The sequence below is a fragment of the Mixophyes fleayi genome, chromosome 1, assembly GCF_038048845.1.
Source record: "Mixophyes fleayi isolate aMixFle1 chromosome 1, aMixFle1.hap1, whole genome shotgun sequence".
Lineage (NCBI taxonomy): Eukaryota > Metazoa > Chordata > Amphibia > Anura > Limnodynastidae > Mixophyes > Mixophyes fleayi.
The window spans coordinates 356,191,332-356,335,510 of NC_134402.1; the positions used below are offsets into that span (position 1 = coordinate 356,191,332).

The following is a 144,179-nucleotide window of genomic DNA, read 5'->3' on the forward strand; positions in this document are numbered from 1 at the left end:
TTTTTTGAGGGGGGGGACAACAAACTTTCCTATGTTAATCACCGGCTATTGTCCTCAAGTGTTGTCAGTAATTGTTCTAGGATTGTTCCACTTGCCTCAGTGGAGCCAGTTACAGAGGGATATGCAGGGGGGGAAATAGGTGGAACTTCACACTGCCAGATAATCAGGGCCATCAACTCTTTATTCTGTAGCTATCCCCTGCACACCTTTCCCCATCTAGAGGGCACCAGCATGGGAACAGAGGAAGGTATCAGAATCCGAGACAGGGGGGACATCAGGTGTTCAAGACAGTACTGGCTGTAGAATATGATTGTCACTGGACTGGCACTGCTGAGGAGGACACAACTATCAGCCAGATGTATACATTAGAACAAAAAGCCTTGAAGTGTTTGCACCGGTGTGTCCCCGCCATTAAACAGAGTGATGCCTGGGCTGAACTACTGTCACAGCGGCAGCAATGCAGGAGCAATCCAGTACATGTGGATAGACTCTGGCTGTAGCACCAGGGGTCCTGATATGGTTTATCTCATGGTATATATGCCCTCTTTATGTTACTTTGTGCACAGTATGGTTATTTTGTCTTGTGATTGTTTAATCAAGATATAGCCTTCTGGTGATGTTTTCTCAAATAAAACATTATTATTATATAGATACCTGCCAAAGTGTAAGTTTATACCCAAACGGCAGTAACACGAAGAATAAGGCTGAGCGTTTAGACCCAGCAAACTAACATTGTTGTGGAATTGTTGCTATTAGTCACTGGAAGCACTCTTGACCAATTAAAATGTGGTTAGAGCCAGAACCAACATAGGTATTGTGATAAAATGTGGATGGTCAGAAGTAGGATGGGTAGGTAATGAAAGATCAAAAACAGTAAATAGACAGCAACCACAACAATGGGTTGAAGAAAGTCAGGTCAGTCACCAAAATTCATCTAACTTCATGCTCCAGCTAGGAATCTATTAGTACCGGTTTTAGGGCAGATGTCTTGGAGGAAAAGCTATTCATTATTAATGGTTTTAGAACAGAGATTAGGAAATCGTTACAAATGCAAGAGGGAAACTTTACCAGGAATCAGTCTGGGTTGATACTTCCACACTTATATGATATGTGACACAGATGTTAAATGCCAAGACACCTTCCATGTGATTTTTTTTAGTGGTAAACCATACCTTCTCTCCTGGATGTAAAAGAAGTGCTGCCCAATAACACTTCCTTCCCATCAGTGTATGTCTTGTGATGAGTAGAGACTTTAAGCAGAGCAAGTTTCATTCCAAAAATCTTGTGGATTTGTTTGATATGTTGTATTAACAAAAGGATCCCTTGTAAAAGTGTTAAACCAGTACTGGAACACTAGAATGTGCATCCAAAATAATAAACATGTGAATATTATTAGTAGGTTTGTGAAAGGACTTTTGCGCACATATTCTGGCCATGGAAGCACAGCTGCCCATTTGTCTTGATTTGCAGACAAATAAGTCCAAAGGTAAAGAGGATCTGACTGATTCACTCTGTCCATTAAACTGGACATGGTATCCAAAAGAGAAGTCCAGTTTAATACTTAATTGCTCACAGTAAATCCCTTAAGGTTCAATGCATATTAGATCAGCATTAATTACATCAATAATTTTGTCAGGGATAGCCACCTCTTTAGCCACTCCCTGACTTAATATCTTCGCATATATTCAAACAGTCAAACAATACATCACCTCTATCTTGTCAGGAAACCACTCCTGACCACCTTTACCTGTAACAAACTGCACTCTGCGTACACTTGACTTGGAAGCTTACTGTAAGGGAACACACAGGATTCCAGCATAAGTCTTGACTGACCTCTCTCTTAGGCTACAGATTTAGCTGGTCCCTTTTCCAACACAGACATATGCTTCCACAACTGCCACCAGCTACATATAAGGCCGTAGTAAACCTATGACTTAATTAACTAATTGCGCACCCTCTGTGCTCTGGTAGCTAGAATTGTTAACACTTCATACACTGGTATCTAAAGGGTTAACCCAGCCAAGCAATCTCTCTCTTCTAAACAGGCAGTGAATTCGTTTAGAACAATAAGAACAGCACTTATTCATTTATAGATTTAATATACAAAAAGTACAATGCTTACAGGTTATGAAAACAATTAATAACCAATTAACATACAAATAAAAAAATTGCATAAGAGCTATAAAAACAAATGGGATGAAAGTACACAGTATAATTTACATATAATATTCTATATGTCTGGGGCAGGTAGAAGTATTAAAGTAATTTTATCATTTTCAAATAAGCTTTGCCCAAGCGATCGTATTGTGTTTCTAACGCGCAAAGTGATTTATTTTAGCAGATGTAAATAGTCAACATTTCACAGATACATTGTCATCATATAAAGAACAGTACAGTACAGCCAATACCAAAAGATACATACATACCACTCCTCTCGCATGCTCCGCTAACCACGGGACCCAATGGAGAGTATACTGCTTAGAATACTGTGTCAGAGTTGACTGAGGGCCGTAGGGGTGCAGCTATGATTATATACAATACAGTGTTACACAGTGAACAATAGAGATGACGTAGATTGTTTCTATAGGTCCAGACGTTGGGTGGGTCCAGGGTAAACAGGTCATAGGCTGATTCAATCTAAGGAATCCAAAGAAGAGGGTCATCTCTCCAGGGGATGAGCTCTGATCTTCCCGCCAAGATTACTAATCCTAATAGTCCATTATTCCTTAACATTAATAACTTGCGTATGCACTCCCTTCGCAGAGTGAGCCGGACAGTCGCAAATGTAAAGGGGATTAGTATGATATCAGACATGTCACATTTCCCATAACCTGAACCTTGAATATCACTGAAGTGTACATATAATCAATATATATATATATATATAGACTAATAATAAACCAAATACTATCTGCTCATAAATTACAGTGTGACGGAACCAATATGAATATGAATTATATAGATAACTAAATGTTGTAATGCGAGTGTGTGCGTTTGATTTTACCGTGCGATCGCAATCGCACGGCTAAACAATATTTAACCAATATACTTTCGTTTATCCAATTATACGACTTCGACAGTCCACCCTTTGATAGTATAATAAACTATCACCTTAAAGATGTTATATGCAGGATCTCAGTACCACGTTTCATTGTTATGTAATACAAGTCCCCCTTGGTGTATAACCACGCTGTTTGTAGATCTAAACAAGTTATCATAAGAGAGAGTCTTAATCCTCTAAACGACTTCTTCTTTTACTATAAACCGAACACTTCTGGAGCTTGGAGATAACAATTTATATACCCTTCAAGGGTGCAATAAAACACTTAATACATTATTTGGAAAGGTACAAGGTATAATAGAACATGTATCAGCTATACTGAATACTCTACTACAGTTCTTCAAGTTTAACAGGTTCATCTGTCCAACGCATGTCTTTAAGCTCAGAATACATTTAAACACTTCATGTTCATCAATAGCATCATCCTATGTCTATCAATAATGTCATATACAATCTCCTTTAGCTTGCGTTAATATACACACTTCTAATAATGTCATCAGTTCTTTTCATCAACACTTGTGGGTGGGCTATTGTCTGTTCGTTCTTCCCAGTCTCCCAATACTCAGATTTAACAGTGATCGGCTTGCAAAGCATTGGGAGACTTCAGACTAAGGGACCTAGGTGTCGTACTTTTTCCCCTAGTGACCTCCCACCTATAATTTGGGTACCTCAAGAATATTTAGTGGAAAGAGAACTAATCCTACTGGATATAATCACTGAGGCACGTGTGAGCCCGCCCAGCACTTTGTTTGGTCTAAAACCTTACCCTCCCACGAATGATAATCATTCTCAAGGATGCCTGCTCAAGTCCGAATATTACTGGACTGGCATCGCTGGGTGTATCTCTTTTTTAACTATGGGGTCACCGTACTTATGGACACAATGCTATTCAGACAATAGCCCCTCGCACTTTCTCCAAGCTCCAAGGTTTCCAAATTTTCCTTTACCTCTGAATTGAATAGAGTAATTGGCTGGACCGATTATGCTACTAACTTCTCCTTCATCCCCCATTCCTCAACATCATTACCTGAACCAGTCTCTGTCACCTGCTAATAATCAAAGGAATTGACCGTCCCGAGAAGAGAATGAAATGAAAGAACACAAAACCGGAAAAACTACAACTTCATGCTGGACAACTGTCTTAGCCTTTTGCTCAGGTGCTGCTAACTGCATTTGAGGCCTTCCAGAACAGACTCATGAGTGCCCCTGGACCCTTTTCTGAGTGTTGGCCCCTCTGCAGTGGGTGGAATGGGCAACAGTGTGTCTCTGCTACCCTTGAAGCCGTGATGCTGGTAGCCTACACCTGGTACCTGTCTGTCAAATAACCTGAGCCTAAGAAATTGTCCATCTCTCCAGAGTCCACCAGACTCCTCACCCCATCTCTTCACCTTTCAGACAGTTTATTCCTCAAGTAACACAAATCTTCATATATTACCCAATATGTGTATGTGTGCATGTTTGTGTGTGTGTGTTCACATTTTAAAACTAAAATAATACAACGAAAAACAAAACAAAACATAGATTTGTTAGCTGTCACATAAAACCCTGCTGTCTATTTGACAGCTGTGTTCGCCCTGGTGTGACAGCTATGTCTGGTCGTGTGTGTAAGTGTGGACTTTACAAGCAGTTACTTCAGTTGGTAACTGTGTCACTGTATAAAGTCCTCTATGTAGTGTCCTAATCATGTGCTGGTATTGCTATAAAAAGATTTCTCAGTCACCTCAACATCGCCCCCTAGACTAGAAAAATGCTGAAGACCAATGTATATCAATCGATTTTCCCTCTGCCAACTCACATGCCATTCTCAGTACCTCACATTCAGTTACTTGACTAAGTGGGAAAGGCAAAGGGGTTTATTTCTATAACACTTTCTTCAAATATAACAGTATCCAGTACATGTCTGTCTAACAGTGAAAAATATAAAACACGAAAATTCTACATTTTCTAGGGTTTCACATTATGTCGTATCTTGTGGTAAAAGTCCTACTCCAATGTTCTACACAGAGATGCATATCTGTATGCCTATCCTCTAGCAATCTCCTGTCCTCCTGTCCTCCCCACCCTTTGTGCATCCATATAAAGGCACATTTTTGTACAGGAGGCATGAACCAAAACAAAAAACAAAGAAAACGAAACAGATAGGCAATCTATAAAACATGAATCGTATTTCCACAACAGAACCGTTCTGCTTAAAATCAGCAGTTTCTATACGCATGAAAACAAAACCCCTGACTGTTTCTGTAACTCATGTCAATCTAGTGTGTGTATCTCTGAATTTGTCTTATGTAAAAACATAAAAATATGTCTTACCCCTATTGATGAGACTGTGTCTGATTTTATCTCTACCAGAGCAGAGAGAGAGAGAGAGAGAGAGAGAGAGAGAGAGAGAGAGAGAGAAAGAAAGATAGAGGGGTACTAGCATTTGTGTAGAGAATGAGAAATAAGAAAGCAATGAACAATGGGAATACAAAGATTTGAATACAAACATACATGTAGAAAGGGAGATTTTACAGCCAAAATGACAGCTGGATTGGACTCTATGGGGAAATGGCTGACTTCATTCCACTGCTCCCCTTAGCTATTTGCTAACTATGACCCCTCCCCATACTTGACTAGGGGGGTCTTAACCGTGCAATCCAGTGTCGTCCGTCATTTGTTCATTAAGAACTCAGTATCACATTGACTACGTACCTTTTTTAACGGACTTTCCTAACTTATGATAGAGAAATGTAAAAATTAACTGTTGATGACTTATCTGAGATACATAAAACAATATTTTTTTGGAGAAAAGTATGTACATTTTTGGATAATGATTCTCAGCCAAACAAATTATCATGAGTCACTGCAGCCTGAAACAAAGAGTGTTCCAATTGTCTATTGTTAAATTGTCTTTCAAGAGTGATTTTTTTCTAATTCTCTATCCCACCCTTTGTAAACACTAAGTCTATATTTCTTTTGTGTACCCTTTATCTGTAAGAGGGAAACAAGATAGTTATCTCAAAACAGCAAACAAAACAAACATTTCCATTCTTTACCATCGGCCAGCGATTAGGAAACAAGCATTTGACAACATAAAATAAACAAACAAAATCAATAAAGATTACCTTTTAAAATCAGTTTCTTCCTAAAAGTACACAATACTTACCACAGATTAAACCCCACCTGGTTGTAGGACTACAGGTCTGACCTCTACTCTAGAGTTGCCTATAGTTCTCCCCCAAAGTATTAGTTGTTACAGGGTGTGCAATCAATTATTGGGGAACCTCTGAGAGAAGTGTGCGCCTCCTTTGTGGATGTCTATGTGATTTCCAACCCAGGTATCCATTCTTCTCTCTACACAGTTCCTACTCATGTGTCCCTTCTTACGGCAGTAAAAACACGTCCCTGTCATGTCTGCACAATATTTTGCTAGGTGTCCTATTTTATTGCATTGAAAACACTTCCTCAATTCATGTTGTTTCTTTTCTTTAACCCAGGTGTTATTACACTGTGGTCGTGTGTGCAGTCCCTCTAATGCTGGGATATTCACCATCATTAACCTATCACTCTGTGTTTTTTCCTTTTTACATTCTCTTGCGAAATGGCCTTCTTCGTTACACTTGAAACACCTGATTATTCTATGCTTCTTATTATGTGGGTTGTATGTTGGTGGTCGGATGTGTAGACCCTCTAGTGCTGGGATACTTACCATCATTACCCTATCACTTAGTGTCTCTTTCTGTTTATTCATACTTCTATCATGTCCTATAGCTGACTCCCTGAGAGCACTTACAGTGATTCCTCTCCAGTTTGGTAATGAAGTTTGCACCCTTCTTTTCACGTTTTCCCTGAGGCCATCCATTAGAACTGAAATAGCAACCTCCCTGTAGTATACATTATCTTTTATGTCTGATACCCTATTATATTTGGCCATCTCTATCAGAGCCCTGCAAAAATAGTCTGTTGCATTTTCACTATCCTCGTGCTTGATAGTAAAAATTTTACTCCAGTCCACTATCACTGGAAAATATATGGCCAACTGTGTGATTATATGTCTAATATTGTCCTGATTATCATCCTCGGTTAAGGATTCATCCTCCTCCAACATACAATCCTTAATGAACGTTTGTATATCAGTATTAAGAGGAAGACAGGTCTTCAATAATATTCGCCAATCGTTATTAGTTGGCTCGTACACATTACCATAATATCTAATAAACTGCTGACATTTGGTCAAATCTTTCCTAGGATCAGGGAAATCAGACAAAATTGAAAATGTTTCAGACCTAGTGCATGGATCATGCTTTGCTACATGTTTGAAGGGAACATCACCATCTCTGTCCGCTTTCCCATTGGGAACTGTTGTAGTGCAGACAGGATGCAAGTCTACCAAATCACTATAACTAGTTGCTGAAATTGCTGCTGCAGTACAATGGATGTCTTCTCCTGTGTTAACCTTTACATTATTCTCACCACTTTCAGCCGCTGCCCCTTCTGGTGGGATTGTTTCTTTTCTTTGTCCTGAAACATTACTTTTAACATTACTTAAAACAACATACAAGTTACTAGTTACAGTTTTCACATTTTTGGTATTGGCTGTACTATCCGCCCCGACCGAATTTGTCAGGGGCGTGTTTGCGCTCAGTTCGCCATGCTTTGCAACGCACACTTCCGGAACACTTGTTTCCGGTACGGTTACTTCCGTTGAACACGTGTTTTTCGCCACACTCACTTCCGCTGTGCATTCGCTGCTCTGCCACGTGTTACCTTCCATTTGCCACGATTTTAAACAATCATTATGTGCATTTCTCACTTTCGTTGACTTAATCAACCGTACTTTATCTTTTACGTTATTTAGTACCTCTGCATTAAAACTCCCTATTGTTGGGAAAGGCCTTTCACAATCTTTGTTCATTTCGACCCATGTGTCACAATACACAGTTGCGTATGCACCATATTTTTTACACATGAGAAATCTCGCTGAATCAATAAGGCCTTCTTTAGGCAGTACATTGGCCATCTCTAGCGTATGCTTAGCACCCATGTTGAACAATACCTTCAGCACGGAACACAGACACACTGCAATGCTCTGTTCTTTCCGGCCAACAGTACTCTTCTATGTGGAACACAGATACATCGCAATGCTCTGTTACTTCCACCAAATAATACTCTGTTGCTACAATCACCGCTAGAGATCTCTAATGCCCGGTGGACGTATTTCCATTAGTCGCGTCCACTCGCTTCTTTCTCGCACCAGACGAGGACCCCTAATACAGAAATATCACTGTGGGCCCCAAGGGCTATCAGCTCCTCGATACCCTGGCTCACCACAAAATCAGCTGAGTTTATTATCGCTGGGAGCGCAAGTTGATAAAATCAACCTGCCTTTCCAGTATAATTCCTCCTAGCTGCTTCACCAATTCGCACTGATGGTTGTCGTGCGGTTAGATCGCACAGCCTACTGATACTAGCTATTAGCAGACCTTGCGATCTATTGGTAGCGCTTTGCGAAAACCCATTTTTCGCATTCGGTATACCTGCCCTGTATACCGTCCTTCAGTTGGGCAACCCGCCTCGTCAGACAGCAACTGAGCACAATGAATAATAAACAGTGTATCTATGTTACAAAATCACACACTATACACCTTTTCTGCGCGGAAAATTAAAAGTTCCCAACAATAGTAATAATGTCTCAGAGGCTTTCACAAGTAATTATACTATGCATATAATAACTATCAAAACGATTGTTCAACCACGTGGCAATATTAGCGGAAGTTCACATACGCAAGGCAGGAAGTACACATACCCTATGCAATGCAATACACTTTAAAACGTAAAACGACAATAAAAAGAAACATTTTTCTTTCTTGTCCCTAGATTCTAGTTAGCGTTCCTTCAGTTTACGCAACTGCGGACATTCGGCTTCTCAACACAAAATGAACAACAGGTTTTGAACACATTGCATTCTTTCCCGTATGAGACGCGTCCGTCAATATCCACCCTTTGTTGAGCAACCGAAATCCGCAAGCGTTGCGTACTTTCAGATAACGTAACCTCCTAAACTCACGAGCCCCCAAATTATTAAAGTAATTTTATCGTTTTCAAATAAGCATTGCCCAAGCGATCGTATTGTGTTTCTAACGCACAAAGTGATTTATTTTAGCAGATGTAAATAGTCAACATTTCACAGATACATTGTCATCATATAAAGAACAGTACAGTATAGCCAATACCAAAAGATACATGCATACCGCTGCTATCGCATGCGCTCGCTGCACTAACCACGGGACCCAATGGACAGTATATCTGCTTAGAATACTGTGTCAGAGTTGACTGAGGGCCGTAGGGGTGCAGCTATGATTATATACAGTACAGTACAGTGTTACACAGTGAACAATAGAGATGACGTAGATTGTTTCTATAGGTCCAGACGTTGGGTGGGTCCAGGGTAAACAGGTCATAGGCTGATTCAATCTAAGGAATCCAAAGGAGAGGGTCATCTCTCCAGGGGATGAGCTCTGATCTTCCTGCCAAGATTACTAATCCTAATAGTCCATTATTCCTTAACATTAATAACTTGCGTATGCACTCTGCGATCCCTTCGCAGAGTGAGCCGGACAGTCGCAAATGTAAAGGGGATTAGTATGATATCAGACATGTCACATTTCCCATAACCTGAACCTTGAATATCACTGAAGTGTACATATAATCAATATATATATATATATATATATATATATATATATATATATAGACTAATAATAAACCAAATACTATCTGCTCATAAATTACAGTGTGACGGAACCAATATGAATATGAATTATATAGATAACTAAATGTTGTAATGCGAGTGTGTGCGTGCGTATTTTACCGTGCGATCGCACCACGCCACGTGTTACGTGGCGTACGGATCGCAATCGCACGGCTAAACAATATTAAACCAATATACTTTCGTTCATCCAATTATACGACTTCGACAGAAGAGATGGACAGTACTTCAATTAGATTGATCCCTAAGAGCTGTCAATTTATTGTAACTGGTCTCAGCTTTTTAAAGACACTTTTACACCTTTCCGCACCTCCAGGGGGTTGCGGTCTATGACACTGTTTACAACCACAATTTGCATGTTCCCTGATTCAAAACCCATTTCTACTATGTGACCTAACTTCCCTGTGGAGTGTCACACAGACCCAATTTTATTATTAATAAATTCAATATAAATTTACAAATTTATAGATACCAAACAGCATAGGTCCATTGTATCAGCTGAACTGATATAGATTTCCCCACCTTCTCTACAAGGCAGACAGCTTTATTTGAAGTATAGGCTGCCCTACATTATGCTATTTATGAATATGTGGTTGATCACTTATATTGATTTTAAGTGGCATTTTTGAAAGCTGAATTATATTTGTCTATATACAATATTGCAGGCCATGCTCACACAGCTCATGTCTCTTCATGTGATACTGCTGCTGGGAATGGCTCCCTCCCGTCTGTCCAGGGCCGGATTAACCATAGGGCTAACTGGGCTACAGCCCAGGGGCCTCGGGCATCCAGTGGGCCCTTTTAGGTGCTCAGCAGCAGTATTGATCGGTCGGGGGTGGGGGCGCCCCCGGCCCCATCAATGCTGCTGAGCATTTTCACTGCGGTACTTCCCCGGCGCGCTGTAGTCTCCTTACTGAGGAGATCTCGTGAGTCTCACTCTCACGAGATCTCCTCAGTAAAGAGCATACAGCGCGCCGGAGAAGGACTGCAATGGCAGGAGAAGGAGGTAAGTGCCTCGGGGCGGCTTGGCTCACCGGGGGGGGGGGGCAGCTCAGATCACGGGGGAGGCCCTCACGGGCGAATGGAGGCCCCCTTAGCCCAGGGGCCTCCATTCCCTTAATCCGGCCGTGCGTTTGTCTCACATCTCTTTAGGTGTCAAAAAACTCTCCTATGTCAAGATGTAACTCACCCCAGGGGGTAAATGAATTATGCTGTGCTTTCTGCAGGTCACCGATATTCAGCGACTTCTCACAGCAACTGTAACACAGCAATGTCTGTAAGGGCAAGTTTTGCTCTTAAAGACATTGCGATTTTAAATGTAGCTGTCAAAAGTCGCTGAATGTCGGCAAATTGCAGAAAGCGCAGCATAATAGATTTACCCCCAGGAGGTCCTTGAAGCTGCTCAGCTTCCCCTAAAAGTGTTGCTGCTTTCTTTTAACACATAGGTGGGCAGAGCCACCAAGCACAAACACACCAGACCCTGTAGCTATACATTTTACACCTTAGTAGCACAAATTATCAATGGATTCATTTGATACACAATATTTACACTGCAGTTATGATTAGGCTATAACTGTAAGTCTCCTATGTTCACTACAAATTTTTTTTTTTTTTAACTCTTTATTTTTGACAACAATACAAATATAGCAACAAAAATTGGGAAACAGGAAAGGAAGGAGGAGTAAGAATTCCAAAAGTATACAATACGGTACAAAATCTGAGAGTACAGGGAAATTTACCCTTTGTTGCAATGTTAATTGTACTTTTTCTTTCCTCCATTTCCCTAGAATCTTTTTTGTTGTTTTTTGTTTTTTTAGTTAAAAAGAGGGGAGGGGAGAGAGGAGGAGAAAGGGAGAGAAAAGGAATGAAAAAGAGGGGGGGGGGAAAGAAAATAAGAAGGGTTCAATGGGTTCCCCTAGGGGGGAGCGACCTGCACAACCCACCTTCAGAGAGCAACGTGTCTCAGGGGAGAAGCTAGTGAGTAGATTGAGGAAAGAATTGATGACCACCTTCGAGATGGATTAGGGGTACGTTAATAACAGAGAAAGACCATATCTAGAGGAAGTGATGATACAGGGGATTAGAAGACCACGATGTGGAGGTGAAACAAGTTACTGAGTGGCAGGCATAGGGGACTGATGAAAGGTGTACCAGGGATCCCAGATCTTATGAAAATTGCTAACTTTATCATGTAGGAGACTTGTGATATATTCCATTGAGGCTATGTACCAAACATGGGAGGTTATGCTTTGGAGGCTCGCTGGGCAAGGTGACTTCCAATTCTTAGCTAATTGAAGGCGTGCTGCGGCACATATATTTTGTGCCAGCTTGTTACTGAACTTATTGAGTGATTTGTCTCGAGAGCATAGTAACATAACCAAAGGGTCCGGAGAAACCACGACCTTCAGAAATTTAGAGATTAAGTCGGAAACCTGGGCCCATAGGTTGGAAATAAAGGGGCATGTCCACCATATGTGGTAAAAAGATCCCACCCCACCACAGGACCTCCAACAGAGGTCTGACGTACCTGGGTAAATTTTATGAAGTCTCGTGGGTACCAGGTACCATCTTGTGTAGACCTTAAATGTGTTTTCTTTAATCAATGTGTTAATGGATATCTTGGAGATCCTGGTTCTGAGCCGGGACCATCCCTCCTGATCCAAAGTTTTGCCAATGTCACGTTCCCAAGCGGTCTCGAACAATTCGATGGGACTACTTTCTGGCTTTAGGTATACATGGTAGACCAAGGATATCAGTCCCTGGGCTCCAACTCGGTTGATACAGCATCTCTCAAAGGGCGTGGGGCTACGTAGTTTGGTCGATATACAGTTTGATTGTATAAAGCTTCTAATTTGGATGTAAGAAAAAAACAAGGACGACGGGAGTTTAGACTTTTCTCTCAGATCCGAGAAGGATTGGGGGGCATATATCCCTAAAATATGGGTAAATTGAGTAATCCCCGCTTTTTGCCAAGGTGCTGCGTACGATTTGGTGTTACCGGGAGGGAAGTCTGGGTTGTGCCAGAGTGGCGTGAGAGGGGAGGGATACAAGGTGAGTTTCCATCTCTTGTGTAGTTTGTCTCATAGATCAAGTGTAAACTGTATAGTGGGGTGAGAATAAACCGAGGCCGGCCTCTGGCTGCGGGGAAGCCAGGGTAGGAAGCTAAGAATGTGTACTGGTGTGAGTGCATTTTCGAGGTCGACCCATCTCTTGGTCCCCGGGGGCATCTGCCAAGAAATAATATGGCTTAGATTGACCGCGTGGTAGTATTGGTCAAAGAGCGGCAATCCACATCCTCCCGATTGTGTTTGGCTAGACAGGATCTTTTGAGTCTCTATTTTTTTCCCCTGCCAAATAAATCTGCTACAAATTAGTTGAAGATTCGCTAAATATGCCCCTGGGACTGGTATAGGTAGTGTCTGGAACAAATATAAAATTCGGGGTAAAAGATTAATTTTTATTACATTTATTCTACCGAACCAGGAGATGAACAGCGGATCCCATCTTGTGAGATCACTTTTAATGGAATTTAGAAGGGGGGTGTAATTAGCGTATTAAAGTAATTGTATCGTTTTCAAATAAGCATTGCCCAAGCGATTGTATTGTGTTTCTAACGCACAAAGTGATTTATTTTAGCAGATGTAACAAGTTAACAATTCAATACATGACTGTAATATAATACAGTACAGCACAGCCAATACCAAAAGATAAATACATACCGCTGCGCTAACCACGGGCACCTGTGGACAGTAATTCACCCTTGAATACTGTGATCAGAGTAGACTGAACACTACATGAGAGCTACTGCTTATATGCAAACAAAGATACAGTGAAACAATGCAGGTGGTATAGCTTGCTTCTATTGGTCCAGGCATCAGGAGGGTCCAGGGGGTACACATCATAGGCTGATTCAATCTAAGGAATCCAAAGTTGGGGGTCTCTCCAGGGGATGAGCTCTGTTCTTCTCTCCAAACTGCTCTGTTCTTCCCGCTAAAATGCTCTGTTCTTCCCGCCAAACTCCAATTACAATCAGTCCATTAGCATTTGACAGTTAATATCATATTAAAGGTTTATTCCCTAACATCAATAACTAGAGTATGCAATGTGCGATCTCTTCGCCGAATGCACCGAACAGCTGCTGATGTAAAGGGGATTAATATGATATTAGACATGACACCTTTCCTATAAGCTGAACCTTAAATATCACTGAAGTGTACATATAATCATATTATATAAACTAATAATAAACCAAATACTATCTGCTCATAAATTACAGTGTAACGGACTAGCATGAATATGAATTATATAAATAACTAAATGTTGTAATGCGAGTGTGTACGTGCGTATTTTACCGTGCGATCGCACCACGCGCTGTGTTAGGTGGCGTACGGATCTGTGTTACGTGGCGTACGAATCGCAATCGCACGGCAAAACAATATTAACCAATATACTTTCGTTCATCCAATTATACGACTTCGACAAGCGTTAAACAGTTGACTGTATTCTTTGGTAATCTGGACCCCTAAATAGCGAACCGCTTTAGGTCGCCATTGGAATTTAAATGACGACTCTAAGATACATTTTACCGTGTCAGATGTTTGAAGCGAAAGAGCCTCTGATTTGGAGTTATTTATTTTATAATCTGACAGGGAACCGTATACCTTTAGTTCTTCAAGTAAATTTGGGAGCGAAATTAGGGGGTTGGAAAGTGTCAGAAGGACATCGTCGGCGAATAGTGAGATTTTGAAGTTTCGGGGGCCTATACGGATCCCAGAGATGTCTGGGTTCCGCCTTATGGCGGCAGCTAAGGGTTCGATACATAATGCATACAGTAGGGGAGACAAAGGACATCCCTGTCTTGTGCCGTTACCCAGAGAGAAGGTGGGGAACAATAATCCATTCGTCAGGACTGACGAGGAAGGGCGGTGATATAGGGCTTGGGTGGCCAACATAAATTCCCCCTTCAGGCCAAATTGATTGAGGGTGCTGAACATGAAGGGCCAGGAAAGCCTGTTGAATGCCTTTTCGGCATCAAGGGCTAGGACAACTGTGGGAATTTTGTACTGATTAACATAGGTCATGATATCTATGGTGCGCCTAGTGTTGTCCAGGGCCTGTCTAGAGGGGATGAAGCCTACTTGGTCCGGGAACACCAGGGTCGACATGTAGTTGTTTAATCTGTTTGCCAGTACTTTAGCGAATAGTTTTACATCTGCGTTAATTAGTGAGATGGGGCGATAATTAGAGCAACAAGACGTATCTTTATTTGGTTTGGGAATGACCACTATGGTAGAGCGGGTAGATTCTTCGTGAAATTTACCGCCATGTAATATATTATTAAATAAATGGGTCAGTTGGGGGACAAGCTCTTTAGAGAATGTTTTATAGTAAAACATCATGAAGCCGTCGGGGCCGGGGGCTTTGGAATTCTTTTGTGATTTCAGGGCTGAGGTAACTTCCTCACCAGTAATTTCCTGGTTCAAGGATGTGATCTGGTGAGGGGACAGAGTGGGCAGTGAGCATTTGTCTAGGTATGATTTGATGGTCTGGGGAGGGGCTTCTGGGGTGTGCTGGTCTTTGTGCAGGTTATAAAGGTTTTCATAATATTCATGAAAAGTGCCATTAATGATCCTGGGATCGTAAGATATATTCCCCTTCTTGTTTCCAATTGAAGTGATTGTTTGGGATGCCATTTTAACTCTAATTCTGTTGGCCAAAAGTGTGTCAGCCTTATCCCCCTTCTCGTAAAAGGATTGATTGAGCCACCAAAGTTGACGTTCAGTCTTCTCCGCCAATATAGCCTGAATTTCCACTCTAATTTTTTGAATCTGCTGCCCAAGTGAGCGGGAGTTAGATTGTTTGTGTTGTAATTCTAAGGTTTCAAGTTGGGAGGATAGCTTATTGTATGTCTCATTGCGCTCTTTCTTCCTACGGGAAGCGAACTGTATAATGTTTCCTCGGATTACTGCTTTATGAGCTTCCCAAATTGTAGGGATCGGAACTTCTTGGTTATTATTGATGTCAAAATATCCTGTTATTGCTTCTGCTTTTTGCTCTTTAAAGTGCGGAAGCTTAAGTAAGGTCTCGTTTAGTCTCCATTATGTTCTGCCCCGGGGGTTCTGAAAAAGGTCGACCGAGAGGGAGAGTATAGAGTGGTCAGACCAGGTGTTAGGGATTATGTCGGCTTTCCTTACATGTTGGAAAAGGTTAGTACAGCTCATGAACATGTCTATTCGGGAATAGGATTGGTGGGGAAATGAATAGAATGTGTAGTCCCTAGAAGAGGGATAAAGTGCTCGCCAAATGTCAAAGAGGCCGGCCTCGGTCGATTGCTTTAGCAAGTTTTTGCTATGCGAAGCTAGTGAAAAGGGGCGTCTAGGTGTTGATCTGTCCATTGAGGGGGACATAACTGTGTTGAAGTTACCCCCCAAGAGGACCATACCTTTGCGTGACCGATGTAATTCTGAGAAGAAGTGTGTAAAAAAAGCCGCCTGACCTGTGTTAGGAGCTTAGATGTTAGCAAGGGTGATGTCTAGATGCCCAATCCTTCCTGTTAAGACCAGAAATCGTCCCTCAGGGTCGTCCTTGATCTCTGACATAACGAAGGAACAGAGTTACGGAGTAAAATGGCCACTCCGTTTTTCTTTGTAGTATGAGATGAGTAGTAAGCCGTGGAGTGTCTTCTAGAGGACAAGGAGGGATGGCCGCCAGCCTTGAAGTGGGTCTCCTGTAGGAAAATAATATCCCCTTTTAGTTTATGCATAGTGTTGTGCAGCATAGAACGTTTTTGTGGAGTATTCAGCCCTTTTACATTAAGAGAAATAGTAGTGAAAGACATAGCTGTTTTGTAAGGGGCTAGACTGTTTTGGGAGAAATATACTCAGCAGGTGGAGGGAAAAGGTGGAGCACCAAGGAAAAAAGAGGGCAGAGTATGCGCAAGGAAAGAAGAGCACAGGAAGGAAAGAAAAATAGATAGATAAAGATGATAAGGTTTTAAAGTGGGAGGGGGTAAGGGGAGTGGACTCAGGCCTCACAGGCAGAGGAGGAGCCCACAGGTGAAGTGCCTAGATACCAAAATAAACTAAAGATAGGTAGAATGAACCTATAAAATGTTACAAATTAAGGCACTAGGTGCGGGAGTGCATTAAGGTTTCGTATATTCAAATGTAAATTTAGAACTAGAAATGTATAATTCCCAATATATGTGGGTGCGTGGCAAGGGGAGTAAAAGGAGTGTCCCCCGTCTGTCTTGCGAATTATCTAAGTATACTAAATTATTGGTGAGACGGCCAACCAGAAACGAATATAACTGCAGAGCAGCAAAAGTTATCTTAACAAGAACAAACCTGAGTGAACAAATGTAAACAATGCAAAAGAAGGGAAAACATGATGTGCAAGACAAAACAGAACATAACGTTATATGGATTAGAGATAAGATTAGGCAATAACATCCTCTCTAGTGAGGGAGTGAGAGAGTTAAATCAAGGAGGTTGTTGGCTAGATGAGGTTTGTGGGTCCCCTCCAGAGGATTGGTCATAGCGAGAAAGATTAAGTCTGTGAATCAGGTCTTTCCCTTCGTTGGGTGTGCGGAGCGTTTCTTGATGACCTTCCACTTCAACTATCAGGCGAAAAGGGAATCCCCAACGATACTTGTAGCCGTTCTCTCTGAGGGTATGTGTCACATCCCTAAGGTCACGACGTTTAGCAATTGTTGATGGGGCAAGATCCTGGGACACTTGTATGCGGTTACCGTCAAAGAGTGTGTAGGGAGTGTTCCTAACTGCACTGGAAACAATGTCCTTGGTCTTGTATGAAAGGAGGCGTAGGATCACATCACGAGGGGGGTCAGAGTCCTTCGAACATGGTCTCAGAGCTCTGTGGACCCGTTCTATCTGTATTGGTTGGTTGGATAGCGTGGGGTCTAAAGTGGAAAAGAACTTGCACATGTAACCTTCAAGGTCCTTGGGTTCGATTTTTTCAGGGATGTTACGCAGTCGTAGGTTGTTACGGCGTTCCCTGTTTTCCATGTCTTCCAGTTTGTCTCTAAAGAAATCGTTTTCTTTCAATAGGAAGTCCAAGTCCTGTGAAGCATTGTTCTGGAATTTGAGTGAGGACTCCATCTTGTTTTCTAGAGCTGATGTTCTTTTAGCAATTATGACCATTTCTGTTTTAAGGTCCCCTATTGCTTTTTGCAGATCTACCGAAAAGGCATTGGTACGGTCAACAATTAGGTTCCTCAGCTCAGCAAAGTCGGCCTTAGTGGATGGATTTGACGTGCCTGATGAGTCTCCATCGTTGTGGGACTCTTGAGGGGAAGAGGGAGAAGAAGAGGATGTGCCCGGTTTGTCTTGACGAGAAAAATGCTGCGTAATTTCGCCGGCCGTGCCCCGGCGACCTCTGCCTGCAGGCCTATTCATGTTGAAGATTTTATCTCTGGCGGACCGCTCGTCCCAATAATGAGAGTATAACAGACAGATGGAGGACAAGTCCAAATGGGTTAGATGGACATTAGCTGTGTTGAGCTGTTAGAATAATAGGAAAGAGAGTTCCCCTGAGGATGCCCTCCGGAATCGACCCTTACAATGAGCGGAAGCCCGGTTATAATACGGTATACTTGTAATTAGTGTGGAGGAAAAGCGAGCCGCGTGAGACCGGATTGCTGGCCTGCGCTTTTTTGGGGGAAATCTTCTCTCTGATGTTGTGCAGCTTTGAGTGAGCCCAGGATGAGGCTCTGTAGTAATAGACAACTAGTGAAGTTGCTGGTATTTTGCTTCTTCACAGCAATGTCTGTGCTGTAGCTGTGAGAGATTACAACAGGGGTCCCCCCTCAGCTTATTCGTAGGGCCACTCTTTCTTCAGGTCTTAAGAGACTCACTGTGTCAGAGGGGTCCAGGCTGCATCGGGCGGATCTCAATATGCAGGGACAGGTATACAGCCACTCTGCGCCTGAGATGTGGGGAATATAGAATGTGTTGTCCCCTTAATCCGTGTGTCCGGAGATTATCCCGGTGCTGGTGAGATGATGGCTTCCGGGACCCTCAGTCTTCCCAGCAGGCACCGCGACTGGTAACCCGCCGGAAGAGAAGGAGATGATGGTGGCCGCCACTTCCGGTCCGGGGGCAGGGATTTTCGATCAAGCCCGGCGCAGCGGGGGAACCTACAGTCGGGCCGGTCACTCCTAGACCTGCTCGGGTAAAAGGTGAGAGGGGTGGTAGGGCAGCGCCCGCTTCTTTTATCACAGTTGGTGCCACGTGTATTATCTCACCCCCACCGGGAACCGGGCTCTGTCTCTCCACCTATGTTCCCACCGGGTGAACTGGGGCGAACAGGAGGGCACTCGGTCCGGGCCAGCGCACCACCAACTTCAGTATAGGCTGCCGGGCTAAGGGACTCGCACCCGTTTCACCTAGGGCCACCAATAGTCCCGAATCTTATTCCCCACAGATGTTGGTCGGGTTCTGTGAGGTTATCTCCGGGAAAAGGACGTGATAGGGAGCACTTTTCCTATCTTTTGTGAGGAGCTCAGGTTCCACACGACTACTCCTGATGGCTACCAGGCCACGGCTCCACTACAAATTTATTTTAAGGCCATGCCCCTTAAGGCTTCCTTCAACAAAGTATAAAGTAATGTTTACAAATGTTTTGTTGCGATGACCCTCTCCCATAGTACTTAGGAAGTACCATGAGTGGCCCAGGTCTTGTGCAAAACAGACCCACACCTCATTCACCACAAACATCTATGTGCAGTTCTACAGAAGAGCACAGTCCACATATATACTCCCATTGCAGCACTTTGAAGACACCTAGTCAGCTTTGGAAGTGTGTAAATTATCCGTTATGGGTTTGATTCAGTCGAAATGTGAGAAATTGTTTCATTTAACGGTGACATACATAAGTATAATGGTATATTTGACATAACATTCCATATACGTAATTAGGAAAATACCACAAACTGTATTTTTATTTTTCACACCTTACATCTTGTACCTTTTGCCTTGCTTGTGGCCCTTTTGAAACAAATGTCTATGAATGAACGTATTGCAATAAATGAACTACATGCCAGGCAGTGACTTCAAGCAGCGTATTGCACAAGCACCTCTATCCCAGCAGCAGTCTCCTCCACCCCTGACAGTCACACACTCACCACAGGAGCTGCCAGTGAGTGACGTCGCGCTCCCCGCCCTCGCCTCGCGCTCGCTGACACTCTCACAGGCTCACGCGCACCCCCAGCTCTCGACTGGCTGAGCTGGTGGGAGATGCGCGCGCAGTCGGCTCGCTAACCGGTCTGCGAAACCGGAGAGACCCGGACACGGTGAGTGGCTGATCGCTGGCTCAGCCTAGACCCACACAGGCCTCGTCTGAAGAGAGGGAGTACAGTGACAGCTCGCCAAGTACCGGCAGCGGCACAGCATCCCCGGACACCCGCTCCGGGGCTGGGAGGACAGGCCCTGGCGTACGTTACCGCTCTCCCAGACTGTGCCGCGGCCCGGGACACCTGCAGCATTCACCGTCTCTGGTGTCCCAGAGGTCCCTCGCCTCCTGGAGCCCGGGACCTTGGGGGGCTGTCCCTGCTGGGGGGGTTACAGACATTAATGTGCACATCTAGCCCCGTCCTATGAGGGTGTAGACACGTCAGGGAACCTGACTCAGGGTAACGTTAGCAGTCCAGCAGCGGGGGGCACTACAATCCCCAGCATACCGTGCCAGCCTGTGCTTTAGGTGGTTGTTATATAGGAAGTGTTATAACCCACCAACCAGGCTTGTGTTCTTCCGTTATATGGATTGCTGTGTGATGTTACATTGTGTATATTTTCCTTAGTTACATTGCATATACGTGTCTGTCTCTGCTGTCAGTTCTGGTATGTGGAGGACACACTTAAGGGTATAAAAATCCGCTAAACGTGTTTTGTACGTGATTTATCTTGTTTCCAGGAGTGATTTTATTGTTTTGTGGAGATGAAAGCCAGTAGTGGATGTAAACAATTTACTCTTACAATATTTATATAAATGTACATGCTTCCCTGGGGCTAACTGTTTTCGTGGCGGTAAAATGGATACAAAGTATAAACAATGAACATCCTTTGCTTAAGAAGTGTCTTAATATGGTCTAATCATCTAATGGCTTGTCAACATATTGTAATGTAATCTTATTAAGGAAGTGTCTTTCTTTTGATCATTAAATTCTACAGTTGCTCATTAGTACACATAATGTTATAAATGATTGTGTGAGTAATACGTTTCAAATGTTGAATTTACATCAGATAAATATATACATGACTTTTATGTGTTTCTGGCACTGCAGTAGCAAATTATGGGGTGTAATCAAGTAAGATATTTATTGTACCTCTAGTTAGTGTAAATGTGATCTTTTGATCACTAGCAAGTTGCTACTGAAATGTGTAGTCAGTAGAATTGAAACTGCCATATGAAGAGACTTACAGGAGTAAAACAATTCAAATAAACAGATATGCTTACTTTTAAGGGTTTGCATGCTGTGTGAGAATAGTTCTATAAGTATTTTCAAAACAGTAAAAAATCTATAGCTAACCAGTGTATCTGGTTTTATGTGATAGAAATAATTTAACCAGTAGCTAAAGTATCTATAGACAGCAACTGAATCAGTGATGCCTGCTGGACTCTAGAAAAGGTTACAGAAAGTAAGAGCAAAACAATCAATATATTAACTAAACTATGTATAAATGAAATACTTTATATCACATATTGAATTATCTAACATTTTATAATTGTAAATTACTCAAAAGGTTAAAGTAATGTCTGCTGCATTATATTGTTGTTGCATAGAGAGACAGACATGAGATTAGGTTTTCATGGTTCCTCAAGCTTTAAATATCCAGAGTGCTTCCAAGAAAATATTTTGTTCTGCTGTGTTCTCACAATGGAATGTAGACAACACTGGAGACTGATTTATAATGCCGAGTTTTCTGGTTTAATGCTATGTGGTTATTTTTCCTAAGGGTGAGTAACAATAATCAAGACTGGTGGAACCCGTATTTATTAACTATTATTACTGTCCCAACGCCCTTTTTAGCGTCCTTTGCTAGCATGACTTGAATATTTTGTTTTGGTTACCTGCAACTGAGCTAATACCGAGCTGTCAAATAATATCCAGTAATGCCAGCTCATCAGGAGCCACCCAGAGACTGCAGCACACTGAATGTTACTCTGCTGTATTGTTATGAAACTCCCTTTCCTTGGTTTTTACTTTTGCTGTGGAAACATAATTTTGTCCTGAAATTATTGCTTTTATCTCACAGATGTTAAGTATAATATTTTCAGGAGTTCTTATCCTGATTTTTATACTTTAGGCTTTATTTGTAAAATGCCATAGCAGTAATTGAATATCACACAATAAAAGTGGGCATGTATCTTGTTGACAAGTAAAAAAGTATTGAAATTTTAAATTAAAGCTAATACTACCCAAAATTTAGTTTTGAATGGAATTAGATGAAGTAAAATAAAAAAGCTTGACTTAACTTGTTGAGGCTGGCGTGTCTGCTTATGCATATAATGACCTCAGAAAGGGATCCTCCCTCCTGCTACAGGGGCATTTGCTAATCCAGGTACTCACTGTCCCTAATTTGTCTACTTTTAATGCTTGTGAAAACGTGAGTGGAAATGCACATTTGTTATGCAGCTGTTGCTAGAGTTTTGAGCTCTCTGTAGGCTTCTCCAACATGGTCACCTGTGTCCTTCACCGTGTGCACCAAAAAGAATATATCAGATCAATAAATAATACACAGTGCAGCAATTTGGTCCTTTCAATACACTGGCGCCCAGTGTCGGACTGGGGCATGAAGGGTCCACCGGGGGATGCAACACTATGGGCCCACCAGAGGGGGTGTGGTCAGCCATCATAGAGGCGGAACCAGACAGCTAGCACCTTAGTGTAGTATATAAAGAATGCAGTGTCTATATAAAGAGTACACAGTCTTGACCTGCCCCTTAGATTGGGCAGAACAGTCACCAAAAATCAGGATTGTCCCACTAGACCAGGCATGGCTAACCTGTGGCACTCCAGGTGTTGTGAAACTACAAGCCCTAGCATGCTTTGCCAATATATAGCAGCTTATTGCTGGAAGGATATACTGGGACTTGTAGTCTCAACACCTGGAGTACCGCAGGTTAGCCAAGCCTGCACTAGACTCAGAATATTTGACAGACTGTCCTACCTGTTGTTGTCACTTTTACCACCTGTGGCTGCTGGTTTCTTTAGTTGCGGCTTGTCTGGATCCTGGAATGTTGAGGGCCCTATTTGGAAAAAATAATGAGTACATTTAGAAACGCTAACCATCCCTGCCATTAAATCAACAGCACCCACATTTAATAATTAGGCCTCTCTCCAGCCTCAACATTAAAGTAATACTGCTCACATTTGATAAATAGATCTATTTCCCTCCAACCAACCCCAGCATTAAATTTAAAGTATTCCCATTTAATAAATAAACCTATTACCCTCCCTCCAAACAGCCCCAGCAATAAATTAATAGCATTTACGTTTAATACATCCATTTCCCATGACCATTCCTAGCATTAAATAATTAATATTCACATTTAATAGATAGTCCTCCTCCCCACACTCAGCCCCATATTCAGTTATTGACCCAGACCACCTCAGCATTAAAGGTCCCATCACCCCCTCCGTATAGTGTTCTCTGTGCAGCCCCCTTCACTATAGTTTAGTATAGTCAGCCCCCCTATAGTTTAATATAGATAGGCAGCCCCCCTATGCCACACAGTAGTGCCCCCAATGTTATGCCACGCAAGTGTCCCCAATTCACACACACACATATACTTAATACATTATATACACACACGCACATATTATATATATATATATATATATATATATATATATATATATATATATATATATAGTGATAGCACAGATAATATAAACAAGTGGTTAAAGAGTCTACTTACCTTTATGTTGATTGCTGCAGTCTCTCTGCTCCTTCTCCATTCAGCGGCAGCGGGAACATCAGCTGACGGGGAGAGGGCGGGTCACATGATCGCAGCTGTGATCACATTTGAAAGATGACTGGCTATCAGTGACAGCTAGTCATCTGTAGCAGAGGGGACGCGGGAGAGGACTGCGGGCACCTTGGAGAGGACAACGGTCCTCCAGGTAAGCTCCTCCCACGTCTAAAAGGGGGTGTGGCCGTGAGGTAGCCAGGCCCACCGGTGATTATACCGGTAGCCTGCTGGGCCAGTCCGACGCTGCTGGCGCCATAATCTTTTGCCCCAAAGAAACTTGGGCTGCATCTCAAAAGAGTTCTCATAGATAGCTTCTCCAAGTTACCTTCTTCCCCAAGAATACCATCCGTTGGTGACGTAGTCTTGAATATATCCCACATTGCTAGTTATCCATAGTATTGTATTTTCGTAAGAACCACCTGGAAGTTATTCGCTAATAGTATATTTGCCTTCATTGGGATTTTGTTTAGATAAGCAAATGTACATATATACCTGATTCTGAGTGTGCCAGAATGTAGGAATACTACTGGATGTTTTGTTTTGGAATTTTTTTTATTGGTGTAAGAATAAGCTTACGACCATGCTACTACTGACACTCTCTTCAATGCTCATCCTCTTGAGCATGTGTTGCTCAAGAAGCTCATAGCAGGCACTAAAAACAAAGGATCAAATTATATATACACTGATCAGTCACAAAATTATAAAACTACGGACAAGTGAACAACATTCATTTTCTCCTTACATTGGCACCTGTCAAGGGGTGGGATATATTAGGCAACAAGTGAACAGTCCATTTTTGAAATGTATGTGTTGGAAGCACGAAAAATGAGCAAGTGTAAGCATCTGTGCGACTTTGACAAGGGCCAAATTGTGATGATTAGACTGGGTCAGAACATCTACAAAAGAGCAGGTCTTGTGGGGTGTTCCTGGTATGCAGTGGTTAGTACCTACCAGAAGTGGTACAAGAAAGGACAACCGGTGAACCAGCGACAGGGTCATGGGTGCCCAAATCTCATTCATGCACGTGCAGGATGAAAGCTAGCTCATCTGGTCCAGTCCCACAAAAGAGCTACTGTAGCACAGATTGCTGAAAAAGTTAATGCTGGCTATGATAGAAGAGTGTCAGAACACACAGGGCATCACAGTGTAACAGCAGAGTGGTCAGAGTGCCCATGTTGACTCCTGTCCACCACCGAAAGCGCCTACAATGGACACCTGAGTGCCAGATCTGGACCATGGAGCAATGGAAGAGGTTGACCTGGTCTGATGAATCACATTCTCTTTAACATCATGTGGGTGGCTGGGTGCATGTGCGTCGTTTACCTAGGGAAGGGATGGTACCAGGATGCACTATGGCAAGAAGGCAAGCCGGGAGAGGCAGTGTGATGCTCTGGGCAATGTTATACTGGGAAACCTTGGGTCCTGGAATTCATGTGGATGTTACTTTGACACATTCCACCTATCTAAACATTGTTGCAGACCAAGTACACTCCTTCATGGCAACAGTATTCCCTGATGGCAGTGGTCTCTTTCAGCAGCATAATGCGCCCTGCCACACTGCAAAAATTGTTCAGGATTGGTTTGAGGAACATGACAGAGTTCAAGGTGTTCACTTGGCCTCCAAATTCCCCAGATCTGAATCCAATCACGCATCTGTGGGGTGTGCTGGGAAAACAAGTCCGAGCCATATGTGTATGCGTATATTGAATCATCCAGTGTTAAATCATTCAAATTCGATTTAATATACCATCTATGTAAGTTGATCCATTGCCTTTGCTTTATCAAAAGAAGTCACATTATTTATTCACTGGACTTGTGTGTTCATTTCCTGGCTTTGGGCATTCATTGACTGGTAATTTCTGTATCTCTCCTGATTTTTGGTTGTAAAATTCTAACTATTCAGTCTTCAAACCAAAATAATATTTTAACAATAGACATAGTAATGACGATGGTACATGTCTAAAGATAGTTTTTATGTGGTACCTTCCACATACATCATCCTCCTAAACAAGAGAATTCCCTTAAACGTTCATTCACTGGACAATTTACCCTATATATGTCTTTGTGCAACTTTATTAACTTTGTTTAAATGATAGAAACACACTGGTGAAGGATCTTAGAATAGATAATAAAAAATAATGAATCCAAAATTAATAAAAATAATAAACTTAATCTTTGTATATACATAAATGCAAGTCTGTATCTTATATGAAATGTTGGTGCCATTTAAAATGAATAGAATTTTATTTCTCCGTTAACGATTAAATCACATTTTCCTACAGAACACCTCCTACACAAAACCCACAGTCTTAGGTTTTGCTTAAGGTGGGATTTCTTGGCAGATTATTGTGAGGTGTGTAATTGCTGTCCTCACTCCAGGGTTGTTATTTCTTTGTGTGATCTGAACAAGGACTAAATATATCATAAATGTTGATGAAACTCTAAGCTATATAAACTATTTGACATCATGAGGACAGTGGGTACTGGATGACCAAACACATGCGTTGCTGGGAATGGTTCGGATAACACAATTTCAGTAGCAACCTTGATGTTTTCAATGTTTTTTTTTTTTTTTAAATTTATCACAGTGGAAGGAGACATACATGTAGTGAGTTCTCTAATGCTATTTAGCATTGAACGGCACCTTTTAGGAGCATGGTCCTTGCGAGTGCAATATAAAATAAGTGCTGACTTCATGTTGGACTTGCGTAGTAAGCTGAGGTAATAGTAAAATTTGAGTCACTGGTGGTTTTACAAATTCTTTCACTTTGATTTTGCACTTTTGTATGAATGGAAATTTTTACCTCTCAATATGTGTTTGTTACAGAATATATATATGTGTGTGTGTGTCAACATTTTCTTTCACATTTACTTACATTTAGGTTATGTTTGGTATCAGTAAAGTTAAGCTCTTTTAAAAGCAAGTGACTTTGCCATGGTTATTTTCCCTAATTGAAAAAGTTTATGCATTGTTTTGTTATTACATTGTGATGAGTTAAATAGATATTTTTGTGTTGTAACAATGTTCCAAGATGTCTTGCACTTACTATATTGTATAAATGTAAAGGCCTGAACAAATCTTTCAGAAGCACATCTTGCTTAGGAGTGTCCTGTTATCAAGAGTTTAACAGCTGCTATGAACAGAAAACAGTTTAACCTTTAAACTTTTGTATCCACCTAGTTGGAAACATAAACACTGAAATCTTGTTTGGAGAGTTGTAAATAGCTCTGGTGCTTAACTTTTACTTTCAGGTCAGCATGTCATTTTTACATAAAATGTAGGTTGCAGTAGAAATATTGTTGTTTTCATAGTTTAAGAAACTTGTACTAGGCTTTTTCCATTAATTCAGGGATATTTACTAATTAAATATCCTCACCATTTATTTATATAGCGCCACTAATTCCACAGCGCTGTACAGAGAATTCACTCACATCAGTCCCTGCCCCATTGCGGCTTACAGTCTAAATTCCCTAACGTACACACACATACACACACACAGACAGAGAGAGAGACACACGCACACACAGACTAGGGTCAATTTGTTAGCAGCCAATTAACTTGCCAGTATGTTTTTGGAGTGTGGGAGGAAACCAGAGCACCCGGAGGAAATCCACGCAAACAAGGAGAGAACATACAAACCCCTCACAGATATGGCCATGGTGCTGTGCTATACACTTCTGATAATCTGGCCACACACTGTAATATCTGCAGTAATTAGGCAATTGATATTTCATTGTGAAGACCACCACCATTTGCTCTATTTAGGAGGGTTCTGACACTTGCATGTAGGTGGGACATCTGACTATTACATTTGGTGCTGCTCAGCTCTATCTGTTGCATGAGAGATGCAACACAGAAGCTCTAAGCTGTATATTTACTAAACTGCGGGTTTGGAAAAGTGGAGATTTTACCTGTAGCAACCAATCAGATTCTAGTTATTTATTTAGTACAGTCTACAAAATGACAGCTAGTCTGATTTGGTTGCTATAGGCAACATCTCCACCTTTTTAAACACGCAGTTTAGTAAATATACCCCTAAGACTTTCAATGAACGCCTCTTTGTCAGATCAGCCACAGAGATAGCTGTGCAGTGCCAAATGCGATTTCCAGAGGCCCTAATACTATGCCTGTTAAATGGAGTGAATAATTGGGGTCCCAGGTGAGGGATCCCCATCAAAGTACTATAGTTGGCAAGGGAGGGGATTTAATACAGGAGTCATTTAACGTGGAGAGCTCATTTTTAAATTAGCATTCCCATATAGAGTGAAAAACTAACAGGGTGCCTTTAATCTGAGCCTCTGTGTTGCTTTTTCTGCTTCACAGACTCGGCCGTAAAACAGGGTTGGGTGACTCTACAAGAGGGTTTGAGCTGATGGACGAATCTGAAGTGACATGGAATAGAATGTAGCGATTCCGGGTGATCCAGTTTCCTCCCACACTCCAAAAAATACATGCTATTAGATTTATTAGCTACTATTAAATTGACCTTAGTCTCTCTCTTGTCTGTGTGCATGTATTTTGGGGAATTTAGACTGCCCCAGTGGGGCAGGGACTGATGTGAGTTCTCTGTACAATGCTGCATAATTATTGGCAATATATACATAGCTGATGATGATTAGTTGGTAATGCAGCTTCAAGTAAATGCACAATTGCACAGTTGACTCTCTTCTACATCATTCTCAAAACGTTTGGTATTTTTTTCCGGTGTACTTCCACTTTATGAATATATTGATTTGAAAAGCAATATATAGTGTGCATTACATCTCAAAATATATTTTATTTACCTCTAGAAGAAATACGAGTAATCCAATAGAACTCAATCGTTGAGTATGTTCTGCCATCTTGAATACAAAAGCATATGTTGCCACCTACTCTAGGCTTTTACAGCATCAGGTATTAGAGGGTACAATGTATACAGATGTTTTACTTCATGTTTCATTAAGAACGTAGAACTTAGTAGTGTCCTGCATATATGGGAGCCATACGGTATCTACTCAGTGTTGGGATATTATTTTTAATTGGAAGATCAAATCAAAAGGAAGTTACTGCAGTTTGATAGCAGTTGGCAATAGGACATTTATCTCCAGTTAGCCACTGCCTTAGCTTGTATGGCCATGGACATGCATAGTTTTTACTGCCATTTAACCTTCCAATTCTCTCTTTTTGTTTTGTTTTTCTTGCAGGTTTAACATTTTACTTCTTTAAAAAAAGAAATCCAAGTGTTTCAATGGTTGGAAAAAGATAACAGTTTGGGATAGTTGTTCACTTTGAATCAGAAAATGAGTTCACTAAAGCCAAGTGGGCTGAAAGCTCCTTCCAAAATAGCGAAACCTGGAACAGTAGCCATAACTGCTAAATCATCTGCGGTTACTGCTGGTAAGAAATCTGTTTACTTATACTAAAGTATTTTTTTTTTTTTCTGATTTATATATTTAATACGTACCAGTAGTAATCAAAATCTAGGAAACGCAGACATAAAGGACACCCAACAGGTCATTATAACAGCATGGGCTGCCTGTAAGTCTCCTTCGGTGTGCCTCTGCAAACATTCTGAATGCCATGCACCATTCTTTCATGAGACATTTTATCACTTCATATTATTTTGGAATTGGAAACCCTATATTGTACCCTACTCCAGAACCTTTTAACCACAGGTGGTTCATAGTTGAGGATGTATTTGCAATAGGATTTCATAATTACTTTAGTCCCTTCTCCTTGTGAAGCACCAGTAAGTTCCTCTGTATTCTACCATAAATGCTAGTATAATTTCAAAGCTATTGATGTATCATACCTCTTGAATATAATCCTCCACCATCCTTTGCATGTTAATACTCGGATGTTAAACTGTTCTGGTCTGCAATCTGCGTCTTCCTGCAGTTTTTGAAAATTTAATTTTTACGATTGTGAGGCTGATTGTGGCTACAAGCAATCTACATGGTCCCAGATACACACAACATGAGGGGATCAGCAGCCCCAAGTCAGCAAGTAACAGGGAATCCTGCAAAAAAGCCTCGCTTTATATCGCCTCTTATAATAAATTCCTGTTCAGATATGGAATGCGAGCGCCCAGTGGGCCACTTTTGGTAAGCAGAATTGGCGTTGTGGGATGAACCTATAAAATATATTCAAACCTATATTGGGTGCATTTTACGGGTATTTCTCCTCTTTTTAATGTTTGTAATTTATGAATCTGACTTCACAACCCCTAGGGTTTTTTTCCCCAGACATGAAGTATGACTTTGTGTATTATTTAGCATGTAGCCCTTAGAAATGTTTGCTTTTTACCCCATTAATGAGTGACCTATTTAGTTTTGTCTAATTTAATATTTTCAGACAAATGATCCTACTTATAAATAATATTTTTGATATAGCACTCCTAACTTTACACTCTTACACTACCATAATTTTTTCTACCAGATTTGGTCTGCAAAAAGAAATGTTCTTGCCATAGTTTCCACTTTAGATATTAATGTATTAGCTGTAATGACTGTGTGGTTGAGTCCGTCTTTATCAACAATAGCACAAGTGATACAACTAGTGACAGTCTGGAATTCACTCCTGCACTGACACTGGCTAAATGTACAAGACAAATAGACATTTACAGAACACACGTTCTTTTTACCCATGTGTTTTCTTTTGCCTGCTGTAATATTACTTACAAGCATGGTAAGCTGTTTGCATATGGATGTAGTGAAAGATAGGAAGTAAAAAATAGGAATAAATCATGCAGTGGAAATATCACTAGTATTTGTTATGGATAATGTTTGAAATATTGATAGTGTAATCATTATAGTATCACTTCATCAATATAGTATATGACATAAAATATATTTACTTTTTTTAACAACATATGTGCTTGCTGGCAGGTTATCTGTAATCCCCATGACATGTTTTTACAGTGTTTGTAATCATTTCAATGTGTTCTATGTTCCCAAATATTTCTATTATGGCGCACGTAACATTTTATGTTTTCTAATTGCAGCTACTCCTTTAAAAACAGTAGAAAAAGCGCCCAGCGCGCCACCCTTAGAGACTTCAGAAGGGTTTGTGGATGATTTTCGAGTAGGAGAACATGTGTGGGTTAATGGTAACAAGCCTGGATTCATTCAGTTTCTTGGTGAGACTCAGTTTGCTCCAGGGCAGTGGGCAGGGATTGTTTTGGATGATGCAATTGGTAAAAACGATGGGGCTGTTGCTGGTGTCCGATATTTCCAGTGTGAAGCCTTAAGGGGAATTTTTACAAGACCTTCAAAGTTGTCACGGAATCCATTGGAAGATGAGACCAATGGTGCCCAAGATACATCAAGAGCTACCTCGCCAACCTCTGTGTCTTCTACAAATGTGTTTTCTCCTGTGCCAGCTTCTGTAGCTACACCTCTGAAAAGTGCTACATCTTCTACTAAGGAATCTAGTACACCTGCCCAACTGAGCAACCTCACACGAACAACAAGTGAATCGATATCCAATCTTTCGGAAGCTGGGTCGATCAAAAAAGGAGAGCGAGAGCTAAAGTTGGGAGACAGAGTTTTGGTAAGTTTGTCCTACTTTAAGGAATATTGCAAAACATGGTTAAGGGACCCTGTATTCCACAAGTATGTATAATATATTACCACCTAATTTAGTTAATGCTAATTATTTAGGGCCAATTTCAGATTTTGATAATTGTATGGAAGACCAGTGCCACATTTTGTGGACTTTTTTTCCAGTCTAAAATTGGCAATAGACTCAAAGGCGGCGATTTATTTAGCCATGAGGTGTGTTGTAGTAGCATCATGTTTAGGTCATGATCTTCACCTCATTGGTGTGCTAATAAAAATGAGTGAATTTATCATTACCACTGTTGCTTTATTCAATTCCAAATAATCATACTTTGCAAGACTACTACAGAACTTTGTGGCTAATTGAATCACTCCCAGAGGATCTGTTTTTTAAACAGAATTATTTCCATGTCATTTGGTTTGATCAAATATAAAAGGCTTGAAAGAATTTTCTGGCTTTTTGCAACTGATTTCAAGCCTCGTGTCATGGCAGGGTTTAGGCTGAGGATATGCATATGATCTCTGCCCTCTGAAGGACTGAACCTTCAGGGCAGTTGGTGGACTACATTGATTTGCTAGTTCTTTAATACAGAATAGTCAGACTTCCATGAAAAGCTGCTTTTTACAGTAGCCTCCAGGGCTCAGGATAGGGGCAGAGGCACATTAATAGAGTGTAGTAGAATATTTTGTGTAAGTGGTTGTGCATTTTTAAGATGAAGAATGTTTGTTTGTTTTTTTAACCAAACTTAAAATTTTGTAAAATAGCACAAAAGGTTTTGTTTATATTTTTTGTTCGTTTTTTTTTTTAAATATAAGGATCATTATGACTTTCATTTGGTAGCACATAAGAACACGAATCTTTATTGTATGAGCATCATATAGGGAAAAACTAGTTAAATTGGGATACAAATACACTTTCCAAAGTTTCATACTATTACAAAAACCCAGATATTCACCCTAAAATGTTAAATATATTCTTTAATACAAAGCTTATTACTGTCATAGTGGTATACCACCACTGCACATGGGTACAAATTACCCATCTATACAAAATCATAGTTAGAGCTGGGATTATGAAAGAAAGTATTGTGTTGCTGTTGCCATTATTATTTGTTTGACTCCTCCCTCTTTCTCCCTTCCTTTTGGGGAGTCTTGATAGTGTTGGGATGCTCTAAACCACGGGTGTCCAACCTTTTAGCTTCCCTGGGCCACATTGGAAGACGACGAGTTGGTTTGGGCCGCACATAAAATACACTAACCCTAACGATAGCTGATCATCGAAAAAACCATAGAAAACATAGTTAACATATTAAACTTACTTGGAAATGAAGTTAGTAAGAGTTAGGAAACCTGTTGCAGAATCATGATTAAAGCAGTAGTCCCATTACCAGCTACAATTTAACTTACCTGCATCTGTCCCTTAGTGGGGTTCGGGGAATTAAATGCCAAAAACTTTTTTTTCCTCTCTTTCTGCACCCATGAATCATTTTTTTTATTGACCAGTTTGAAATGGTCACCGATATAGGTAGCATCAGGAGGACTAATAGAAATCTACAGAGATTTAAAGATAGGGTGGCGGGAAAAATGGCTCATGGAGCAGCCTCCAATGAGGGTAACAGTGGGTGATATGTTCACCCTACTCAGCACTGCACATTTAAAATGGTTTAAAATATAAAAAATACAATCATCTCTTAATATTTATATTAGATACATACAGAGAACACAGCTAGTTCATAATTGCATGGTGCAGAAAGTCCAAATTCAGAGTAACAACAATAAGATACTGGATAAACTTTCACTGCTGCTGATAGTTCGCGCTGGTTACTCCTCTGTGCTGCGCAATGGATGTCGGGTGTGATGACGTCACCCTCGACATTCACTGCGAGCGCCACACGGAGGAGGAGACCAGGGAGGGAGCCAGAGCGCCAGTTGGCGTGACAGCAAGGTAAGTATTTTCTTTTTTTTTTATTTTGCAGGATTTTTTTTTTTCAGCGCTGCCCCCTTGCCACAACCAAAACTCCTGCTGGGCCACATTTACAGGCATGCTGGGCCGTATGCGGCCCGCGGGTTGGACAACCATGCTCTAAACTAATTATATTCAGTGGTTTTGGATCTAGTTATAGCTTATCTGTATGCTACTATTAGATACAGGTAACAATGGATCTAATGGCTTCATTGGAAGGTGAGTTTGACTATGGGCTTCCATATAACTGCTACTCAGGCCCCCAGCACATGTGCATTTCCTCTTGATGGTTATTCACTAGGTTACCTGGCTTCCCCTGTGCTGGCAATCAAATGGGCAGGATCGGAATAGCTGGTTCCTGCTCCTTCTGGGGACCCTTGCTCAGACATAAATGGTCACAGTAAATATTTGTCAGGTTAGCGGCAAAGCCTCCAACCCAATGAAAATGTGGGCAGTCAAGAGCAGGTTAAGCTAAGAGTTCTCATTTGGGGCTTAGGTAATTTACTAACTTCATTTTTTGTATCTTTTACTTCATCTGAGTATATTGAGTTAACATGGCAAAGGTCTATGCAGGAAGACTGTAAAAGTACTTTGAACTTGAATATTTAGCATTCCTCATGAAATTAGCTGATAAGATGTGTACTCTTCCTATTCAGCATGTTGTGAGTCTAGATTCCAACACCATTCTTTCTAGTCTTGGCAAGTCTTTGATTTGGCAATTTGTTTGGAAATGCACAAATTGATTAATTGATCCACCAGATAAATTTATGTGTGTTAGAGGTCAATGACCAATACTTATCAAGGTTCATCCATCCCCACAGTAAATATGGTGTTTCCCAGCATGGTTTTTCCACTTTTGATGTCTACATTTGTATTTTTGTTTTTACTCTTCACAGATTACCTTAGAGACCTTGTTTATAAATAGAAGTTGAGTATATTCATTGCATTAAAATAATTACAGCCACACCTACTGCTCAATTTATTTCCATGAAAAAGTTCTTGTATGTCAAAAAATTCTGTTGCAACTAGTGCATATTAAAATTTGAATCCACATATATTGCAACATTTATTTAAATTAAAAAGAGGCATTCATAGGGTAAACTTACTTTCTCAATCAGATAAAATACTGATCTGAGTGGGGGAAAAAAAAGCATGCAGTTTCGGGAGAAGTTGGTATATATTATATTCTGCTCATTTCAACCACACCATATTTATTTGAATGAGGTAAACTGAAAGGCAAATCAATGTTATGTTCTTGTCTCCCATATCTGCCCATTATCATTGTAGACCTATATAGTAAGTGCATTTATGGTAGGACAACTTGCTAAACAGACGAATTTCTGTTGATTTAAGAATAACACATATTCTAGCGATCTGTAACTACATGTGCTGCAATATAAGAATAAGTATATTCCAATAATCTGTAATTTTGCTTGTATTTACTTGAATAAAAACAGACGTTTTATAATACTGGCAAAGTTTTTTGCTCTAAAGATGGTGCATTCTGATAATCTGGGACCAAACTTATTACAGGAATTTTTTTCAGTAAAAAATAGGCATTTAAGACAGGTCATTTTCTAGCTCTGTGATAGGATTTTTTTCCCCATGAATTGTGTTTTATTTAATTTTGTTTAAAACACAATGTTGCATATGAGAGTGAGTTTAAAACAACAAATAACTTGCAATTTTCTCATCCAGAAGTAAATTAAAGGGGGTATTCAATTGTTAGCGTTAACGTAAAAAAACGAGCGCTCAAAAAATATTACCGTTTATACGGTAATATTGCGCGAGAAAAGCGTTAATACGGTAGTTTCAGGGTAGTCTCAGGGAGCGGCGAGCTGAAATTCCGCGAGTAATTACCTTATTAACGCTAAGATTTTTTGAGCGCTCGTTTTTTTTCGTTAACGCTAACAATTGAATACCCCTATAGATACATAGCAAGGATAATGAGAATATGAAACATAAATAACGCAGGAGCTAGTTATCTTGGCTATTGTTCACCAATATAAACCCTATGTAGTGTTTTATTTGTTCACATTTAGCCGAGATAGTAGTTTCCCTTGCATAGCCCAAACAGTAAATCCAGTCCTCATCCACTTGCTGTTTTGGACATAGTATTGGCAGGATATTTTTATCAGAGCATAAATGGTATATATTAACTTTCTAGGTCTAATGATATGACTTTTTTAGATGTTGCTATTAAAAAATAAAATATAAAAAAAACCCAACACTTTCCCTCCAAATTTCATAGTGGGCATGTTGGAGCTAAAGATATCTATGAAAGGCTTAGTTAGGAATGCCAAATTCATTGCCAAGTTGTTCAAATGATTTCATATCATTGTTAACCTAGACTTGTCCTACTGTAACAACATTAAATAGCTTGTCCAAAAATGTATTTTTTTTTCTCCAAAATCTAATGTCTAGGGAATTTTAAACTGCACCAAAGAGGGGTATCTGGGTCTATATCTTCCTGCTGCAATATTGAATTCTATGTTTTCCATATATACGAACTACCTGTACTATGAGCAGAGGACCTTTCTAAATTTACATCCCGTAATGTCTCTATTGGTATACGGTACAAACATTTTAATCAAATTAATTCTGTCTATTATAGCCAGGCCAAATTTTTCCAAGTGTAAATATACCCAAATATTTAAATTTAGTGGTCCATTGGAGAGAGTGTCTTCACAGAACATATTGAGGAATGTCTCTCCTAATTTGAAAAAAGCTAGATTGATCCATTTGACTTTGAGACCACAACATAACCCAAATATCTTGGCCATCTGCAATGAGGTACATAATGGTTTGTTTGAATCTGCAAGTAATAACCACATATCATCAGCATAGAGTGTAATGATCCCCCTCCAAACACTTTATACTAGTTATTTCTATTTAAACATGCCAAATGCTCTATAGCTAAAGCACAGCGAGAGGAAGATAATGTACAGCCCTGACGAGTTCCTCTTGTCAATGGAATTGTTTTTTTATCGTTATCCTTTAATGCATAGTCTTGCAGAAGGATCTAAATAAAATAATTTTACACTTTTTATAAAATTAGGATCTATCCCAAAGTGGCGTAACACCTCCCAAAGATGCATGCGTTCCACAGAATTGGACGCTTTAGTCACATCTAAGGACACCACCACTGCTCTTGAATCTGCCCCATGTAGAAATGTAAAAAGTCATCTAATTTTCATAGAGCTAGATTTCCCTGGCATAAACCCTACCTGGTCCATGTGAATAATTTTGGTAATAACCTTGTTTAATCTTAAAGCTAAGATTTTTTTGACCACTTCACATATATGGGCAATAAAGGTACTGTATAAGGCTATAAGAATCAGGGTACACTGGATCCTTAACAGCCTTTGGGAAGAGTACAGTAAGTACTTCAGACATTGAGGGGGAAAGACTACCTTCTATATATAATACTGGTAAGGTATATAAAAGTTTTTTTTTTTTTTTTTTTTTAATTAAAATCAACTTGGACACAATTTAAACATGAAGCCTTAAAACTAAATAAAGAGAATATCACCAAATCAGTTAAAGGAGCCTTTAAATACTCTTTCTCAATAGGGAATAGCGTTGGTAACCAGCTCACACATAACTAATGTAAAAAATAATACTCTTCCCCTAGATTCGTCCCATAAACAATCTGTCCAGATTTTTGTCAACTCTTGTACAGGAGCCAAGATAACTCCACTCCAGATTTTGACAACTTTTGTCCAAATCAGACTCCTGTTTTCTTGAAAATGTCTTAATTTTTGACACTCTAGGTATAAACATACAGACAGTTCGACTGTCTCTACATTCAATGAAACTCCCATTGATCAAGCAAGTCAGGACCTGCTCCCATAAAGGTTATCCAAAATGGGTTAAATTTTCAGAACTTTTCACCCTGTTGCAAAGAAAGATTCAGCCTGAAAATTGATGAGTAATGATCTGAGATACCTCTTGATCTGTTCTCCACCTCAGTAACCAATGGCAATGTCTATCCGAGAAAAAGAGTGAAGCGTGGAAGTAAAAATGAGAATTGTGCTGCGGTAGCATTTCATGAATTGTGCTAATGCAGGGCTGCTATAAGTTAAAGGGTTAACAATTTCCTGCTATCAGTCTAACCGCACATCATTCACTTTATTAAAATCACCAATGCATAATACATATGGGCCAGTTAATTGAGCCATAAAAGCATTGTGGTGTTTAGAACGTCACTCCTATATGGAGGTGGAACGTAGATTAATCATATTAATAAGGGAAACCACTTGATTTCCCTTATTAATATGATACTTGAATACTCATAAAAATGTATCTGCTTAAGGTATCAATCTACATTTTATCAAGTTTACATCGCAGCTGTTTACTTAGTATGCTCCATTTACTGCAAGTTCAAGGGGTTTTAATAAGACCATGGAATAGAAAGTGCAAGAGATTTGCTTCCAGCCAAGTGTGTCTCTAAGGGGCATATTCAATTGTCATGCCGTTAAAACTACTACCGTTATTACGGTAGTAGTTAGCTGGATTTCAGCTTGCGGCTCAGGGAGCTGCAAGCTGAAATCCAGTGAGAAAAAACTACCGTAATAACGGTAATAGTGCGCGGAGCGTGAGATTTTCGGCGTTTCCGCCGACAATTGAATATGCCCCTTAGAAACCAGCTATATCAATTGTAAACTGTTGTTTAAGAAGCAGAGCTCTTCTAATGTCATTCAGTTTACCTCAAATGGCATGACAGCCATGGGTCCACCATTACAAAATATTATATTTCTGTTTCTTAATATTCTATACAATACAATCAACAGTGTTATCCCATTCACTTATATATGAGTGTTATACATTTGTACTCTCACATACCTAAATACATCACATTGATATTGGAATTAAACAGACATTTAAGTATATGAGAATAAATATTTTAGATAGCTAATAAGTTCTCACAAAGCCTTAAAGTATACAGCGTTCCTCATTTATTTTTTAGTAAGGTTTCTGATCAAGCCACTTCGAAGCAATATAGCATAGCATAGGGACGTTTTAGATTGGTTAGTCTATTCTTGATATATGCTCTATACTTTTGTACATTTAATAAAAAATGATGGGAAAAGTGCCTACTGATGGCCGTCAAATTTAATTGAACCCTTTGTTTTTGTTAGGCGTAAAACAGCGTATTTGTCCTTTTATAATGTAAGAATTTGACAATCGAAGTACATGGGGGGGGCCCTGGTGCAGGGTGTTGTGTACTCTTTCTACCCCCAAATTAAGGCTAATCAGCTATTTTTCTAAAAAAAAACAAAAACCAAAACACCTTCATTACTGTCTTAAATTTTTATGTAGCAGACCTACAACTATCAAATAGTTTACAGATTACCATCTGAGAGGCCAAATTACTTCTCACTTTTCACATCTTTCAAATTTGAGATATGGTGTTCCGCCTCGCCTAGACACTCCTATTATATTTAGGTCATGCCTCTAAAGAGCCAGACCCATTTGGTCCTCACTGATGTTATCACTCACTCACTCTCTGCTCTGAAGATGTTTTTTGTGCCAGTTTATTTACGGCCCCCTGGATTAATTGTTGTTGCTATAGCTTTACAACATTTAATGTTTAAAACACTCATAAGATTAAGCAAACCTGAAATTTGTTTCTTCCACAGTTTCCTCTTATTCCATTGTCCTTTAATCCAGATTTCCATCCAGGGTAATCTCTAGGGGCTTTTAGGTCATCGTCTGACAGGGCAATGGTCAGGAGTAGTCAACTGATGCCAAATGGTCATGTATATGTCTTCTCTGTTTGCAGGAAAAATTGGGCCCTCTCCCTTCTGAATTCTGGTTGTACCTGCAAATTAGACCTTACTTACAAGGCCAGGAAAGAGGCTAACTAGCTTTGAGGACCTGTTTTGCATCTCCTAAACACCCAAGCATTCTAATATGTATTAAATGCTTATCATTAACCTTTCTAACTCCTTACTGGGTTACGCTGGATCCTGGGACCCTGGGGCCTGGAATGGGGTAGTAATTACCAGACTTGGACTTAAATGTTCCAATTTACTCTGGCGAGCTCTATCAGTCTTTCGGTGATGAAAAATTAATTCAAGGTCTTCTCTTGATGGTACAGGTGCCCGTCTCCGCTTTGAAAAAATGTATCCATGTGTCTCGGGATGCTGCTGGATCTTAGCTCCCTTCTAGATTAAAGTTTGAAAATGTACCATAGAATTGTTTGTCAGGATCTGGCTGCTGCCCTCTGCATCGCATGCTGCTTATTGGCAGCTCCTGCCTCCAGGACCTTGGACTTGTTTTATTATGCTATCTGGCAGTACCTGCGTTCACCAGACGTGCTGCTATTGTGCCCTTTCCTTTGTTATTACTAGGGTTTAACCTGTCTCACAAATTATCTCCTGCATCTGGGTGTTCCCTACTTATACCTGCCTCTCTTCCTCTCATATGCTGGTCATTGTTGTTTTGTTGCCCTTCCTCTGGTTTCATTCTCCTGCTGCTCGTGTACCCTCGGCTCTTCACATTTGCTGCTTATACCACTTCTCCGGATCTCTCTCTACTTACCTTGCTACCTGTGTCTGCGGTATTCCTTGCAACCTTATCAAAAATCCCTGTGCAGTTTCAACTATATTGGTTCATACTATTTATTTGTATTTTCTAAGCAATAAACACCTTATGCTTCATCACATCCCGGACTCCTTAGCTGTGAGTTACTTTGAAGCGTGACAGTTTAGTTGTCTAGTGCCAGAGTGCCCAGACTTCTGGTTATTTAACCTCCCAAATGTTTAGATCTCCCAGCACAAAAAATCATTGCTCAGACTCTTAAATAATACTGCAAAGGCAGTGATTCCAATACATTGGAGGTCGTCTACTGTTCCTCAGAGATTAGAGCAATGGTTTAGAAGGATAGCCTTTTATATGACCATGGACTTCTTTTTCATTACTAGCCAAAAGTGATTTCCAGAATTTATTGCATTGTGGCTCTGTTGTCTTGAATTTTAGGAGTCCCTTTCTAATCGCTGCCTTATGGAATGTGACTAACAATAAGGCAGTTTGGGCGATCTAGGCATGTTCCTTCTGGTGGCTGGAGTCTCCCCTAGATATTCTACTTATTACTACTATTCTGTAATTTCAGAGAAGCCCTGAGTATATTCTTTTCCCACCACCTTTTCACTAGACTCTTCCTTTTGTTTATTTGTCTCCTACTTCTTGTTTTATTGCACTTTTTATATAGAAAAATTTTAAGGCTGATTTATTTTTCTATGATTCAAAATGTTTTGAAGTACTTATTACGTGCGATTATTATCACTTCAATAAAGATAGATTACACACAAAAAAAATCCACAAAGAATTGCGATATGAATGTGTATGCGATATAGCTTCAATGAACAAATGTTTGCTTAATGTAAGATGTATTTTATAGACAATACAAACACGGAAAAATCATGACTCTAGATGATGATGATGCTCTTTCCCAAGGCTGAGGAGACTACCCAGCCCTCAAGCAAAAAAAACTGGTTTCACAAAACTTTAATGTATTTAACACCTGCTCACACGCCCTTTCTGTAGTAGTGAGGAGGATGTGGTGATGTCTCGTTATGTGTTGTCTCTTTCTCACTTTTGACTTTTGGTCGTGTCCCCACATGAATCCTCAACGGGCTTCTGGATAATAGACTGGTTCCACCCAACAGGGATCGGTTTGGTAAAAACCCTCCATACACCAAATTAACGCTGTCTCAAACTAAAATTGGACACATGGAATTAGGTGCTGAAAAAAACTGGTGCATTTATTAAATGCAAAAGCTAAAATGGGCAGATAGTACATTTTTATAGCAACAATAGATATTCAGATATAAAATGTAACAGTTTAGCAGCAATAAAACAATGTAATGGACAAAGGTTTAAATATGATAATGAGATGTATTGAACACAATGAAAATTGAGTTAGAATAGCAATTCTTATGAACTTCTAGACAGAAATATAATGCAAGAGGTACATGTGGAGCATTCAACTTAAACTGATCTCTTAAAATATAAATATTTTAATTAAGCTAACAGTAGAGCATGAAAATATGAATCTAGTTTTGAATCGGATTCAAACTTAAATAGCTTCTAAGAAACAACACTCTAAGAAATGATTTATGAGTCCCTGAAGCTACACACCATGAATGCCAATCGCACTCTATAAACCACAATAAGCATGTTGGAGTACTCTCTTTCGGTGGTGCACAGTAGTTGAAGACATTGAAGTCCAATAAATATAACATGAATAGAACAGTACTTGAAAAATAGAAATTCTTTAATGAAACAGCGCTCCAGTGATTTGGAACAGTCTTTGTCTGTGACAGTAGTACATTCCAACGTAACACTGACAGTCCTAAAAGCATAATTTCACACCCTCTGTGAAATATAGACTGCTCTATCTACACTTAGCAATGGAAACTGTAATACTGGTTCACAATAACTAAGACCCTGACACTTTAGATTATTCTTATACAACACAGTGTTTCTTGCCGCACATACTTTGATGTTTTGGTCTATGTAGTTGTACAAAAATCCTATGACGGTTTGCATGAACTCATGTTTAACTAGTCTTTCCTCTTAATGCCAGCTCTTGGTGAATAAGCAATTGAATAATCTGATTCTTAGCTTGCCAGCAGGCTGTTAGCCGCCTCTGGGGTTTTCCTCTCCCTATCTATAGTCAGATCCACTGGCGGCGCAGGCACTCTGGCTTTGTTTTGCCACTAAAACAAAAACTCAAATAACCCCAGTTCTGTAAATAGGTAGCATTACATCACATGTTTAGACCCCAGGAAGAGAAGATTACCTGTTAAGTCTGGGTAATTGATCTTTGAAGCAGATCACAGAAGTCAGAGAGAGCGCATTGCCAAGTACATATTACCTTTCACCACTGATGTCAACATTTATTTGCAGTAGTTTAATCACCAAAACAGGCAGTGAAAATGTTATACTCTGTCTTAAAATTTTTGACTACAAGCCAGAGACCCCACCAAAACAAGAGTACATTATGGAGATTTACAACATAAGCTTATCCGTAAATAACCAGATTTTGTGGTTACGGCTGTAGATCTGTACCTGACTGTCGAGTACAAGTATACTTCCATAAGGTTGTGGTCTCTGGTCACTTACAGATATGAAATTGGAGCTATATAAAGTGTAATGCAATTAAACTTTTGGTGTATGAGAACAGTCAATGAATCACTGTTGCTTCCTTTTAAGCAAGGTTATATAGCAATGTTAAAAATCTCTAAAACATGTATCCTAGTCCTTATGCTGAAGGAGTTTAATTGCTGCAAAATAGTCAAAACCTGTGCATAAGAATTGTCCCCCCTCCCCTATGAAAGCACTCCTGTATAGTTTATAAGCAATATAAAAGAACCTTTAAATTAAGTTCTTTGTTTTTTTTTTGTTTATATACATTTACAAATATAATACATACATTTACACTAAGCTGTATAGTGTTGTGCTTGTACTCTTCAGCTCAACACTACCTTCAGAGCATGGAGCCTGAAAATGGTATACAAAAAGTTGAAGACAAAAGGGAGAATCATGGAAAATATGCATTGACAGCTGCAGACCACTATCAATTATATCAATATTGAAAACATGCAATAATTCTATTGTACTAAAGGGTGTGGTGTGGCTTACCTATTTGATTCCAGACATACAATTGTGTGGGAAGAAAATTGGACACAATGTGCACAGTATTTACACAGTGCGCGCACCACAGTGACTGTGCAGGTGTGCCTCCATTGTCTACTGGAGGAAAATAACTCGGCTTGGACCATAAGTGCTTACTGCAAAAGCTTTGACCAGCCTAGTGCAAATTAAGCAATGAAACAAATGTCTGATTAGATGCTATGTACTGTACTTTTGTCCGTTTTACTAAATTAATTAATATGGATAGCGAGAGCCCTTCTAATTAGGGTGCATGGGGTACAAATGTGTAATGCCTGACTGCTCATTGCAAAATAACGAGGCCCATGACATCTGTAGCAGCACACCGATCCCGAATGATTACATTTTAGAGACGATATACATCGTACTTTTGCTTCCTGAAATCTCAGCACTCTACCTCCAATTTAAAACCTGGCTATCGGCCTGTTAGGCTTGGCATTGCAGGCAACATACCCCCATCAGTTGAAGCGCAACATTGTAGTGGGAGGGTCCAACCAATCAGTGCGCACTTACTTTATAACAGTCTGCTCTCTGATTCCAGGATCCTCTTTTGATACATTTTTAAATCGTTTTTATTTGTGGTTAAGATTTGGAATATTACAAGTGTCTGTGCTTATTTTTATTTTAATGGATACCATTGGAGAGTCGGAGGTTACAAATGTTAGTTAAGGTTGGGATGAGCACAGGAGACCCAAAATTGCTGATCTATGTGGTGATAGGGTTGAGTGGCAGGTAGTAGAGTTAGGATGAGAAAAAAAGGTAGAGACTTCATCTTCATTTGAGGGATCAAATATCTACCTGATGAAACACCTGACTATTTCCTTTCATCAAGTTATTAACCCTATACATCCATATCACATGGCTTTGCCTTTTCTTACTATATAATATGTGAGCTGTAAAAGCATGGTTCAGATCTCAATTAGTTGTCTCCATTCTGTGTGTCATTCTGATGAAGATTGTGATGTTTTTAAGCAGCCATTGTCAAACCTGAGCTCTACCATCACTGGCATAGCGATTCCTCATAGTCCAAAATGTATTTTGATTCCCCTGCCGATACCAGATGTCGCCAAATTTTCTCAAAGACTGGTGAAACGTGTTATTAGTGTGGTCACGTACCAGATAGTAGCATACTGTAATAAGCCTCATTCCCCTGCTCTACCGATGGTATACATCCATATCTGGCATGTGTATCAAATGTATTAAAAGCATGCCGAGGAACTCCTTTGAATCTTTACATTAAGGTTGGGATACCTGGACCTCCTTCTACAACCAGCCCCTGCTTAACTTGTGATTTTGACTCTCCTCTAGGCAGCCCTTATTACAAGATTTAATTGTGCTAACCATCATTCTTTCTCATGGACCGACCTGAGTAAACCCACACGCATCACCCACACCCCCACTCCCCATTCCTGGTCCTCACTATCTCTGTCCTATGTCCTTCCATATGACACTCAACCCACCTTACATGAAAATTGTCAGCTTCCATTCTAGCCTTTAATCCTTGGTTGTTTTATTGTTGCGCATACTGTTGTAATGAGCACAAAGTATGCTGCTTAACATCTTGTTCACAGAATATGTTTTTTTGTTATATTTATTACTCTGCACGCTTTCAATAAACAGTTTAGAAAAAAAATGCAGTTGTCGGCTTCAGACTTGAACTGGAAATTAAAATGTACTGCATGATACTTAGGCCTAAGCCTTGCCATCTTCTGACTGATTGTTCGCTGCCTGCCCTGAACTTCTGGCTTATGTTTTGATTACTATTCTGGATTGTGACTTTGTACTTTATTTGCCTGTCTATTTTGACTTCTAATTTGGACTGACCTTTCATCCAGATTAGGAATTTGATGCCTTCTCATTTATAACCTGTGTTCTGTCTTTGTGTTTATGACATTATTAGTAACAGCGATTTGCTTACATATTTGTACTCTAATAATTCTGCAGACATTTCCTTCTAGACTACCTCATATATTCTTATGTATTATATTATAAATATATTTAGTTCCTACACAAATAAAATACTTGTTCAAAAACTGTATTAAGTCTTTTGCATTGTCCAAATTTGCCTATATTTTTCCAGTTAATACCTGTCAAGTTAATATATTTAGCTCACTGCTAGGTTTGTCACATGTCACAGATCACCTCACATGAGACCACATCACCAATGCCACTTCACCGAACCCCGGTAAGTATAAATGTAAATCACAGCATCACTTGCTCAGTATTAATTCATGGATCAGCTGACTGAAGATCAGACCCACAGAACAGTAAGTAAAAAGCTAGGAAAGCTGCTAAACTTTAGCCAAAGCATTAGGAAAATAACCCATTGTTCAACAGGTCTCAGATAAAAAATTAAATCTGCTGATTCTCACACCCAATAGCTACCATATGGTTGCTGGCCCTACCCCCACCTATACTACACACACTAGTGCACCCTCACAGTGTACTCCTTCCACACTCATTATTCTTGTTTCAGCTTTGCCCTCTTCCAGTTTTAATGTAAGCTCTCTCGTGAGCTACTAGGAAAAATGTTTGGTGGCCTAAAACCTTGGTATTATCTGTAGAAAACAGCACAAAATCTAGTGCAGCTCTGTAAGGAATGTTTCTAAATGGTGATATGTAATTAATGATAGCCACAAACGGTATACATAGTGTACTTGATGTATATACAGACTGTTGTGATTGATTATAGAAGGAGGAGGACTTTACTGAAGCAGTGAGTCATGTGTCTAGATGCAAACTTCGTTAGTGATGATTATATTCTGCTAGCAATGTAAATGAGGTATTCATGATCTGTTATACCAACTGGCATTTGAGACTGTCAAGGTCAGTCTAATGATGTAGAGCATTTGTACTTACTGGTTGGTTGGTATACTACAGTGTTACTTGGCCAGAGAATGAGATTCATGTGCAGTTGCCAGTTTAAAAATTAGCTGTGTTTTAAGTACATTTATTAGGCCAGACTGAGATCTCAACTGTAAAACGCATAACACCACGTGAATTACAGTTTTATTATTTGTACAGGAATATCTCTGCTTCCTTATAAGAACATGGAAAAGTATTTTGTGCTGCATAAGTAAAATGCACAACTTGATAAGATCTGAGGAGGTGTGGTGTAGCCCAGCTCTAAATCCAGCGTAACAATAGGACTGGCTAGGTATGTGTGCAGCAGGCATTATTTGCCCTGCATATAATAAAGTTTACATTTGCACCCCTTGAACTAAAACATTATTTGCTTGGTGGTAAATTATGCACCATCGCAAAATTAGCACCTAACTCTAAATCAGCCCCTAGGACCTAGGTGTAAATTTAACAAATACTCTTTATTACCTGCTTTTTTTTTTTTTTCTTTTGAAGCTACAAAAGTGACACATGGAACATTATTTTGATCTTGTGGTGGTTTAGTCATTGCTGTACAGCATGTAATTAAGTATTTCTTTTCTAATAAATGGAACCTTTTTATTAATAAGAATCTGTTTAGGACGAAAACTTTTGGTTATGATGCATAACTTTTAGCCTGTGTAACACAAACTGTCAATTTGATCTTAAACAATAACGTTTTGTTTTTTTTGTGCTACTTTACCCTCCCTGCAAAAATATGTAATTACCATGTTCAGGTATTTGGAACATGATTATGTAATGCAAGTAAATTAAATTATATATAAACAAGTGGAATTTACAAACTTCTCTTTCTAAAAAGTTCTTAAATTTCATAAAATTGTTATGAAAATGATGTCAGTTATTGGATGTGTATCAAAAGAACATATTTTAAAATGTGTAATAGCATTGAATTCTACTTATTATATATTAAACATAGATCTGTCATGACACAAACTGTTCGATACTGTGACTAATGTAAAAATGTTAATGTTTGTTTTGTGATTTATTAGGTAAGCGGTTCAAAAGCTGGAGTTATACGGTTTCTGGGTCAGACAGACTTTGCCAAGGGAGAATGGTGTGGAGTAGAGTTGGATGAACCTTTGGGAAAGAATGATGGAGCTGTAGCTGGCACAAGGTGAGTTTGTCTTTTTGGTGCAAATTGATGTCTGTGTTACTTTGGTAGTCTAATAGTATGTGCTAATCTGAAAGAACCTTCAAGAATATTTACAAAATAGCTAAGGTTATTCATCTGGTGGGATTATGTTTAAAATCTGCTCCTGGTGGATGTAAACCTAGATGAAATGATTACTGCTGAACTTGACAATTGTATTAGATAATAGGAGCAGGCCAAAAGAGCCAAATTCACTTGCAAACCTTTTTATATCTGTGATATGCATATGAAGTCAATTATAGTCCAACCCTTTTCCTCCTGTCAAAAGGGTGTATTCTCCACAAACAGATTTTGGCACACCCTGAGTTAGACATTTGCTTTCATTTTGCAAACTGCACTAGATTAACAGTTCTTGCCCTTTTACCACCCTGGCAGTGTGAGTCCCAGGCATGCAATGGCTGGAACAAGGCCAGCGCAGAGGCATCTAGGACAGTGGGGCCCACTGTAGACCAGTGCATTTGTTCCACCATCGCTATACTTTTAAGTGGGGATTGGGCTCCAATACACCAATGGCAAGCCGCCCCTGCTCCTCCTGTCGCTGGGATGTATTTTCGTGGCAAATCAGCAGTCCGAATATGTCGGGCCCTTGACTATTGGTACATAGTACTGGGGAAAGACAGAAATAGAGGAGGTTGGAATGGGGTGATAAATCCCCTGGAGGAGGGACCCAAATCCACATCTGAAAAGTCTTGACTTCTAAAATCTTCAAGCCCAGAGTTACATAAGACTTAGTGACTTTGTACTGTTATCAATAATCAATCTTTGACTATTTTGCATTTTAAAAATGCAAGTTTTAGTGTGTGAAGTCTGAAAACAGCTTGTATCCTTAATTGTATTTATCAGTATTGGTAAGGAATGATGAAGCTCTGGTATGTGTGTGTGTCTGGGGTATTAGTTGGAGGAGCTATATTTTCTGTGCATAGTAAACTAGGCAATATTTTATTAATTAAATGAAAATATTTTCTTCATATATGCAAACAATCCCTACTGGTTGCTCTAATTATTGAAAAAAAAAATAAAAAATGATATAACTCTCCAATGAAGTGTTGAATCAGTTCACTGCTTAACCTTATAGTAATAGGAAAGTTTTACTTAGAATTGTTTTAAAGCCTGTAGCTTCTGAAGTTTGTTGCTGCTGTTGTAATGGAAAGTATGCATTGGATCTCCTCCTCTTTTATCCTTTGTGCTGTGCTCTGTGTTAAAGCTTCCCAGCCAGTAAGTTTCTAATTTCACCACATCACTGTCTCTCAGAGAAGGGAAGAGAGGATCATGGTGCAGATAATTTCACATGAAATGTAAATAAAATCACTATAATCGCAGGAACAAGAAGAAAAGCAGGCATGTAAAAAGGTGTTTTCATATTCACCTCTGCCGACTCCATGAGCCACTAAACAGCAGTCATGTAACTACATAGCGCTGAACATGACTGGGACAAGCTTCCAACTATTTTTGCTTTCACAGCTTCATCAGGGAATACCGTCCCAGTCTAATAGATCCAATAAAAAAAAGTTTTTAAAACAAAATCTATGTTATGACCATGTAGTGTTGTCAGTATTAATATCCAGTGACCTTCTCTTTAGCATTAAATATTACATTTGGTACCACCTTTGGGGTAAGTGATTATTTATTTAAATTTTCTAAACTTTGCAGTGTCCTTTTTATTCTAGTACTGAACTTTTTCTTTTTTCATCTTTTCTTCTGTACTTTTCCGGTAACACTCCATTAGCTACATTATCCACATTGTATCACAATTGATGAATTCTCTAAACCTAGTCGATAAGAGAGTAACAACCAAATCTGCACCTCTAAAACATGCATGTTAAATTAGCTAACCCCTAAACCTAAGGTGTCCATAAATGCTCCCATTGTACCATCTGTAAATTCATGAGTATAATCGTTTTATTTAGGATTCTTGTGAAATAAACACATCCGCATCATCTGAGCTTGTTTTAGCACCATTGGCGAAATTGGAAACCTGCTTGTACATGGGTTGTATCTTTTCAGTTTTCTTGTATGTAGAAATTGCAGTTATATGGTATTGTTACCTCCCATGGCTGTGGTCATTGGTTCGCTTATAAAGCAGGATGCTATATTTGGGAAGCTTGTATGTGCTTTATGTGTTCTTCCTACAGGTGTTAGTTGGCTTCTGTCTTTTTGTCCCTGGGTTGTATCCCTCTGGTAAAGAAATTGGAACTATTTCTCCATGACCCGATGTGCTTGAATAAAATATTTTTTTACAGTACTATTAAACATGTTTGTTTCATATGAATAAATGTATAATATTAGTCAACTGCTAATAAGATAAAGTTGTTGAGATCAATTAGTTACAGGACATAAAGAAGTCATCTATAGTGGACATGTAGGAGTTTCTATAAAGCTGATGAAAGAGCCATAGGACACAACTGTTCTGTAATGTTTTCAGCTATACATGTATATTTTGTTGCCTTTGGAATGGGAATATTGCGAAGAGGCTTGCGCAGCAGTCCTCTGCAGATGTTCTTCCACTCCCTTAATCTATATAGATAGAACTTTATTTTCATTAAATCATAACTTTATGTCTGCATATCTCCTGTTCTTGATCTTTGACTGAATGTATTCTGGTGCAGGTATTCATCAAGGAAACCACACTTCTCTGACCTTATCTATGGTTGATTTTTGTTTTTCAGATATTTTCAGTGTCAGTCAAAATATGGTTTGTTTGCACCTGTACATAAAGTTACACGGATTGGTTTTCCATCAACTACTCCAGCTAAAGCCAAAACCACCGTAAGAAAAGTACCTGCAACATCTACCACACCAGGTTCTTTAAAACGCAGTCCAAGTGCATCCTCTATAAGCTCCATGAGTTCAATTTCATCTTCTGTGAGCAACAAGCCAAGTCGCACTGGCTTGGTAAGTGGCTTTGCCTCACTTTACAGTGTATGACGCTAGATCCCAATATTACAAACTTACTAAAGTTCTATTTCTTATATTCTGCCAACTGCTCTCATGAATTCTAAAATCCATTCTATGTTTAGTGTTCTGCTAGTGTCCACAAATATTGTTTATTTTCCTCTATACAAGATAGCTGTTTGCTTAAAAATAAATAAAACAGTCAAGTTGGTCCTCACTACTTGTAAAGCTCTTTATAAATACAAAACTATGCATAGGAAATGAATAGATATTGTTCTTGTTATAACTGTACTTTGTGTTTACTATAATGCCAATGAACAGTTAACAGAAACATCATCCCGATATGCAAGAAAAATTTCTGGAACTACTGCTCTTCAGGAAGCCCTAAAAGAGAAGCAACAACATATAGAACAACTTCTAGCTGAAAGGGACATGGAGAGGGCTGAAGTTGCTAAGGCTACAAGTCATGTAGGAGAAGTAGAACAAGAATTAGCTGTGATTCGAGATGGACATGACCAGGTATGAAGCTATACAAGCATGTTTGTTATGAATTATGCACTATCTATGCTTCCTTCTTGCTTCCAGAAGGCCACAGACATTTGATCCTAGTCGAGTAGTAGGTTGGAGACTAACCTTTCCTAAGCTTAAAGAAAAGTTCCAGCTCCCATATTTGCATGTGTCTGCCGTGGACATGATGGCAAAGACTGATGATGTTGGCAAATATGGCTTTATTATGCTCTTTACTTTGATTTCTTCCTGAGCATTTTCATATAATTTTGTTTTCCAGTCCACTTTAATGCTCCAGCTCATGGTTCCATATTGACTGGGGAGTTTAGATTTCATGAAATCACTCCTTGCTTAATTTGTATTGTTGTGTAGTATCTAGGTCAGAATTATGACTAGATGCTACTCCCAGAGAAGTGGTATTCATGGGGTAAAGTGGTGTTACTTTAAATCTAATAGGGATTGGGGAATATAAATCCCTTTAACATATATATGAAATTTTTCTAATCCATGTTCCCGCAGGGTACTCCTCATACTATCTATGTGATTAAAAACAATGATGTGCTCTACTGGATGTCCTCTTACTCTCTGTAATTCTTAATTAATGAGCAGCTTCTATCAGGCGCGGGCTGGCAGATGTCAGCCCGGGGGGTGCACGCCGCATCACAGGATACGGGATGCGGCCGCGTGATTGATGACGCGCCTGTGCAGCCGCATCACACATACATCACATTTATCGCCGGTAAAAAACGGCGATATTGCTTCCGGGGGGTGGCCCTAACAGCTGTGATTCTGAGCGACCCGGGGGGCCAATGCCACCCTGCCCCCCCGGCCCAGCCCGCCCCTGGCCTCTATTGTGAGGTGTCCTACATGAAATTTACACCACTAAAAATAAGTTGTACTATTGAGTAGTAACCTGCAATTGGCAATGACTTTTTGCAGAGCGGGGAAAGCATTGATTGATTGATTGTATGTATGTATATTTTTGTAAAATTATCAAGTGATGTTAATATGTGTATAAACTCCTGTAAATGGCCTTATAAGTGTTAACCTATGCCTCTAACTCACTACCACACTGCTGCTCAGAGGGGAAGTGCTACCCCAGAGCCTGAGCCCACTTAGTAACTCTCTGAGCCATTTTAATCTATGAATAGCAAATATAGACTTCAAAATAAAAAAGGAATTTCTGTTAAAAACTCAGTTAACTCACTTACCCATATTAACAGAGATCACGCTATGAAATACCTCCAGCCCCAACACGTGTTTTAAATACATGCTTCTTCGATTTTTTACAGTATGTAATGGAAATGGAGTCCAAGATGGACCAGTTGCGTGCTATGGTAGAAGCAGCAGACAGAGAAAAAGTAGAACTCCTAAACCAACTGGAAGAAGAGAAGAGGTAACAGTTTTTTTTGATATGTTTAGTTTACATTTCCCCATACAAACATTAAAATTTAACTATGTACTGCTCGTGTCTAATACATAGCAAAATGATAGCAATTACTCCTGGCTGTCCCTGCTGTTTGTTCTTTCAAACACCAGTGCTTTCCGCCACACTTTTGCACTCTGTGTTCTCCATGATGCACCTTGAAACAAGGGGCTTAAGCTAAAATCTGTGTGCGCAGAGTTGTATAAATGACTAGTACTCTTCAAGTAGTGTACTGTATAGAGGGGGTGGGGGACAAATTTTAGTTAAGTGGCGATGTAGGTTAGATTTACAAAACAAGGTGTAAAGAGAATACATTTTCAAGTTACAATAGAATACATTAAGGCTATTCTAATCAATTATTTTATTAAGTGAGTTAAAACAATTGATTGCCACCCCAGAGACTTTTGAATTAAAGAATGCAATAACTTTTATAATATTCAGTTCAAACTCATATTCTCACTGTTAAAAGGCTTGCCATATCTGTAGACATACAATAATCTGTTTTTTTTGTGTAATCCTTGTTTTACAGGAAAGTTGAAGATCTCCAATTCCGTGTTGAAGAGGAATCTATTACCAAGGGTGATTTAGAGGTATAAAAAACCCCCACAAAACACCCCATTTTTTTTTGTTTCTGTTTACCTCTATTGTACATAGGAATTACATTTGAGCTAGGTGAATTCTCTTTGCCCCTTTTTGATTTTACAATTGCACACCAGAGAGTCATAAATACAGAGCAGATCAAGTGGACCATAACAGAGAGCTATTGTTCACAGATACGCACTCAGCAGTGCAGAGCTTCCAAATACAAACTCAATAGTTCCATCATCATCCCTGGTTGGTGATGCTCCTTGCTTGCTATTGCTTTTCACAATCTGAAATCAAACTCCAATATCTTTTTAAATGTTTATAAAACTGGTAGGTAATATGGAAAGGTTATCTTTTTAAATAACCGAAAACATAGTTCTGCTGTCTTTTAAGTCACCTACAGTTTTCTAAACATGCCTACAACATTGAATCTGAAAATGTCACTGGTTTTCCCTTCCTTTTAAGCTTTCTATGAGAAATGTGAGTTAAATGGGCCTAAAATGCCTCACAATAAAATTGTAAATTAGTCAGTTTTTATGAGAAAACTGTATATGACAATGTTATTGCTTGTATGGAATATTTCCATAAAATTACATTTTCACATTTTATTTTTATTTTTTACATTTTAAAATCTCATTTTATCATGTTTCCTTTCTGTTTAATTATTTTCCAATTTGATTTATAAGTTAAACAAAAGGTAAAATCATGAATAAAATATTAACCATCCCTAGCAAATTTTGCCCAAAACAAGAATACACATATACAGGATTAAAGCACTAATAGCTGAGCTTTTAAGCTTTCATTCACTGGTGCATGCTGCTTTTTATAAACTAAATTATACATGCAAAAATCATTTTCTAGATTACAATATTTAAATACCAAATGTTCTCTGGGGGAATTTTAGAATATATCCAACTATATAACCCTCAGTATTATTAAAGTTATTTACAATGATAACTTAGTGTTAATACAAGAAGGGTAACATAGTACAAGTAAAATTTACAGAAGGCAATTAAAAGGACAACAAGGGAGCCAAAATAGGGGGGGGGGGATGTTTATCGGAAAGAAAGCAAGACGCTGGTCACTGGCTGATAGGAGGGGATCAAAGGGAGTGTTGAAGAGAGATGAGGTTGGAAATGTAGGGGAGGGGGGGGGGAAATTAGGCGTCAGCTTTGCGGGTGAGGAGTTTGTATTGGATTCTGTAGGGGTTAGGGAGCCAGTGGAGGGATTGGGATGGGGGGAGTCAGAAGCAAAGTGGTGGGAGAGAAAGATCAATCTAGCAACAGTGTTAAGGAGAGATTGAAGATGATAGAGGCAGGGGAGGGAGAGACCAAAAAGTAAAAGGTTGCAATAGTTGAGGCGACAGATATGTAAATGGACTAGTGTTTTGATAGCGATGACCGAGGCGAAGGTTCTAATCCTGGCGATGTTATGTAGATGTAAATGAAAGGAGTGTGTGAGTGAATGAGGAGAGAGTAGTCGACTGGACTTGAGAAACTGAGGGAATTGTGTTACTGTCAACAGAGGTGGGGGAGGGGGGGTGGAGACTCAAGAAGAAAAGAAGGCAAGGAGTTCAGTCTTGGACATGTTTAGTTTGACAAAGTGTTGAAACATCCAGAAAGAGATGTCAGAAATGCAGTTTGAAATTTGAGATAGGTGGGAGAGTGAGAGGTCAGGGGAGGACAGGCAGAGTTGGGTATCATCAACATAGAGCTAGTACTGCAGACCGAAGAAGCTGATAAGATGAACAAATGAAGAGGTGTAAGGTGGAAAGATCAGGGACCCCAACAGGAAGAGGGAGGGGAGGAGGTGAAAGTAGGGATTAAAAAGGAATGGTTAGAGAGATAGGAAGAAAACCAAGAGAGAACAATGCTGCGAAAACCAAGTGAATGAAGGGAGCGCAGTAAAAAGAGGGTGGTCCACGGTGTCAAAGGCTGCAGAGAGGTCAAGAAGGATAAGCATGTAGTAATGACCATTAGATTAAGCAGTAAAAAGATCATTAGTGTCTTTGGTCAAAGCAGTTGACTGTGGAGTAGATGGGTCGACAGTTAGATTGGAAAGGGTCAATTGGAGTTTTCAGAACGGAAGGTAGTTAGGCAGGTGTAGACAAGCCTTTAAAGTATTTTGAAGGTGAAGGGAAGGAGAGAGATTGGGTGATAGTTTGACAGTGATGTATGATGAAGATACGGTTTTTTGAGAACTGGATAAACGAGGGCATGTTTGAAAGAAGAGGGGAAGATGCCAATGTAGAAGGAAAGATTGAAGATGTGGAGAGATGGAGGTGAATGTTAAGAGAAAGCAGAGTGAAGAAAGGGGATAGGATCAATGGGTCATGTTTAGGGGGAGAAGATGAATAAAGAGCTTGGACTTCATCCCCAGTAGTGGAGAGGAAGGACCACAAGGAAAGCGAACTAGAAGGGAGAGGGGGTGGGAAGGTAGGAGCAGGAGGCGTATGGCAGTAACAGATTTATAGTCTGGATATCATTTTGGTAGTGAAGGAGAAGACAAAATCAGGGACAGTAAAGGAAGGGGCTAAGGGAGTGGGGAGGGCAGAGAAAGGGTTGATGGTGGAGAATATGCTGCAGGAGTTGGAGGATTGTGAGAAATGAAAGACTTGAAGAAGGATTGTTTTGCTAAGGAGAGGGTGGAAGTGTAGGAAGTGAGAATTAATTTAGATTGAAGGAACTGATCAACTGAGTGAGACTTCCTCCAATAGTGTTAGGCAGTTTGAGAATATTTTTTCAAGGAACCTGGTCTGCTTGGAGTGCCATGGTTGGGGTTTATAATGCCTGATACTGACAGTGGTAGCAGGGAACAGTTATAAAATTAATAACCTGGTTGGGGCAGGCCACGGTAGTGGAAGCAGAGAATAGTGTTTTGAGCAATGAAGAAAAGGTAGGGGGGTCGAGGGCAACAAGATTACATTTGATGAGAGAGGATTTGGGTGAAGGGGAGTTTGCAGGAGGCGAGAAGAGGGTGAAGGAGAGAAGGTGGTGGTCGAGAGTTGAAGTCAGAAATGGAGCAGAGGGGGAAAAAGACTAGGGGGTATATTTACTAAATTACGGGTTTGAAAAACTGGAGATGTTGCCTATAGCAACCAATCAGATTCTAGTTATTTAGTACATTCTACAAAATGACAGGTAGAATCTGATTGGTTGCTATAGGCAACGACTCCACTTTTTCAAACCTGCAGTTTAGCAAATATACCCCTAGGTCTAGGAAGTGACCAATTCTGAGGGTGTGAGAGGTTGACTATTGCGACAGGTCAAACTGAGGAAGTGAGGGAGAGAAGTTTGGAGACCGCACTTTCGGATGTTGTCAATGGGGATGTTAAAGTGGCCAAGGATGTGAGAAGGAAGGTCAGAGGACAGGAACTGGGAGTGCCAGGCTGCAAAGTTGTCAAGGAAGTGAGGCCAAGAGGGCTGTAGATGACCATGACATGGAGGTGGATAGGCAAAAATACTGATAGAGTGGATCTTGAAGGAGTAGAATGAGAAGGAAGGTTCTGGGGGAGAATGACCTGATAGGTGCATCTGGAAGAAGGATGCCCATACCACCACCAGGTTGTTCTCCAGGCCTGGTGGAGTGGATGAGAAAGAGGCCCCTGTAGGAAGTAGCAGCCAATAACCCTTTTTTATTATTATTTTTATTTAAAGGCATTCACATTAATGTGTTGCCTTTTTTAGTGTTATGTGTAATTGAGAATATATAATAACTGCTTATTCAATGCCTTCATATAGAATAACAGAGGGAATTTTCCCCCACCCCTTATTGCAATATTAGTTTTTATACATTTTTAAATAATCAGTACAGATGACTGATCTCTATTGTTTTGTTGAACACTTTGTTCTCTGCATACTGAGTGCAGTACAGCACACCTTGAGAGAGATCATGGCAGCATCAATATATTTGCATAAATCGTACAAAAAGTCTGGCCAAGTTATTTTACTGTGTACTAATTGAATAATAGCTATTGAAGAGCATTTTAAAAAATAAATGTAAGTCCTGTCTAATTATGTAAGTTTAAAATTAAGCAGCTTGAATACTTTTACACTTGTAATTTTAACAGTTTAAATGCCTGCCAAAATATTAACTTTCTAAATTATGCTAATGCCGTAATTCTACTTGCTGCATGCACCTATCTTGTGTTTCTACTTATTGCCTTTCTTTTTTGTCTTTCACCATCAATTTCTTCCCACTTTCTTGTCGATCACCTTCCTCCAAGCATCATCTAGTCATCCCCTTCTCTTCTGTTATGTTTCCCACTGCATCTTCTGCTCATCAATAGTCCGTGGTGCCGGAGCACGGCCTGCATGTGGCTCCTTCCTCTTGTGCTGGCATGTGATGGTGGCACTGTTGTGTTCTCTTCCTCTCCCTTTTTACTAACAGACGCAGACCAAACTGGAGCATGCCCGCATTAAGGAGCTTGAACAGAGCCTGCTCTTTGAAAAGACCAAAGCTGACAAACTTCAGAGAGAGTTAGAAGATACTAGGGTAATGGTTTTCAATATTTCATGGAAAATCTCCCAGTGCAGCACATATTCAGTAGCATTGTCCAGTTCGGACTGTGGGTTAATATAAACAAATATAGTCTTTGGTCTTTTACAGTTTTAATACAAAACGTTTGTAGTAGACAATACTAAAACAACGTTCTCCAACTTTACCAAAACAGAGGATACCAGCTTTTTCATGTATTACTTCACACCTGTAATTTTTCATTGTAGCCTATTAACAAATCGTCTAATTTAACACTAAAAGTAAAATTATTTTTGTTAATCTGCGTTGTTTAAAGTTTGCACTTTCCACAAATAGAATAAAACACCCTGGAATAATAGATTCAGTTCTTATCCAAAGCTACGTGATTAGATTTAGGCCAGTTATCCACTGGCATTAAAAACCATGCTTTTACTAGTGTTTTTAAAATCATGAAAAAAATGGATTTAGGTCATATCCTATTGTTTGTATCTGTGGTTCATAGCAGTGCTTACGCGGCACAGTCTCTTGAACGTATCCTGCTCTGTTTATTTACATTTACTGCAAGTGAATGCACATCGGGTCAATAGATTGTCCTCCATAGATGAGATGCTCCAAAACCTGCGATAAGGGGGTGTGTGGGGTAAGTTACACACCACGTTTCAAATGCGGTCATGTTTAGTATGCGGTGTAAATTGTCATTTTCTTAATGCTAGTGGCTAACTGGCCTTCTAGCCTGTTAGTCACTCTAGACAATTATAGACTTAATTGTTTTGAATTTTTTTCAGAAATCTGCTTCTGGAGCACATAAAATAGAGTATTTTGCTTGCAAATGTGGCATCAATTTTGTGAAACGTGATAGAAATGTCTTTTCTCTTCCTATTGGGGACGCTGACAATGGGATATAGAGGATTTAGGCAAAAGTTTTACATTTACATTTTATTTGCCAAGTATGAAATTCCTCCCCCTTTTATATCCGCTCCCTATAAGGACCTTTTCTATTTTGAGGAGAAAGGTGCTTTTCAGGATTTTATGTACTTTATGTAACCTTTTTCCAATAAATATGCTTGACCTAAGAGCGGTACTAAATGCTCTAATCAGACGACATCATCTGAGTCGGCAAAAGCCTATAAAGATTCAGTCAGATGTTGCTACAGGAGTAGCATACATAACCATCATGGAGGAACAAACCACTCCCTTGCGATGACAAAAGCCATACGTTGGGTGTAACTGAAGTTCCAGCATTGTCAGTGGTGTTCATTCAAAGGGTGGAGAAATGGGTGGTCTATTTTCTGGACTGGTTGGGTAGTAGATTGAGACTCTGGGCTAGATTTACTAAGCTGCGGGTTTGAAAAAGTGGGGATGTTGCCTATAGCAACCAATCAGATTCTAGCTTTCATTTATTTAGTACTTTCTACAAAATGACAGCTAGAATCTAATTGGTTGCTATAGGCAACATCCCCACTTTTTCAAACCCGCAGCTTAGTAAATCTAGCCCTCTGTGTTTTAAATAAATACAGATCTCTCTGCCTTCTTTGAGAAGAGGGTGACACTTTTCCAGTGCAGAATATTTTGTAGTGAGTCATGCATGTACAACTTCCATACATCCCTTCAATAGCTCCTTGGGAATTAAAACTTAATCCCAATGGCCTTACATATGTATGTATGTGTGTGTGTAATAAATATATATATATATATATATATATATATATATATATATATATATATATATATATATATATATATATATATATATGTGTGTATGTATGTATAATTTATTTATAATATACATTTCTCAGAGCTGTCCTTAGGACAATGCCATCCTTTCACTCTAAGGTAGGTTTCAGGACACTGCTCCTGGTATTGCTTCAAGGTTAATAGTAGGTGATCGATTCACTTTTTGGATTATGTTAGGACTCTAAAGATTCATGTTAATAGGACTCTTAAGTTTAGGAAATCTGGTGAGCCCTTGGTTCTCTTATGATGCCCACAACAGAGGTTGCCCTGCGTTAAAGTAAACCATGGCTAGATGGGTTACTTTGGTGATCAGACAAGCTTACTTTGGGGCAGGGATACCTGTTCCTCACAGTTTAAAGGCACATTCTACCACATAGGAGACTCAGCTGAGCAGCTGTGTTAGACAACCTAGGTTCATCCTGTCACAGCCTAGGTTAATCCTGTCACTAATTTTTAGAAATGTAATGTTTTGAGGGTCCACATCCATAAGGGCAGTTTTAGGAGGTCCACTTCTTTGTTATTCCCTGTAGTATGTGAGAGAACTTTGATTATAGTACTTCGTTAAATCATTTTCTCTGAATCCAATTGGGAACACTGCGCGCTTGCCCGTTAGACTCTTGTTCTTCGGTAAAATGTTTTAAGTATTTGGAGATGTTCTTTTTCTGTCTTCGATCCTTTCTTCTATTGTCTCCTATGAGGCCTGGTTAGAAAAAGAACTGGAGAAGTTTCATACTGAAGAAATGGGGATTCTGGATCCTTTATATCACATTGTCCGTTTCCCCCAACAGAATCAGAGAAAAGGGTGTAACGCAAGTACAGAAATCAGTTTAACACCTAACACAGTTCTTTTTAGCAATACATGTTATTTTACTTGTATTTTTTCCTACATCTGCTAATTTCAATTTTTTTCTGTTCTCTGAATCTAGAAAAAATATTTATGACTTTCTGATTTTGAAGATTTTGGTTAAATACATTGCAGGGTTATGTACATAAGGACAATGGGCAAAGTGGCTTAGCTACACATCCACCTGCAAAATCCAGTGAACAGTTCTTTGTTTTCTTTTATTCTTCAACTTATGAACCTTGAAGCAACATGGTTAATGATGACACAGACATATTAAAATTCATGGATGTTGAGAATTAGCGGTGACTGACATAAATTAAAAAAAAAAAATGTTTTGATGGATGCTGCTATTGTGTTGGCAGCTATTTCTGAAGAAAAATCAGCTTGTTTTGCTTTTCAATGTGTTTATTACAACTGTTATGTTGCCTTGTTTGGCAAAGTATTAGTCTTTAGTTTTGCATTTTAATACTTTCATTGTGAATTAGTGCAGGCTGCTAAATTAATCTATCTTTATTTAACCCCAAATATGTGAGTATATATGGACTTTACTTTTTAGGGGGGTATTCAATTGTTAGCGAGTAGTTTTTTTCCCCGCCGCATAAAAAAAAGAAAAAATCTCCCACAGGTTTTTGACGGCAATAGCGACCGTTTTAAGTCAGCGCAGCAGGAGAACTCGTGCAATTCAATTGAAAAAGAGGGATTGCTGCCCCCGCGCATTAAAAATTCTGTTTGCGAGATTTTAGGGGAGTGAAGGGGAGTTTTAACGCGGCCATGTATAACGCAAAAAAAAAGGTTTTGCATACATTTCCATACATTAGATTGCATTACACAATGATAATATCTACATTACAGTACTTTCTTTAGCATTTTCTTTTGAACTATTTTTTACCATACAATCATCTATACCATGTTAAAACACATCATTACATTCATATTTGTACCAAAAACATACATAAATATAATTAATTAGAGATTTAATTTTTTTTTTATTTTTATTTCATTTTATTTTCACAAGAAAATCAACGTACACAAGTTAGGCATTAGTGATAAAGATAAGTTTAACTTTTTTTCCACATTTTTACATGATTTCAAATACTTTTCAGAGGGTTTTTTTTTTTTAACACACCCCAAGGAGGTGCGAGATAAAACAGGATATTTTCCTGTTTTACCCGCCGCGTTAAAAAACAATTGAATAGCTTTTAACACGGCTGCCTCTTGCACACCCTATACTTTCAAAAGACCTTCCACTGGAGCGCGAGAGGACCGTTTCATGAAAGAAAAGTAGCGTTAAAAATGGAATTGAGTTGCGGGTAAACTTAACCTGCTCGGAAATTATAAAAAACAGCGTTAAAATGACTTAACACGGTCAAAAAAAAATAAATCGCTGACAATTGAATTGTCCTTTATAATTCACAGTGAAATTTGCTTGTTTTGTTTTTGTAACATTAAGCTGAATATATCTGTAAATCAGATGATGATATCAGGGGGACCCTTTACATCAGGGCTTCTCAGGCCTGTACTCAGATGCCTAAAACAGTGCTTGTTTTGCAGATCTCCTAAAATATCTAAATAATTCATATACTCCCGTTAAGGTATGAAAAACATGCATTCTTGAGCATGCAAATGATCACGAGAGAGAAACCTCTTTCTTGACACGGTGTATACTAATTCAGTTTCAGAATAAAGATATAAGTTTTACACACCTTAAATTAGATTATTTTTGTGAAGCTTTACAATTTTACACAAGTAGAACTTTCAGCGTTGTGGATTCAGCGAGGTCGTGTTAGCATTTGTGTGTTGACCTTCTTTGTTGTTTACAGGCCAAAACAAGGCCAGTTTCCTTAAAAGTAAGTATTGTGTATACTGTAGGTGATGTCTTTTTGTTGACTGAAATGGAAAAGGTTGCTTGTGGTGGTAGGAATCGCACTAATATTTACTTTTCTTAACAGATAGCTCAGGGTCATGTGTTTACAACTTGAATTTTAATATTGCATGTAAGTGAGTGGCTATACATGTTTGTATACTAACATTGTAGGCTATACTTATTATTGACATAGAAGCCTACCACTGCCCCCTTCTATTAATAAGAGGGAATAATTGTTCTGTCCTTAAAATTTGATTAGTGTATGTTTGTGTGTGTGTGTATATATATATATATATATATAAATAAAATATATTTATTAATTATACTGTTTATGTGCATGTATAGTGCTTTTCAGCTCTGTGAAGAATCTCGTGAGAGAAGAATTTATTTAAGTACATAAGGTTTTCTAAGCGACTCAGACTTGGTATTTGAAAATGAATGGTTATGTTGTACCTTGTTGCTGCTTTGGTTGGCAGGGATAATGCCTTTTACAGTGGCCATTAACATTGAGATTGCTTTTGGTTATGGTTGCTTTTATGTAAACATGTCTGTTTTTGTCGTCTTTTAGAATTAAACACATGGTTTAATTAGAAAATAGTAGTATCAGAGCTTGTTTTCTATAACTATTTTAAAAGTATAGGAAAATATTGTGCTTTTGTTGTGTATTTGATCTAAATGTTTGGATTTGCAGTTCTGTTTAAAATGGTTTCCCATTTAAATTTAAAATTTTATGGGTTTTTTTTGTTTTTTTTTTGTAGATTGATCTTTTCCTCAGGAAACTGTCTCTCCTTCTAGATTTTTCTGAAACCATTAGATGTTTTAACCTTTAAATTGTGTACATTATTAACTCTCTTCAAACACCGCAGTGTCATTTGTTTTTAAATTGAAGACTTACAGAAAATATTGTAGTTACAATCACATGGAGACTTATTTGTACACCACTTGAATTAAGTTGAACTGCATTTTTTAAGATACAATTACAAGAATAATTCTTCCATATTCTTAAAAGCAATGCAATACTATTCTGCAATTCATGAGATTTTGTGTTTTGTCTTTTCCTAAAATGGCTTACAATCACAGGTGGCCACTGTCTCTGAAAAATCCCGAATTATGGAATTAGAGAAGGATTTGACTCTGAAAACGAAAGAAGTAGCACACCTGCACCAAAAGCTGGTAGAATGTAGCAAGCAGTCTAGTGATGTAGACACATCAATTTCACTTTTGCAAGAAATAAATTCTTTGCAAGAAACTGTTGCGGAGCTGAACAAGACACATGATCAAGAAATTGAGTCTCTCAAAGGCAAGCTTGAAAGTGCACACAGTCACGACAGAGAGGTAGAATCGCTCAAAGGTTCTGTAGAAAAGCTATCCAAAGAGAATGAAACCTTGAAAGTAAAACTCAGTCATGCGGACAAAGAGAATTCAGAAGTAATAGAACTTTGGAAGTCAAAATTGGACTCTGCCATTAGTTCTCATCAGCAAGCTATGGAAGAGTTGTCCCTTTCATTTAGTAAAGGAACACTTTCAGATAATGTTGCAGTAATTGAATTGAAGGCTCAAATTGAGAATCTTAAATTAGAACAGCAAAAAAAGACTGAACAGCTCATATCTAAGCAAGAAGAGGAGCAAGCCGAACGCCTGAAAGAAATAGAAGCTTTAAAGACTAAACTGCAAGCATATCATGAAGAAAAAGACTTAGAACTGGAAGCACTTCAGTCTAAACTGGAAGCAGCAGAAGAGCAACATCTAATTGAAATGGAGGATGCATTAAATAAACTCCAAGACACAGAAATTAAGGTAAAAGAACTAGAGGCTTTGCAAGCCATGTGCGCAGAACAAAATCAGAACATTGATAAGCTAAGAGTCCATTTAAAGGAAGCGGAAGAGAGGCTTGTAAACCTTGACACTATGCAGAAAGCAGAGACTGAATGGAAGTCAGCAGTCTTGAAACTTAAGGAGAATCTTGAGGCAGCTGAAGGGCAAATAAAAAACCTTGAGGCTGAAAAGCTTGCAGGGAATAGAAAGGTTCGTACCATCCATTATCATTTTATTTTAACACTTTTTTTTTTTGTCATTCCATAACTCCATGAAATTTTCATTTGTTGTGTATGTGAAGGATCTGTTAATTTGACGCTGAACAAAAGTATTGCCTCCTGGAACCCAACTTTTTTTCCAAACCATGAGTTTTCTTTTTGCTCCCTAAGATCAGTAGGTTATGTTAACTTGGGCAAGTGAGTTGTTACACAAAGCCCATGAAACATTCTACAACAAACTCATTTACGTTATATTTTTCATGTTGATGGACTTTTAAAACGTATGGTGTTCTTTTTCTTGCTTTTCTATTACATCCTATTGGGGGACACTGCGAAACATAGAGGTATAGCTGGTGGTCCCTGGAGTCAGGCACTTAAACAGTTAAATCTGTGAGTGTAGCTCCACCCCCGCTATGCCCCCTCCTACAGGAAGAGAACTCTGTTTAGTTTTAGTGTCCTTAGGAGTTGGTCATGCTTTCCTTTTCTCCTGCCATGGATTTAGATATATAATTTTTTTTAAGTATTCATTTTATTTTATTTACAAATTTATCTTAGGGCGGAAAAAATTGCTGGCTAGGGGGCGCTTTCCAAGGGATGGATAGACTGAGCTCTTCCTCTGGCTGGGGTGAGTGACTTTAACGGCCATCTCACCATCAACTTAACCAGCTATTTCACATACTACCGGCAAAAGGGCTGTCGGCGCTCACAGCAGTCAAATGCTCCTTCAAGAGGTAGTTTTCGCAGGGGCCGTGGTTTCTCTAGACGCGGAAATTCCAATCCAACTGAGTTGGCCTCTCATGATGCGACTCTAAACCACAGCAATGTGGCGGAAGCACGATTTTTTATCAATCGACCCGTGGATGCATTGTCACAAGGGGATATATCATAGACCTGATCCATTTTCCTTGCAATAGTTATTTCACCTCTGGCCTCCCAACCTGTGGACTCCGATGCAGGGCTCTGCAAGTAGTGATCCACAACCTGTTTGAGTCGGGGGTAATTATTCAAGTTTCACCAGTAGAAAGAGATTTGGGGTTTTACTCCCACCTCTTCCTTGTCCCGAAGCTGTGCAGCTCTTTCAGACCAATCCCAAATTTAAAATCTCTCAATTTTCAGGTCAGAGTACTAAAGTTCAAAAAGGAGTCCCTCAGGTCGATCATTGCAACCATGTAACAGGGAGAATTCTTCGCTTCCCTGGACATAAAGGACGCGTATCTTCATGTTCCCATATGGCATGGACATCAGCGTTTACTACGATTTGCCATACAAGACAACCATTACCTATTCAGGACTTTACCCTTTGGTTTAGAAACCGCACCAAGGGTTTTCACCAAGTTGATGGCAGTCATGGCGTCCAGTTTCAGGATATCACATTATTACCTTAATTAGATGATCATCTTCTCAAAGCTCTGTCTTACGAAATCCTATCCCAGCATCTTCAAACCACCATATCCTTCTTGGAAGCTTATGGTTAGATAATAGATTGACCAAAGTCCTCCCTAATACCAGCGCAAACAATGCGCTTTCTAGGCCTTAACTTCGACACCAAGTGTCAGGAGGTATTTCTCCCGGAAGACAAGATTCACTCAATACAGAAAAAAATCAGGGAAATCTTGAAGAAAAGAAAAGTCTCTCTCCGGAGCTTTATGAAGCTGCTGGGCACAATGGTTTCATTATTTGAAGCAGTTACCTATGCTCCATTCCATTCGAGAGCTTTTCAGTGGGAACTATTGTGAAAATGGGCAAAGTCCCATTTACACCTTGACAGACACAGGATCAGTCTTTCCTCTCCTGTAAGACAGTCCCTTGCCTGGTGGCTGCTCAAGTCTTATCTCTCCAGAGTTCGATTCTTCCAAATATGGGAGTGGACAGTTGTCTCCACAGATGCAAGTCTGTTGGGATGGGGAGGGTTCACCTTAACTCAGAGATTTCAGGGTTTGTGGAAACCTCTGGAAACGTCTCTCCTCACCAATGTTCTGGAACTAAGGGCCATCTACAGTCTGCTAGTCCGGGCACAGGTTTTTCTGCAGGGAAAACCAGTCTGAGTGCAATCAGACAATGCGACAGCAGTCGCCTACATAAATCGTCAAGGCAGTGCCAAAGCCTTGAAGGAATCCAACAGGATAATGCTATGGTCGGAGTGACACATTCCTGTCATTTCAGCAATCTACATTCCCGGAGTGAAAAACTGGGAAGCAGATTTTCTCAGCCACAACAAGGTTCTCCCAGTATAATGGTCTATACATCAGGATGTGTTTGATCTCCTAGTTCAACGATGGATCTCATGGCGTCACGCTTGAGCGCCAAAGTTCCTCTTTTCTGCGCAAAATACAAGCATCCTGCAGCAGGATTTGTGGACACCATGGTAATTCCATGGTAGTTTCGCCTAGTCTATTTATTCCCTCCTCTTCCAATGCTCCCGAGGGTTCTTAAGAAGCTGAAGGGGGAACAGGTACTGGCTATACTGGTGTCCCCAGATTGGCCCCGTCGAGCTTGGTACTCGGACCTTCTGGGAATGACAATACAACCCCATTTCGATTGCCTCTGCTTCCAGACCTTACTCACTCAAGGTCCTCTTCGATGCCACTCATTAGGTCTGTTGGCTTTGATGGCATAGCTATTGAAACCATGATTTTGACAGCTAAAGGGTTTTCATCAGTGGTTGTGAAAACTATGATTAAAGCCAGAAAGCCATTTCCTGCGAAAAATTATTAAAGAATCTGGAAGACTTATGTTCTTTGGTGTGAAACGCACCAATTTCACACGTCGCAGTTTAACCTTTCCAGGTCACTAGCCTTCTTTCATGCAGGTTTAGACAAAGGATTGCGTTTAGCCTCCTTGAAGTTGCAAGTTTCCGCCCTGTCTATTTACTTCGAGCGGAAGTTGGCTCTCCTGCCAGAAGTTTACACTTTTCTACAGGGAGAACTTCACATTATTCCCCCGTTTGTACACCCGGTGGAGCCATGGGATCTGAATCTGGTTCTTCGGGCATTGGTCCAACAACCATTTGAACCTTTAGATTCAACGGACTTTCGGTATCTCACTTGGAAGGTGGCATTTGTGCTGGCCCCCAACTTGGATACTCACCTATCCGAGTTGGGAGTTTTGTCTTGTTTTGCCCCCTTCCTTGTTTTCCATGAGGATCGGATGGTACTTCGAACAGCTGTGCAGGGCAGCTACGTGGTCTTCTGTCCACACGTTTGTAAAAGTTTACAGACTACAGGGCTTTGCATCTCAGGATGCTAGCTTAGGCCAGAAGGTGTAGCGTGCAGCCGTATCGGAGCAGTCCCTCCCTCAGGGGGCAGCTTTGGTATGTGTCCCCTATGTTTCGCAGTGTCCTCCAATATGGGCGTAAGAGAAAATAGGATTATTGTACTCACTGTAAAATCCCTTTCTCGTAGTCCATTGGGGTACACTGCGCGCCCATCCTTGCTCTGAAAGTTTTACGGGTTGACTATGTCGTGTTGGTTGACTTACTTTGACCCTCCTTTGGGCTTTGTTAGACATAAACAGTTCTCTTCCAGTGGGAGGGGCATAGCAGGGGTGGAACTACACTCACAGATTTAACTATTTAAGTACCTCACTCTCGGGACCACCAGCTATACCCTTATGTATCGAAGTGTCCCCCAGTGCACTACGAGAAAGGGATTTTACGGTGAGTACAAAAATCCTTTTTTTCCTCTTGCTATATTGTTTTCTTTATATATCCTATTTTAATTTTGTAATTTTAATTTTATTTTTTCATCCATTCATTATGTTTCCATTCATTTGGTTCTGCTAGGAAAATGAATTAAAAAAAGATTTGATGGAGCATAGTGAAAAGGTTGTTGCCCTTGAGAACAGTTTACAGTCATTGGTTCAGATCAAAGGAACTTATGAAAAGGAAATAGAAGGTTTGGTAAGGTTTCTCTTTACAAGCTATTTTGACTTCTCAGCTTTGTTTATGCTGCTTGCTTTTATTGAATGCAATAAGCAGATCTGTTCAATTTTATTTAAAATTAAAAATAAAAAATATTTTTTATATATTTTATGCATACTAAATTCACATTTGCTAATTGGCTTCTTTTTTTTTTTCCTAGAAAAAAACTTGTAATTCCTCTACAGACGAAACCAAGGTTCTGCAAAAAAGTATGCAAGGTAAGGTTAACATACAGCATTTTGAGAAAGTCCAATATAATTCCGTTTTGGAGAAATATCCAAAGTTAAACCTAGAAGAAGTTACTTTTGATCCGGGTTTTATGTGATCCAATGAGTACCCGTAGGTTCAGCGCATTTTCGGCCCTACTTGCTCACTTCCCTGATGAAAGGATGTTGTCAAATGAGAACACACTGCATGTACGAAAAAAATCCTGTGAACAAAGTAAGAGTGGCAGATGTTGTTGGGACTATTTTCAGTCTTACAGACCACATCTTTCTCATACATTCAGTTTGTTGACCACTGACAACACTCTGCCAGCGAGAGCAGCCAAACCGCACCAGGGGCATTCCAGATTTTGGGGAATTCACCAGATCGTGTGAACTTTGGACCGCTGGTAAATAATCTAGGATCTTCAGGTTAGATATTTGCGCTTTAGGGAAATTTAAAAAAAATGTTTTCAATGTCAATATCTGTCCTACCTCATGATACCCATAGGCTTTACTGGACGAACAACCAATGGGTCCAATCCACATTCCAAACACATTCCTTTTGTTACTGTGTATATAACACCCTAGCCCACATGTTGGCAATATCATTATAAAACATTGGCTCAGTTAAAAGAATATTTGTCTTATATTGCTAAGTTTAAGTAGTTTCCCTTATGTCCTTCAACAGAGCCCCAATGGCTTTGGGCCACATTGGTCCATGCTGATGTAGGTGTCAAATGAGATATGAGACAGACAACTTTAGAACAAAAAAGGTTTGACCCAGTGTAATAACGTAATGCATAGTGAATTTGTTTACCATCCTCTTAGAGGAACACCGATATCTCTCAGGATGGTGTACCTGTAAAAACGTATGTGGTACTGCATTAAGTGCCCCAGTGGTCTGTGTACATAGAGTATATCACACATAGGGCAAATGATAGGTTATGCACTCATCAACCCACCATCGGATTGAGATTGGTCGTGGTGAGATAAAAGCCAATTGACTGCAGGTGTCAGTGTGGCTTTAACCTGGCGTCATAGCAGTGGAAAGTTGCTACATGAATGTTGAGGTGGGTCATTATGACCAGGGTATATTTTATGTCTGAGCTTGAAAATTTAAGGATGATTTTAGAAGATTATTAGTATATTTAGAATAATTAACTATTGAATGAGGTATTTTAATAATAATAAAAAAAAAAAGTCATAGAGAAGGAACTTTTTTTTTATTACTATGTAGTCTTCAAAAGAAATCAACAGAATTGACAACTTCTGTTATTGCTAATATCTTAACAAAAAATAAACTGTTCATCTAAAAATTAAACTTTTTCATTGACTTAAGTACGAAATCTTGAAAATTAAAACGATACAAAAACAAAATCAGCCTTATAACTACTCAATTTCAACCAGCTTATCGCTGCACTATGAAATCAGGTGTTCCAGGCATATAAATTTGTAGCACATTTGCATGTATGAGTGGTCTTACAGTCTCTTTTTTAGCTTGACGCTCTTGACATCTTTTCAAACTCCTGGTAGTTCTGCTGGTGGCTCCTCTGAAGGTTCTCCAGTGAAATCTCTTTTGCGCATTTCTTTTGGTAAATGAAATACATCTTTGCTGATGCTCAAGTGTTCATTTAGGAGAGCAAGACCCAAGGTTTTGATGAATTTGCATAGTTTTTGCGTCACACTATTATTATTACACCAATATATTGTGATTGCATTGATTCCAGTCATATTTAGCATGGCCTAAAAATTAGTCAGAGTCGATTCTCTTGAATTGCGCCTTACATCATATGTCAAACAAAGTTTGTCTGCATCATCTACTCAAAAGAATAAATAAAACATCTCATACTAAAATGGCACGAAATTGTTTCGTCATTGGGTCATAATAACCTTTTTGGAGCTTGCACCCGTCTAGTTCACTGCGCTGACGCTGGCTGACTGAGTGATATCAAGAAAACTGGTAGGGAGGGGTCTTAACCTCAGCTACTGAGAGATTTGGCACTGTCGTATAACAAAGTAAAAAGATACGTGATTAAATACAGCCTGGGTCATTATGACCCAACCTCAATGACGTTGGGTTAAGTTTCATATCCTTATTATTGTCTCACAACCCCCAAGAGGAAGAAAGTTGGCTTAAACGTGAAGCAGAGTAAAACACTGAAGACATTACATACCCAGGGTATTATTAGACAGTGTAACCGGTTTCTCTTTATTTGTGTGACACAGATCACATTGTGTTAGTTTTTACCTGTTATAAAGCATTTTGTGAAGTTCAATATAATTAGGTGTCTGCGTTTTTATCTTGCAACCTGTTTCTTATTATTGTTTACCTTCTTATTTCAGTAAAAATTTAAGGTAGGTTTTAAGACTTTAAAGGCTGTATACATACAGGTTCCAAATAATTAAATCCAGCCCTGAGTTTTTAGCATGACACATTTCAGAATCATTGTTAACATTTTGATTGAGGCAATTTCCTCAGTTCTATATTCAATGAGATGTCTGTAAAAGGTTTTCGTTTTCATCTGGATGCTAAAATATAGATTTGATGCATTACTAAACAAAACAAGACCTAAGTTAGGCTAGGTACACACTGTTTTTCACCTAATCATCGGTCCAGTCAGCCAACATATGACCACTCGGCCAGATAATGCACTAGTGTGTATACTTACACGATGAATGACAGTGGTTCCAAAGTGCTAATCGTTTCATTTGATTGGTTGTACTGTTAATCTAGTTTTAATCAGTTTCTGATCACGTAACATGTATGAATTCATGACCGACTATCAATAGTTCCTCAAACTGTGACTCCTTTCGGAGCGTGTGTATGTAAATTTCTGATGTCATCACCTCTCCCACATGGTGCGCTGTCCGCATGTCTGTCAAATGGCAATTATGTGCTTTGAACTGAAAAGCAATAGTAGCTGTGTAAGGACATTTCATTCAGGCACTATATACATTTCTGCCTACCCACATGCAGCAATCCATGATGGGAGGACAATGTGTTACTCCGAAACCCTACATGACTTCTACACCTATGAGAGGGGTGACAGTTCCTGGAATGTGGGTTTAATTCAACCGCAGGAAATTCCTGATGTCATCAGGGTTGTTGTCCCATATCTCCTGCAGCAGGGGCATATGAGAGAATGAGTCTCTCCTCTTGAACCACTCAGTCCAACAAGACTGATTCTTTCTTCTTCTTTCCCTCAGGGTCTGTACTTGCAGTCTTCTTGCCATAGCGAGTAGCAAAAGAAAAGTAGCGTGATCTACTTGAACAGTATCCATAATATTGAAATAAGTTGTTGCTGTGCAGTTGCGAATGAACGTACACTGTACACAAATAAGTGCTATAGAATGGCAGTTATGTGTTTCCTTTCCCTGATTCTGAGTTTGTGGGAGGTTTTTGCCGGTGATATTAGGCCCTTTATTTAAATTTCTTCGTCTTATCGCTGCGGGCACCCCATATGTCGTATCAGTGTGTACGAAAGCAAAATCTTTTAAGATGACAATATGGCTGTCAAAAGTTGCTGGCCAGAGATGGTTGGTCTTCCAAAAATCGTTTAAAACATGTCTAGCCTGTACGCATAAATCGCCTGACCGCTCAGACCTTCAGTTCTAGGTTCAATTGTTGTAGATCACACATTGGTTACCTGGTACCTAGCCTAAGAGGAGTACTTGTATACATAGTTTGCCAAAGCTAAGAAGCTCTTGCTCCTGCCAGGTGCATCCATGTGACCATTCGTAATAAAAAGACTTGACCAATTTGATATTTGTTTTAATAGTGTCCCACAGTGAAATTAATATTTGAATCCATAAGGGAGAAATGCCCCTATATATGAGAATTGTCACAAACTATGGGTTTTCATTTTGTAGAAGCAGTGTATAAACTAAATGAGAAGGAACAGCAATGCATAGAAATTACGAAGAGGCTGGAGCAGTTGCAGCCTCAATATGCTGGTGAGTAGGTTCCCTGAAATATACATATAACAGTCATGTATGACACTAAGTTCTAATGTCATTTGATGTTTCTTGTGTTCAGTGTTGGAGAGAAAGTTGAAAGAAGGTGATGAGAAACAAGAGAATTTGCTGAAGGCAAAAGCGAAGCTAGAAAATCAAATAGCAGAAATGATTCAGTCATCAGGAGATAGCTCTGTTCAGCTTTCAATGTTGAATGAAGAACTACAGTCTAGGGAAAGGTACTTAACTCAACATGTGTGTTTGGTTGTTTTCTATCTGTGTCTCATGTCAACAAAGCAACATTCAATAACTGAGAAACCTTTTATACTCTTGCCTTGTCTTGTCTTGCTATCCTCCATCACTGTGCAAATAGAAGAGTGACACCTTGGCTCTTTTGGCCAGTACTTAGGCTGTCAGAACCTTATGTGTAGTTTGATAAGAAAGGCGGGGGTCACTAGATAAAAATGATGTATTATCCTTTATTTATATAGTGCAAGTATATCAAAAGAAATAGGATTAGTTGATCCAAAAGAGTAATTGTTAGTTATCTATTTTAAAAGTGAAATATACCCAGTTGATTAGTAGAAATTATTTTTACATTTTCCGTTGTGTTTAGTAAGGCATATCTGCAAAACTTATTCTGTACAGTGTGTGGTTCTCACACTTGTATGTGTAAGATTGTTAATTTTTATTGCTTTCTGAAAATGGCAGTGGACATCCTAATGACAATATCCAAGGGATGCGTCTACTTTCTCCTGTTAACCGTTTGCCTTGCAAGCTAACGTTTCAGGTCTCACAGTGCATACAACAAGTAAGAACTTTCATTGTAAATTGAAATGAAGTATAACTCATGGATACTAATTTGAAAGACTGACAAGAACATTTTAGAAGATTTCTTGACTATACAAAGCAATAACCCCAGAGCAAGTTTTCTGACCTGGATGTTCCCTTGCTTTACTAATCTATACATATACACATTATGTTTCAGTAAGAGTTTTCTCCTTTCATGTTTTCATTTTTTCTTCCATTCTTATACTGAACAGTGTCCCGGGTTCGAAGATTTGACATTTTGATCAATATTTCACTTATTTTTTAAAGATTTCTTTTAATGTGATCCATTTACAATTTACAGAAATTTAGCTGATCTCCTGGCAGAGCTGTCAAAATCCAGAGAAACCATCAAACAACTACAGGGTGGTATTGAGCAGTTGACATCTGAAGCCAAGCTTTCCTCTGAGAAGGTTCAGGAATCTCATCAGTTGGCAATAAAAGCAGTTGCTTCAGAAATGGAAGAAATGGTAAGAAAAGACTTTTACCATATATCTGAGTGTACAGCTAGTTACCCTTGCTAACTCTATATTAGGTGGAGTAGCATGATTTGTGTACCAACAATGCGTCTCTAATGGTTTTTGAATGTCATTTAATGGTCCCACCACAAATGCTAGCCAACCATGAATGCTGGCTGTTACCATATAAATACACCATACTTCTGTTAGTCAATAGCCTTTTAAAGAAATAGCTGTTTGTGTTAAAAGTACTTTATGTTAATTTTACTTTCCCACAGAAATTAACGGCTGAAAATGTTCAGAGTAAGAATCGAGAAATGCAGATACTTCATGAAAAGTCAATTGCAGATTTAGTTTCCAAGCATCAAACTGCGATCAGTGAGCTGAAACAAGACCTACAGACTAAAGAGGATGTGTGGAAAGCTGCCCAGACCACACACGATATTATGGTCAAACAAATGGAAGAGCTGCAACAGCAAGCGGAACAGGCCAAGGTACTTACGTTACTGTTACAGGAAATCTACAATATTTCAACTTATTTTTTTTCTCTAATGTTATGCTGTTTTAGTGTTTATAAAATCCTTTTTATATTTTCAGTGTAAAAGTAGTTCTCACAAAAGAAGTGTGTGTTTGTAATGCATTTCCTGTGATCCAGGGGTTGTTTGCTGAGATCACCCAGGTTCTTCTGAGGTTCTTGGCGGTGCCTGCTTAGGTACAGGTGGAAGAGTCGTGAATGAGCTCTGATGTTTAGAAATAACACTCACGTTAACTGAAATGGGGGTATCCAAATATCCTAAAAGGCTACAATTCATGCAGGACTCGCTTAAAGTGTACCGATCACAAATCAAATCCCATAATATGTTTTAACTCATAATATCCTATATCATGATTTCCTTTTGGTGTAAAAAAAAAAAAAAAATTTTTTTTTTTTTTTTTTTTCCTTTTTCTTATTTTTTTTTTTAAAGACTTTAAGATCCATACATAACCAGCATAAACAGTATTAGACAGGGAATCAAATATAAATTACAATAGTATGTCTATAATAAGGAGAAAAGAGAATTTACGTCTTGTAGAACCTTAATATAACACCAGTTAAAATATTTGAAGAAGGTATCGGCTGATCAGGTTGTAATAGAAAACAATTAAATATCAAATAAATGAGATAAGGGGAAAATAAGTAATGAATAAAGGAGGGCAGTGTTGCCATCCACAGGGTGGACTCTCAAAGAGTCAAAGGATTAAATTGAAAATGGACGATGTATATTGAAACGTGAGACCCAAAGAGTCCAGACTTTTTTATAGGTTTTGGAGGTGTTGCGGAGAATGCTCATTATAAATTCCATGTTGTAGGTATGCCAAAGTCTGTTAATCACTGCTTGCATAGATGGGGCTTCCATTCCGCAGCAATTTGGCAAGTGGCGGCTGAGACAATGGGGTATATTTAATAATCTGCGGGTTTGATATGTTGTCTATAGCAACCAATCAGATATTAGTACATTCTACAAAATGATAGCTAGAATCTGATTGGTTGCTATAGGCAACATCTTCACTTCTAACACGCAATTTAGTAAATATGCCCCGATATATGTGAATAATTTGATCTCATGATTTGGTTGTTGGGACACCGAATGGCGGGGTGTATCTTTGGGGGGTTAGGTACAGAAGCGTAGAAGAGAAACTTCTGAGCTTTATCCAAAATGCAGATAGTTTAGGACACCAGATGTGATGGAATGAGCCATTTTTTGGGCAATCTCTCCAACATCTGTTAGAGGTATCAGCGAAAATTTTTGAAAGCAGGTTGATATGTTTTCCCTCACCTGCATGTCCGTCATTTCCCTGGCTTTACAGCCATTCCCTTTCAAGGTGATAAGGTATGGATGGTGGATGTTCCTGGAAATTGCACTTTCTCTCTTTTTCGGCAGTGTGCATACTGTACTTTTTCAAGGTCTTATCAACTAACACATTGCTTTTGCTTACTGCGTTGTATGGTGAGATGGAAGGTGACAGTAATGCTGAGAAAATGCCAATCTTCTAGCGCAGGAAAGAGTAGAGCTAGGACTGTGTTACAAACCTTAATATAGTGTGATAAAGCACGGCATTCACTGGAGTCTCACACAGCTTGGCTGAACCATTTCATTGTTTGCTGGCAGTTGTAAGGATGGTTTAAACAGTTTCAGCAGTGGTTACAGCAGACACTTCCAGTAAAGCATCACAATTCTCCCACAACTCTACATCTGGCTAAACAGTAGCTCCCTCACTACTAGCCGGCCACTAATTGGCATCAGTGGCCCCGCCCACAAATAGTGTTTTTTCCTCCACCCTAGCACACCAAACGAATCACAACACAACAAACCAATTACTACATCCATGTGGTACACCTGTTTGTGTGTGCTAGAAGAAATACCTAGAGGGAACTTAACTCTGTCTGCAGCCTGCTCCTGCAGACTAGGTGGGAGATATATATATATATATATATATATATATATATATATATATATATATATATATATATATTATATTATATGTTCCACTGTGCTCCCTTACACTTTACATTTGTGAACAAAGTAATAAAATAAGGGAGAACAAATATGGCAATGCATTTTTAATTTTTTTTACTCTCAATGGCTGGTAAAAGGTGTATTGGCTGATAACTTTATATAATGATGAAAGACCCTTTTTAGGAACAGTTTTAAAGAAAGCCTTCTCAAATCATCAGATCTAGACGAAAGTCCATGTTTTGGAAACACTTTGAATTTGAAGGAACAATATCTAAATTAAAGCATCTATTGTACATCCACTTGTTACTTGTTACTCTTGGTTGATTCCTACTAAGCTTCTCTTTTATGAAATGTTTTCTTAGCAGTGCTTTATCCACACAAAGTAGCATGCCCACTGCAAACATTTTATAACTTTTTTTAATCAAAGCAAATCTAACTATTCATTCCCATAACTACTTTAATTGTTTTCTATTCTTACCTATATGTGTCTTTTAGAGTGCTTTCTTTTAAACTGTATTTTGTATTTTTGCAATGCTTTATAATGTATGTATGAATAGAGACAAACATTAAAAATAATATATGCACATTTCCATGTTTTACTCAGTGTTAACCTGGTATTCCACTGCAGATTCCATTTTTGCAAGAAAGGAATCAATCCATTTTTAAATTTAGTGACTTTGCCATCACCAGCTCATATGGTGTGGAATTCCACAGCTTAACCCCCTCCTACTGTAAGAGATGATTATGTGTGCCTAAGCCTGCAAAACAGTGGTGGAAAAATAGATTGTTATCCGTTGTGTTGGATAAAAACAGAAAACTTACAATGGGCTACTTGAGCGCTACTTGAATCCAAGTGGTTAGTTGATATCTGTGAAGATTGGTCTGACATTTGCAAAATTTTCTATCAATCTTCGTATTCTAGAAAATGAGTATAAATAATTTTTTTGATTGCATTACATCCATACCAAACTTTGCATTATTTTCCCAGAGGCCTCTGATGCTTGTTGGAGGAAGTTCAGGCAATTAGGTTATTTTTGCATATATGGTGGAGCTGCCCAAATATGTCAATCATTGTGGTTGCAAGTCTTCAACCCAATCTCAATTATCACCAATGTCTCGATCCCAGATTTATACTACTTTCACTGCCACCCCCAATGTCCCATAAACTTTTTAGACATACGCTTGGTCACGTGTCAGATAGTGGCCTCCTGGAGGACCCCCTCCCCCCCATCCGTACCAATTGGGTAACTGAATGTGGCATACTTACCAAATGGAATTCATCACTAGTATTTTAAGGAACTCCTCCATAACCTATAATGAGGTTTGGGCCCACTGGACCTGCCATCACAATCAACTCCTGCTTACTACATAACATTGAACCTGGTCCTTGGTACCCTTGGCTCTGGTTTTGAAGTTTATCCGCCATATCAATCTCACAGTCTTATCACCAGTTAAATTTTACCCCCCCTGCTCTCACCTTTTTCTTTTGCCACCCACCCCATTAAATGGAAAACTGGCATTGCTGAATTTGATCTTTTTTTTTTTTTCAAACCATCACAGCTTCCAACCCAACCATCACAGATTTTCGTGACATTTGGTAGGATGGTAGATGACAAACTAACTTTCATATGTAAAATTTGCAAACATGACAAAAAATTTAAAATGTATGCTTGCAAAGTTAACTAAAAAGAATCTTAACTTGTAATTGTGGTAGAAGTTTCCTGTTGGTTTTGTTTTGAAGCTATGGGAACTTAGTTTTCCAAAAAATATAGTTCTATATTCAGGGCCGGTGCTAGGATCCATGGCGCCCTAGGCATTTTTAAAAAATCAGCGCCCCCCCCCCCCCCCGCAAAAATCGCCGGTTCCCCCCCCCCCCCCCCCCCCGCAAAAATCTCCTCCCTCCTCACCCCTCACCCCATCTCTCCTTACCTTGTCTCACGCACCGCCGCCTCTGCTCCGTCTCCTCCCCTCCACTCACTGACACTAGTAAGTGGAGGGGAGGAGACGGAGCAGAGAGGCGGCGGTGGTGACAAAATAGCCTCTTTTCCCCTCTCCGTGCATCTGAATTCTGTGCGGCGGCCGTGACAGGTATGGTCAGCGGTCGCCGCACAGTTTTAAAGTCATTTAGTATTCTGTGGCGCCCTCCAGAGCCCGGCGCTCTAGGCAAGTGCCTAACCTTGCCTAATGGGAGTGCCGGGCCTGTCTATATTTAAATATTGACTTCTACATTTCAAGGTAACATGATGTGACCTTTGACTTTGAATATCTAAGCAAGTATGTTTCATTTTTTTTAAACAAATTTTTTTATTGTTTATTTAAACAGGTTTACACGTATAAAATATCAGCAATGAGTTGTATATATGGAGAAGAACATAAATACAAGAGGATAAAATGTTAACATTTACAGGCGTATGATAAATAAAGTGATGAAAAATCCAAATGTAGATTTGGTGTATATAAATCAAAGAGAAAAAGTTTGTAGGTGAGGGGAGACATACAGGAGGTTAAGGGGGAAGAGAAGGGAGGTATCTGATGAGGGAGAGAGAAAAATAAAGATGAGTGAGTTTGTCTACGGTAACTAGAGCAAGAGATTGGCGTATTTAGTCAGTCATCTCCAATCAAGAAGAAATAAATAGATAGTAAGTTAAAATAAGAGAATGTCAAACGGTAGAAAGGGGCGGTTCTGCTTCATAAAAGGATGTCCAGGGGTTCCACACACCTTTGAATTGAATTGGAGTATCGTTGAGGGTGGCGGTTATACTTTCTAAGCGATATGTTGACCATACAAAATTTATGGTTGCAGTAAGTGAGGGTGGGATCGAGCTCTTCCAGTGCGAAGCAATCAGGCAGTTAGCTGTATTAAGAATATGTCTAATTAGTTTTTGAGTTGGGCGGGATATATTAGGGAGAGGTCTAGGGAGTAATGAAAAGAGCGGTGTGTCAGGAATTTGAATGTGAGTGATGGAGGATATCAACTTATGGACTTGTTGCCAGTATGAGACTATCTTGGGGCATGACCACCAAACGTGCAGCAGGGAGCCTCTGCAACCACACTCCCTCCAACACCTGTCCGAGGAGGCTGGGAATATAGTATGAAGACGCAATGGGACCAAGTACCATCTACTATATATTTTGAATGAATTTTCTTTGATTCGAACAGAGATAGAGGTTTTAGCCAGATTAGTTCTAATCTTGGTCCATTCTTTAGGATCTATAATCTCTCCTGTGTCTTTCTCCCACGTGAGTTCATGTGGTTCTTTAGGTGGAAGGCCAAATTTATTTAATAGTTGGTATAATGAGGATATGAGGCCTCTTGTTGAATTTGGGTGTTTGCAGAATGATTCTAGGGGAGAACACTGATCTGTGAGGGCAGGTCTAGGTAGGGAGTTGTAGAAGTGTCTAATTTGTAGGTACTGATAAAAAATTGAATTGGGAAAATTGTATCTTTTATTTAGCTCCGCAAATGTAGGGAAGATATTCATGCGAGCAATGTCCCATGGAAATAGAAGATGGTGGCGAGTCCAGTAATGGAAGGCTTTATGATTTATCCCTGGGGAGAAATCAGGAGAGTTCCATAATGGGACTAGCAGCGGGTATTGGGAACGAAGTTCATAGATACGTGTCACTCGATCCCAAATGGCTAATGAGAATTTAGCTGTGGGGATATGGTTTAAGAGTTTGGTTCTGTGCTGGGGCTTGGTCCAAAGCAAAGAGGAGGGTGAGTATAGGTTAAGTAGATTAGCTTCTATAAGTGTCCAGACACGCCGATTTGGGGGGAGAGTGCCAAAGGACGCATTGCACTAAATGAGTGGCTTGATAGTATTTTATTAAATTTGGTAAACCCAGGCCCCCTATGCTTTGGTGTTAGAATCAAAGCCGAAGTCGGATTCTTGGTTTACGACTGGCCCATATGAATTTTGACAGGGATTGCTGTAAGTTTTTAAGTACATGTATGGGGAGGGTCTGCCATAAATAGAGGAGGCGGGGTAATATATTCATTTTTATAGTGGCTATACGACCAAACCAGGAGACCGTAAGTTTAGACCACTGTGTAAGGTCAGCTTTTATTGTGTTGATGAGCTTTGGGAAATTAGCAGCATAAAGTTGGGAGTAAGATTTAGATAGGTATACACCTAGATATTTGAGTTGTTTAGATTGCCACCTAAATTTGAAGTTCGTTTTAAGTGTCTGAGTTTCCGCGGGCGCAATATTTAAACTCAATCTCGGATTTGTCAGCGTTAATCTTCTAGTTGGAAAGGGAGCTGTATGTGTCAATTTCTTTAATAAGATTTGGGAGCGTAATATGAGGGTTAGTCAGTGATCAGATGACATCATCAGTGTACAAAGCAATTTTATGGTCCCTAGTGGAGGTTATGTTTCATTTTTTTATACATAAAGTTATACAATTAAATACAATCTCTCTTTGGCATGAGTTTCATTTTGGGAGCATATCAGGTGTCTGTAAAACAATCTTATTATGGGTAATGTAGATGCATGTAAAATTGGTTGTTTTTTCTTCCATTCAAGGAAAGTGATCTTGTGCAGACTGTGGGGGTAAAAGCTGGGTTTCCCCAAAAAGTAATGTATTTAGTGTGGACAATGTCACAGCAATATTTTTTGGTGCTATGCGTCAAGGCCCTATGAGTTTGGATTAGTGCTTTCGGCAAGTCAAACAAGGCTGCCCTCGAATAGGGGGCGAAGAGTGCATCTTCTAAGAGTTTGTCAGTAAATTGGTTACGATCAAGGATCCAATCTGGGGCATATTTAAACAGGCCGGCTTTGGTGAAAGCAACAATGTCAGGGAAACCGATAACCCATTGGTTCATATTTAGGATAAGTCTGGTTCGAGCTAATCTAAGTTTCTTGTTCTGCCATAAAATTTCAGGAACAACAACTTTCATCCACATATCGTATCAACATATCATTAGCAAATAGTGATAATTTAGTCACAATTGCCAACCCAAATTCCTGTGCAAGAGGTGTTGTTTCTCAGTGCGATCGCTAAAGACTCTAACGTCTAGGCAAATAACAAAGGGGAGAGAGGACACCCCTATCTGGTCTCTCTTTGGACTACAAACGGCATAGTAATATGGCCATTGGCCATGACTTGTGTATATGGGTTGTTATACATTGCTAGGAAGAGCTTTACGAATGGTTTGAGAAACCCTAATTTACGGATAGTGTCAAACAGATTTTCCCAGGTTACCAGGTCTAGGCAAATGCCTTTTCAGCATCCATCGAGATTACGAGATTTCTTGAGTGCCTGAAGTCGCAATTGCCTGAAATATTGTGCTGTTTCCTGACTTAAGTCGCCGATTGCCTACCCCAGACAAATCTCGTGTGATCTCTATGTATAATTGTTGGTAGAATAATTTTCGATCTCTCAGTGAGGATTTTTGTGAAAATTTTGTAATGGAGATTGGGCGGTAAGAGCCTGGATCCATCGGATCTTGGCCTGGTGGACTTTGATTATAGCATTATTAAAGGCCAAGGGCAGTGGGTGATCTTGTGTAATTGAATTAAAGAAACAGGCCGCTTGGACCTGTAATATTTTATAAAATTCCCCAGTGTGCCATTCAGGACCTGGCCACTTAAAGGACTTCAGATGTTTTAACGTTTCAAGTACTTCCTCAACCGTAATTGGAGCAAGCAAAGTAGCTATTTGGTCCCTGGTGAGGTGGGTAATCCTTTCTTATCCCAAAAAGCAGCCTTGACATTCCCATGAATAGGCTGTTGATTGTACAGTTGGTGGTAGAAGTTCTTTAGGATATTGATAATGTCACCTCCCTTATGTTTCAATTCCCCATGGCTGTCATATAATGCTGCAATATTTACAGTGGGTCTATCCCCCTAAATATGTTTGAAAGGAGTCTCCCTGATTTACTCTCGTATTTATATCATTTAAATTTGCCTCTATTGACATAATTTTTACAGGTATGAAACTTGTGTTCTCAATGCCTTGTAAATTCTTCGCCTTTTACGTTGTTCATTAGATTAAACCTGTTGCATGGTATATGAGAACTGTTTTTTCAGGTTTTATATAGCGGCTGTAAGTTTGTTAGCCTGTGTTTGCATCAAGGGCTCCATGATTTCTTTAATGGCCCTGACAACTTCATCATATGAGATAGGGAAAAGCTGCAGCAGGAACATGGCAAGAAAGCGAAGAGTCAGCAGGTGTGTGTCTGGGTGAGATTATTTGGGTCAGTTTGTTGACCTTTAGTATTCAAATACTGTTAGGGTCACCCCTTCTTTGTCCGGTTTTGTAATGTTGCTGCTTAGACACTGCTGGTGCGCTTACAAATTTATCCATGAGGTAACTGTAGCTCCTGTTTGCTCCTTTTTTCCCTAAATCATATCAGGAAGTCTGGTTGTAATTGTGGTGTATGTTGTGATCGCGGGGGTGGTCTGGCGAGGGAGCCTTTTATATTTGAAATATATACCAAGGATGCACAGTATATAGCCTGCAGGGTAACGTGAAGCTTTGTTGTGTACTGTGGCCAAGATGGTAGAAGTTCTCTCCACTGAAATGGTAACAATTTTAAAGCACTATGGAATTTGCTGACGCTATATAAATAAATGTTAATGATGATGATGATGATGATGAATAATGGCAGATTGTATTGCCAATAATAAAAATGAACTCGCTGTGGCAATAGAGACTGGTAGTGGTGGTATTCGTCTCCTGTGGTGGCCAAGAGCCTTGACCGTTTTCTGGTGCAAAAGAATAAGCTCCATGCAGCAGTGAAATACAAAATGGCTGACAGAGCCGTACCCGGAGATAGAGGCTGGGATCCGATGTGGTAGCCAGCGGTACACACTCTGCTCTTACCTGCAACTTATCCCCCATTTTTAGGTACACGATAGGAGTCAGCACTGGCAACCTGCAAGTGGGTCCAGCACTGGTGGTGCCCGTTTTGGGAAGATTAGACTAGAGGTCCGCACAGCTGGACACGCCCACCGGAATTCTCGAGACATCATTTTACATGCCTTCCAAAGTTCACTCGTAGGAGATCAGAGAGGCTCAGGGGTTTCTTTTGTTGCCAAGATGTCCTCTAATGTCTGTTTGCTCCTGGTCTAATAGACTCATGGTGGTGTAACCTCAAAATTACATGTTTATCGTAAAAATAGTTTCAATGGAATATGTTTAATTGTACAAGTTTAGAGAACACTGCTGTAAAATATATTCTCATACTATCGGTGACATTCATGCTTCCACGCTCCTGCTTTTTTTTCATGTTCTGGCAAGCCTTTTCTCTGTGGTATTGTTTTTATTTAGTAAGCTTTATTTTTCAGTAAGCTTGATTAGTGTTATCCCATAATTCAGCAAAATTCTGGGTGGTTACCGTTGTTGTCATTTCATGATAAGCATTGTGTTGTGTTTGCACTGAAACGGATGTTTGTTGAAATGTGACCTTCTGGCTTGTGATTTGATAAGGGTTTGCATGAATAGCATTACCGTGTTTTTGATTTGACTATGTACAGATACTTGCATATGTGCAGGTGCCAAGATTTTGTTTGCTGCTGCTACTATTTAGCAATGAATGTAAACGTTATTATCTCTGTGTCAAAAAAAGTGATACAGTGGAGGAGTCTTTCTTACAAAGCTGTGGCTGCTGGAACGCCATTTTATGTTAACTCAGGGCAATTATCTTAAGCCCCATGAAAAAGATTACCAGCAGAAAGCGTTGGTATGATCCCTCCTATTTGGAACATTATATTTTGTGCAGTTTAATTTCTTTGCACCTTTTTATGGCAGGATTTGCTGTGGTGTCTGTCCTAAAACAGATTTATGCCTAAGCAGTCATTTGGCCCACCCCCCTGTCACACGCACGCACACACAGCTTCATCCAGTTATATTGTTTGTCTGATGTTTTGTTTGAACTTGTTGTTTTATTTAGTTATTTTCCGTTGTTTAATTGACCCAACTTAGCAGTAGGAAGGGTTCAGCTGGTTAGGGAGCCGGGAGGGGTCGGGGTCGTTCTATATGCCCTGAACCTTGTGGGAAAAGCTTATGCCCATCAGACATGTCTGTGTCTTACAGAGGAGGGGGGTGGAGTTATTTTTCACTTACTGTAGACTCTTTTAAGTCACAGGCGTGGAGATAAAGATGGCATTGCTCTGTTGGTGCCTATTGGTGTATTTTTTTTGTTGCACCAGATCAGCACAGTAATTAAGGCATGTCCATTATTCAAATGAGTAAACCATAAATTATCTTATGTATATGTTTTATAGAACATATACACACAATTAGTTTACAGTCTAAAATATTCAGTTATTTGAAGTTCCATACAAAATTTATACATCAGTGGTTTAAAGTGTGTCTATTCATACATACAAGTGCTAAATCTGTGCTTACTCCATTATTCCATTAGCCTGCTTTTATTTTCATTTTTTTCTTTTTAATTTGTTTTTCCTCTCCCAACTTTATCCCTTTTAGTCTTTAACCTATGTATTAGAATCCAAAAGACAAGAGGTTGAAGTGATAACAGAAGAATTAAGGGGTTTGAAAGTGGAAAAGGACACGCTGGCCCAAGAGGCAAATACGTTAATGCTAGGAAAGGAGTCGCTACTTTCAAATATTGTAGATCTGGAATCTCATATTAATGTGCTCCAACTGCAGCAAATTCAACTTTTGTCACTCAACGAAGAACTTGAAGCTACAAAAGACAGCCTTACTTGTGAGAAACAAGAGCTTGAAAGAAAATACATTGATTTAAATAGTGGCCTTCAAACATTAGCTGCTGACAAAGAACAACTGGTAGGTGAACTGGATAATGCTAAAGACGAGCTTCTGAAAATGATTTTAGACCGTGACTGCTTGCAGTCTTCTGTTACTGAAATGAGTGCTGAAATGATAGAACTTCAAAATAGCAAGGATTTATTGTTTTCAAATTATGTGGAACTTCAAAACAAAATTCTGGAAATGAAGACGCACCAGACAATGGTTGATGAAGAGAAAATTGTTCTTGCCAGGGGAAAAGATGACATCATTGCTATACTTACAAACAACACAGAAGGTCTGATGAGCAAGCAGAAAGCTCTAGAAAAAGAAATAGATGATCTAGAAGCCGGTAAAAAATTGGCATCAGATCAGTGTTTAGAACTGGACATCAAGTTGGGCACTATAATTGATGAGAAGGAGAACCTGAACAAAACTATTACAGGTATGAAATTTGAAAAGGAAGATCTTTTAGTAAAGCAAAATAAGTTAAATACAGAAATAGAAAATATGCTTCAAGACAAAGAAAAGTTTGCATTGAAACATAATTCTATAGAGATTGAACTGATTGAAGTTAAATCTCAACTGGACAAATCTGCCCAAGAAAACCTAGAGCTCATGAACAGAAGAGATGAATTGCTTGAAGCATGCGCTATGAATGAAAAGGTCAAACATGAGTTGGAGGAATATCAGAGGAAAATAATAGATCAAAACACCTCAATTAATGATAAAGATGAAATTATTCAAAAGCTTACATGGTCAAAAGAAGATCTAGAAAGGAAAGAAACGGAACTGACCAATAACATTTCTGCTCTTAAAAAAGAAAATGAGAAAATTCTAACTAGAAATCTAGAACTTGATAATAAGGTATCTGATCTAGTTGTGCAGAATGAGGAGTTAGTAAGGACAGATACAGCCCTAACTTCTGAAAGGGATGAACTTGTATTAAAACAAAATAAATTAGATGATAAAGTTAGGGATTTACTCAAAGAGAAAGAGGGGGTGATTATAAATTACAATGAGTTGACAAAAGAAATAGCAGAGGTTAGAAAAGAGCTTGACCGCTCAGAAAAGGATAACGAAGAGCTTCAACTCACCAAGGGAAGTCTAACAAAGCTGCTTGAAGAGATTAAGACCAGTAGTAGTATATCAGATTCTGAACGTCTTAATTTACTACAAGAAAAGGAGATGTTGCTTTCATCTGAGAGGAAACTGACCATTGAAATAGATGATCTTTTGAAACAAAATGATGAGCTTGTGATTAAATGTCAAAAGTCTTCAGAAGAGACTGCACTTGTCCAAGGCAAAATGATGGATGAGATTAGTAAAATAAAAAATGAAAAAGATCTAATTTCTCTGCAGCTGGCAGACTTAGAAAAACAGCTTGCTTCTGTGTCTGATGAGAAAGATACATTAAAGTCAATGATCACTGATCTACAATCTAGAGAGCAATTGGTTATTAATGAACTGAACAGCAAGTTGGCCACTATAATTGATGAGAAGGAGAAGTTAATCAAAACTATTACAGATTTGAAATTTGAAAGGGAAGATCTTTTAGTAAAGCAAAATCAGTTAAATGCAGAAATAGAAAATATGATTCAAGACACTGAAAATTTAGCATTGAAACATAATTCTATAGAGATTGAACTGATTGAAGTTAAATCTCAACTGGACAAATCTGCCCAAGAAAACCTAGAACTCATGAACAGAAGAGATGAATTGCTTGAAGCATGCGCTATGCATGAAAAGGTCAAACATGAGTTGGAGGAATATCAGAGGAAAGTAATAGATAAAAACACCTCAATTAATGAAAAAGATGAAATTATTCAAAAGCTTACATGGTCAAAAGAAGATCTAGAAAGGAAAGAAACGGAACTGACCAATAACATTTCTGGTCTTACAAAAGAAAATGAGAAAATTCTAACTAGAAATCTAGAACTGGATAATAAGGTATCTGATCTAGTTGTGCAGAATGAGGAGTTAGTAAGGACAGATACAGCCCTAACTTCTGAAAGGGATGAACTTGTATTAAAACAAAATAAATTAGATGATAAAGTTAGGGATTTACTCAAAGAGAAAGAGGGGGTGATTATAAATTACAATGCGTTGACAAAAGAAATAGCAGAGGTTAGAAAAGAGCTTGACCGCTCAGAAAAGGACAACGAAGAGCTTCAACTCACCAAGAAAAGTCTAACGAAGCTGCTTGAAGAGATTAAGACCAGTAGTAGTATATCAGATTCTGAACGTCTTAATTTACTACAAGAAAAGGAGATGTTGCTTTCATCTGAGAGGAAACTGACCATTGAAATAGATGATCTTTTGAAACAAAATGATGAGCTTGTGATTAAATGTCAAAAGTCTTCAGAAGAGACTACATTTGTCCAAGGCAAAATGATGGATGAGATTAGTAAATTAAAAAATGAAAAAGATCTAATTTCTCTGCAGCTGGCAGACTTGGAAAAACAGTTTGGGTCTGTGTCCGATGACAAAGATACATTGAAGTCAATGATCACTGATCTACAATCTAGAGAGCAATTGGTTACTAATGAACTGAACAGCAAGTTGGCCACTATAATTGATGAGAAGGAGAAGTTAATCAAAACTATTGCAGATTTGAAATTTGAAAGGGAAGATCTTTTAGTAAAGCAAAATCAGTTAAATGCAGAAATAGAAAATATGATTCAAGACACTGAAAATTTAGCATTGAAACATAATTCTATAGAGATTGAACTGATTGAAGTTAAATCTCAACTGGACAAATCTGCCCAAGAAAACCTAGAGCTCATGAACAGAAGAGATGAATTGCTTGAAGCATGCGCTATGCATGAAAAGGTCAAACATGAGTTGGAGGAACATCAGAGGACAATAATAGATCAAAACACCTCAATTAATGAAAAAGATGAAATTATTCAAAAGCTTACATGGTCAAAAGAAGATCTGGAAAGGAAAGAAACGGAACTGACCAATAACATTTCTGCTCTTACAAAAGAAAATGAGAAAATTCTAACTAGAAATCTAGAACTTGATAATAAGGTATCTGATCTAGTTGTGCAGAATGAGGAGTTAGTAAGGACAGATACATCCCTAACTTCTGAAAGGGATGAACTTGTATTAAAACAAAATAAATTAGATGATAAAGTTAGGGATTTACTCAAAGAGAAAGAGGGGGTGATTATAAATTACAATGCGTTGACAAAAGAAATAGCAGAGGTTAGAAAAGAGCTTGACCGCTCAGAAAAGGATAACGAAGAGCTTCAACTCACCAAGAAAAGTCTAACGAAGCTGCTTGAAGATATTAAGACCAGAAGTAGTATATTAGATTCTGAACGTCTTAATTTACTACAAGAAAAGGAGATGTTGCTTTCATCTGAGAGGAAACTGACCATTGAAATAGATGATCTTTTGAAACAAAATGATGAGCTTGTGATTAAATGTCAAAAGTCTTCAGAAGAGACTACATTTGTCCAAGGCAAAATGATGGATGAGATTAGTAAATTAAAAAATGAAAAAGATCTAATTTCTCTGCAGCTGGCAGACTTGGAAAAACAGTTTGGGTCTGTGTCCGATGACAAAGATACATTGAAGTCAATGATCACTGATCTACAATCTAGAGAGCAATTGGTTACTAATGAACTGAACAGCAAGTTGGCCACTATAATTGATGAGAAGGAGAAGTTAATCAAAACTATTGCAGATTTGAAATTTGAAAGGGAAGATCTTTTAGTAAAGCAAAATCAGTTAAATGCAGAAATAGAAAATATGATTCAAGACACAGAAAATTTAGCATTGAAACAGAATTCTATAGAGATTGAACTGATTGAAGTTAAATCTCAACTGGACAAATCTGCCCAAGAAAACCTAGAGCTCATGAACAGAAGAGATGAATTGCTTGAAGCATGCGCTATGCATGAAAAGGTCAAACATGAGTTGGAGGAACATCAGAGGAAAATAATAGATCAAAACACCTCAATTAATGAAAAAGATGAAATTATTCAAAAGCTTACATGGTCAAAAGAAGATCTGGAAAGGAAAGAAACGGAACTGACCAATAACATTTCTGCTCTTACAAAAGAAAATGAGAAAATTCTAACTAGAAATCTAGAACTTGATAATAAGGTATCTGATCTAGTTGTGCAGAATGAGGAGTTAGTAAGGACAGATACATCCCTAACTTCTGAAAGGGATGAACTTGTATTAAAACAAAATAAATTAGATGATAAAGTTAGGGATTTACTCAAAGAGAAAGAGGGGGTGATTATAAATTACAATGCGTTGACAAAAGAAATAGCAGAGGTTAGAAAAGAGCTTGACCGCTCAGAAAAGGATAACGAAGAGCTTCAACTCACCAAGAAAAGTCTAACGAAGCTGCTTGAAGATATTAAGACCAGAAGTAGTATATTAGATTCTGAACGTCTTAATTTACTACAAGAAAAGGAGATGTTGCTTTCATCTGAGAGGAAACTGACCATTGAAATAGATGATCTTTTGAAACAAAATGATGAGCTTGTGATTAAATGTCAAAAGTCTTCAGAAGAGACTACATTTGTCCAAGGCAAAATGATGGATGAGATTAGTAAATTAAAAAATGAAAAAGATCTAATTTCTCTGCAGCTGGCAGACTTCGTAAAACAACTTGGTTCTGTGTCCGACGAGAAAGATGCGTTTAAGTCAATGAACACTGAGCTACAATCTAGAGAGCAATTGGTTACTAATGAACTTGTCAGCATTAAAGTCAAGTTGGAATGTTCAGAATCGTCAAACATTGTATTGTCTCAGGAGAAGGATAGTCTGTTAGTGGAGATTGCATCTTTAAATGTTAATATCATGGAAGCAATGAAGCAAGTTGATGAACTGACCAAAACTAATGAAAGTCTTTCATTATTACTGGAACAAACTAAGAAAGACAAGTCCACTCTGGAATTGGATCACCAAAGTAACTTGGTGAATAAACAGACTTTGCTTGAGGAATATCATAAATGCTGCCATGACAAAGATGTGTTGATGAAAGATAGAGACAGCTTACAAGAAAAATGCATTGAACTTAATACAGGTTTTAAAAATTTTGAGCAAAGGTTAGCTGAAGAGAGAGAAACGTTTAAAAGTGAAACTGATCGTCTACAGCTAAACTGCACAGAACTTCAGAATAGCTTAGATAATGTTATGGATGAAAAGGAACAGATATTCCTTCAAAGTAAGGAGCTTCAGTGTAAGTATGAAAGACTTCTAGAGCAGAAGGAGAATGTAGAGAATATGTTGCACACTCTTACCCAGGAAAAGATGACGTTAGAACTCCAGAACAGTAGTCTTTCATCTAACTTGGAAGATCTTAATAATGACATTGTTTCCTTAAGAAAATCAAAGGAAGAGCTTCATGACTTGTATAAGAGTGTTTCCAACATCTTGGAAGATATTCGTAGTCGAAAGGAAATCTCCGAAAGGGAAATGGAAAAACTACATCAGGAAAGGTCTCATTTGGTAGCTGTACAAATAGACCTAGAACGAACAAACACAACCATTGAACAAGAAAAAAAAGCTGCTATGGAGAATTGTGACAGGCTATCTGAGGAAGTGGTTGCACTAGCTAAAAACAACCATGAAGCTTCAGGTCTTGCTGAGCAGCTAGAAATCCAATGCCAGGCATTGCAGAGGGAAAAAGAGGAGTTGGTGTTGAAGTTTAATGAACTTCAGACTCAACAGAACCACAAAGAAGCACAAATACACGAGGTATCAAACTTGTTAAGTGAACTAAAACTACTAACACTGAGCACTCCTTTCTAGAAATAGCAAGAGTGTCACTGGCACATGCATGCTTTTTCACTTCACTGTGACATGTTAGAGGAATTGTAATTGTTGTTAATTGACACGTAATTTTTTATTCTTTGTTGTGAAGGAAACTGTGCATAAAAATCACTTTAAGTTTTAGTTAGGGTGTGGAATTTAATCTGATTTCATATCACCCAATTAGATTAAAGGTATGACATAAAAGATTAAGAGTAGCCAAAATGGATATGTTGACTGTTCAGTAACCTTTATTCACAGTTATCTTTACTTGTTGACAACATTTTTTCCAATCCCAAATAACATGTATGGAAGTAGCCTAAAGCATGATACTAAGGCTTCAATTTTTTTTTTAATCTTGATTGAATCACAAATTATTATTCTTAGCTCTGCGTGGCCTTGTGATGTTTTTTATGTTTTTATTTACTAGCATTGCCCAGAGGTGCTCAGTTTTCCTAAAACTAGCATCCAATCAGTATTTGCATTGGCCCATTTGCAGTTGAAAGAAACGGAATGTCTTTTAGCCATGCTTTTTAGTACAGTTTTGCACCTTTGAACAATGTTATTAAATAACTGACTTTTTTTTTTCTCTTTTTCCCAAAAGGACACTCGCCACTCCCACTTGTATTAAAGCACCTAGGATAAATTTAAGCTGTATGGTGTTCAAACCATGTTGGTAACTATTGAAAGTAAAGTGTTTAGGTTGCCCCTTTACAGACACTGACTGCTACTTTCATTGACTGTAGCTAATATAATTAATTACTCCAATAATTGGGATATTCTTTTGCTTAAATGCTTTGGCTGGTGGAGTGTGAGTTTGAGGATTTGAAGGATATAGTGTATAGACTAATGGCTTATCACTGAAACATCCCCTCACTTCAGGATGGCAAAGCTTCAACACTCTAGGGCCTGTTGGTGCATTGTTCATTTCGACAAGGATAGATCAGAAAGTTTGGCATGTTTCTTTTCTCCCCCTCCCCTGCAGCCCTACCGTGCATTTCAGATTGTGATAGAATAATAGGCTGTATGTGGGTGTCCTTTTTGAGTTATTATGTTTCGTTAATCTAGTGGGGGGTATTTTGTTTACATTTCTAAATGCTGCTTTTTCCCTCACTGAAAGTTTATGTTTCAGACATACACTGAGACCAACAGGGAACAATTTCTTAGGTACACTAATGGTGTATTCTGCAAAACTTGCCACGATCACACCTTTAAACGAGCCACTGTTAAATGAGTAGTAAATAGACTTTTCCACCTGCCTTGACTAATGATCATTGCTGTTAAATGTAGGTTTCTCAGATTGCAGAAGAATCCTGTCAGAAACTTGAACAGATAACTTCAGAAAAAAATGCACTACTCAAAGAAAGGGCTGAGTCCGTCACTGCGATGGAAGAACTGCGGAAACTTCACAAGGGACTGCAGAAAGAAGTAATTAATTTTTGTGTAGTAAACTCTTACAGGATGGGTTTTTTTCAGCGCGTTTTTTGATTCTTCTGGCATTGACTATTGTTGATTGGTTTTATTGGGCATATCAGAATATTTTGACATGCTTAAGAAGTCTCATTTCTTGTTTTGACAATGTGGATCTGTTAAAATACAGCAAAATTATCTTTATGATGGGAGAAGTGTAGTGCGATCTAAATGCTAATAGGCTCGTTTTAAAGGTTATAAATAATATTGTAGGTTTACTCGAATGCATACCAAATAGAGTAATAACATTTAGAATGCTGTAGGATTAGCTGTTGCGTAGTAATCCTGAGCATTACTAAGCAATAAACCGAGGATTAAGCCTTCAAGCTTCAGAGAGATAAGCACAGAAATACAGTTGCAAAATATATGCCTGCATGTTTTCCATTAAGAAAAACATCTCTTTGGATTCCCTTTTATTTAGGTGTGTAAGTATTGGAGATGTATTTGTTTTAATGGCTGTCTATTTATCCTAGCTGGATTACCTTAAAGAGCAGCATACATCAGTTGCTGAACAGATGAACAAGACGAACGGACTTCTGAAAGGAGAATGTATGAAAACAGAAACTCTCAAGAAAGAATTGTAAGTTGTTTTTTGGGGGTTTTTTCCCCCCTTTCATATCTTAGAGGATGAAAACTAGAAAACACGGTATTTTTCTTTTAATGGAAAACCACAACAGTTTGCTTCATTTAGGTCATTGTTAAACTAAAACAGATAGAAACCTATCCCCAGTTATCCTGTTAACTTCTCATAATTCCAACTCCTGAATAAAATTAAGTATTGAATTTTAAGATTTAGAGATGCCTTTAATTTATATATTCGGTCTGGTATTGTCTGAATCCTGCACCAACAGCTTGCAGAGTTGGATGTAGTTAAAGCTCCCTAATAAATACTAGCAGCAATGCATTTAGGATGCTCATGTCACACAGGCTCCAGGAAAGGCCTTAATGCATTTTTGTTTGTCAATGGTGAGCAGCACAGTCATATCTTTGTATCCTCACACTGTCATCTAGTAAAAGGTACACCGATGACAGCCACATGCTGGTTTTCCTGTATCCCTGCGATATACAGAACTGGCAAATCAATTTAGTTTGCCAACATAAAATGGCAGTGTGTGAGAGGAGGACCAATCACAAGCCCCATCCCTGGGGCTACGGCAAGGGGTGCAGGAGCCATGCATTACCATACTCTACTCAGTGGTAATGTAGCCTTAAGTAAAAATGTTATGATTCTAATGCAGATAAGAAGTGTTGCTGCTGAAATTGGCTACACAGTCTGAGGTATTTAGTAACCTGTCAATGGATTTCAGCTCCATCTAGCACTATGCGTTTATTCATCTTCTACAACAATGTAATTTCACTTTGTATATAATTGAGCAATAATATTTTACACATTTTCAAAAGCAATAGCAATCTTACTTCAAACTACCTGTAGGAAAGCAATTTTGGTTGTCTTACTCATTTTAACACAAATATACCCCCGTAGATGACGTGTTATTTTGCATAGTACATGCCCCATTATTAATATAGGTTGGATTACTCTAACTTTGGTTTGGCATTCTGCCGAGGAATTGGGCAACTTGTTGAAATATGGATTGTGGAGAAAAATTCATAATAATGACCTACAGTAGAGGCTTACCTAGTTGAGCTAAATAAATAAATTTGCAAGCAAGGCCTGCATATACTCTGAAACCCTATCTTTGTCGTTAAATTCCTCCAAAAAGTGTATGCAAAATTCTAAATATAGTAAATCTACCTAGGTCTTCATAATTTCCTAGCATGAATTACCATGGAAAGTCCTTAAATCCTACTTGGTATAGTTAAGACAAACCTTGCACACAAAAAGCTTTTGATTGACTCCCCAAATCAGGGTAGGGTTCATGAACTTCACCCATAACTAAATATTTTGTTTTGTTTGGAGTTACTCTTACATCTTTATATGCATGTAAACAGCCATGCACTATGAACTAGACCAACATTGTTTATAGTACCACAAATGTAGTACATTTAATATGGTGTAGTGTATCTGTTTTACTGTATTGGGTATTCAATGGAAGGCAATTTTTCTCACAATTTGCTATCAGTCCAATCATAAAAATCCCTGTGTTGTCCAGGGAACATAGGGAGAAACAGCTTTAAGGACAAGAGTGCACACAAATGGTGATCCTCCATTGTAGATAACAGATGTGTGTAAATCATCTGATAATCTTGGACCTAGATAATGAATTACCTGGGCTGCAGTGGTCCACTTTCTTAATATCAAGTTGGATCTGACATTGTATTGTGAATAAGAGAATACAAGTACAAGTTCTTTCTTGTATGAGTATTTATCTGGGCCTTGTTTTGTTACCTTGGTATTTAATGCATCTGTCTCATATGTGCTATGTTCCAGATTATTTAATCACATGATAACGATGTATTTTTTGAGCTGTGAACACGATTCTATCCCACAGTTTCCTTGCCCGTCGTGTTTCCATAGTAACTCTGCTCTCATTGTCCTTGCAGGGAAGAGCTGAGGCAGGCAGCTGAGCACAAGTCCCAGCAGTTTGCAGCTCTGCAGGAGGAGAACCTCAAACTTGCAGAGGAGCTTGGAAGGAGCAAAGAGGAGGTCTCAACTAACCAAAAGGTTGGTAAACCTATATTTACCGTCTACTGACGTTTTAAATAGTTTTTCCTTTAACACAGCAAACTGATTTGAAACAAATTATATAATTATCATCTCCTACATTTTACTTATAATATATGTGGAACACCTAATGTAACTAATTTCCACATATGTTAATAACCTTGCTGAACTATTTACCACTCGAGGCCTGTAATATATAGTGTGTTATGGCAGAGAAAGAGTTGAAGATTAGTTTGCTTCATTAAGTGGAGTTAGGAATGTGCGTCTATACACTTTGTACAGAAAAATGTTTAAAGAAATCCACAGTTGCTTTATCTGATTTGCAGTGATTTAGTCAGTGAATACAGTTTAGTTTCAGAATCCGTGTTAACCATCAGTTCTCTTTTTATGAACACTTTCCTGATCAGAAACATTTTATTTAATGTAATGTTGCTGTGAGATTTTGAGGTATAGCAATTCGTCGCTATAGAAACTGTCTACTTCACGTGATTGTACGAAAAAGCCCTAATTCCCTTGAAAAGAAATTCTCACATAATTGTTTAATTTAAATGCTTGAATAAGTACATAGCAGCTTCAACTCTATGTCCTATTTACATTAAGCTTTAGTTGAACTAAAGATATTTTCACAGGTTTTCACATTCAATAATCGGGTTTTCTTTGCAACATTTTAAGAATGATGTATTGTAGTTTTTTGTTTTTTTTAAAGACTTTCTTTATAGGTTTAGATAGAACTATTTAAATCTAAGCTACTAATTGTTATGTGCAATAATATACATTTAAGGTAGTTCTTAGTGGGTTTTAATCCAACATCTTTTAATACAAATGAAAATAAACTTCTTTGCTCTTAAAAGCTTACAGTTCATTTATTTGTGTACCCATGAAAAAAAATCATATCTGGCATAATGACACAATTTAAGGTAGATGTGTAACAATCCATACTGCTTTATTTGTCTATAGCGGTACACTATATTTTCTTGTCTGATATTCATCTCTGAAAGAACAGGCTGCCTATGTGTGGGTGTATGCATTTGGCGGTGGGAGCTGCTATTTTTGGCATGTAGTGTAGGCTTTTAAAAGGTGACAACAGTAGTTTGCAGAGATCCTTGTGATTTACAAAGTGGTGCATTATTCTGAAATGTCATTTAAATATTACTTTACAAAGCAGACTCTTTAAAACTACAGTTTATTTAGCTTCATGTTGTTGGCAGTCTATAAATTATATATGTATTGTAACGTTTACTACATTTTATTTTTTTTCAAAACATTTTTATTGAAGAAGTTCAGATACATATAATGCAATACTATTTGTTTCATATAGAAATTCAGTTTCAGATACAATCGACATACATGTACATATATATTATTACATATTGTATGAGCACAGTTAGGGAGATTCATCAGTATTAGACCACAATTTTCTCAAATGCACATGTTCCCAACGTTGACAGATTATGGGGTCTCAGCATGACTGACTTGATCATTTTATAAAACACTATAAGGATCCATAGATTGTAAGCTTGCGAGCAGGGCCTTCTCACCTCTTTGTCTGTTTTACCCAGTTTGTTTATTAGTTTATTACGTTTGTCCCCAATTGTAAAGCGCTACGGAATATGTTGGCGCTATATAAATAAATGATGATGATGATGATGATGATAATAATAGTAGCAATGACAATGACCATACCATCATCCCCCAAGAACGGGAGCGGACAAAGCACTCCGATCCCACAATCTCATAGCCAATCATTACCAAATATAACAAAACATCAAGACGTGGACAGACCTGCTTTATTGTCCTGTATAAGGATTGGAGGTTCTTGAAGTTACTACATTTTTTTAAAATAAAATGTAATACTGCAGGTATCTCTAGTAATTATATTTGCTTCTGTGTGCTCATTACCATGTTTTTTCATATATTGCACGTAAAGTCAAAATACACATTTATACACACAAAATGCACCATTCACAGCCGAGAGCTAAGCAACAAATATGTATCCAAGATATCCACATCCACAGTTTACTATTGCAAAATACATCTCTTAAAATTGTGTTCATAAAAACAGTAAATTAATTTGAACCGTTTAATTGCAGTACACCCTTCATAACCTACCTTATAATTCATGTTCATGTAACTGGTTTCCTTTCTGCCTACCATTATATTAAATAACTATATATTAGGTTAGTGTCTATCTGGATAATACCTATTAGCTATTTCCTAGTAAGGATATGGATGGGGGAAATTACACCTTACAAGCTCAAGTTTAACTCAACCTAGTTGGTAGATAACAACTTCATCTCTAGTAATTATAGCATGCCAGAGTTGACCTAAAATGTGTCCCAAAAAATGAGTATTGCAGAATTAATTTTATTTTTTGTATTTTTTTATAGCTTGAAGAAGAGCGGTCCGTTTTAAATAATCAGCTGCTAGAGATGAAAAAAAGGTATTTTTTATACTTTCAAACTGTTAATCCTGCCAGACTATATCCACATGCTTAAATAACATTGTGACAGAATAAAATATGTTAGAATAGAGGGTTGGTCTATATTGCAGTTGTTAATGAATGAGTTGATCTTTCATAATAAACCTGTTTTCTGTAACCAACTTAGGGGTATATTCAATTGTCCGAAAGTTCAGCGGCGTTAAAACGATTATAGTTAATACGGTAAATTCCAGCGAGTAAATTACCGTATTAACTGTGTTTCCGCACACGATTACCGTAATAACGGTAATCGTGCACGGACTGTGGGATTTTCGGCGTATTCAATTGTTGCTCCGGCCGCCGGAAGAACGAGCGCGTTAAAACTATTACCGTTTATACGGTAATTACTCGCTGAATTTCATGGAGCTGCGAGATAAAATTCAGCGAACAAACTACCGTATTAACGGTTTTTACGCGCAAGTTTACCGTATAAACGGTAATAGTTTTAACGCGCTCATTTTTTGCGGTCCGGAGCAACAATTGAATACCCCCCTTAGTGTCAAATATTTTTTAACCTAGTGCTAAATTGAATTAGTCCCAGCACAAATAAAATTATACTGACTCTCCATTTTTATAGAGGCCAATAGAAAGTTTCTACATTGTCATTTCTTCCAGTATACTAGTCATCCAAGGAACTGAACTATGACTTAGAGAAAGGGGGCTAATACTGTAGACACTGAGCTCTGTTACTTAGACATTGACACACAGAAGTTGGCTCCGTGAAATACTCTTTGCTGCTGTTAATATTTTTAATGCTCTGATCGACTGCAGGGTTATTCTAGCCCTTCCGCCTTTTATCCTGCTTGTTCCTGTGTACCCATTAGTATTAGTTTTGTCACTTCTGCAAATAAACACTTTTCACACATATGGTGGATAAGTGATACACAGGTTGTGACAGCAGCCTGTGAGTGATATTTGGGTGACAGAACATTATATACACTTGTCCTTTATTTGGTTTCTAAATGTGATTATGTCACTCTTCCTTTTCCCGATCTGTTGGAATAGTGCATTGCTCAGATGCTTTGGATAGATTAACAAATGGCCAATAGTTTTCATGTGTTTTGTTCCATTTTTGTTTTTTGAACAGATCCTATTTAGAATTGTGTAGCTAATAGTTGGCATTAACCGGAGTGATTTCCCAAAGGGGTCTTGCACTATTGAAAACCAGTTTAAAAATAATTGCCCAAAATATAATTTAAATTTAGTTTTTATTGGTCATTAACCAATACTTTTTATAACACAAAATCACCCCTAGAATAAACAGTACTTTACCCTCTCAAAGTTTTTCTGATTATATTTGTATAGTGTGTATGGCACTTTACCAATGTTACAAGCAATCCTGCATGGAATAAGTACTTACTGAGATATTGAGGATCAAATGCCATATTTACAAATTGGCCTGAATTCTACAGTATTGTGTATATTCACTCAGCCAAATTATGTTCTTATTGACCTTGTTAGTATTACTGTAGCTGTTGATACACTTTCTGCATCTAGTTGTATTCCTGCCTGCATTATCATCAAATAGCTTTGCACCAAATTAAAAATGCTGCTTCCATGCCATTTATTCACTAGCATTTACTAAATCCTGCTAATCTGTCTACATTGCAAACTTGGATGCATGGTATGCAAGATTCAGTTTAGCTTTGTTATAGTGACCTAACCAGTTATATAATAGGTTACATAATATATGTTGTACAGTCCTTGCAGTCCTATTTCTATATACAATAATTCTTCATGTCAAGATTACATTGGATTTTTACACAATTAATGACAACTTTCATTTTTACACCTGTTCTTAAAATGAAATATTGATGCTGAATCACCAAGTTATTATGCATATTAGATTTACATATTATAAATATGTACAGCCATGATCCTCTTGAATATAAACATACAATGTAGGTTGCAGAAGGGGAAGCATTAGATAACTATTTGACTATTTGTGATGCATGGCATTATAAAATATAAGCTGGATATTATTGCTGCACAACTATATAGCAGGTCTTCTGCAGCTGCTATGCATCACTCTCTCCCGCTGGACCTCTCTGGTCCAGAAGAGTGGTATGCGATAAAGACTTAGCTGAGTAACCTCAAGCTTATACGGCTGTTGTACCAAAGATGAGGCAGACTTTGAAAGTAGAAATAATTTATATGACAGAGGTTGTTACTGAAATCCTGCACAGCCAGTGGTGACCAGCAGGGGGGTTATGAGGGAATATTTAAAATTAAAATATTTTACATTTGTTTACTGGGTACTCTGTAGTTACTCTACAGCTACCAAACTTTTACAGTAACAATAATGGACATGAATGTTTGCAGCTATGGTATGCTTAGTACTAGTGGTGGTTATCGCAGCTTGAACTTGGAAAAAATTAGATATTCTCAATCTCCCTCTAGCTCAATAAGCAGTGCTTATGACCTATGAAGCGTTTGGGAATTTGTTAGTGTATTGACATTCTGTTTGCTATAGAGATCAGTGATCTCTGTAAAAGCTTCAACCAAACAGACAACAGACACAAAACAGGCATCCATGTGTTTGCCTTTAGTTACTAACATAGATAAGGACTGAGGCAACAAGAACTGCAAACAACTGGTTTGTGACCGGCTAGCTAATGTGTTAAAATAATTGGATAGTCACAAAACCGCTTTCAGTAGTTTATGTATATGACTTACTTCATACTTGCCTACTCTCCTGGAATTACAGAGAGGCTCCTGGATTTTGGGGACTCCTGGAAGAGTAGGCAATCCTCTTGTATTTGCCGAAATTCGCAGCTTTGAATTGCAAGGGCCTAATTGTGTCATTAAGCACCGCCCCAGCTATTCAATGCTGAGAATTTCAGCGTTTTATAGTGGGGGCGGAGCTATGGTGGCGTGACGACATCACCACGCCCACTCCTACACCCTGTCACATGACTTCTCCCTCGGGATCTCCCAGGGGAGTTTTGAAAGTTGGCATGTATGGCTTACTTTGGCCTTTATATTGCTACTGCTACCTGGACTTTGATACATTTAGGAACATTTCTATTATTCTGCTGATGTATCAATTTTTGCTGTATGATTAGAATACAGTGCAAAAAAAGGTTTTGCTATCCGTTCCATGAGCAATTTCTGAGTTTGCATTTTAGAGAGGTTATCTGGGGGGTATTAGAGGACCCCTCCCCCGTTGTGTTCAACATACTTTATTTCCCTTGCTGAAAAGTAGTATTTAACCCTTAGATGTTTACATTTAGATTTCCATTTTTCTTAGCAATTAGCATGGTACAATTATACAGTGTGTTTTTTTTTATTGTGTGCATGATTCCTCACATTGGGGGAAAATAGTATTTCTTAGAATCGTTCTCACAAATGCTCCTTTGTATAAGCTCTGATCTTAACATAATGAGGTCTTTCATATAGCCTTTTAGTGTAGTCTGAACATAATGATTGTTTACAGACGTATTTTAATTAAAATTGGGTAATCTTCCTATAACTGAAATGAAATTGAATCTTTGTGGATTGCAAACTGTCCTGCTGTGTTCCAGCTTGCGCTGCTAACCAATGCTCATCCCATTCCTTTCTCCCTTTCTACTTTTGCTTCCTTTGCTATATCTGTGTGTCTTTAATGGTAAGACTGAAGAAAGTCTATCCACGTTACAACAAATAGTTTTTATTTTTTTATTATTTTTTTTTTGTTTTGTTTTTTATTTCATTTTTCTTTTCTTTTTTTTTAGTACAGCATTGTTGTACGTATTTTGGCTGCGTATGTCCTAAAGTGTCTTGCTTTTGTTTTTTGTAAAAGAAAAATTAAGCTACAATTATTTTTCCAACCAAAAGAATTTTTCTCTTTTCACATTTTCTAACATGTGGTCTTTATCTTGCATTTTTAAGCTTACCCAGTAACACAGTAAGGTACTTGTTTCATTACTGAATATGTGTATGAGTAATAAGAGAAGAATCTGTTATCAACTAGAGCAGAATTAGGAAACCTAGCAGAGCATGCTGGGAATTGTAGTTCAGCACTACATGAAAAGCCATAGGCTGTTTTCATGAGGACGATGATCAGGCAATGAGCTGCCAATAAATGTTACTGAACAAAATGGAGTACATCTAAGGATATCTAATTCCTTTACTTTGCTTTTGTCCCTTTCCTCTAAATCTTATTTCCCAATTAGAGTACATGCTGAACAATTGTAAGGCATCTCTGGCACTAAAGGGTTTATACTGGATCACAATGTTACATTTTTTTCTATATCTTACCTATTTAAAACTAATACAAACTAAGAAATTGACTTTACTGGAGTGTTTAAATAGTGATTTTCAGCAATAGTCAGATAGTTGGGTTCTATCTAACACACGAACCTGGTCCAGTGTACCCTGATATGTATTTGTTCATCTGCTAGTTGTAGCAAGGTTTAGATTCTCCACTTGCTACTCTACTTTCCTGTGTCAATGTGCATAGTCACCAGTATGTTCTGCTTCTTTTTTTCTTTATTTAATACAGCATTGTGCTTCATGTGTTGGAAATCAAAGGTCTTGAATTTAAGAATTTGTCTAGGTTCCTCAATAGGACTGACTGTTATTCTTTGGGAAGTACTAAGATCAGTGGTCCAAAGACTTTAATCACTTTTCTATTGTTCATCATAATTTCTTGAGAAATATAACCATATTGATAAGACAATTCATTTAATTTATTGCCCACCGATTCAATATGTTCAGTAGTGAAAATACAAATGAAGTCAATTTTAATCTTTTTATTACAGCAACTTGTTGCTATTAGCAGATAATATGCTCTTTATTTCATGCAATGCTTCAGTCATTACAGCCAAGCTTTTCTCACACAGTGATCATGCATTGGCAACTCACTGAGTATTTGGAGATGCATTTGATTTGATGGATTGTTATTCTCTGACAGGAAATTGTTGTAGAGAGCAGTAGTTGATAATACTACTAAAGAGGACCGGCTGATCCTTCCATCATCATACCCAATGCTTTGCATGCTTGTTGTTGTCTAATGCTGTGCATGTTATGTGTCGCATAGTAACTTTTCTAAAAGACTTGACAATGTAATCTACATTAGTAAAAACATGATCTATTATTCTATTTACGTACCAATTGTATGTTACAGGCAAAATTTAAAATCTGGCTCAGAAAAATACAAAGTTAACCCCATCCCAAACCCTGCTCTGAGGTGTCCCCATCTCATACCAACCCCACAATTTGTGTGTAAAACCCTAACTTAACCCTAAAGTAAAGAAAACCCTATTTTATTTTCCAATATTTACATTTTATTTGAACATGATAGACCCAGCCACAGTCGGAAGCGCACTGCCTGAGTATGCAATGGGTGATGGTGGATATCAGGTGTTATGTAACAGCCTTGTATTTCTTATAATGTCTGCTGTATTTCATACAGTGCAAACATTGTATTGAATACCTGTATTTTAGATTTTGCCTGTAACATATACATAATTTAAATTAATACAACCAATTCCGTGTTAGTACACCGTAGGATTTTTATGCAATTTGGAAGAGTCCCATTCCTTTTTATACTGTGCTCAGTTGGAGCTGTAGTTTGCAATCCCAATGAAATCGATTTAGGATTTACTACATATAATGAATGCACAAGTTCTCTAGTTATTTGTTTCTTGTTTGGTTTCTGACTTTCTTTCCATGCAGAGACTATATTCTAAAAACAGAGTTTGATGAAGAGAAGACCTCTCTACAGAAATCTCTCGCCAATACCAGTGTCGTGATCACTGAGAAGGACAAAGAACTTGAAAGACTTAGAAAAGAGGTATGAGTGGTATGGAATTGAATAGTATTTCCCTTTAAAAAGTTTAAGTGAAAAGTAGTCAGTTGGTGATTACAGGTGTATTCCAATCTAGGGAAAAAATGTTAAACTATGTTGTTTATGTACAAGTCTTTCTTTCTTTTTTATGTTTCACCAGTGGTACACAACTACCTGTCCCTGGAAGTCGTATTATCTGCTCTTTAAATCCACATAGCCTACTGTTTTGTCATATGTAAACAATCAGTGCCACATTTAACTTCCATTTACACAAGTAAATCCATATTAAATTACTGTAGTTGTTTTATTCTAATGCATTCCTGCTGCCACAGCCTCTTAGAGATTATTATTTAATAGCTTTAAAAATGTTATCCAGCTTTATTTATATGAAGTGCTTATGTGACTTATTTTTGCACACATACACTACCAGAATAATTGTATCCTCGGTAAGGCTAAGAAGCATTAAATAATTGCAGCCATTCATCTTCTGGTGCACTAGATTTTCGGGGATAAGAACTAGATAGATATTAAGTCAATAAAGAGTTGTCATTTTGGAATAAGTGCATACTGTGCATGAAGCCTTCATTGCAGCTGAGATGCTGATGACACAATAGCTTTTTCTTCTATGAATGAATAGGAAACAGTCACTCTCGGCGTTTGTGGTGTGTTCTATAGCACTATTAGATGCCATGGTGCATTTATTTTAGGGGTATTTTCGCTGCTGCATGGTGAAGGAAACACATAATAAGAGTGACTTACTGTTAATATTTCAACTGCTTTGAACAAGTGATAACAACTATGAATCTGAAGGTTAGTATCCAGAGTGGTGCTTGTGTATGTTAAGTACATTGTTGTATAATTTGGTGATTTTGAGACTTCATTTAATGGGAAGTTCATTGTTTCTTGGTAACTGTTGTTTTTTCTGTGGCTGTATGAACATTTCGGAAAAAGAATGTAAAATACAGGAAGACAATCATTTCTACACCACAAATCTTTAGCTTAATTCATCTTTGGGTACATATTCTCTTACATAAAAGCTAGGTTGCGGACATCTTTTCTTTGGTCTTATGTATCTGATTCTGCTGGCAATAATATAATGACATTTACCAGTTTAACAATGTGTATCTGTTATAGTCTAAATAGCTTTAACATTGATAATCTAATCCCTACACAATGCACAATGTGTCTTGTACCATCCTCTTCCTCTACTGATTTCATCACTAGACAATGATGTAACACTGCCATTGTATTTATTATTATTGATTTATTGTATGTGCTAGCTGAACTTTTATAAACTTTGGGTGAGATCTCACTATTTTCACTTTGCAGTGTGTTATTCTGCATGCAGCCTACACCTTTCCATCTAAACCCTGTTCCAAATAGAAATATTTTGAATGGAATTGTAAAGCAATGTACAAATGTGTAGTCACTAATAGAAATGCTTTTACAGACTAGTGGACTAACAAAAAGGAATGTGACCAGAGAGATCATTTTATATTTAAGACAGAATCACTAGTTATGTTGTCCTTTTGCTTTTGTCAGATATTTGACCCATCATTGACTGAAGGCTGTGACATGCAGCCAGAGGATTTCTCTGTCACATTTTACTTGTTTAAAAAGAGCTATTGTGGGGCTTTGAGTTGCTATTTAACATTGTGATTTTAACTCTGTACTAGAGAAAACGCAACCTCCTAATGGCGCTCGGTAGATCTCCATAAAATAATATGTATCTGCTAGATTTGTCAGTCAAAAGTACTGTACTAGGGTAGGCAAATCCTGCTGCTATTCACGGGATATGTGAATTCCCAAATATGTCACATTAAAGGGAAGTACAGCGCTGAAGGTTGCCACAATACTAGGTACAATATTTACAATAACACAAATTATAATCAGCATATAAATGGATTAGTAGTACCTGATATCGGAGAAAATACAGTACTAGGCAGGTGTGTAAAAAATGCGGCAAAGTAAGAATTCTTTCAAAAATAGAAGTGTTATAGTTTATTTTTATAAATTAACAAAATGCAAAGTGAATGAACAACAGAAATCTAAATCAAATCAATATTTTGTGTGACCAACCTTTACTTTCAAAACAACATCAATGCATCAATTCTTCTAGGTACACTTGCACACAGTATTTGAAGGATCTCGCCAGGGAGGATGTTCCAAACATCTTGGAGAACTAACCACAGATATTCTGTGGATGTAGGCTTGCTCAAATCCTTCTGTCTCTTCATGTAATTCCAGACAGACTCGATGATGTTGAGATCAGGGCTCTATGAAGGCCATATCATCTTTACCAGGACTCCTTGTTCTTCTTTATGCTGAATATAGTTCTTAATCACATTGACTGTATGTTTTGGGGTTGTTGTATTGCTACAGAATAAATTTGGAGCCAATCAAACATCTCCCTGATGGTATTGCATGATGGATAAGTATTTGCCTGTATTTCTCAGCATTGAATACACCATTAATCCTGACCAAATTCCCAACTCCGTTTGCTGAAATGCAGCCCCAAACTTGCAAGGAGCTTTCACCATGCTTCACTGTTGCCTGTAGACACTCATAATTGTACTGCTTTCCAGCCCTTTGGCAAACAAACTGCCTTCTGTTACAGCCAAATATTTAAAATTTTGCCTCATCAGTCCAGAGCACTTGCTGACATTTTTCTGCATCCCAATTTCTATGTTTTCCTGCATAGTTGAGTTGCTTGGCCTTGTTCCACGTTGAAGGTTGGCTTTATGGCCGCAATTCTTCCATGAGGATCACTTCTGGCCAGACTTCTCTGAACAGTATATGGGCGTATCTGGGTCCCACTGTTTTTTCCAGTTCAAAGCAGACAAGCTGGAGAGCAGTACAATAATGAGTGTCTGCAGGCAACAGTGAAGCATGGTGGAGGTTCCTTGCAAGTTTGGGGCTGCATTTCAGCAAATGGAGTTGGGTATTGGTCCTCAATGCTGAGAAATAGAGGCAGGTAATTGTCCATCATGTAATACCATCAGGGAGGCATTTGATTGGCTCCAACTTTATTCTGCAGCAGGACAAGGACCCCGAACATACAGCCAATTTCATTAAGAACTATCTTCATGGTAAAGAAGAACACGGAGTCCTGGAAGTGATGATACGGCCACCACAGAGCCCTGATTTCAACATCACTGAGTTTGTCTGGTATTACATGAAGAGACAGAAGGGTTTGAGCAAGCCTAAATCCACAGAAGGGCTGTGGTTCTCCAAGATGTTTGGAACAACCTCCGTGCCAACTTCCTTTAAAAACTGTGTGCAAATTTACCTAGAAGAATTGATGCTGTTTTGTATGCAAAGGGTGGTCACACTAAGTATTGATTTGAATTAGATTTGTCTTTTGTTCATTCACTTGGAATTTGTTTATTGATAAAAATAAACGCTTAAAACTTCTATTTTTGAAAGCATTCTTACTTTGCAGATTTTTTTCACACCTGCTTAAAACGTTTGCACAATATTGTATATCTCTCTAAAGCAAAATATATTTAAAACAAATATTACTGTAATAGGGCCAGTAGATGATCACTCTTAGGAAGCAAGTTATAATGATAGCATGCCTGCATTTGTAGATATAAATAGATACTGAGCAAGCTAGTAAATCTGAGTCTCCGTAGACAATCAGAAAATGTACTGAAGTATAAATAATCCACACTAATGGTACCAGCTAATTTATTGAAAAATCAGGTATGATGAGATAGAAACAAATTCCTCGAGGAATCTCTACTGAGAATTTATTCTCATTAGATATTCCTCTAGGAATTTATTTTCATTGGATATTCCTCTAGGAATTTATTTTCATTGGATATTCCTCTAGGACTTCATTCTCATTGGATATTTCTTGCGGAATTTGTTTCTATCTCATCATACCTTACTTTTCAATAAATTAGCTGGTACCATTAGTGTGGATTATTTATACTTCAGTACATTTTCTGACTGTAACGAGACTGAGATTTACTAACTTGCTAAGTATCCATTTATATCTACACATGTCGGCATGCTGTCATTATTACTAGCTTCCTAAGAGTCTATTCTGTTAACCCCATTACAGCAAAAAATGTTTTAATATATATATTTTTTAGAGATAAATGTTTTCTGATATTAGGTACTACTTATAAATGTATATGTTTATTATAATTTGTGGTGTGGTGAATATTATATCTAGTATTGGTGATTTTAACTCTGTGCTTATTTGTGAAAATTTCACTTTTAAAGTTGACCATTAAATATGGGTGATTATGGCAAGAAATTATTTACTATAGTAATTTTTAATCACGTAGCTAACTTGCACCTCCTCCTGCATAACATTCTCCTTTATGTTTTCTCATATACACGTGAAACATTGTGTAAGTGTTAGTCCAAGTACTAATATTCTTTGGCATTTCACTAGGTTACATTACTACGGGGAGAGAATGAGTCTGCAAGAACTTTACAGTCAGCAGTAAAGTCACTGGAGTCTGAAAAACTTAAGTTGGAGCAAAAGGTGCAAAACCTGGAGAAGGAACTGAAAGAGAACAAGATTAAGCTTAACAACTTATCAAACTCATCAGGTAAATACTACAGTTATTTAGCTCTGGGACTCCTCTGGGTGCTCCGGCTTTCCCCTTACAGTCCAATAACATTGGACTGTAGTTTAATTGACTTAAGATTAAAATGAACGTGTGTGTGTGTGGTACATTCATGGGAATTTAGATTGTAAGCACCAGTCATGCTCTGTACACCACTGTGTAATATGACGATAGTGTATGTGTTTAAGGGATTCAGAAATGTTACATAATACATGTATTTAAATGTATAAGTATATTTTCCAAGACTTTAGTTTACTTTGTCAATATTATGTTTTGTTGTGTAGGCATGTTTAAATATGCACTTTACATTTAAATTAGGCGATGCATCATTCAACAGCCAGTACCAGGAGGATAGCACATCCATGGAAAGTCAGGTATAAATTATCACCAAAAAGATCCATGTAAATCCTATGTATGGCTTTCAGAGTGAGAGTGGGGGGCTTCTCAATGGCAGTGAAACTTCCGGTTTCTTTTCAATTTTGCATTAGACAGCATCAAGTCTTCAAACGCTTGCTCCTCACCAAGGGGAAGGGGTGTGTGGTAATAAGGGAAGGCTGATCCACAAGTTGGATGCTGCTGTTATGTTTTTTCAAGGTGATGCAAATGTGTTGCCTATATGATCCAATGGGAGACCCACCTAAATGAAACATTAGATGATGATGAGTGGCTTTCCATATGGAATTCAGCTATATGTACCACTCTCATAGAAAAGTTGTCTAATTTACTATAAAGATGGTATATAACCCCAACTAAATTTCCTAAGTGATGTCCAACTGCTTAACATTCATGTTGGATGAATTGTAGGATGGCTGGTTAATCCATATATGGTGGGAATGTCAATATATCCATAACTTTTTGGAAAAGAACCTATCCCCAGTTTAATAAATAAACCCATAATCTTATATACAGTATTCTCTCAGCTGCCAAAACGGCAATAGCATCTTAATGAAAACTATCTACCCACCCTAAATTAAATAAATAACAAGGTCTGGTGTGCGGTACAAAATATTGCAATCTTATGACCTAAAACTCTAGATCAATATCACTTGGTTTGGGACCCTTGGCTACACCTCCTCGGTTATATGAAACATACTTTATTATACCTTTTTTCTTTCTGTTTTGTATATTTGTGTAATTGCTCCAAAAAAATATAATTATTGTGCTTCTGTAACCATTTTGAACTTGTATATGTGTATCTCTAAGTTTCTGTTACCCTTCCCCAACTCACCCTTTTCTCTTCTGCACTGAAAATTATTTTTTAAAAAAATGTAAGCTCACAAAAAGAGAATACTGTCTGTAGATATAGATAGCTCATGCTCTGAAGTTGCAAGTGGTTTACATTCCAAAATGGTGTAGTGTTGCTTCACATAAAGCTAGTACAGTAAAATACTTAAACCATTAATGTCAATTGTAAAATAGGATTCTGAATGGGTAAAAAATATCAGAAACAAATCAATGTTAACTTAGAGCCAGAATATGCTGTTGTTTACTGTTCCTTAGTAATGTTTGTTTGTTTTTTTTATTGTTTTTTATTTTACCAGATTGATTTTCTCAATTCTGTCATCATTGACCTTCAACAAAAAAACGATAATTTAAAAGAAAAGATTGACAAAATGGTTGAAGCGTCACTTAATATCAACAATGTGGACGATATGGGGAACCATGACAGGTATATGTTGCAATGAAAATGTAAACTATGTGATGTATACATATTTAAATATTGCTAATTAGAAGAAGTGCTGGGATGCTTTTAAAACAGGTAATTTAGTCAGTTGACCTGGCCTGCAAACTAATTAGTCATCAAATGAACTAAATGAAATTATCATCATATTCATTTGTGCATTCATTTTTACATTCTGTGCAACAAAGCAACACCAAGTACTAATGATGGCTCATTTTCTACAAACTGCACTTTGACAAGCTATTTAAAACATTTAATTATAATGAGTAATGGAGAAGAAAATATGTTTATCACTGCTTAGGTACATGCTGACTGTGCTTTTTTTTTTTTTTGCTATGTTTTCAGTTTAAATGGTACTCAAGCCAAGAAGAAAGTGCCCCCTCGTCTTTTCTGCGATATTTGTGACTGTTTTGATCTCCATGATACAGAAGACTGCCCAACACAGGCCCAATTGACTGACTTTCCTCCTCATTCCAACTTCCATGGTAACAGAAAAGAGGAACGACCATATTGTGACATCTGTGAGGTATTTGGGCACTGGACAAACAGCTGCAACGACGATGAGACATTTTAATTTGAAAATTTCTGCAGTATCTGATCCTATCTGCAGACAAACATTTACTACTGCTTCAGTTACACTCATATTGTTTCCCTGCATTGGCTGAACTGGGACTGTTATTGTAAACAAATGAAATCTGTGTTAAGCTTTGCTTCATTATACCATTTAAGGGCTTGCAAAGTGATTGGCTCTAATGAGAGTGAAACCTCATCTAATCTTACCTCTGTGTTAAAAATTCACCAGATGTCAGTACATGTGTATTAATCTTATGTTATATATTTGCACTACTATATTTACATTTGTACATTTAAATGCCTTCAACGTGTGACACTGGATGTAATTTACATATCAGGTTTTCATTTTTTTCACTAATTTAATGTGCGGTGAACAAATAGAAGAAAAATACAGGTTTAACCAATGATAAAAATGCTTACAGTTGCACAAAAATTGTAAACCAATGAAAATGAATGCTGTCCAGAAAGGTGACCATGTGTCTAACATATCTGCCGTAACACAATCTGTATTCAGTGGTGTAGGATGTAATGGTAACATCCTGCTGACACTTCTATGCATTGAAACATACAAACTACAGTTTTTGTAAACAGTATTCAGAATGACATAACATAATGAAATGTCCATGTTTTATTTGGTATACACATTCAGTAGTGGTCCCTCTTTTTTATAAGGGAGTATTACTGCCACTGTTTTCCATGACTGGAATATTTAATAACAAGCATTTTGTGTAACGTTTAACCATTTTTCTGTCTGAGAACCCCTAATATATCTATGTGTTAAGCGAATCTTGCCTGTTAAAGATCTGAAAACAAGATTGCATAATTTTATCCCTTTTTATTGTCCACTTTACCAGACCATGGTACGGTGTGACCACTATTTTAATAACATGCTGCTGACTCTTCTCAGCTGGGTAGTTTGCCAGCTGCCACCTATACCCGTAAAATCATTAGACTTTTCACAAGTTGTGAGCCTTTTCTTCTTTTTCTTTTGTTGTCTGCCAGTCTAAAAACTCCAAGTCTGGTTCTGTTTGTGCCTCAGACAAAAACGCCACCCATATAACAAAACATATCCGTGAATAGAGTTTTTACATTTGTAATTGAATATTGGATTTTATATCCTGGGCATCCTTTAAATAATATAAACTATTGCAGTATTTAATTTTCTATGTTTCTTCTATTTTCTTGAATAAATTAATCCCTCCTCCCTCTTGTAACAAGATTAAATTATGATTATTCATAATACCTTTTCTTGACACCTTACTGTACAAATTTGTTTATAGACTTACTAAATTAATAAATTAGATTGATAGGGAAATTTATTTGAATATGTATATGAATTAGTTGTTGCATTAGTGTATAGTAGATGTAAGAATGGATGCTGTAAATATACATATTCTCTCCAAATAAGGGTTTAACAGTGATTAAAAACAAAACCTTTCTATCAATATAATGTGTTAATATCCAGTACATATTTATTGTTCATGTAAAACGTTTGTTCTTTAGTGGGTTTTCTTATATTGAGAATTCTGTACCTGACTTTCCATGAATGAATTTGTAATTGGCCATTAAAAGCTGTATTAACTTTATAAATTTGCTGATATTTTATGAAATATAATATTTCAAGTATAATTTGTCAGAAAATCTATAGAACTCTTTTTGAAAAGCTACATCTGCATCTTAAAAAATAAATAAAAATCAGAAAATACTGTTTTGTCTGTATTCCTATAGAGTATCTTATTCAGATCATTTCACCATGATAAACAATAACAAAGTAGTACAAAGTGTGATACTGATCACTTCTTCCGTCTTAGTTTGATCTTGAAAAGAAAAAAAAAAAGCAGACATGTCCTATGTGTTCAAACTAATGGTATCACGTCACAAAAATAAAGAAAAAATTGGTGAGGATGCAGCCAAGTCTGTATTTCCATGTACAATAATAGTATAATAAAGGTGAATGACAGAGGTCTTCCTGTGGATTGTTTACTTATAAAAGCGTTGCATAGAGCAAAACAAATAAGTGGACCAAAAGGGTCCAAGAAAATAGGACATGGTCATCATCTCCAATTACTTTAGTTACTCTATATGCCAATGAGTAAACTAGTACTCTGGTGTTGTTTGTGTTGTTTTTATAATCTAGCCATTAGATGTGTCAAAACAATTTCCTCCATTGCCGAGATTTGATTTACTTACTTCTTATCCGTTCATTGAGCGCTTCTGAGGGTTTCCAGTAAAAACGTATGGGGACACACTTTAATCCCGGGATGCCATGGTGGTTGATCAGAGAGTAATTTGGGTCTTTAGGGAGAATAGTGCCAGTAACCAGACATAAGTTCATATATGGCAGACAGCACCACTCAAGACTTATTTATTTTATCTAACATACCAGCACGGTACAATCATGTCCAAATTTATACCTGCTGTTTAGATGATTCTTATGGGTGAGGATGTGTATCTTTGTCCAATGTTTGGACATTACAGTTAATTCTCTGTCATGCTCCCACTTTGCCTTAAATGTAGGTCTTTCCTCACCTTCCATAATACCATATATGGGACTTGGGACCCAGGCTAATGTTTTCACAGACTGATATGGGTCGGAGGAGAGGTTGAGCCTAATCAAGCCCATAGGAATCTCCCATTATTCTCAATGGAATACATCCCATGTAAAGTATTGCACCATAATAAATATATAAAATCATTCTCCGTTTACAGAAAAGGAAACCAGCTACATACATACCTATAACACATAAATGAACTGCAGCAGTCCATGTGCTATTGTATCCAATAGACAACCATCAGTAAAAATACTGAAGTGATTTCTATACATCGCGGTAAAACATCCGAAACGCTGAGGCGTTTTCAAATAAATAACCCTTGAGATTAGGAATAATCTGCTCTTAAAGATGTATGTTAGAGAATAGTAGAAAGTCACAGTTGTGTGTCCTTTTAGGTCCTGGGCCTGGGCAGGTTCTCCCCTATTACTTGAGTCCCTGAAAGCAGTGGGCGGATTGACACACACACACTGGTTAAAGTGGACATTTAGAAGTGGTATGGAAAATGTAAGAAAGTGGAACTTTATAGTTTTACAATCAAAGCAATAGAAGTGTGCAGTATGGCATACCACCTTATAGCAGACCTTTATATGTGTGTGTGTGTATATACTCTCTCTCCCCCTCTCTCTCCCCCTCCCCCTCTCTCTCCCCCCTCTCTCTCCCCCTCCCCCTCTCTCTCCCCCCTCTCTCTCTCCCCCCTCTCTCTCCCCCCTCTCTCTCCCCCCCCCCTCTCCCCCCTCTCTCTCTCCCCCCTCTCCCTCCCCCCTCTCCCCCCCCCCCCCTCTCCCCCCCCCTCTCCCCCCCCCCTCTCCCCCCCTCCTCTCCCCCCCCTCTCCCCCCCCCTCTCCCCCCCTCCTCTCCCCCCCCCCTCTCCCCCCCCCCCTCTCCCCCTCCTCTCCCCCCCCCCCTCTCCCCCCCCCCCTCTCCCCCTCCTCTCCCCCCCCCCCTCTCCCCCCCCCCTCTCCCCCCCCCCCTCCTCTCCCCCCCTCCTCTCCCCCCCCCCTCTCCCCCCCCCCCTCCCCCTCCTCTCCCCCCCCCCCTCCCCCTCCTCTCCCCCCCCCCTCTCCCCCCCCCCCCTCTCCCCCCCCCCCCCTCTCCCCCCCCCCCTCTCCCCCCCCCCCTCTCCCCCTCTCTCTCCCCCCATCTCTCTCTCTCCCGTATCTGTGCCAGTCAAGTTCTTCTACATGTCTTTGTAGTCCTTGCTTTGTGCCTTGGGCCACAGTCAAGTTGGAATAGAAGAGGACCTTCCCCAAACTATTGCCACAATGTTGGAAGCATAGCATTGTCCAAAATGACTTTGTATGCTGAAGCATTAAGATTGCCCTTCACTGGCGGGGACCTATTCCAAACCCTGAAAAACAGCCCCATACGCCTCCACCGAACTTCGCCAAACCCAGACTCGCCCATCTGACTGCCAAACACAGAAGCGTCATTCGTCACTCCACAGAACACGTTTCCACGGCTCCACAGTCCAGTGTGTGTTTTACACCACTCCATCTGACACTTGGTCTTGGTGATGTGAGGCTTGCATGCAACCGCATCGGCCCTGGAAACCCATTCCATTAAGCTCCCGACGCACAGTTTTTGTGCTTACATTAATGCCAGTGGATGTTTGGAACTGTTCAGCTATGGAATCGGAGCATTTGTGCCTTTACTGCACCATGCGCCTTAGCAGTTGTTGATCCCACTCTGTGATTTTACGTGGCCTTCTGCTTCGTGGCTGAGCTGCTGTTGTTCCTAAACGCTTCCACTTTCTAATAATACCACAGTTGACCGTGGAATATCCAGCAGGGAAGAAATTTCATGAACCATCTTATTGCAAAGGTGGCATCCTATCACAGTACCACGCTTGAAGTCACTGAGCTCTTCAGAACGACCCTTTTGTATTACAGATGTTTACAAATGGAGACTGCATGGCTAGGTGCTTGATTTTATACACCTCTGGCAATGGGTCTGATTGAAATACCTCAATTCAATAATTAACAGGTGTGGCTAAATACTTTTGTCCATATAGTGTATATGTTAAGGAAGTACTATACATGTGTAACCATCGAAATTGGGGATATATTACATGTAAAAACTGGAGACCATACTGTAAATATGCTCATCTTAGTTGAAAAAAAATGTAAATAGTCACAATATGGAAGCCAGCACTGGCCATCGGATAGTGTACCCAAAGTATACTGGCAATAACTCCTGCCCCAAACCTACAAAATAGCTTACAGAGAGCATTTAACCATACGATAGCATAATAAACCCGCTCAGGGTATGTTAGTGATCAGTACCTTCGTATAGGTGCTTATCAGCCTATCATCCACTTTCATTTCCATGCACATGGGAATGAATTTTATACAAATATTTGACTAAAATAATACTTTAATAGAATCATTAACCAACATTGCTATAGCACTTTTAAATGAAAAGGTTAGCACTTATTCTGTAACCTTTCAAAATAATATACAGGCTAACAATGCAAAACCTGGTCTCTTTAGCAAATCTATGGGCTATCCATTCCAGGTGCAGTCTGGTGGACACACGGCTCTTCTCGCTGCTGGGAAAGCCAGAGGTCTGCTTCAATGTCACCCTGCAGTTGATACACACATCCACAAGATCTACAGGGAAAGAGGTGAAGGAAGATGATCTTGTCCTTGCAATCCTTCGCTGTAGCCTCAGCTTCTCGACAAGTCCAACAGAAGCCGTAACCCCTAACCAGTCCAGACGTCTAGCTACTACAACCTTCACCACTGAATCTATCTATCTAGTCTCCATACACAGCCTTTTTTCCTGGATATCTCAGCCATTTTATCCCTGGCGCTTGACAAGAGACCAAGGTGCTGCCCATCTCATTCCTGGATCCCCTACTGGTGCTAGACTGGCTATAAGAGGCTCCCAGAATGGTTCTTAAAAAAGGAGCCTAATTATTAATTGTCAGGTTATTTGTTGTAATATTTCTTATTTAACCCATTATAGTCTTGTGAAATCCAGAGCTCCTTGCTGTATGACACTTAATGTGGGTGTTGACCTACCTTCTGTGTGCATAGTTCTGGTACCTGTCACGACAATAACCGCTGTTGACTTGCACATGATAGCTGAAGTTAGGTGTGACAAGACTGGGCATCATAAGGGGAATATCGGACATTGGCCGACTCCGCTATTAAATGCTACCCATTAGCCGGATCCAGCAATGCTTTGTGATCAAGAGGGAGGCAGCCCACAGGAAGCAAGGAACAGCTGGGGCCCCTGTGACATCACAAAGTAATGGAAGGGGTTAAGTACAGGAGGGTCTGGGCTCTATCTAAGATCAGGAGGTTTGATCTGACTATTGAGTGACCGTTGTTCCAGCACATCTCAAACCAGACCAGAGGGCAAAGATCGGGTCCCTTTGGAGAGAGACAAAAAGAGAGCTGGGAGGGGGGTTGTTGCTGGTGGATCCTGAAGAGCGAGGATTTAGACTGATGTTGAGTAGCCATTCTCTATCAGCACCAGAGAGGTTTGTTTTGAAGCAGGAGATTAATCCGCTAGAACGGATGCTGAACCTCTACTGATTTTGTCATCACTCCATTGAGAGACGCTCATAGATTCTGGGGAATTGGCGAGCCTACATTGGTAGGGAGACTGATACACAGCGGCCTACCAAGCTGGTGGAGAGTTGGCCAATCAGCTGGGATCAGCGAGATACACAGACCCATCTAAAGGATCAGAACCCTGGCCCACCTGGATTGTCATCTGTGGACTTTTTTGCCGGGACTTTGTGCCTGCTAGGACTCTGAGCAGAGAGGTAAGCTGCTGGGTTTTTTACTGACACTGGCGATTTTATTGACACATTGTCAATACATTTCTCCTTGAGGAGCACTATTGCATTTACTTTGTGTGTAAACTTTGTTTAAAGAAAGATGTTATCATCTTTCTTGCTTCCTTACCTGTGTGATCTGTGAACCTAGAGGGCCGGGTACCTAGACAACTACGGTTTCAACCCCGATGTCCTCACATTAGGTTTGGCTGTAAGATTTTCGTTGATCAGGCTACGAGCTCTGCACTTCCGATCTCCCTTTACTGTGAAATAAACATTGTAGGTCTGATTCAAATCAGAACACAATTTGCACGGAAAAAGAGCACAGATCTTGAACAGTTCTGACTGTATTCGATTTAAATCTAGGTTTAAGTACGCTCTGCCTAAACTGTATTTGACTTACATAGACAGACAAAGGACAGCAGTATACCCACCATCATATGTGCAATATAAGGTTAGATCAGAACGCATACAAAAAAATGCATTATAAAATAAATGAACAACTTTAAATATAATCATTAATAAAATTGGGTTGATTTTTTTTCTTTTACATTAATATCATAAATCAAGGAGTTCTTAATGCGTACTGTACATACAATACATTTTTATAGTCTGTCTTACTTGCATGCACATGTTCTGTGCTATCTAGTGACACGCATAAGTGTACTTTTCCCTAACAAAGGCACTACCATGCCAGTCATTACTATCCATTGGCACTTACATCTGTCCTGTAGCTGGTAAAATGTTACGTCTGAAACCAAGCATATTTGGTTGAGAAACCCAGGGCTTGAATCAGCTGCAATTGCATTGACAATGCGGTACTGCACATTACCTATGTCAGTTTGCCACTTCATGTCATTTGCGTTTGGACATGACTTGCTTGCAGTTGCGTTCATTGGCGTAGGGTCTGTTTTTGGGCATTTGCAGAGCTATTTCATGCAAGACAGGCAAATGGACATACGTCTGAACATGAATCGGGTCCTTTATAGCTGGTTCTATGCTGGAGATTAAAAGTGCCAATTTTGAGGTATTGGCATGCTATCACTATAGATGACTATATCTTAAAACCTGTCTTGTGTTAAGCTTGAAGCAAAATTATTACTTATGCAGTATACATCTGTAAAATGAACAGCAGAACGCAAACTGCACAGAGGATTGTGAGAACTCCCACAGGAGTGCAGGAAGTAATGAGTAATTTGCCTCCTGCCTTCCTAAAATAAACACACTCCTGTGGGAGTTCTTATCACGATCTTGTGCGCTTGGTGTCTTGTTTTGCATATATCTATATTGGGCCTCTGTGTTTACCGGCATCTTACCCCATAGCATGCACAGCAGTGTCACAGTTTGTTTTACTTTCTAGAATTCTGCAGGAGTCCAGCACGCAGTAGACACAAGCAACTTATTTCTGGGCCCATTAACTATTCTGTCTACATGACAATCTTATAAGACAGTTAAGCAGCTCTTGGTTTATTTGGTCGGGCTGACGCCCACGGGTCCGACAGAAATTCTTGTTCCGACACACAAACAACGAGGACCTTGGTCTCCCCCACCTTCACAAATATTATCTTGCTACCCACCTCGCCCAAATAGTTCTAGCTCACGCTGACCCCGGTACCAGATTTTGGGTAGATGTGGAAGCAGATATAATGCACATGTCTTCCCCCTATGCTCTTTTCTGGTTGGATCCTGGGGATTTGCCTTCCCATCACTTTCTCCTACCCACTACCCATTTCTCCCTTACTATATGTTGGTACTGCATTCGCACTTTTGACTTAATTGGCTACCTGAAACGAAAGGTCCCTCTGGGTCTCAACCCTAAGGCTTTTTCTGCATGGACAAAAATAACTCTCTAACATTGTTCCAATGGGTTATTTGATGGAGTTTTCTGGGCTTCGCTATCGCCTGCATTTGCCTGCCACTTCATTCTACCAATACCTTCAGATATGTCATCTCCACAACACCCTTATAGATCCAAGAGTTCCCTGTACCCCTACCCCGCTGGAGACTTTTTGCCTCTGCCATTCCTCCTCCAAGGTCCTCATCTCTACCTTTTATTCACTTTTCATGCAACACAATCTCCCTGATAAAGAACCCCATGAGCTCCGCTGGGAAGAGGACATCAGCGAGACGCTGTCCGTGACGGATTGGATGGCCATCCGAGAAGCAACTGTTAAAACCTCCATCTGTACTGGGATCAAAGAAAACTCTAAAAACTATACTAAAACTAGATAATACTAAAGCTTTATAAACTTCTCTTTCAGTGGTATCTGGTCCCCTCCAGACTTAAAGCAATATACCTGGCTACATCGGATGGATGTGGCCAACTAGGAACCCTGTCCCACATTTGGTTTAGCTGCTCAAATAATCTACTTAAACAAGATCTAATAGGGCGCTTCACTCAGGTGTGCAGCTGTGTAAATACCACAGAGTTTCCACACACAACTCCACAATAAAATACACTGTAATACACAAAATGGTACGTACACTGGCGCTCCCATTCTTGAAACACAGAGAACTTCTAAATCAGAGAGATACACTCCCTCAATCCTCTCATCATGTGAGGTACATAATAAAAAAGAAAGAAAACCAACATAGCATAATAACGTAAAACATCAAGTATAGTCCACCACCACTATGGGCATGTATGGAGTGTTCAAAACTTGGTGATGATAATAAGTTTCAATACAGCACTCGTGATCCTTCCTTCAATTTCCTCCCCCTCAGGGTATGAGCTTACATTCAGGAAGTCAAATATAGGCCTGTAGAATAATTCTCCGTTTCCTTACAGACGTCTCAGCACGCGTGTTGTCACACTCCACTCCAAACATATAGAAATATACAAAAGAAGGAAACAAAGCAACCGCACTGGTGCATTATCTCACAAATACATTTATTCCTGATAAAACAGTGTAGCTAGTAAAATCAATGAATATGATCAGAATCAATAAAAATGGCCCCGTACCAAATGTCCAAGATAAAAGTGCCTGTATACAATAAAACACTGCTGCAGTTCAGGTCCAAAGTACACGATAATGTCACCTGGGCATTTGATCATCGGGTTCTCAGCCAACGCGTTTCAACCCGATATCCTGGGTCTTTATCAAGGCATGTCTCTTCACATTGAAGTGCAGGTTTAAATAATGCACAAACCCCATCTGATCACTCCCCAACACTGACAAGTCCCTCCCAGCGTGGACAGCTGATCATCTCCACCATTTATTCAAAACGAGGTCTGGATGAGAAAAACTTTATGGACAACGGACATCTTGGCATGAGGAAATAGCAGTGTCTTAAACACCAAGCTACAGATCGTCACCGCCCTCTGTTGCAACCAAGATCTAGTTGTGAATAACTTTATCAATCATGCACATCCGGACATGGGGAAACGATGTCACATAAAAATGAAATAAAAAATAAAAAGTGGACATTAATAAAGAGTATGCAATACTCCAATAAAAACATATAAAAACACATATAGAATCATATAAAAAAACATGTAGAAGCAAAAAACAAATTAACACATCACAGGAGGAATGCGAATAATAAATCTTGTGAGATCTGGTCCTCACTAATGAAAGGTACACAGACCAATACACAAACTATATATAAGAAAAAGAAACTCTGATGGAAAACATCTATATGTAGAATGTCATTCCCGTCAAAACTATACCACCATGGCCAAGACACAGCTTCACATCTCATATACACCAGATAATGGACACATATATTTTGTCACCACAAACCTATCTAATGTATATCGTAAGATGCTGCAGAATTTTTTTTTTTATATGGAGCAAGGCATCTATAAAAACCATTTAAGCTCAAACTCTGAATTCAAGCCTGTAGGTGCTAAAGCTTGTAAATTAAAAATCCAGCGCATCTCTGCCCTGGCCAACATTCCCGCCAGATCCCTATTCTTCCATGAGGTCTCTATAGATTGTATGCCCCAAAAACATTCTATATAGCGGGGTTCACATGAATGTTGCTGTTTAAAATGTAATGAAACAGAGTGTGTTTCCACAACTTTTCTAATGTTATACAAATGCTCCCACAGTCTAATTTTGAGTGGACGTGTAGTCTTGCCAACATAAATTTTACCACATGTGCACTTTAACAAGTATATGACATTCCTTGTGTTGCACGTGATAAATTGAATCTCGTGTGGCTGAGCGCCACTTGTCCCTCTAAGAAGTTGGACGCGGACCGCCGGGGGTCGCGTAACTAGTTAGCTGCTCAAGTATTCAGCCCTTTTGGCATGAGCTAACTGATCTTATTTACAAGATCACAAGTTTCACCTTCCCGTTTAATCTTTCCTTTTATCTCCTCCCTCGCCTGCCTCTTAGTATCCCTAAACAGCTTTGGAAATTCCCTACACACAGGCCTAATAGCTCGGAATTGGAAGAATTTTCATCTCCCCACTCTTACGACCCTAATCAACAATGTCTGGTAAATATATAAAACTAGAACACATCACTAGCTTACTCCGTGACCGTCCTAGCCAATTTCCGTCTACATGGCTGACCTGAACTGAATATTTTGGCTCAGAAACATGGTTTGTGTAATTCCTTCTTTTGACTACTCATGAGAACTCGACCCCCTTTCTCTCTTTACCCATTCCCTCCTTTATTGTCCACTCTGTCCTCTTCTAATTCTTCACCCACATTTACTAACAGTTCCATGTCATTCCTCTGCACTCACCCTGGTGCCACAACAGTGTTTCCCACTATTGTCAGTTTCAAATAAATACTGATTTTCGCCTATGTATTTCTGATGCTATCTGTACCTGTTAGAAAGCTCTGTCCCAACGTATTATTTCTGTATCTGCATTCTTCATTTTTGTCCCACTTCCCTAATTTTTCCTTTCTGTATCCCCCATTCTTTTTTCAATTTTACAAAAACTCAATAAACTATTGTGTAAAAAAAGAAAAAAAGGACAGTTTAGTAGATAAAGCTAATAAGGCAATTTGGTGAGGTGCAACTTGGGAGTTGCAGAATAGAATACAGTGTCTACTCCTTCTAAATATGATGGAGATCCCAAAACCTGTAGGGGCTTTCTTAATCAATGCTCCGTTCATTTTAAACTTCATTTAACTTCTCTACTCATCGTTCCAAGGTGGCCTACCTCATCTCTTTGTTTTCCGGACAGGCTCTCGCATGGGCCTCCCCTCTGTGGGAAAGAGATGACCCTTTGTTGCAAGATAGTGCCAAGTTTATTTCCACGTTTCGAAGTGTGTTTGACGAACCTGGTCGTGTTATCTCTGCAGCTTCCAGCATCCTCCGACTACGCCAAGGATCTCGCACCGTAGCTCAGTATGTCATTCAATTTCGGATACTTGCCTCTGAACTTCAGTGAAACACTGAAGCCTTGATTGCCGCCTTCTGGCAGGGGCTTTCTGATAAGATTAAAGACGCACTGACCTCACAAGAACTACCCTCCTTCTTGGATTAGTTGATTTCTCTTTGCCATCATGTAGACATGAGATTTCGTGAGAGAGATTCCGAGAAAGTAACTTCCTATAAAGCACCTCTTCGCTCAGTACCTCAAGTTCGTCATGCTCCATCTCCAGTAGTACCTATGGAGGTAGGTCGCTCCAAATTAACATCAGAGGAGAGGGAACGAAGAGTAAAAAATAGACTCTGTATCTATTGTGCTGATTCTACTCACATGCTCAACTCATGTCCTAGGAAGTCTGGAAATGCCAGGCCCTAACCAGTTCTGGAGAGGTAAAGTTAGGGTCCCTGGAGTCCTCTCCATGTTCCACGAAAGTGAAAGTTTGTGCTTTTGATGTTACCGTTTCCTTTGCTACCAAATCCTTTGACACTCAAGCACTTATAGATTCTGGAGCTGCAGGAAATTTTATCTCTAGTTCCCTAGTGAATCAATGGTCCCTACCAGTGATTTCTTTAAAGGTACCCATTACCGTTATTGCTATCGATGGATCACGTATAATTAATGGTCTCATTACTCAGAGTACGTCTCCATTGACTCTTCAAATTGGAGCCTTACACCAGGAAAAAATTTCATTTCTAATTCTTCCTGTTACTACCAGTCCTATCGTATTAGGCCTTCCATGGCTTCAACTTCATTCCCCTCAGATTGACTGGAACACTCCTCAAGTCACGTCCTGGGGGTCTGAATGTCATCATCATTGCCTTTCTCAAGTTGTTCCACTCAAGATACAGCAATCCTCCATTTTATCGTGTCCACCGGGTCTTCCTCCACAGTCTGCTTCCTTTGCCGATGTATTCGATAAGCTTCAGTCTGAACGCCTCCCTCCTCATCGCTCTTGGGACTGTCCGATTAATCTACAACCAGGCAAGACTCCTCCTAGGGGCCGTGTGTATCCACTTTCTTTACCTGAGACTCAAGCTACATCTGAGTACATTAAGGAGAACCTCCAGCGAGGATTTATTCGACCTTCTTCCTCTCCCGCTGGAGCGGGATTCTTCTTCGTGAAAAAGAAGGATGGGTCATTACGTCCCTGTATAGATTTTCGTGGACTCAATGCCAATACCATCAAAAATCGGTATCCCATTCCGTTAATTACTGAGCTCTTCGATCGTATCAAGGGAGCCCGGATCTTTACCAAGCTGGATCTTCGAGGTGCCTATAATTTAATTCGGATCAGGTCCTGAGAGGAATGGAAGACAGCTTTCAACACCAGAGATGGGCATTATGAGTACTTAGTTATGCCCTTCGGGTTGTGTAACGCCCCCGCTGTCTTCCAGGGTTCCGTGAATGAGATCTTCCGGGACCTGTTATATGTTTGTGTCGTCGTCTATCTGGACGACATATTAATATTTTCTCAGGATCTGCCCTCTCATCATCAACACGTGGCAGAGGTCCTTTCCAGACTCCGAAGAAATTCTTTATTTTGCAAATTAGAAAAATGTTCATTCGAGTTGCCCCAGATTCCATTTCTGGGATATATTGTCTCCGGAGTTGGCCTTCAGATGGATCCAGAAAAGGTGAATGCTGTATTACATTGGCCCCAGCCAACTACTCTTCGTGCAATCCAACGTTTTTTAGTTTTGCTAATTATTACAGACGCTTCATTCAAGATTTTTCGTCTATTGCATCTCCTATAGTGGCCCTAACTCGCAAGGGGGCCAACACTAAACAATGGTCCTCTGAGGCCCTTCAAGCTTTCCAGTGTCTCAAAGAGTCCTTCTCCTCCGCTCCTGTTCTTCGACAGCCTGATGTGACGCTTCCCTTCTTCCTAGAGGTAGACGCCTCTGTTGGCTTAGGAGCCATTTTATCCCAAAGATCGGAGCAACAAAAATTACATCCTTGTGCCTTTTATTCCCGGGGTCTTCTACCCGCGGAGAAGAATTATACCATCGGGGACAAGGAGTTGCTGGCCATAAAAACAGCATTAGAGGAGTGGAGATATTTGCTGGAGGGAGCTCGTCATCCTGTAACAATTTTTACAGACCATAAAAATTTGTCATATCTACAGTCAGCTCAATGTTTGAATCCTCGTCAAGCAAGATGGTCTCTTTTCTTTTCTCGGTTTGAACTTATTATAACTTTCAAACCAGCTGCAAAAAATAAAAAAGCAGACGCCCTATCCCGGGCATTCGTGACGTCCTCAGACGTTGAAGATGGTCCTAACCATTCTATATTAGATCCCAAATGTGTTTCTCTGGCCGCTTCATCCACCAAGGTGCTACCATTTGGGAGAACTCTCGTGCCTCCATCTCTTAGGAAGAGAATTTTGTCTTGGTTTCATTCTTCACGTTTTTCTGGACATTCTGGTGAACGCAAGACTTTCTAAATCCTTTCTCGAAGCTACTGGTGGCCCTCTATGAGGAGAGATGTCAAAGACTTTGTGGCTGCCTGTGAGTTATGTTCCTAGTTTAAAACTCCCCGCAGAACACCAGCGGGTTTACTTCAACCACTACCCATTCCTTCCAAGCCTTGGACCCATATTAGTATGGACTTTGTTACAGATCTTCCTCCTAGTAAAAAGTGTAATACCATTTGGGTAGTGGTGGATAGATTTTCAAAAATGGCACATTTCGTTCCTTTGACCGGTTTACCTTCTTCATCTACTCTGGGCAAAGACTCCTAGTGCCCGTGACACTATCGCTAGAAGCAAAACGCTATCACTGGCAATGATGGAGCATCAGGACAGGTCTTAAATAGTGCAGGCAACCAATCAGTATCAACCCCATTATCCCAATCCCCATTATTAAGGTAAGACTGGAACGGGCTGGGGTCATATAAGCAATCAGAGCAGTTTGTACAATTGTAGTGTGATTTCCTATCTAATACATCTGGATCATGTGGATTTTATCCCAAGACTAAAGGTATTAACAATTTGGAAATCGCCTTAGATGCAAAGAATGCATTTGATAATGTTAGTTGGAATTTTATGATTTGACTTTGTCTCATATGGGAATTGAGGTTAACTTTCTTCAATGAATTTTACTGTTGTGTAACAATCCCTCTGCTTTTCTCTCTATTAACGGTTTTCTGTCTACACCTTTTCAGATAAGAAATGGCACCAGACTGAGTTGTCCGCACTCACCCTTAATCTTTTGCTCTTGTTGTGGAACCTCTGGCAGATAAAATAGGAACAAATACCAATATTTCACGTGTTTGTTTCACTAAAAAGTTGTCACGGCTAACGATAATTGTCATAAGCTTGCAGAACAGGTGGTAGACGTCTTCGCCTTTAGCAGACGCTTTTCCCGTAGAGCTTGATGTGCTCACAGGTACTCAGATGCCCCCAGGTTTTATGCTCTGCATAGTACAAGTTTATGGTTCAAACCGTAGCACGGCAAGGGAGTGACAGCAGGAGATAAACGAAGTCGGGGACAGGCCGAGGTCAAAGGGCACAAGTAGGCAGCGAAGTGCGGTCCAGGCGAAAGGGTCAGGTCCGGCAGAAAGACAGGATATCCGAGTCACAGGCAGAAGTCTGGGTCATCAGCAGAGAATCAAAATCCAATAAACAAGCCAAAGGTCATACACTGAAGGATCTATCCTGGAGCACAGGAACACAGTACAACAGCAGGGCAGTAGCCAGGAAACTGAACGCTATAACCGGCAGGGAGGCTACTCCCTGCCTTAAATACTGATAGTTGCCAATCAGGAGCAAGCTCCATAAATAGTTAATGGAACCCAGCTGCCATAGTAACAAACTGCTCATGCGCCGGGGTAACAGCATGCCGGGTCGAAGCCCTAATAGAATTAATTATAACTCACGCGCTGTGTTTGTCTGCTGGGACGTGTACAGGGGCTGGAGAAGTGTTCCGGCCGTTGCTAGGGCAACGGCCGGGTGGAGATGGAAGTGACGTCCCGGTCATCATGACAACGGCCAGGATGAGGGGCAGAGGATAGAAGCGAGCCGCGGCGGCTCGTAGTAAAGCTTGTGACAAAAGGTATCTAAATCTGCTCTCTATGCTGATAAAACTCTTCTACTAACTGACCCAAGAAAATACCTTCCATTCCTCCTTGAGGGAATCCAGATATATAGTTCACTTTCTGGCTACAAATATACCTTTAAAACATAGGTTCCAGACTCTAGTTAATCTTTTCCCCAGACTCTAAAAAATATTATTTAGCATCACATATTTCACAGTATATTCAAATGCACAAACTGATTTTGAGACGGAATTGTTACAATTAAATCCATTCCTATGTTATTTCCGTTTCTATCGTCACCAATAAAGATTGTCTGTGCATTGGAACCACACTGATTGCATCAAAGATATTTAATAGCAAAATATAGCAGAAGTACAGCATAATATAAGTATAAGAAAATACAGGAAAGTATAACCGATACATTACACTTGCACACTGAATTCAGAAACAGCCATCAATCTTGAAGTCTGCAGTCAAAGTGGCAGTTACTACGTCCAGTGCTTGTTTATATGCAGTCTGGTTTGAAAAAACCCCCAGTAATGATGTCACAATGTACACAAGATAACTCTAAAATCTTTCTTCATTGGTCCAAGGGTCAAGTCAGTTCAGTACAATGCAGGTCATAGGTCAGTTTAAACGATCTGATTCCAAAGGTGGGGGCAACTTACTACAACAGCTTCATAGGTGACTTCTCGATGAAAAATCGGTTTAAACTGACCCATTAACGGATTAATTTTGAGAATTAATTTTATACTAATCATGACTAGAGATCACTATGTGTGGTCACTTCTCCGATGATACCGGATTCCTGCTGGTGAAATTAGGATTAATATAAGACCAAACACCAGACATTTCTTAGGACCTGAACTATAAATACCTGGAATGTAAATTCATCTCTGTATAAATAACCTTTAAGTCTTACTAATAAAATGATGTGAGTTGGAAGTTTATTAAACTGAACAATTTACAAATGTATGTGTGAATGTAAGTGTATTTGCTGTGTTTTCCTATGTGATTGCATATTTAACCTTCGTATGAGGTGCGTATGAATCACAATCGCACAGGATTCTATAATAACCAATATTTATGCATTTAAAATTACTTCATCCAATTATTCAACTTCGACAGGCTACCCTTTGAGAGTGTACCTAACATTCTCACCTTTTCAAGATTTTATTGCAGGATCTAAGTAGTACATTTCATTTTCTGTGATATTTGTCCCTCTTAGTGCCATCATCTGTGGATATCAGTTGTGTTATCATGGGAAAGAGTCATAATTTCAGAAATTACTTTTCTTAGAAAATATATACCTCTGGAGCTCGGATTTGTATGCCCTTCACCCACATATATAAAATACATTATCTGGAAGGCTATAAGGTGCAATATAATATGTTACATCAATAAACAATATTCTAGTAAAGTTCCCCATGTCTAGCAATTCCACCTGTCAAAGGCAAGTCTCAGCTTGTGTAACATTTAAACAGTAACCTAGAGGAACTTACTCAATCGTTATTTTCTTATGTCTATTAACATGACATTGTTTATGATACCCTTCAGTCTTTCTGGTTAACCGTACTTTAATGAGTCTTTCATCAACACTTGTGGGATGGGCTATTGTCTGATTATTTGGTTCAGCTTCCCAATACTCAAGTTTCTTTGCATGTGAAAAATTCAGGCACAACAATGACTGATCTACTGAGTATTGTTTCAAACTAGGGGACCTAGTTGTATTACACCTCTATACTATTGGTCTCCCCCCGTAATTCAAGAACCTCAGAGATGTTTAGCAGGAACGGTACTAGTCCTGCGTTATTTTGTCCCTGGGGCACGTGAGAGTACACTCAGCATTAAGTTTGGTTTAAGACCTTACCCACTATAAAATGATAATTAGTCTCACGGATGCTTGCCCAAGTCCAAATTATTACTGGATTAGCATCACTGGATGTACCTCTCTTCAACCATGGAGTCACAGTAATTACAGACACAATATTCTGCAGACAATAGCCCCTCACACTGTCTCCAAGCTCCATTAGCAGACCTTTACTTCACCTCCAAACTGAATAGTGTAATTGGCTGGACTGATTGTTTTAATAATTTCTCCTCCATCTACACGTCCTCAGTATCACTACCTGAACCAATCTCCATCATTCGATCACCATTGCAAAAATAGAATGTCCTGGAAAAAATAAGGAGTAAAAAATAAATAAAAAATACTGAAAAGGGAAAAACAGAAAAAATATTGCTCTAAAATGGCATAACAGTCTTTGCAAAGTCCTTGGCTCAGATGTTATTAATTGCAATCTTAGGTCTCCTAGAACAGATTCACGAGTGTCATCCCCAGCTATATTTTGAACCTTCTCCAGATTGTTGACTTCTCTGCTGTGTATGGAACGAATCCAAGTGTCTCTTTCTGCTACTTTCAGAGATGCGGTGCTAGTCATCAACACTTGGAACAGGCCTTCTCACCTGTCTGTTAAACAACCTGAGCGTAGAAAATTACAGTTCATAACATATTCTCCCAGTCCAACATCATGACAGTTAGTATCTAGCATATCAGGAGACAGTATTTTGAAATTCCTTTGTTTCTGTCTCAACTACTTGCTTCCCTTTATATGATTTTGAACAGTCTCTTCATCATTACATTTTAACTCAACTTGGAAATCTACCATCAAGTGATGTTGCTTGTGAAAAAGTATTTCAAAAGTTGACAGGTTAAGAGGTGGTTTCAGAGTGGTACTGATGCTGGGATGCTGGGGAGGACTAGTTCCAAAGCTTCCGGTCACTCCAATCTATTTTAAACTATCACTCTACTCAATTTGTTCTTGATAGTACCATTTATCATCTCTACTTTCCCACTGATTTGTGAGTGTATACTTTAGAGAGTATGTAACTTACTATGAATGCCCATAAGTTTTACACATGATCTGAAAGATATCACCAGTAAAATGGGTACCCCTATCACTTTCTATAACTCTAGGGATACAATATCTGTATACAAGTTCCTGTGTATAAAACAACAATATTAGTGGCAGCTGGAAATTCGTTACCCACTTAGAAAATACACAAGTACACACCAATACATACTTGAGATTTCTGCTATGTGGCAATTGGATGAAGTCAATTTGTAGGAGGGATGGCTCTGTTGGTATTGTCTTTCCAACATTTTTCCTCAATCAAGTAAGACAGGACATTGCTTTCTGCTAGCTAACTTGAGAAGAAGAGTCTGGTGCACGCCAGTATGCTATTACCAGCTTGCACATACCTTCTTCACCAAGATGATTCAGAACATTTGCTGGCTCAGTTGAGCCTGGGTGTCAGGGTTTGATCCCAGGGCTTCTGGTTTTGTGGACTTCTGCTTTGCTGACTGAGCTATTCTGGATGCTGGACAGCTCCTTGTGTTCACTTTGTGTTGTAGCTCAGTTTCATTTATCTTCTGATGTTCCAGAATGTTTTGGCTTCTCCCCTTGACTTTCTTAAAAAGGCTGGCCTGTTCCTGTCTTCATTGCCAGATTATTGTGCTTCTGCCTGTAATCTAGTTCCAGTTCCTGTTGCTGCATTCTGCCTTCAGTTATTGACTACTCGTGTACCAACCTATGCTTGTCCTGGAATATGTCTCTTCCTAAACCAACTGTGTACTGAACCCAGCTATTTATGACCATTCCTTATTATCTTCTTGTGGCCTGCCTTCTTTACTGCGACTAAACTCGTATTCAGTCTCCGGACCGTTACAGAATAATCAGACCCAAAAATGGAGCCCGCGGTACAAACTGTGCTAAAAACTCTGAAAAACTAAATAAATGAGTTTTGCCTGAATTTCTCAGAGCAAGATCAGAGAACTAGAAACCATTGTTAAAACTCAGCAAGAACAAATAGCTAAATTGCAAGAAGATTTAAAAAATAATGAAGTTGCTGCTGCACAGGTTTCATGTCCACCATTGCCTGCAAAATTCAGTGGTGATCGTTACTTATACAGAGGCTTCCTAAACCAGTCCAGCAATTATTTTCAGATGCAACCTACACAGTTTAATAATGATAAGATAAAGATCTATTTTATAATTAATTTTCTGATTGGGGAAGCCCTAGCCTGAGTCTCTCCTTATGTTGAGTAAGACAGTGTTAGCCTGAAAGATCTGGACACTTTTGCCGCTGCTATGGGGTAAGATTTTGATGATCCTAATCGATGTGACACCACTGAAGCTAAACTCCATAGACTGCGACATGGAAGGCGCTCTGTGGCTGAGTATACTGCTGAATTCCGATTCTTGATTGCAGACACCACATGGAATTTGTGGAATTTTAAGATTTGTATTAACGAAGAATTACTTCGTATTTGAAGAAAAATTCTATTTACAAATCAGGGGGACTGCGATGGGAAGTGCTTGCGCTCCCACCTATGCTAATTTATATCTGGGCTGGTGGGAGAAGGAAGTAGTTTTCCATCAACAGAATGAAAAATACTCTGACCATATATTATTGTGGCTAAGGTACATAGATGACGTGATCATTCTATGGGATGGGAGTTTTGAACTATTCTATGAATTTACCGATTTACTGAACAAAAATGATCTCAATCTGAGATTAACAGCAGATATTCAGAATGTATCCATCAATTTTCTGGATTTAACTATATCCATAACTGAAGATGGCAGATTACATACTGACATGTTCAGAAAAGAAACAGCCACAAACAGTTTATTACATGCATCCAGTTCCCACTTTCCATCGGTGATTTCAGGAATCCCAAAAGCAGAATTATTAAGAACTAAGAGGAACTGCTCAGATGACCAGACTTATAAACAAAGATCATCTGAATTGAAACATAGACTGGAAAAGAGGGGATATAATGTCAACACTATAAAAAGCGCTGAAGGTAGTGTGTCCAAATATACAAGAGATGCTTTGATACATCAGACAATCACGAAAGGGTCAACAGATAGCCGACATAACAAGCTACGAGTAATAGGGACTTTTTGTTCGGAATGGCGAACTATAACCAGGATATTACAAAAACACTGGCATGTTTTAAAATTGGATAAAGATCTAAGAGAGTCATTAGAGGACAGGGTTTCTATTACTTGGAGAAGATCAAAGAATCTGAAAGACCAATTAGTACATAGCTTTCTAACTCCGAAAAAGAGTCCGGGCAATATTCCTAAAGGTTTCTTTAAATGCGGTTCATGTAAAGCATGTCCCAATATGCAGCAGACCAAAGAGTATAAGGACAAATTTGGAAAGACATGGAAAATTGAAAAATTTCTCAACTGCAACTCGATTAATGTCATTTATTGCCTGTCATGTCCTTGTAACTTGATATACATAGGCATGACGAGCAGACCCTTCAAAAAACGGGTCTTGGAACATCTAGGAAACATCAGGAGGGCTGCTAATGATAAAGCCAATTTGAAACAGATAACAGTGGTGGCTAAACATTTCTTGAAATATCACCACAGTGATCCGAAGGTTCTGACGGCCTTCGCAATGAAACAGATCAATTTAGGGCTGAGGGGAGGTGACATTAATTGCGAATTACTACGAGAAGAGACCAAATTAATCTTTATGATGGGCAGTATGGTACCATATGGTTTGAATGACCATAGTAATTACTCTGTATTTTTGGACTGAGTATATCTTTTCAAAAAATTCTCTTTAAAGTATAGAAACCCGGAATAACCCTTATTAAATTATAGTAACACCATTATGGCATTATTTTCAGTCATTGTTTTATAATTCTCTTTTACACCTTTTTCACCTTTGTTCAATATATGTAGTGTTCACTTTTGATAATAAAGTTTTATTTCGATCAGGTTTAGGATCGTCTTACCACTTTTTATAACTTATGGACAGACTTGACACAAAAAATTTTTTAGGGTCAGTGGGGATCTGAACCCATCACTAATAATTAACCTTTAATATATCACTCACATTTGGTGTGTGAGAAGATTCTCATATACTACTAATTAGTTTGTTTAGTATTACCAAAACATTTTCAACCAATTTATTTCACACTTCACCACACAATAGGTGCCACTTATCTTTTGGAGTCTATTTATATCTGAAAGTGGAGATAATATGTCCCCACATATCGGAGTTAGATGGCAATTCCAGGAGTTATCTTTATTATATATATGTATAATTTCTAAGTATTTAAGTCTGAAGAGTCACAGAACAATGAATAACAAGATTCACCATATAGAACATTGAAACTGCAATTCCAAGTCTTACCATATATTACATACTTTATGTAATTCTCTTATGAGTCTGCACATTATAATGTAAATCAGTTGAGATTATTAACATGAAACTTGTGTTTCTTACTTACATGTATAAAACTCCTGATATGGATTCTATATATTCTGGTCTATTAGCGTTGCATCTCCTCAGATGAGTTATGTAATTATCAAGCTTATTGGTTTCTGGTTTGGAGGATATCTCCTTTAGATATTATATACTCCACCTAAATGGTGATTGAATATGATGATTGACAGTTTAATGTTGCAAGTATAGTGATTAGCAGATCGATGTTCCCATTTCCTTCTTATTTTCTCTTCAAACAATCAATCAGTATGGATAAAAGATCCATATCCAGCAACCCGATGGTTGCTACAACGTTACCAAGGAAGTTGTCATTCTACGCAACCTTGGTTGCTACAGCGTTGCTAAGTATTACATCATTCTGGGGGAGGGCTCTCTTCTTTATATATCCTGCACAGCCGTAACTTCGGCTTGCCTTGTCAAAGCTACTAGCGAAACGCGCGTCGGCGGACGCCGCGCTCGCTACTCATGTTAAAACTCCTGAGCCATCTATGTTATTTCCTATAAGCCTCTTAGCACTATAAACAGCGTATCTATCAGGGATTAGTAATAGCGGTCACACGTCTCTGAGGGTATCAGTTTACACTTACCTGTACAAGCGCTAATTACCTTATATAGACAATACAATCTGGATAATCCTATATAGCATTAGGTAATCTTTACCCACGCTCCTATGTCCTTTTATAGTGGGACTATTTAAGGGAGTGGAGCTAAGATAGGTTTAGTCTATATTCTTATAGGTCTAATTGTACTCAGTTCCTTATTAGAGGACAATCAACTTTATAAACCTCCTAGAATAGATTCCTGAGGGTCAATTGGAATTCATATAATTCTGTGTTAGATTACATACCCAAGGTACCTACTGCACAGATGCAGAATTAGGGGCTATACACAGCATAAGAATTTGGTCAGGAGCTCTAAACCATTTAAATAAGGTGGATCTATTTAAGAATATAATTGAATAAATCTTAAGATATAAGAGTAGCATCGCGGCTAGACATTTAAATTGTGTCTATCTTAACTGAATTTGTACTTATATTCATGTGTGTCTCAATCATCATTTTTTAATATTTCGCTATTTGGCAATTGTTTTTAATTAGATATGAATAAAGTTTGTTTTTATTACATCTTACATATACATAAAAATACAATAACAATATATATGTTTACACCCATTAAAAGAGTGCCCCAATTGGTCATCTTCTTTCTTCGTTACTAAATAAAAGTTATTAAAACTCTATGACCGGGTGCACCCCTCCTTATCAGTTTATCACATCGCACTAATGGTGTAAGGGATATTTACATTAATGAAGGAGGTTTAATGGTATACCTGGTGCAGTCAATTCTTCTCTACAAGTTTGTACATTGGATGCTATATCCCAGGTGGATTTTTGCCACCTTTTTCTTGACTTGCACAGGTGTTTTGTCATTAAGAAATAATATTAAATAATATTTTAATTTGACAATATAATATAATAAAATAAAATCAATTATGACTAATTTCAGTCTGAGTGGAGAGCTCTCCAAAAGACAAGAGAAATGGCAGACAGATGGGGATATTGATTTTCTGGCTGATAATATTCCAGGCCACCCTACAATAACTAGAGGGTGGACACAAGATCTTTTTGAATTAAAGACCATCATGTTTAAGCAGGTAAAAACTTTCTGGAATAAAACTATGTTCTGTAACTATACTAAGCAGAACATGATTCCTAGAGGGTTGAGACCAAAACTATATCCTGCGTTTGATCTTGTTAATGAAGAGCTGAGAAAGGAATGGGAGAACTCACTAACAAAATGTTCTAATGAATTAATGAATATTCTAGTGAGACATGATAATATTCTACTAGACCAATATACACGTGAGATCTCCGTATTAGGAGAAAAGTTGAAGAACTTTGAGGGACTAGAATCCTTTCAGAAAGCTTATGATAAATTGAAAAAAGATCTGGACCTCTTTGAGAGTACTATTGTGGAGAAGAAACGCAACAAATTCTCTCGAGACAAAGATGATTATGCACAAGATAAGGTTTTTAGATGGTATACCAAAAAATCATATAGGAAAACATCGACATACAGTACCTCTGAACCCGATTCATCTGAGAATGAAACATCTGATCGATATTGTTCTAATGATACAAGAGATTTAGCATCGACGAGGGATTTTTTAGAATTAGGAGCCAGACACAGAGACAGAGGAGGACAAGAAAGTTCCACCAAATTCGGAGGGGGGGGAAGAAGTCTAAGGGACAGAAAAAGAAAGGAGATGGAGGAACAGGGGAACCAACCCCCTATGAGGAGAAACTTCAGACGACCCAGATATTAGAAGACTCCCTTAGGGTCATTAATCTATCTACCAGAACCCTTACCTCCACACAGGTTACATTATTAAGCAAAGGTCTCTCCTTTTCCCCTACCCAACATCTAAATAGATTTGCATGGGAAAAAGATCTAGTACTATTCTCTAGGAAGTTATTGCTCAATAAGTTCTTTAAAGTCAAACAAAGGGAGGAGATTACCCCTAATCAGGACGGTATAGCAATATCTAGTGTGAAAAGTACCTTTCTTAATACTGAAGAAGATCAACAAGCGTTATCTATTTTAGAAGAACTGTATCAATATAACTGGGAAGAGAGTGAGACTAAAACTCCTACTGAGGTACCTGATTTTGTGAGGTTACCCAATATTAAACCTAGATCTACTTTCTTTCCCGATTCCTCGATATGTCCACAAGTAGAAATTTTCAGAGAATTAGTCTCCAAGGATTTGGATAAACTCCTCTTTGAAACTAAACAATTCAAATCACGGGATGGAAATTTAAATAAAGACGAAAGGAAGGCACTGAGAGAGATGTCCCAATGGGAAGATGTTGTGATCAAGCCCTCTGATAAAGGGGGCAATGTAGTATTGTGGCCAAAATCACTGTACTTGGATGAAGTTTATAGGCAATTGAACAACAAAGATTGCTACAAACGGATTCTATTTAATCCAACTGCAAACTTTCTTATTGGTTACAATAACATCATTGATCATGCCCATCAAAGTAATGTAATCTCCAAGTCAGATTATGAATTTCTCAAGGTCACTAACCCTAGGATTGCCACATTGTATATGTTGCCTAAAATACATAAGAGCGAACGGCTACCCCCGGGTAGACCGATAGTATCAGGGAATGGCAGCCTGACGGAAAAAGCTAGCAGATTTATTGATTACCATCTGCGGAAACATGTCATTAGCCTAAATTCTTATATTAGAGACACTAAAGATGTCTTATCCAAACTAGACAATATTAATGTTAACGCAACCACCAAATTGGCATCATATGACATAGAATCCCTATATACAAATATAGCACATGAAAATGGATTACATGCTGTTGAGTATTTTCTAGGGATGGAGAAAAATACTGACCTGACTACATTTGTGATCATACTTTTAAGATTTGTATTAACGAAGAATTACTTCGTATTTGAAGAAAAATTCTATTTACAAATCAGGGGGACTGCGATGGGAAGTGCTTGCGCTCCCACCTATGCTAATTTATATCTGGGCTGGTGGGAGAAGGAAGTAGTTTTCCATCAACAGAATGAAAAATACTCTGACCATATATTATTGTGGCTAAGGTACATAGATGACGTGATCATTCTATGGGATGGGAGTTTTGAACTATTCTATGAATTTACCGATTTACTGAACAAAAATGATCTCAATCTGAGATTAACAGCAGATATTCAGAATGTATCCATCAATTTTCTGGATTTAACTATATCCATAACTGAAGATGGCAGATTACATACTGACATGTTCAGAAAAGAAACAGCCACAAACAGTTTATTACATGCATCCAGTTCCCACTTTCCATCGGTGATTTCAGGAATCCCAAAAGCAGAATTATTAAGAACTAAGAGGAACTGCTCAGATGACCAGACTTATAAACAAAGATCATCTGAATTGAAACATAGACTGGAAAAGAGGGGATATAATGTCAACACTATAAAAAGCGCTGAAGGTAGTGTGTCCAAATATACAAGAGATGCTTTGATACATCAGACAATCACGAAAGGGTCAACAGATAGCCGACATAACAAGCTACGAGTAATAGGGACTTTTTGTTCGGAATGGCGAACTATAACCAGGATATTACAAAAACACTGGCATGTTTTAAAATTGGATAAAGATCTAAGAGAGTCATTAGAGGACAGGGTTTCTATTACTTGGAGAAGATCAAAGAATCTGAAAGACCAATTAGTACATAGCTTTCTAACTCCGAAAAAGAGTCCGGGCAATATTCCTAAAGGTTTCTTTAAATGCGGTTCATGTAAAGCATGTCCCAATATGCAGCAGACCAAAGAGTATAAGGACAAATTTGGAAAGACATGGAAAATTGAAAAATTTCTCAACTGCAACTCGATTAATGTCATTTATTGCCTGTCATGTCCTTGTAACTTGATATACATAGGCATGACGAGCAGACCCTTCAAAAAACGGGTCTTGGAACATCTAGGAAACATCAGGAGGGCTGCTAATGATAAAGCCAATTTGAAACAGATAACAGTGGTGGCTAAACATTTCTTGAAATATCACCACAGTGATCCGAAGGTTCTGACGGCCTTCGCAATGAAACAGATCAATTTAGGGCTGAGGGGAGGTGACATTAATTGCGAATTACTACGAGAAGAGACCAAATTAATCTTTATGATGGGCAGTATGGTACCATATGGTTTGAATGACCATAGTAATTACTCTGTATTTTTGGACTGAGTATATCTTTTCAAAAAATTCTCTTTAAAGTATAGAAACCCGGAATAACCCTTATTAAATTATAGTAACACCATTATGGCATTATTTTCAGTCATTGTTTTATAATTCTCTTTTACACCTTTTTCACCTTTGTTCAATATATGTAGTGTTCACTTTTGATAATAAAGTTTTATTTCGATCAGGTTTAGGATCGTCTTACCACTTTTTATAACTTATGGACAGACTTGACACAAAAAATTTTTTAGGGTCAGTGGGGATCTGAACCCATCACTAATAATTAACCTTTAATATATCACTCACATTTGGTGTGTGAGAAGATTCTCATATACTACTAATTAGTTTGTTTAGTATTACCAAAACATTTTCAACCAATTTATTTCACACTTCACCACACAATAGGTGCCACTTATCTTTTGGAGTCTATTTATATCTGAAAGTGGAGATAATATGTCCCCACATATCGGAGTTAGATGGCAATTCCAGGAGTTATCTTTATTATATATATGTATAATTTCTAAGTATTTAAGTCTGAAGAGTCACAGAACAATGAATAACAAGATTCACCATATAGAACATTGAAACTGCAATTCCAAGTCTTACCATATATTACATACTTTATGTAATTCTCTTATGAGTCTGCACATTATAATGTAAATCAGTTGAGATTATTAACATGAAACTTGTGTTTCTTACTTACATGTATAAAACTCCTGATATGGATTCTATATATTCTGGTCTATTAGCGTTGCATCTCCTCAGATGAGTTATGTAATTATCAAGCTTATTGGTTTCTGGTTTGGAGGATATCTCCTTTAGATATTATATACTCCACCTAAATGGTGATTGAATATGATGATTGACAGTTTAATGTTGCAAGTATAGTGATTAGCAGATCGATGTTCCCATTTCCTTCTTATTTTCTCTTCAAACAATCAATCAGTATGGATAAAAGATCCATATCCAGCAACCCGATGGTTGCTACAACGTTACCAAGGAAGTTGTCATTCTACGCAACCTTGGTTGCTACAGCGTTGCTAAGTATTACATCATTCTGGGGGAGGGCTCTCTTCTTTATATATCCTGCACAGCCGTAACTTCGGCTTGCCTTGTCAAAGCTACTAGCGAAACGCGCGTCGGCGGACGCCGCGCTCGCTACTCATGTTAAAACTCCTGAGCCATCTATGTTATTTCCTATAAGCCTCTTAGCACTATAAACAGCGTATCTATCAGGGATTAGTAATAGCGGTCACACGTCTCTGAGGGTATCAGTTTACACTTACCTGTACAAGCGCTAATTACCTTATATAGACAATACAATCTGGATAATCCTATATAGCATTAGGTAATCTTTACCCACGCTCCTATGTCCTTTTATAGTGGGACTATTTAAGGGAGTGGAGCTAAGATAGGTTTAGTCTATATTCTTATAGGTCTAATTGTACTCAGTTCCTTATTAGAGGACAATCAACTTTATAAACCTCCTAGAATAGATTCCTGAGGGTCAATTGGAATTCATATAATTCTGTGTTAGATTACATACCCAAGGTACCTACTGCACAGATGCAGAATTAGGGGCTATACACAGCATAAGAATTTGGTCAGGAGCTCTAAACCATTTAAATAAGGTGGATCTATTTAAGAATATAATTGAATAAATCTTAAGATATAAGAGTAGCATCGCGGCTAGACATTTAAATTGTGTCTATCTTAACTGAATTTGTACTTATATTCATGTGTGTCTCAATCATCATTTTTTAATATTTCGCTATTTGGCAATTGTTTTTAATTAGATATGAATAAAGTTTGTTTTTATTACATCTTACATATACATAAAAATACAATAACAATATATATGTTTACACCCATTAAAAGAGTGCCCCAATTGGTCATCTTCTTTCTTCGTTACTAAATAAAAGTTATTAAAACTCTATGACCGGGTGCACCCCTCCTTATCAGTTTATCACATCGCACTAATGGTGTAAGGGATATTTACATTAATGAAGGAGGTTTAATGGTATACCTGGTGCAGTCAATTCTTCTCTACAAGTTTGTACATTGGATGCTATATCCCAGGTGGATTTTTGCCACCTTTTTCTTGACTTGCACAGGTGTTTTGTCATTAAGAAATAATATTAAATAATATTTTAATTTGACAATATAATATAATAAAATAAAATCAATTATGACTAATTTCAGTCTGAGTGGAGAGCTCTCCAAAAGACAAGAGAAATGGCAGACAGATGGGGATATTGATTTTCTGGCTGATAATATTCCAGGCCACCCTACAATAACTAGAGGGTGGACACAAGATCTTTTTGAATTAAAGACCATCATGTTTAAGCAGGTAAAAACTTTCTGGAATAAAACTATGTTCTGTAACTATACTAAGCAGAACATGATTCCTAGAGGGTTGAGACCAAAACTATATCCTGCGTTTGATCTTGTTAATGAAGAGCTGAGAAAGGAATGGGAGAACTCACTAACAAAATGTTCTAATGAATTAATGAATATTCTAGTGAGACATGATAATATTCTACTAGACCAATATACACGTGAGATCTCCGTATTAGGAGAAAAGTTGAAGAACTTTGAGGGACTAGAATCCTTTCAGAAAGCTTATGATAAATTGAAAAAAGATCTGGACCTCTTTGAGAGTACTATTGTGGAGAAGAAACGCAACAAATTCTCTCGAGACAAAGATGATTATGCACAAGATAAGGTTTTTAGATGGTATACCAAAAAATCATATAGGAAAACATCGACATACAGTACCTCTGAACCCGATTCATCTGAGAATGAAACATCTGATCGATATTGTTCTAATGATACAAGAGATTTAGCATCGACGAGGGATTTTTTAGAATTAGGAGCCAGACACAGAGACAGAGGAGGACAAGAAAGTTCCACCAAATTCGGAGGGGGGGGAAGAAGTCTAAGGGACAGAAAAAGAAAGGAGATGGAGGAACAGGGGAACCAACCCCCTATGAGGAGAAACTTCAGACGACCCAGATATTAGAAGACTCCCTTAGGGTCATTAATCTATCTACCAGAACCCTTACCTCCACACAGGTTACATTATTAAGCAAAGGTCTCTCCTTTTCCCCTACCCAACATCTAAATAGATTTGCATGGGAAAAAGATCTAGTACTATTCTCTAGGAAGTTATTGCTCAATAAGTTCTTTAAAGTCAAACAAAGGGAGGAGATTACCCCTAATCAGGACGGTATAGCAATATCTAGTGTGAAAAGTACCTTTCTTAATACTGAAGAAGATCAACAAGCGTTATCTATTTTAGAAGAACTGTATCAATATAACTGGGAAGAGAGTGAGACTAAAACTCCTACTGAGGTACCTGATTTTGTGAGGTTACCCAATATTAAACCTAGATCTACTTTCTTTCCCGATTCCTCGATATGTCCACAAGTAGAAATTTTCAGAGAATTAGTCTCCAAGGATTTGGATAAACTCCTCTTTGAAACTAAACAATTCAAATCACGGGATGGAAATTTAAATAAAGACGAAAGGAAGGCACTGAGAGAGATGTCCCAATGGGAAGATGTTGTGATCAAGCCCTCTGATAAAGGGGGCAATGTAGTATTGTGGCCAAAATCACTGTACTTGGATGAAGTTTATAGGCAATTGAACAACAAAGATTGCTACAAACGGATTCTATTTAATCCAACTGCAAACTTTCTTATTGGTTACAATAACATCATTGATCATGCCCATCAAAGTAATGTAATCTCCAAGTCAGATTATGAATTTCTCAAGGTCACTAACCCTAGGATTGCCACATTGTATATGTTGCCTAAAATACATAAGAGCGAACGGCTACCCCCGGGTAGACCGATAGTATCAGGGAATGGCAGCCTGACGGAAAAAGCTAGCAGATTTATTGATTACCATCTGCGGAAACATGTCATTAGCCTAAATTCTTATATTAGAGACACTAAAGATGTCTTATCCAAACTAGACAATATTAATGTTAACGCAACCACCAAATTGGCATCATATGACATAGAATCCCTATATACAAATATAGCACATGAAAATGGATTACATGCTGTTGAGTATTTTCTAGGGATGGAGAAAAATACTGACCTGACTACATTTGTGATCATACTTTTAAGATTTGTATTAACGAAGAATTACTTCGTATTTGAAGAAAAATTCTATTTACAAATCAGGGGGACTGCGATGGGAAGTGCTTGCGCTCCCACCTATGCTAATTTATATCTGGGCTGGTGGGAGAAGGAAGTAGTTTTCCATCAACAGAATGAAAAATACTCTGACCATATATTATTGTGGCTAAGGTACATAGATGACGTGATCATTCTATGGGATGGGAGTTTTGAACTATTCTATGAATTTACCGATTTACTGAACAAAAATGATCTCAATCTGAGATTAACAGCAGATATTCAGAATGTATCCATCAATTTTCTGGATTTAACTATATCCATAACTGAAGATGGCAGATTACATACTGACATGTTCAGAAAAGAAACAGCCACAAACAGTTTATTACATGCATCCAGTTCCCACTTTCCATCGGTGATTTCAGGAATCCCAAAAGCAGAATTATTAAGAACTAAGAGGAACTGCTCAGATGACCAGACTTATAAACAAAGATCATCTGAATTGAAACATAGACTGGAAAAGAGGGGATATAATGTCAACACTATAAAAAGCGCTGAAGGTAGTGTGTCCAAATATACAAGAGATGCTTTGATACATCAGACAATCACGAAAGGGTCAACAGATAGCCGACATAACAAGCTACGAGTAATAGGGACTTTTTGTTCGGAATGGCGAACTATAACCAGGATATTACAAAAACACTGGCATGTTTTAAAATTGGATAAAGATCTAAGAGAGTCATTAGAGGACAGGGTTTCTATTACTTGGAGAAGATCAAAGAATCTGAAAGACCAATTAGTACATAGCTTTCTAACTCCGAAAAAGAGTCCGGGCAATATTCCTAAAGGTTTCTTTAAATGCGGTTCATGTAAAGCATGTCCCAATATGCAGCAGACCAAAGAGTATAAGGACAAATTTGGAAAGACATGGAAAATTGAAAAATTTCTCAACTGCAACTCGATTAATGTCATTTATTGCCTGTCATGTCCTTGTAACTTGATATACATAGGCATGACGAGCAGACCCTTCAAAAAACGGGTCTTGGAACATCTAGGAAACATCAGGAGGGCTGCTAATGATAAAGCCAATTTGAAACAGATAACAGTGGTGGCTAAACATTTCTTGAAATATCACCACAGTGATCCGAAGGTTCTGACGGCCTTCGCAATGAAACAGATCAATTTAGGGCTGAGGGGAGGTGACATTAATTGCGAATTACTACGAGAAGAGACCAAATTAATCTTTATGATGGGCAGTATGGTACCATATGGTTTGAATGACCATAGTAATTACTCTGTATTTTTGGACTGAGTATATCTTTTCAAAAAATTCTCTTTAAAGTATAGAAACCCGGAATAACCCTTATTAAATTATAGTAACACCATTATGGCATTATTTTCAGTCATTGTTTTATAATTCTCTTTTACACCTTTTTCACCTTTGTTCAATATATGTAGTGTTCACTTTTGATAATAAAGTTTTATTTCGATCAGGTTTAGGATCGTCTTACCACTTTTTATAACTTATGGACAGACTTGACACAAAAAATTTTTTAGGGTCAGTGGGGATCTGAACCCATCACTAATAATTAACCTTTAATATATCACTCACATTTGGTGTGTGAGAAGATTCTCATATACTACTAATTAGTTTGTTTAGTATTACCAAAACATTTTCAACCAATTTATTTCACACTTCACCACACAATAGGTGCCACTTATCTTTTGGAGTCTATTTATATCTGAAAGTGGAGATAATATGTCCCCACATATCGGAGTTAGATGGCAATTCCAGGAGTTATCTTTATTATATATATGTATAATTTCTAAGTATTTAAGTCTGAAGAGTCACAGAACAATGAATAACAAGATTCACCATATAGAACATTGAAACTGCAATTCCAAGTCTTACCATATATTACATACTTTATGTAATTCTCTTATGAGTCTGCACATTATAATGTAAATCAGTTGAGATTATTAACATGAAACTTGTGTTTCTTACTTACATGTATAAAACTCCTGATATGGATTCTATATATTCTGGTCTATTAGCGTTGCATCTCCTCAGATGAGTTATGTAATTATCAAGCTTATTGGTTTCTGGTTTGGAGGATATCTCCTTTAGATATTATATACTCCACCTAAATGGTGATTGAATATGATGATTGACAGTTTAATGTTGCAAGTATAGTGATTAGCAGATCGATGTTCCCATTTCCTTCTTATTTTCTCTTCAAACAATCAATCAGTATGGATAAAAGATCCATATCCAGCAACCCGATGGTTGCTACAACGTTACCAAGGAAGTTGTCATTCTACGCAACCTTGGTTGCTACAGCGTTGCTAAGTATTACATCATTCTGGGGGAGGGCTCTCTTCTTTATATATCCTGCACAGCCGTAACTTCGGCTTGCCTTGTCAAAGCTACTAGCGAAACGCGCGTCGGCGGACGCCGCGCTCGCTACTCATGTTAAAACTCCTGAGCCATCTATGTTATTTCCTATAAGCCTCTTAGCACTATAAACAGCGTATCTATCAGGGATTAGTAATAGCGGTCACACGTCTCTGAGGGTATCAGTTTACACTTACCTGTATAAGCGCTAATTACCTTATATAGACAATACAATCTGGATAATCCTATATAGCATTAGGTAATCTTTACCCACGCTCCTATGTCCTTTTATAGTGGGACTATTTAAGGGAGTGGAGCTAAGATAGGTTTAGTCTATATTCTTATAGGTCTAATTGTACTCAGTTCCTTATTAGAGGACAATCAACTTTATAAACCTCCTAGAATAGATTCCTGAGGGTCAATTGGAATTCATATAATTCTGTGTTAGATTACATACCCAAGGTACCTACTGCACAGATGCAGAATTAGGGGCTATACACAGCATAAGAATTTGGTCAGGAGCTCTAAACCATTTAAATAAGGTGGATCTATTTAAGAATATAATTGAATAAATCTTAAGATATAAGAGTAGCATCGCGGCTAGACATTTAAATTGTGTCTATCTTAACTGAATTTGTACTTATATTCATGTGTGTCTCAATCATCATTTTTTAATATTTCGCTATTTGGCAATTGTTTTTAATTAGATATGAATAAAGTTTGTTTTTATTACATCTTACATATACATAAAAATACAATAACAATATATATGTTTACACCCATTAAAAGAGTGCCCCAATTGGTCATCTTCTTTCTTCGTTACCACATGGAATGATTCTGCTCAAAAGATCGAGTTCTGTTGTGGCCTTTCTGAGCAAGTAAAAGATGAACTGGCCAGGATGGACACCCCTTAAGATGTGGACATTCTTATCCAATTGTGCATTTGGATTAATCAAAGAATAAGTGAGAGGAAAAATTAAGAGCCTTTGGAGTGGGCAATAATTTGCATCAGTTTAATGAGAAACAGGCGTCGGGATGAGAATCTTTGTTTATATTGTGGTGGTCAAGGACATTATGCATTCATTTGCTCAAACGAGATTTGCCAAACCATCTCTATGACTGACTTCAAGCAAATGGACTCCAAAGAGTCTAGTCAATCAAATTCCATCTCGCAATAACTAAATCCCTTGGTTTATGAAAAAGAAGACCCTCTGCCTCTACAATCCCATTTTGTTCTCCCAATAATGCTTTCTTCTGGGTCTCTTCTAATTGGCAGTCTGGCTATGCTTGACTCAGGTGCTGGTGGCAATTTCATGGATATCACCTTTGCACAGGAAAACTGTATTGAATCAAGGAGTAAACAAGCTCCCGTGAATCTGGACACTGTCGCCCTTATGACTGTCCCATTGAGCTGTTAAAAGAACCAGTCAATACCTTTTGGGCAACTTTATTCTCTATCCGAACCAGAGTTGAAATTCCTCTGTGAATTTCAGGATGAAAACTTAAAGAAAGGCTTCATTCGCCAATCTACTTCTACTGCTGGTGCCGTTTTATTTTTTGTCGAAAAGAAAGATTCTACAGTATGCACATCTATTGACTATAAGGGACTCAATAAGATTACAATGAATAATTGTTATCCACTCCCCTTAATTCCTGAATTGTTTGAGAGGTATCAGAAGACAATTTTTTTTATGAAGCTTGATTTACGTGGGGCACACAATCTTGTTCGTATTCGACCTGGGGATGAGTGAAAACCACCTTCAGGAGAGGTATGGACATTTTGAGTCTTTGGTCATGCCTTTTGGGCTATGTAATGCCCCTGCAAAGTGCCAGCATTTCATCAATGACATTTTAAGAGATCTATTAGACCAATTTGTTGTTGCCTATCTGGAAGACATTCTTATATTATCCAATAATCTGGA

General features: G+C 38.6%; 1 protein-coding gene across 2 annotated transcripts; it reads left to right on the forward strand.

Moving 5' to 3' along the window:
* The first annotated feature begins 20,018 nt into the window (after nt 1–20,018).
* CLIP1 (CAP-Gly domain containing linker protein 1) lies at nt 20,019–110,644 on the forward strand. Of its 2 annotated transcripts, XM_075177888.1 has the most exons (27): nt 20,019–20,121; nt 28,989–29,181; nt 30,788–31,335; nt 46,878–47,002; nt 49,705–49,930; nt 50,252–50,449; nt 51,730–51,833; nt 52,393–52,453; nt 56,838–56,942; nt 61,323–61,349; nt 62,447–63,391; nt 67,181–67,297; nt 67,479–67,536; nt 71,395–71,478; nt 71,561–71,717; nt 72,611–72,776; nt 73,043–73,258; nt 83,700–89,705; nt 91,050–91,187; nt 91,703–91,809; nt 93,732–93,852; nt 96,240–96,292; nt 101,990–102,107; nt 106,510–106,669; nt 107,006–107,061; nt 108,229–108,356; nt 108,714–110,644. In XM_075177888.1, the coding sequence occupies exons 2-27, from the start codon at nt 29,085–29,087 to the stop codon at nt 108,940–108,942; spliced, it is 10,350 nt and encodes a 3,449-aa protein (XP_075033989.1). In that variant the 5' UTR covers nt 20,019–20,121; nt 28,989–29,084; the 3' UTR covers nt 108,943–110,644. The 2 variants fall into 2 exon arrangements, with proteins under 2 accessions (XP_075033989.1, XP_075033980.1); XM_075177879.1 differs by lacking the exons at nt 56,838–56,942; nt 61,323–61,349; nt 83,700–89,705 and adding an exon at nt 100,202–100,222.
* Nucleotides 110,645–144,179: the final 33,535 nt, after the last annotated feature.

Bases quoted from the DNA above. Each gene is read 5' to 3' on its own strand.
- CLIP1 (XM_075177888.1), top strand. From the start codon at position 29,085: ATGAGTTCACTAAAGCCAAGTGGGCTGAAAGCTCCTTCCAAAATAGCG. The intron at 29,182-30,787 runs GTAAGAAATCTG...TTCTAATTGCAG, and splicing joins ATCATCTGCGGTTACTGCTG to CTACTCCTTTAAAAACAGTA. The intron at 67,298-67,478 runs GTAAGGTTTCTC...TTTTTTTCCTAG, and splicing joins AAAAGGAAATAGAAGGTTTG to AAAAAAACTTGTAATTCCTC.